The 144179-nt window shown below is 35.3% G+C and overlaps 3 long non-coding RNA genes across 5 annotated transcripts; 1 reads left to right on the top strand and 2 right to left on the bottom strand.

Annotated features, from left to right (window-relative positions):
- Positions 1–35701: 35701 nt before the first annotated feature.
- Positions 35702–41097, bottom strand: LOC131484758 (uncharacterized). Its single transcript, XR_009248435.1, has 3 exons — positions 40938–41097; positions 40617–40684; positions 35702–37336 (listed from the first exon to the last, which is right to left on the bottom strand). It is a non-coding gene; the product is annotated as an uncharacterized LOC131484758 (long non-coding RNA).
- Positions 41098–41105: 8 nt separating this feature from the next.
- LOC131484762 (uncharacterized) lies at positions 41106–121742 on the top strand. Of its 2 annotated transcripts, none has more exons than XR_009248436.1 (4): positions 41106–41222; positions 99254–99614; positions 118347–118431; positions 120754–121741. It is a non-coding gene; the product is annotated as an uncharacterized LOC131484762 (long non-coding RNA). The 2 variants fall into 2 exon arrangements; XR_009248437.1 differs by having other exon boundaries at positions 41128–41222; positions 99080–99614; positions 120754–121742.
- LOC131484767 (uncharacterized) lies at positions 68750–104283 on the bottom strand. 2 transcript variants are annotated; one of them, XR_009248438.1, is made up of 3 exons: positions 103965–104283; positions 102412–102508; positions 68750–69051 (listed from the first exon to the last, which is right to left on the bottom strand). It is a non-coding gene; the product is annotated as an uncharacterized LOC131484767 (long non-coding RNA). The 2 variants fall into 2 exon arrangements; XR_009248439.1 differs by lacking the exon at positions 68750–69051 and adding an exon at positions 100850–101129.
- Positions 121743–144179: the final 22437 nt, after the last annotated feature.

Here is a 144179-nt window from a genome sequence, read left to right as displayed (position 1 = left end):
CAACAGATAAACCCCAGTGGAATTTTCTTTCTCACTTATTGAACATTGCAATGTAGATTTTCAGTAAGCAACCTTATATGAGGCAATTCAAGGAGTCAGGTTTCTTCCAAATCTTGTCTCTATCATCAATGTTTCCTCAAGTTGCTAGTTAATAAGTAAGCAGGTGGGCTTATTTTTTAACAACTTCAGCCCCCAAATTACACTTATAACAACTACAATACCCCAAATAGAGGTAGAAATTCCATTAGAAATGGATAGAGGAGAATGACATTCCCAAGATGGCAAAGACCCCAGCTTACATTCTTCCACAAAGGTCAATATTTAGACATGTATAAAGAAACAAATCAGTTCTGGGAGAGCTCCAGAGTCCACTTAAGAAGCTTCAGCAATACACTGGAAGGAAAAAAAAAAGTTGAGAATAACAGCACAGAATGGGAAAACAGAGCAGCTTTATTTTCTCTGTACCATCCCATCCCCAAGGCCAGGACTACTCATTGCAAAAATACATACACACACATTGTACCAGTGTCAGAATCCTGGTTTTGATCCTGTACTACAATTATGCAAATGTTAACACTGGGGGAAACTGGGTGAAGAATACATGACTGTTTCCCTATCTTTGCAATGATGCGTGCACCTATAATTTCAAAATTTAAAAATTTTTGAATGGTATATGTGATTTGCTTTTTTTCAAACTGTTCCATATACAGTAACCATACTCAAAGTCCTTTCCTGTACATAATTTTAAAGTCCCTTTTATTATTTTTGGCTTCCTTGCATCCATGTTCACTCACTGCCCTTATTTTGTGATGGCTACTTTAAGTGATCCGAAAGGCTCAAGTCTTTAACAATAAATTCTAATCTGAAACAATACGTTTTAATATTTTCTGTGATATATGTCATCTGCTTAAATAAAAAGTCTTACAAAACCTTTGTCCCTCAAAACCCCTTCAGTCCTTAGTCATTAACACTGTTAACACAAGTGGAGTTATTCTGTAATATAAAACTAAAATGTGACACTGGTGTAATGGACAGGCAGTGTGAAGAAACAGATACCAGGTGTTGGAAAGCTACCTATCTTTGTTGTGAACTGACAAATTTTGGGGCAACTCATTATTACTAATGACTTGGAAGGCAGACCACATGCCTATTGAGCTTGAAGTTTTATTGAAAATGGCAGTAAAGAGCCAGAGTTAGAGTCAGGCCACTGCTGTTGGTTGAGTGGCCTCCGTGCCATAGATATCAACTAGCATTTGTTTTATTTGGCTTTGGTATTTTAAAGACATCATATCTTATTTGTAGTATAGTAGAAATTGTTTCTAAAGGTTAATCACCCTATTTCCAAGAGGCTACAGATTATTTCAAGTACTATTAAATACTCCTTAGTGCAATGATCATTTATATGACAATGTAGCCATATTAAAATTACTATTTGTGTCAATTATGTTTTTCCTGCAAATAACAGAATAGTTATTTTTAAGTAAGTCTTAAGTATAAAAGATTTATTATCACAACATAATAGCTATACATAGGTCAGAAGATTCAGAGTTTGTTCTGTGGCTCAATAATGTCAGGAATCTGGGTCAACTTCTCTGCAAAGCTCTTGCCCTTCTCCTCGTGGTTGCGAAATGGCTTCTAGCATCTCTAAGCCATATACAAAAATATCCCAAACGAAGAAAGAGGTGTGAGACGAAGTATGGTGAGATAGCTTACATAGCATTTCTCTCTTTCTTAAATAAATAAATATTTTGCAGAAGTCTCTCTGCCAGTAAAAATTCCCCTTATATCTTGCCATATCTGGTCATATAACCACCCTTAAGCCAATCATGAGCACAAGAGTTCATCCTCTAGAGATAATTGTTCAAATATCTGACTAGCTCCAGAACAAACACTGCAATTCCTTTAGCCAGAAAGAAGGGGAGTTAGATCATCAACAGTGACTACCACAAATGACAGGACAGAATTAAAGACAGTTATGAGTACTAATAAAACCCAGTGTACCTTAATAAATATAACAGAAATTGTGGGTGACAAATGCATTAGTTTTATTGAACTTGGTTAGAGTTTCACTCAGATACCACTACTTAGTACATATTAAAGATTAGAATCTCATAAAATATCTGATAGACAAGGTTTTTGTTTTTTTTTTTTTCCATTCAGTGTCACTAAATATGACCTTGGTAGGTGGTCCTATCTCCATCTCACTTTCCTCTACTGGTAATGGAAGGTTTGAGGGACAAATTGTCATTTGTGATAAACATAGTACAAAACCTACTTTGATAATCATAACTACTCCATTTTATTAATCCCTAAAATAACAGTGAACTTTAGATAACATATCCTAAATATAGATTCCATAATCTTCCATAAAGATTCTCCATTTTACCCTACCCAACATATGCATGGTATCATTGACCACAATGATCCTTAAATTCATAAGAAAGGGAAGGAACTACATTGATGGGGAAGCTATATCTTACCACCCTCTTCAGCAAAGTTGAAAATTATCAAAATAGTTCAAAAGAAATACTAAGGGAATAAAAATTTGTGAATATTTATTGAAATAATATATTTAAGCAATAAAGATTTACTTGTTATTTTTCAAAAATATGCTGTGCGATTACTATACATTGAATGGGCACTTACTATGAACAATACAGAGTATGATCACTGAGTAATAGGAAGGTTTTTTTTTTTTTAAGTTTTTGTATAATTCCAGTTAGTTAGCATACAGTATTATATTAACTTCAGGTGTATAATATAGTGAAGCAACAGTTGTGTATGTCACCCAGGGCTTGTTATAACAAGCGTGCTCCTTAATACCCATCACCTACTTAACCCATTACCCCCACTCCCTGAGTAATAGAAAGATTTATCAGACTTGAACATCATCTTAAAATGTTTATATTCTAATACAGAAGTTAAGTCAATAAAAGCAATTCAACAGTTCGGCCCAATTCACCTCCAGAATAGGTAAAAATCCTATAAATATTCAGAGAAATAAAAGATATTCCCCACCTTCTGTCTTTTCCCCACTCCATTGAGGATAGTTAGGGCAGAGAAAAATACAAAGAAAATTTCAAGAATCAAGGATATCTCAGTGTTACAAGAGGCACTTTATCAGAACTTTGAAACTCAGATAAAATTTGTATTTGTGAAAACAAAGATAAAAGAACTTTAGGTGGAGAATTCTGCATAAGGAACATAATAAACTTAGGGGCACATTATAGAAGGTCGTAACTGCTAGCCCAAGTTGTTTGGAACCTATGCAGTTCCAAATTGTTTGGACTTAGTTCAAAATTCACATTTTGAATTCATCAGGAGCTAGGTTGAAAAATCTGTCAAATAGAGATACATTATGAGCAATATGTCAGGAGATTAGAACACGACTCTTGTTTCTTAAATACTGATTTTTTCTCCCCTTTTTAGAGTCTCCTTACTTTTACCTTTCTGCTTTGACATGTGATGTCTTTCATGCTGTTTTTTTTCTATATTTTTTCTAATCTTTCTATCAGTGACAATACTCAACAATATTCAAAGATAGGTGATAAATTACTTGCATGTAAGACAGTAAAGTTTTTTAATTTAATGAACAAATGCATAACTCCTTTGCATTAAAAACCCGACATGAATTCTTATGCTAATGATGCTTATTTATTTGGTAGAGTCATAAACAAAAGATATTCAGAGATTGTATTTCTCTGAACAGTGAAAGTCCAAGCTGGCTTTTTTTTTTGTCTCCCCCCATAGAAACCAATTTTCTGACCTGTTGGAGGACACCCCACCTCTCTACTAATAAGTACAGAAGTGATGGGGTGGGGAGATTGGGAGTTGGAAGAGGGCTGACTTCTTCCTCAAAGCAACTGGACAGGCGGGCGCATTCTCGGGCTGATTCTTTTTACTTTTCTCAGCATAATGCGACAGAAGTGCACAGCATGGGGGAGCTGGAAAATAGCAAAATATGAGCCAGGCAGCTGCTTCCCCATCCCGCAGGTTTAGAAGCCCATAAATTGGGGGGGTGGAAATCTAGTAACAAGTGATTTCTTGAGAAATTTAAGGTGCCACACAGAACTAAACCCTAATCTATAATCGTTACCTCAAGGGAAAGACGTAGTTTATACATTTTTAATGCATGGACTAGTTTAACATGAAGTTGAAAGTAATTGTGGTTGTACTACATACATTTTTTCATTGCTCAAAGTAGGAGAAAAAAAAATCGCAGATGTGTCCTTAAACCAACTATTCAAGGTACTATACCATTAAAATGATTTTGATTATTAAGAAAAGAAATAACTTATTTTTTGCTGGATTTGTTCAAATGTGTGTTTAATTGTCTAGACTTATTTTATCATAACAATCATATTATTATATATCATATTGAACACTAATGTCATTTTGAAGCAAACTTTTAAAATGGCCATTTTTAAAGGGCAACAAAATGGTTCCAAAACACAAAGCAAAAAACCAGGGTTGTAAGCAACAAGGCAAAACCATGGGGGAGTGGGGGCTTTGTAACATATGCTATTTCCAGGCAAATGTTTACCAACTGTCATTGGGAGAACAAAAAAGTTATGTTTGTTTTAAAGTAAAGCCTTTTTTAGAAAAAATTTTATGGTGGTGAATACATCGAGGCATAGTTTCTTGAGTTTTCAAAATGGGGACCCGTGATGAAAGATTTAGTAGCATGGAAAAATCATCATCACTCTCCTTTGCATTGATGGAAGCTAACTCATGAAATCAGTGTGATTCAGGAAATAACTGAGTTGCTTTGTTGAAGTTTCATGAAAATACTGACAGAAAAAACTAGTTGGAGAAAGAACAGAGGGAATGAAATGTCTTCTACTTTGCTTTCCTTATTCTTGTCCTTATCTAATGGGACCAGCCTAAGCATTTGCTGTGTCCTCCTACCAAATCTTGGATTGTCTGATATTAACATTCAGCTTGACCACCCAAGTGTATAAATCTTAGGCTAGATAAGCACTAGCTAATGCAGCTTCTTCGGCCTTCTATTGCTTACTCTGATTTATATCACTGAGTTCAAACATAATCTTTTACAGTCACTAATACTATGTCTGAATGGTTTGAAAATTTTTATTCCTCCATTTCTGATTGCTCAGCCACTGACATTCTATAGAGAAGGTGACACATAGAGGTTTAAGCAGAGCATAAAAATGGAGGCATGTTATCTGAACAGTCACAGTGATCACAACAAATAAAACATACTGCAAAAATAGATAAAGTGTTTAGTCTAATAGCAGCTCAGATCCTAATTCCCCAATGACCTTCTCAGTCGAAAAGGATTACCTTTGGGAGTAAATACTCTGAGACAACACATTCTTACATTCAGTTGTTATTCAAAAATAACAAAAAAAAATTTGACATTCCATTAAATAATGGATTTGACTAAAACCTAGAGGCTTATTAGTAAGTCAACAGCATAAAAATTAGATTCCTTTAAACTCTATGTTTTCCTATTCTTGTTGAATTTCCTGTTCTAAAACCATAAGAAGTTAAAACATTGCAAACAGCTTCCGAACTTTGTTGAAATTCCTTCCACAATTAAAAAAAAAGTGAAATGCACAGTTACTACAATTTTATCAGAAATATTAAAATGTGTTATCATACAGAGTTATAAAGTTTCATTATATTTTTCAATTAATAATATTGCTCATTTAATGTCTGATATATTAAGGTTTTCTTATAAAGTATTTCGGTTCTTGACCAAGATTATTAGCAAAGTTGAAATGGCATGTCATGTTTTGTCAACTACAAAGACAGCTAACCTGCTCACACATGAAATTATGGCAACAATTATTAAAAACAGCAAGGCAAAACCAAAATAAAACACATAAGTTAGTGTTAAGAATAATTGGCCTGACAAGTCATGATGAAAGAAAATTTATAAATTAAATGAAATTTATTACATGCAAAAAATAGCATATAATTGTTAATAGTTTACTAAAATGATCATAGAGGTAATGACATAGTCCTATTGAAGCATTGCTCAAATGTATATGAATGATGCCACTTCCCTAAGAAGAGATGATTTTGTAAATCCTCGAGTATTGCTATATTTTTTACTTATTTTATTTTATTAATGTTTATTTTTGAGAGAAAGAGAGAGAGAGAGTGGGGCAGGGGCAGAGAGAGAGGGAGACATAGAATCCGAAGCAGGCTCCAGGCTCTGAGCCATCAGCACAGAGCCCAGTGCGGAACTCGAAACCACAAACAGTGAGATCTTGACCTGAGCTGAAGCTGGCCGCTTAACCAACTGAACCAACCAGGTGCCACATTGAGTATTGCAGTCTTTGAGAGCATGGAAGTCTAGCTTAATGAGGAACTTTGTATAAAAAGAGGGATAGGGATAAAGAAAATAAAAACTTGCACAGAACATGTCTCTTTTTTTTTTTTTTTTTGCTATTTCTAAAACCAAAAGTTAATAGACAAACTATAAGCCTTCTAATAATTTTGACTCATATTTTGGCATAATCAGTGCATAGTAAGAACATCTGATGTTGGCCATTCACAAGTCTCATGAATGTGCAGTCCACAGAAGTTGAGAGAAAGAGAGAGAGAAGAAATAATAAATGATGAACATAGGAAATCTGGAGTTCACTTTAGCAGTTGACTGAAAGAAGACATGGCATTGGTGTGTGAAATTGACACCCTTTCCTTTTCTCTGCTGTATAAAAAATTTTTTCCACCCACAAAAAGTCTGGGGTCTTTTGAAGAATGAATATATTAAGAGTACTAACCAAACTCTTGCTATCATCTTAACTGGTTTATTCAGTATTCCATTTTCTTTTGCCAAAATTGAATAGAATATATCATGGTTCACGTTTAGCATCACAAAACTCTGATATCATGAGAGTAACATTTATTTTTACTATGTATAGCTCAAACATTAATTGCACTAGTCTGTTAGACTATTTATATATGAAATATGTGTAGCTTTTACCCAGGGGGTGTTGTAATGCTTCGGTGTATTTATAGCAAGAAAATTTTCTGACACCAGGAGGTTATAGACTAATAGTTATGAGGAATGAAAACAACTCAACTAGTAATCAGGTACAGGGCCTCTAGGTAGTTAGATCATGGTCAGACATACTGGCATATGACTAACATGGACATAAATTCCCAAGGTTTCCTGAGTAACTGTCTCCTATAGGTGTAGATAATAAATTGCATGTCTGAATCAAATCCAGGACTGTGATAACACAGATACTTTTGGTATATTTGATACCTCCTTTTCCCCCATTTACTTTTACATACTTTTCTAATAACATCTCATTTTTAAAATAAAAACACTTATATCATTCAAAAACATCAGTGTTCTTTTTTTTGTTTTGTCTTGTTTTTGTTTTTGGTAGAAATGTTTCATTAACAGATTTTAGAGTGCATGCCAGATTCAAAATAGGCACTTCAGTTTTATAGTCTTTCTACATTGGTTGTCAGAAATACCAGGAAGTTGGCACACTTAGACATCTATTAAATATGAAACATCTCTGTGTTATAATACAGTTTTTCTTTCAGTCTTTATATCCATTGTAAATGAAACTAGGTAAGTCATCAATGAGAATAGAGAAGAACAAGATCTGAGTATCATTATAAGTATTTTCTTTTAGCCTCTTTTTTTAAAAAAAAATTAAAAGGACAAAGCATATTAGACTAGAAGAGCAAAGTATGTATTACTAAGATGACTTTCTACATTCAGAAACTGTAAAACAGAACAGAAAAATGTTTTGGACAGCTGACAAAGGAGAGGCAAAAACCCCCATAAATTTACAGTGATTCATAAGTAACAGCATATCCAGAGAAGTAAACTTTGTTAATGCTGAGTTCTATATGATGTGTTTTTAACTGTATTTGTTCACTCTGTATCCTGGTATGCAGATAATAATTGTAAAGTAGAATCCTTTACAAAAGTCAAAATAATATCTGAAAATCTTCTAAAATATTTTGATGTCAAAAAAACTTACCAATAATGTTTGAACATTGTCTTAATTTTCTACAAATTCATTGACAACTAACTATAAATCATATTTAATGACTTCTGTTGTAAAGATCCATTTCCCCCTCCCCCAAAAAATCACTCAGAAACTGTATACTGGTGAAAGTATAGGCTATAATCTGATATAAATTAATTTTGAGTGAGTAAAAATGTTCTTTATCCACTTGACTTTTTGTATCAAGAATCATATAAATATCCATATTATAGGCTTTGTTTTTGCACTAATTTATTTCTGAAAAATAAATTTATAAAATACTAAATCTTCTTCAAATGAGTTTTATGGAAATCCTTATTTCCTCCCAGAATATCCTCCAGAATGTTTCCTACTTACTTTGCAAAATAACTAGAAGGGCTATACAAAGTCACTCTTTCCATGTTTCCTACTTCTCTTTACAAGGGTATTCTGATTAAAAACTGTAAAATTCAGCATGTAAGTTTACATTTTGCAAGAGGCATTTTGTTTTTGGAAGTTCAAGCAGAGACTGATTCCTGTATTGCGTAATTCCTTCATACTACTTGAGTAATATTTTAAAGCTTTTACTAGTAGATATAGCTCTAAACAGAGGAGTAAGTTGGTTTTTTTTAATTAATACCCTTAATAATATTGCAATACAAACTTACATTTAAGTAGAATCACCACAGTTTCTCTGAATATATATATGTAATATTTATATTTAAATATAATGTAAATATATTTAAATATAAATATTAGAAATATAAATATTTATAAATATATATTATATATAAATATACATTTATATATATATATTTAGCAACAAAACATGTTTCATTTTTTATTACCTTGTGCCTTTGATCTGTTAGGTTTGGTCTCATAGATACACACATAATCTTGATGTAAACATTTTTATATCTCAGCTGTTCTTCTTTGATAAAACAGGCAGCTTAGAGAAGAAAAATACCAGAGGACAAGACTCCCCAATAGTTTTAGTCTAGTGTAATACTCCTCAAACTATAGTCTAGGCATCAGTATCACCTGAGAGTAAGAAATCCAAATTAATGGCAGGCCTCCAAACCTACTAGAAGAAAAATCATTGAGAGTTGAACTCAGGAACCTGCAGTTTAAAATGATCCCCCCTAGTGATTTATGTGCACTTTAATGTGTGAGAAGTATCGGTCTAATAGACTTGTAGTAAATTTTAAATTAAATTATAAAATAATTTCCCATAGTGTTGTATAATAAAAATATTTTATAATCTTCATTTGTCCCAATATGTATATCATAATATACAATAAATAGATACATAATACATAGGAAATACTGTATTTATGTTATATATAACATATATAATGCAAACGGTTAAAATATAACATTTTATTCATAAGAATTTAAATTTCTGAAGTCCTAGGAGAGTAAGAGATCAGTTGTTTAAATCTGTTAATCTAAACCTTATAACTCTAAGTTTCCCAATTGCTCTTCAAGTAAATGATGAGTAGTATTTTAGGTAACTATCAAAGGAAAAATTCAAATAAATCTTGTTCAAGTAAGTAGTAAAGTAAGTAAGCAATGGTTTGTTACATTACATGCCATTTAGCTAAGCTGAAAGTAAGAAAGCAAGTGGTTTTTTCTCATAACAAATCTAATTTATATTAGCTGATAGGTGACATGAACACAGGCTATGTCCCATATTTACTAGGATTCAAAAGTTAAATAATAACAAGCGTTAATGGATAGTAAATATCTTATTTCAGAGCTAAATATTCATTAAAATTTTTAGTCCATGAAATTCCTTACCTTTAGCTTTTTGAAAGAAAAACATTTCCCAGATTGTAAATTCCATAAGAATAAGGATCAGATTATTCATGTTCTTAATACTAGTCCCAACACTAAACATACAGCCTGACATGTTGAAGGTTCTAAATAGGTATCAACTATATGACTGTATACAAATTTGTGTCTGTTTGGAATTACATGTTTAGAGAGTGTCTTATATGCTTGAAAAATGTTTTTGCAAAACAGTAGTTGTTTAATAAATATCTCAACTTGAATTGGGTCTGATTTATGTTACCATATTTGAAAGAAAATGAATCAATAGTAAAATTTGTCAATAGATGGTCTAGTACTTACAAAACACTCACAGTTTCATCCATTAAATACTTATAGCATATATTATTTTTAAGGGATAAACAATATTGCATGTAGTAATTTTCAGTTATGATTATTACAGAAACCTGTATTTCTGCCTTCGTGACAATTCATGTGCAACACATATATCTAGATGGAATGCATGGACACACACTTTCATTCTAATTGCTTTTCCAAATGCAAAAGAGTCCCATGAAATAAATCAGACTCAGGTAAGAGTAAATTGCTTTTTTATGATAATTTTTTTTGAGAACTGCATTCATGTATGAGATTTGAAATGACATTGTCTGAAAATACACTCGATTTAGTTAATAGATTGTGGTTTATCAAATTACTGACTTATGAATGATATAGTTTGAGAACACTACTTAAAATTAAATAAAATCCAATATATGACTTAAGAGACCATTCCAAAATAGAATCACCTTTAAGTTAGTTTGCTGTATTTTCTGCTTATAAAACAAATACATAAAGAAACTAGAGCAGAAAATCAGTCACGTTAAATTTACTACCATCAGAAAAACCAAGGTAAGCTAAAAAAGCACCTTTAGCTTTCATATGCAGGTAAGTTTCACAGGATAATAGAGGCAAGTAAAAATTATTGCTAGTTCTAGTAAAATCTTCTGCTCAAAATGGAGCTTAAAGATAGTTGAAACATCTTAAATATAGTTATTTACATATATATATTTATTTTCCCATGCTAAAAAAATAAATAAAATAAGCGACCTGGCAGAGTTAGTATCTCTCCTTTTGAAACAAATTATTATTGTCTACATTATATGACATTAAAATGTTAATGATACTTGCAATTTATGTTAAAAAACATAGCATGGTTCAGTAGGCTTTCAATTGCCTGTTTCCTGCACTTTACATATTAGTAAGTACAAATACAGATTTCATAAGCCATACTGTTTCATTTTATTAATGATTCCCATCTTGCCATGTAGACAACTAATGTTTAACTACAGATTGTTGTTGTTGTTTTTTAAAAAGAAAATCAAAATAAACTCTGGGGGTAGGACACTATAACTGTCAAGAAGCAAATGTCTATGATAGTACAGCTGGAAACTTTTGAAAATATTGGTATGGGGAACACCAAAGCAGTCTGACCCTGGTGAAAAAAGCTTGTTATGTAGGCCTTTTCTAACATACAAGTCTCCCTAATAAAGCATAAAAAGTACAAAACAATTTGTTCCAAGCATCAATCCACTGTTAATTTAATCTGTGTTATATTTGAATAGATATCCATCAACACTGTTTTATCACCATGCCAAGCTATTTTACTGTCTTTACAGTAGAATTGCAGAATTTAGATGAAAAATGTTTCAAAAAGCAGTATGTAAAGCATGCTTTGGTGATTTCTGTTTTTTAGCCATTTTTAAAGGATTCAACATGTACTGCTTTAGGTGATATTGAATTAGTTAGAAGACTAATGTTCTTGAATATGGCCCACAAATGTTGTCCAATAGTATATAAGAGTTCTTAGAAAAATATTATTTTCTAAGTTTAAGAAGAAAACAAGGCCAAAAGTGGTTGCCAATTTTCTCATACTAATTATCCATATAACTGGATTATTCCCTTAAATGGTCTTGGTGTCAGCTGACTCATTTATAAAAAATGATAATTAGACTAAAGTGACTTTAAGGTGACTAACAGTTCTTTAAAGCTGTGAAATATGTATTATTGTACATCTCATCTTTGGTGGATAAAATTATTCAAGACCTAGTTCCTCTGCTAGAACTCCTGAGGAGAGAATGTAGTATGGTTTCCATAAGAAGAGCTCCTATACACAGAAATATGTGAGATGGGGGTTGAAATCTCTTATGGTTCTCAGCCCTCATAAACTAGCCATAAAATAATTTATTAAGATTAATTATCAGCCTCTAATGTCAAGTTTAAAAACATCTGGTTTATGTAAACATGTTCTTTAAAATACTCATGCAGTAAAGAGATTAGCATAGACAAGAAATTTGCTCCACTGAATGAGAATTAGTGTGCATAAATTTAATCCAAGGTTAAGGAGTTGTAAGATGGAATGTTCTTGAAAATGAAATGGTAGTCTCTCAAGTTATCTGGAACAGTCTTCCAATGAACCTGAGTCAGCTTTTCAGAAAGGAAGAAATACACCAAGGTAAAGGTCCAGTGAAAGAGTTGAATCTCCTGTAAAAACATGATTTACACAGGGCCAATGTTGGTATTCACCCTTGGCTAAATAAGGTCACATCCTCTACTCGTCTGGAGGAACCATTGGAGCAGTGAAGGGCCTAGATCATGCCAACAGATTATGTGGAAAGAGAAAACACAATAATACAATAATAGAAAAGACTATGGCGCCAGATATAGAAGCTTACTGTCTGGGAAACTTGCAGTGAACCTCTCTGGGGAAAATGAAAATAGAGCCACTGGGTAGAAAAGCATCATAGAATTTTAAGAGAACTTTGGAAATATTGCACGATATTGAATACCTTTTAAAAAGGAAGAGTTTGGGAACACTACTTCCTTGCATTTCACAACAATCTAGGAAGAGTAAGAGGTGATATAGTATGAACACATTCACTGCACTAGAATCAGACAGTACTGCCTTCCTGGTGTGTACTTACTCCTTGTGTGATCCCTGAAACTTACCTTTCAGTTCTTTCCTTGCAAAATGTGGGTAATAACAGCTATCTGAGAACATTTTTGTAATGATTAAATGTGGCAAAAAAAGCGCAAAATATTCAGTTATTGCCATTGCTGTAAATATCACTGCTGTCATTTCTTTCAGTAAAATGAGAGGTAAAACAATCGGTGCTCCCAAGTTCTATGCAAGAACATAACATTTCAGAGCCATCCAGACTGTTGGAACGCCACCAGTTTTCCCCAATGTCTGTTCAGTAACGTGCACTTTAAGGCATTTCCTCTCACCATCATAATATTTATCTTAAGTTTTCAGGCTGGTAAAAATATTAACTAGGTACATGTACATTTTCTAGGAAAATTCATGTAACTATTTCACAAAATTCTTGATTACTTAATCCTCTAAACTAATTCACAGTTGAAGCAAAAGACAGTAAATGTGGATCAAATTACCATATTTCTTGATTTTGCTCACAAATTCCTTAAGGATCATTTACAAGTAACCTGGATTGAGAAATGAGAATCTGTGGGAGCCAGAGCTGACAAACCTAGAATGAGATATGTAGGGGTGTGAAATAGACCTTGTCTTTGACTTTCAAAATCACACTGTTTAGTCTTACTTTTCCATACATCCCACTGCATTTTTTCCACAGAAACTTGATTCCAAGGAATTTTTTAAAGTTTTTATTTATTTTGAGAGAATGAGAGAGAAAGTGCACAGGAGGGGCAGAGAGAGAGAGAGAGAGAGAGAGAGAGAGAGAGAGAGAGAGAATCCCAAGCAGGCTCCGCACTGTCAGCACAAAGCCTGATGCTGGACTCAAACTCACCAACCCTGAGACTGTGACTTGAGCAGAAATCAAGAGTCAGACGTTTAACCGACTGAGCCACCCAGGAGCCCACAAGGAAGTTTATATAATGCATTTAGACAAAAATGAAAATGACTGATAACAGCTTCAAGTCTTCAAGTATTACCTTTGCTAAAAAATACTGGAAAACCCTATTGTAATTTACCTTAATGCTTTAAAGCCATAGTATATAGCCACAATGAAGCAATGGGTTTAGAAGTGGTAAACAGATGGGGAACGCAAGGGGTTATACGCTAATGTGTCTTTTTGCCTGTTTTCTATCTAATCGGATCTGGGCGGAAGATCTCCTTTACACCACACCTTGTGAGGTAGAACTTCCATTACAGCAAAACCTGAGGAAATCCAGCCCGCAAGTGAAGGTATATGTCAAAAGTAACTTGGCTCGTAAGTGGCTGAGACAGTATCTCAACTGAAGTGTACCAGACCTCAAAGCTGATGCTCTTTTTCCACTATTCATGATGCCTCTATGTTCAAAGAGCAAGGATGGTTATGTTTTCACAACCCTGAGGGGGCAATATATTATTTAAAAAAAAAGTTTCACGTGTTTCAAGAATATATTTACTGGCAAAGTTCATGCTTGTGATCTAAGCTTTAAATCTCCAGAAAATACACACGTGCAGCATGAGTAATGTTTCTTTTTTGCCTTTGAGTCATATTCCCAAAGCCTGAAGTGCTCTTGCCCTTCCTCCTGGCCTCCTTTTCATCCATGAATATTCCTATTCATCTTTCAAAGTGGGGTCTAATATTGCCTCTTCTACAAAGCCTTCCATATTCAACCCCTAGCTCTTCTCAACCCATGAGAAACATTGGGTACTTCCTCCATGGTTCCAGCAAACAGAACATTGTTGCCCGAGAGCATTCCTTGGTGCACTGTACTCATTTGTTGACACATCTGTCTTCCCCTACTAGGCTGTGACCTTTACAAGGGCAGGTACGTTGGTTTATTCATGTCTCTTTGTCTTTAGTGACTAGCAACGTGAACAATATCTAAGTGCCTAATAAATGCCTGATGATGACTGCATGGATATTTGTTCTGCTTACATAAGAGAAAATACTTAACTAATTCACTTGCTCAGAGATGGAAGCCAAAAACGAATTTGAACTTAGCGGTGCTTCTTTCTTTTTTCTTGCTTCCCCACAATTGGGATGTACCTAAGGGAAATTTTCAACGGAATCTGAGTAAAAATAATTTCAGTTCTGAGTAATCACTTTCTGGAAATGGATCCTTTGTGCTCTTTTTTCCCCCTAGTATTTCTAAAAGGAATGGAGAGTAACAACTTATTAAGAATATCTAATTACTTTTATTTTCAGACACTGAGAATGCTTGGATACCATATAGATAGTTTCATTATCTTCTTTGTGGAGGCACGCTGAATGTGAATTGTATCTGAGTCAGTCTATCCTTCCAGGAACGGAATTAGTTTTCCTCACACTCTCGGGGAAGGCGATGCATAACACAGGTTACATGTCAGAAGTGCTCCCCAGAGATGATGTTTTTGATTCAGCATCCTACTATTTCAAAATACAGCTATATAATTATAATAGTCATTGGACCTATGTGCTGGGAGCAGTTACTGCCTTGAAAAGAATCAGATTAAATAAAATGTCTTTTATTAGAGGTCAAAATCAGCCACAGGCATTCATTCTTACAACCTAAATAATCTTATTTCAGATTTTATGTATTAGATTTATTAAATTGGATCCTTCCTGATAAAACTGCCTCACAGTAAGTACAAAGGATAAAAATATATAAATAAATAAACTTCCCTGGGCCTTTCCTATTATTCAAAGATGATGTTACTGTCAGTGATTGCTATTTGTGTGTGTGGGTGAAGCGGAAAAGACCAATCTGTAACCTCCAGTCCCTTCCACACGGTGCACACATGGAGATTGCTCTTTGATTTGCAGCTGTTATTTGCAGACCTTGTCATTGTGTGCAACTCTGCTTCTGTGGCTCACCTTAGGCCCAGATCCTCTTGCTCTAAAATCTCCGCAGTCCCTGATTGCAACACGGGGGCTTGCTCTGTCTGCAGTTCTCTCAAAGTTGACTTTCATGACAAAGTACTGGAAACTCTTTTTAGTGCACGTTTGTGTGCTGACTTCTTGTACCTCCCTTCACTCCGCCATCCTACAGTTGTTGCAACAGGCTGCTCTCAGTAGTCTTTACACTTAGCTCTAGTATTTTTTTCCTTTCAAGGGACAGTCTTTCCATTTTGGTGTCCTTATCACTTGGTTACGAGAAAAATTATTTCTGCTTTGATGTCAAAAACAAGACATTGTCCTAGCTTGACTTTTTCATTTTATTTATTTATTTTTAATTTTTTAAGTGTTTTATTTATTTTTGAATGAGAGAGAGAGACAGAGAGTGAGCAGGAGTGAGAGAGAGGGAGACACAGAATCTGAAGCAGGCTCCAGGCTCCAAGCTGTCAGCACAGAGCCTACGTGGAGCTTGAATTCACAAACTGTGAGATCATGACCTGAGCCAAAGTTGGTCGCTTAACGGATTAGGCCACCCAGTCACCCCTTGACTCTTTTTTTTAAACCATGTATCATCAGGGGACTCTGATGAAGTAGATGAAAAAGGATAGGCATAATATGAGTTGTATATCCAGGTCCTACTTATTTAGTAGGCATTAATAGGGATTCTGCTATTTGTAAGGCATTCTGATAAATTCTGAAGCTATGAAAAACCACAAGGTATAGGCCCTTTTGTGTATTTATCAACATAATAGTAGGGAAGACAAATGTGTAATAAGAAATGAAGACAATGCTGTACATATTATAAGAGTAGAGAGTATAATCTAACATGGTAGAATCCCAAAGGTTTTCGAAAGGGGAGTTAAAAGTTGAGACACAATGAGGGGCTCCTGGGTGGCTCAGTCAGTTAAGATCCAACCCTTGATTTTGGCTCAGGTCACGGTCTCATGGTTCATGGGATCAAGCTCCATGTCGGGCTCTGTGTTGACACTGTGAAGGCTTCTTGGGATTTTCTCTCTCCCTCTCTCTCTGCCCTGCTCTGTATCTCTCTCTCTCTCTCTCTCTCTCTCTCTCTCTCTCTCTCTCTCAAAAATAAATAAATAAATAAACATTTTTATTTAAAAAGTTGACATATAATGATATATTAGTTTCACGTGTACAACAGTGATTTGACAGTTGTTTACATTACTCAGTGCTTACCATGATAAGTGTAGTTGCCCCCTGTCACTATAAAAGGTTATTACAGTATTATTGACTACATTCCCTATGTTGTACATTTCATCTCTCTCTCTATTTTTTTAAGTTTATTTATTTATTTTGAGAGAGAGTGCCAGTGGAGGAGGGGCAGAGAGGGAGGGAGAGAATTCTAAGCAGGCTCAGCACTGTCAGCACAGACCCTGACACAGGGCTGGATCTCAGGACTATGAGATCACAACGTGTGCCGATACCGAGTCTGATGCTTTAACTGACTGAGCCACCCGGGCGCCCCTTTCTCTCTGTACTGTTTATTAACTATACTTCAATAATAAAGGGTAGTTAAAGGATACCAACAAATGATTGCATGTCATTTTGTATTTGTCAAAACCCACAGGATACGCACCAAGAATGAATTCTAACGTAAAATGTGGACTTCGGTTGATAATGATGTGTCAATGTGGTTCGTCCATTATAACAAATGCATCAGTCTGTGGGAGATGTCGATAGTGGAGAAAGGTTGTGTGTGGCTGCAGGGAATATATGGAAACTATTTTCTGCTGATTTTTGCAGGGAACCTAAAACTGCTCTAAAGAAAAAAAGTCTGTTAATTCTTTTTTTTAAAAATGCTACATTAACTCTGATAAATATATGACTCATAAACTTGCAGAATGGTTTACCACACCTAACCCAGAAAACAGTTTTATATTTTCCCCTCCAGCTTCTTGTGTCCACAACATAGAGAAAGAGAAGGCTGCAATAGTAAATGGCACAATTGTATGCACCCTCCTGGTGAAAACCTTTTGGGGGCAGGGCGGAGGGGGGGGACGTCTGACTAGGTATGACTTACATTCCTTCACTGCATGTTCAAGTGTGTGATATTAACATGGAAGTCTAAAATAATACCACAAAAACAGAGAGACAAAGGGATAGAGAAATAGTTTTTAAGCCCATATAAGATAAAGAATACCTGTTTTAGTGTACGCAGTTACATAAATAATATAACGGTGTGATACAAAAAATTTTTAAAGTGTTATTGAGGTATGGGAGGAGGCAGCTACTCCTCCACAGTTATTAATTTTCAATGGTTGCTCATTATTCAGAACTGATTAATCAAAATCTTTGATTTATGAAATATTTTAATCAATTGCCTAGATATGATTGGCTTATATGTCCTTGTTTATGTACTAGTATATTTTAATTGTGTAATTAACAATCTTAAACATCATCCAAAATAACATCTAGTACTTTGAAAATAAACGATATCTAACCAAATGGTCTTTTGCTCTCATACCAATTCCTCCCTTCACTATTCATTCTAAATCTTCAGCTCCATATATGTCTAAAAAATGTATCTTGAGTTTTCTTTCACTACAAAAGGATATCACTTCAAAACATTTTTTCACTTGGTGTTATATTGGTAAAATTCATCCATAGTCTTAGATTTAGCTTTAATTGTTGTGTAATATACCATTTTCTGGTTATACAATGATAATTTATTTCTTAAATGTCAGGTCCATTAATGGGCACTTGAGTTGTTTCCAAGTTTTTGTTGTTGTGAACTTTAGTGGGATCATACTTCTGAGCCTGTCTTTGATATGCAGGCACAAAAGAATCTTTTGTGGACATAGCTAGATAGGGTTTTCTGTGTTGCAGGATGTAAGAACAATCAACTTATGAAAATAATGCTGTTTATTTTATAAATCAAACTGTTTCGGTGGTAAATCAATGAACTCTCCAACAAATAACATATAAGGGATTCTGTGGATCCTCTTGTCCCTAACACCTGGTAATGCCAGATTAAATTTTGCCAGTGTAATAGAAATATGACAGAATGTCATAAAGTTGTTTTTGTATATTTTGCTGATCATAGATGAGGTTGTCTTTTTTTTTTTAGACCTTAAGTAATATACACATTTGCGTCTTTTGTCCATTTTTTCTATTTTGTGTCTGTGTTCTTTTCATTGATTTGCTGATGTTTTTATATAGTTTTGATAGAAAACAATTATAACTATATTTTTTCAGTGTATAGGATCCTTTTTCACCTTCTTTTAATGTGTATTTTAATAAACAAGAGTTCTTAATTTTAATAGAGTCAAATTTGTTAAGCTTTTTTTGTATCTTATTCAATAAGTGTTTTTCTACACAATATTCAAAAGATAATTAATTAAAAAATTTACTGACAAATTTAAAGTTTTATATTTTGACATTTCATCTTGAACCTACCTGGCACCTTATTTGTCTGAGGCAGGGATCCAATTTCATCTTTTCCACTTGAATAACCTGTTTCTTCCTTTAACTTCCCAAAAAGCCCTTGCAGATGTGATGAAGAATTTTCAAGTACTTATGGACATTGTAGCACTTCAAAATCCTTTGAATAGAAAACAATAGTGTTCCCATATCTTAAGGTAGATAATATCTCAGATATGAAAAATGATACTCAAGAAAGACAAAGGCAGAATTAGAAAAGTATTTTAACAAGGATCAGAGTTGTGAATTATAATTTTTTATGAAATAAACTTAATGATCTATATAGTTACTATGATCTATTCAAGACAGTGTTTTCATTTGGTTAAAACATCATGGGAGTTCACCACAAGGACCTATAACCCTGAATATTTACCTAACTTTCAGTTTATAAAATACTCACTACTAAAAGCTTTATGTTACAGATATTGAAGAAAGCAATTTGTGCTAAAAATATCTACCCTGAACGTAATTAGTGTTCCTTAATCGTCTGGAGAAAACCCTATTGAAGAGATATAGAACATATCATATGTATTCATTTTGTCAGATAATGAGAAAAAAATTGCTTTCTTTGGCAATGTCATACCTGAATAGAAAAAAAAGAACAATTTTTTTTACTCACATAAATATAAATGCTAGAGATACAGCTTTAAGAAAGTCTTTGATTAGCAAATAAAATAGTAAAAAAAGTTGGTTGCTTCTTGTTTGTTATTAATTTAGCTCAAAATATTATTTCTTGTGTTTTCTTTTTATTTCTTTTTTTTATTTTATTTTTTTATTTATTTTTTATTTTTTAATATATGAAATTTACTGTCAAATTGGTTTCCATACAACACCCAGTGCTCATCCCAAAAGGTGCCCTCCTCAATACCCATCCCCCACCCTCCCCTCCCTCCCACCCCACCATCAACCCTCAGTTTGTTCTCAGTTCTTAAGAGTCTCTTATGCTTTGGCTCTCTCCCACTCTAACCTCTTTTTTTTTCCCTTCCCCTCCCCCATGGGTTTCTGTTAAGTTTCTCAGAATCCACATAAGAGTGAACACATATGGTATCTGTCTTTCTCTGTATGGCTTATTTCACTTAGCATCACACTCTCCAGTTCCATCCACGTTGCTACAAAGGGCCATATTTCATTCTTTCTCATTGCCACATAGTACTCTATTGTGTATATAAACCACAATTTCTTTATCCATTCATCAGTTGATGGACATTTAGGCTCTTTCCATAATTTGGCTATTGTTGAGAGTGCTGCTATAAACATTGGGGTACAAGTGCCCCTATGCCTCAGTACTCCTGTATCCTTTGGGTAAATTCTTAGCAGTGCTACTGCTGGGTCATGGCGTAGGTCTATTTTTAATTTTTTGAGGAACCTCCACACTGTTTTCCAGAGTGGCTGCACCAATTTGCATTCCCACCAACAGTGCAAGAGGGTTCCCGTTTCTCCACATCCTCTCCAGCATCTATAGTCTCCTGATTTGTTCATTTTGGCCGTTCTGACTGGCGTGAGGTGATATCTGAGTGTGGTTTGGATTTGTATTTCCCTGATAAGGAGCGACGTTGAGCATCTTTTCATGTGCCTGTTGGCCATCCGGATGTCTTCTTTAGAGAAGTGTCTATTCATGTTTTCTGCCCATTTCTTCACTGGGTTATTTGTTTTTCGGGTGTGGAGTTTGGTGAGCTCTTTATAGATTTTGGATACTAGCCCTTTGTCTGATATGTCATTTGCAAATATCTTTTCCCATTCCGTTGGTTGCCTTTTAGTGTTGTTGGTTGTTTCCTTTGCTGTGCAGAAGCTTTTTATCTTCATAAGGTCCCAGTAGTTCATTTTTGCTTTTAATTCCCTTGCCTTTGGGGATGTGTATTTCTTGTGTTTAAACAACAAACAAGATATTCATTTTCTATAAAAGTTACAACTTGAAATCACAGGATATAATGTATTTTTTACTAACAGTTTTATATATAGAAGGCACCTCGTCAGATTGAAAATTAGTGTGTTATAGTATTGCATATGCTAGATCAGAGATTTTAACTTATGTACCAAAAAAGAAAAAATGCTAACAGATAAAACTTTAAATTTCTATGATACACCCTTGTTCTCAGGAACCAGAAAACTCTGAGGCTGTTTATGCAAAGGACAGCCAAAGAAGCATATAATGTATATTTTTTCCTGTGTTTATGTGACACAATCTATTACTTCGTAGCACAGCAATGTATCTGGTTTATCACTTTGAAATTTAGTGCTAACTGCCTTAAGAGTTCCCAGGTGCTCATGGAAGTTATTTTCTGCTTTGAAACACGAAGGTATGGAGGGATATATCTATTTCTTTCATTTCACTTTTAACTATATGAAGTGAAGTGTTATAAGTCAACCTTATTATCTGGCTTTTAAGATGACTATATCCACTCTTATGTTAAGGAAGGATGAAATTGTTTGTCTATAATTAACATTATTTTCAATATCAAAGCAGAAATATTTCACTTTTCATTTCATAATTTTTGGCCAGGTGAGTAATTTATAACACCATTATTATTTGCATGATTTTTATAGCATATATTAGAGTTCAGGAAAAAGCAGGCATTCAAGTTTCAAATTTTACGTAAGACAATGCTTAATTGTGAAAAAATAAAACATAAATTGACATCATAGCTTAAGTATAAAAATTAATTTTAAAAAATGTGAACCAAGAGAACAAAAAGGCAATGCAATAAACACTATAATTTAACATGCCTGTCATAAAAATATTATCCGTTCCATGCTTAAGTCTTAACGCCCTCAATTTGTTGTTGAGGCTTCCCTAATGTTACAGTTCAGTGTATTATTTCCCCATTTGATCTGATGTTATGAACAACTTAGTTCAGTTACAAAGTCAAAATCCTTAGCTTCACCACAGATAGCTAAATAAATATTAATATCCAGGTGTAAGGCTTGGAATTGTATCATTTAATACATTCATCATCTAATTCTTATCAGGGAAGTTTGATAATGTCTGTACAAATGTAATTATTCTCAGTCATGATTGGTGTCAGCTTTAAATTCAATTTTTTTTAACGTTTTATTTATTTTTGAGACAGAGAGAGAGACAGAGCATGAACAGGGGAGGGTGAGAGAGAGAGGGAGACAGAATCTGAAACAGGCTCCAGGCTCTGAGCTATCAGCCCAGAGCCCAACGCGGGGCTCGAACTCACGGACCACAAGATCATGACCTGAGCCTAAGTCGGATGCTTAACCGACTGAGCCACCCAGGCGCCCCTAAATTCAAAAGAAGCTATACCAAGGAAATGTTTTTACATTTCCCATAGTTTTTGGTCCTAGTGAGTATCCACACTTGGTTTGAAACTACTATTTCAGATAATTCTAGAAAAAATATATATAAACATATTTAATTAGACAAAATTAAATATTTAATTAGACATATAGACATATTTAATTTAAACAAAATGTTAAACATAAGAAAGCTAAAATATACAAAGAATATATTTACCACAAACCTTTACTGATACAATTAAATCTAATATATTCATTTTAAATAAAGTGTAATACTCCATTGTAATATACCACAATTTTTTTTTTTACATATTTCCCACTGATGCACATTGGGCTGTAAAATAAAATCATTATACATGTCTATTTTTCCATAAGTGGAATACATGTTTTCTGTGCTTGCTATCTTCAGTGTTCTGTAAGCCCTTGTAGACTGTAGTCTGAAGTGTTGCAGGTAAGGGATGCAATCCATGTCCAGAGTTTTTGTCAGTTTCAGTAGGGACAAAATCATCATTCCTTTCAAGGGAGAAGGAGCCTATGTAATCAATCTGCTGGTAAATCTCACTAAGTAATAGTGTGAATCAAAGCTCAGCCACATTCTCTGCTACTGACATTTGGATATCCATCAGTGACAGCAGCTAGAAGATTCTTGGCAGGGTTAATTCCATATTTCTGAGCCAATGCATAATCTCCATCCCTGCACCTATGTGCCTATGCTCATGTACCTACTGCACTAGCATTGGGATGACCAAGAAGAGACATTGGTTGTCAGCCCTGGGACAAATCTGTTTGAATTGGTCAATGTGTTGGAGCAGGATTTCTATTTTTATTTTTTTGAGCAAGATTTTTAAATAAGATAAATGTTGCCATGGCAATCCAAAGAGGTCTACCAAAAGGACCAAAACTGAGAGTTTTAGTGGTACCAACTTTCAAGATTCAAATCATTTTCATTAAGTTTAAAAGATATGTCTCAGCAAGACCTATATCATTGGATTTTACTTATTTAGCAGACCCCTGAACCATTGAAGTATTTATCTTATTGCTGCTAACAGGCATGTTTGTTACTAGGCTACCTAAAATACTTACTAGTTCTTGCTTGGCAGGTCCAATTAGTATGCGTGTTAAAAATATAGCGGATCAGTTGGTGTTTACTGAATACTAATATAATTAAAGTATCTGTAGGTGATCAGGAGAGTTAACATGAAAAATGGGCAAAAAAGTAAATGTATATTTCTCTCCTTGCCATATGAGAACTAACAAGATTTTCTTTCTTTCTTTCTTTCTTTCTTTCTTTCTTTCTTTTTCTTTCTTTCTCTTCCTTCCTTCCTTCCTTCCTTCCTTCCTTCCTCCCTCCTTCCCTCCCTCTTCTCTTTCTTTCTCCCTTTTTCTTTCTTTCTTTTTCTTTCTTTCTTTCTTTCTTTCTTTCTTTCTTTCTTTCTTTCTTTCTTTCTTTTTCTTCCTTCCTTCATTCCTCCCTCCCTCCCTCCTTCCCTCCCTCTTCTCTTTCTTTCTCCCTTTTTCTTTCTTTCTTTCTTTCTTTCTTTCTTTCTTTCTTTCTTTCTCTTCCTTCCTTCCTTCCTCCCTCCCTCCCTCCCTCCCTCCCTCTTCTTTCTTTCTTTCTTTCTTTCTTTCTTTCTTTCTTTCTTTCTTCCTTTCTTTCTCTTTGTTCCTCCCTCCCTCCCTCTTCTCTCTCTCTCCCTTTTTCTTTCTTTCTTTCTTTCTTTCTTTCTTTCTTTCTTTCTTCTCTTAGCCTTCTGCCTCTTCCTAAATAAAATGTCAAAGAACTTCTAGTAATTACATCATATTGACATAAATGCATCATCATTTCCATGCCTTAATAAAAGAATGCAGACAAATCATTAGAACCACTCAAATATCCTGGCTAGACCAGTGAATCCAGGGTAAAGAATAACTGCCTCCATATCTTTAACTTTTCCTTATAACCTACAATCCACTCCCACCCATGTTCTCATGATTCCCACTGATACTTACCCAGAACCTGCAATTTTTTGGCATACACTATTTTCTTCTATCCAGGAACTCTTTTCCCCTATTCACACAACTGAGACACGACCAAAAGTAACACACATAGAGTCAATTAGAAGTGGCAAAGGTAGGGGGCGCCTGGGTGGCTCAGTCGGTTGAGTGTCCAACTGTGGCTCAGGTCATGATCTTGCAGTTTGTGAGTTCAAGCCCCACTTTGGGCTCTGTGCTGACAGCTCAGAGCCTGGAGCTTGCTTTGGATTCTGTGTCACCCTCTCTCTCTGCCCCTCCCCAGCTTGTGCTCGCTCTCTCTCTCTCTCTCTCTCTCAAAAATAAATTCACATTAAAGAAATTTTTTTTAAGTAGCAAAGGGAAGTATTAAGGAAAACTAGCATCATTTTTTAAGTAATTGTTTTGGTTAATTGTTGCATGGGCGCGGTGTAAATTGGAGGTTCTAAGAATCTCAGGCTTATTATACACAAAACCATCATCTCAGATCTCAAGGATGTACTCATTCCCAATTATATCAGAGATTTCCAATGCTGAGAAGAGCTTCACTAATTCCTAGGATATTTTTTCAAGTTACTAGACCTTGAAAAGTCTTCAGAAGATCAACCAATGTCCAAGAAAGTAAAGTTTGTGTAGCTTGACTGGAGGTTTGGATGTCAAAAATTATCTAGAATATATGCATTTTGTACATCATCAGAACTCAATGATGAAGAGTGTTTCCTTCACTTTAAAAAAAAGTATTCATACTAAAATATGTTCTCTTAACTTTAATTTTATTGTATATATCATATAGAATTTTTCCTTGGGGCTATAAAAATGTCAGGTTTTTGTTCTCTCAAGAAGAATCTTTTTAACTTTTCATTATGAACTCCACCCACAAGGGCTCTTTGGCAGATATCAAGAAATACCCTAAATTGTAGTGTTGAGATAAAGATCAAACATTTATATTAGAAACAAAATTTTTTTTGTAGGATATAAATTCAAACTGAGAGATTTAAATTCTGTATACCTGATATATGTTAATAGAAGCAGGGATAGATGCCTCTGTTTTGTTAAGAATTAGAATGAAAATAGGGGCACCTGAGTGGCTCAGTTGGTTGAGCGTCTGACATCAGCTCAGATCAAGACAAGATCCCATGGTTCATGGGTTTGAGCCCCACACTGGGCTCTCTATTAGTGCAAAGCCCTTTTCAGACCCTCTGTCCCCCTCTCTCTTTGTCCCTCCCCAACCTGCACACATGTTCCCTCTCTGTCTCTCTCTCTCTCTCAAAAAAAAAAAAAAAAAAAAACATTAAAAAAGAGAATTCAAATGAAAATATACCAGTATATTTCAACTGAATAGGCTGTGGCATGAAAATCTACAACATGCCTAAACTATTGTTAAAGAGAAAGTAATCTCCTGGGGAACCTGGGTGGTTCAGTTGGTTGAGTGTTTGACTTTGGCTCAAGTCATGATCTCACCGTCTGTGAGCCCAAGACCCGCGTCAGGCCCTGTGCTAACATCTCAGAGCCTGGAGCCTGCTTCAGATTCTGTGTCTCCCTCTCTCTCTGCACCTCCCTCACTTGTGCTTGTGTGTGTCTCTCTCTCAAAAATAAACATTGAAAAAAATTATAAACAAAATAAAAAGTAATCTCAAAAGTTATAACAGAAACTTTATTCAATTGATTAAAGTAGTCCCTAAGAGTAGTTTTGTTGTATTTCGGTTGAGTTTTGTTTGCTAGTTTTGTTTTATGGTATAACAGAATAAAAATGACATTATAAGGAAAGGCAATATGTTGATTGATAGGAGGAAAAAGTGAAAAATAGACATGAGAAAAAAAGGGGGGCTTTCTTCAAAATAAAGTATTTTCTGTTAAGCCTCTCTTCTAACCCCTGATCCTGTAAAATACTACCAAAATATAAGCGGGCCTCAAATTTTAGGATTCAACCCCAGTCCCCGGGGCTTATTTAACAGAAAGTGCTCTTTTTGCCTCTTTTATTCTCACTTCTTGGAAGTCACCCTTGACTGCACGTGAAGCAAAGAGCTCTAGAAACACTCTAACTTCCTTTACACTGTTGTCAACTCCAGGGGCCTCTCCTCTCTCTCTTGCCATTCCTGGGTGTGGTTTGCAGAGTCCACTGTGGTTTTTTGGCAAGAGTGTGAAGCTTCTGCAGTTTTCATAAAACGAGAAGAAACAAACATATAATATTGTCTGAAGAAGACAAGAAAAGAGAAGCCAGAGGGTTTTTTTAATCTTTTTTCCCCCACTACTACACTACAGTTCAGAGAAACATTTCTTGAATATAGTAGGTACTCAATAAATGTATCCAAGGGAAAGGATGCACATTCATACTTCGCACAACCCTCTAATCGCTAAAATACAGGTCACAAATGGTTGTACTCTAAGCCTGACATTGTTTTGACATCAAATATCCTGATATTCTTTTCATATCAAATAAGGTGCTAAACACTAAATACAAAGCAAACAAAAACCCATGATAAAACTCAACACAATATTTCTATATATGAGATATATCTATACAGTTTCATGTGCTTAATACAAAGTCATTAAATCCCACTGAAAAGAATTACCTACAAAAAATTAATTCAACTCTGCTTAATCAAGACTAAATAGCATTCTCCCAGCTCACATCCCCGATTAAGTGGAGTCTCCATTCCTTTTATACCTTCTTAGATTTTTATATTTTGTAGATTAAGCCAGTTTATTGCCTCTATAATAGTCCAATTATAATAGTCGTCAGTGTAATCTTTTCGAAGGATTCCTTTTGTGAGCAAATCTTAGACCACTACCATCTCTTACAAACCAGAAGGGAGGTATTTGAATACTGTGATTATTTCAAATTATCAGGTAAGGTAGCAGGAAGGTAACGTGTGTTACTATCTTTGTAACGATAAAACCCTTTCCTTAGCTAGTATGGCGTAGAACAAATGGGTTACATATAGCCAGACTGTTTTCTGTCCAACTGCATGTTTAAGAGAGGAGGCAGGGTCCGTGCCAGCAGGAGGGAAACCCCTCAGCATAGATTTCCCAACCTAAGACTTGTTGTGAAGGTCATGTATGATGTTATATAATTGTCACCTTGAAAACTTCTTTGATAGCTTGAACTTTACGACTTGCAAGCAGTGCTGGGCTGCCAAGTAGAGCACATTTTCCAGGTTTCTGAGTCCACGCTTGAGCTAAATAAAGTGTGACAAATCCCCTGAGGCCAGCCCAGGCTTTTCATGCCATGAGAACCTCTGACTCAAAAGTTACACACTCTTAAAGTAATATAAGACTGCACAGCCAACTACAGAGGTTGCCTGCAGTAGGAAAGAAACTCTCCTGAGACCATGTCTATGTGATATCTCCAGAATCCTTCAGAAGTGACCATAAAATAAAACCTCTGATGTTTTCTTCCTAAAAAAAATAGCTAATTAAATAAAATGAAGAGAGTGTGATGATCTGGATTTTGAATTTTTTTCTTTGTCCTTGCCAGCTGACTTACCTGACATTTGCAGGAAACCAATTTGAGATGAATTGATGACTATACAAAGCAAGTTTTAACCTTGAAAAACCAGCACTGAACCAGCATCTCCTCATATCCTGGGGTGCCCAAGACATGAACTCTTGACTGTAAGCCTTCTCAACTCCCAGTAAAAAAAACACAAAAACAAACAACAAACACAAAAGCTTGTTGCCTTTTGAAATGGTTTTTTTAGCTACCATAATAACACGGGTGGGTTTCTTAACATTGTTTGGCCAGCTTTTAAATCTAGCTTACTCTGACAATTTGTTATGAAAGTGAAATGAGGGTGTGGCTAGCATATCCATCCATCACCAAAAAACTTTTTTTTTTTCATATTTCAAATATCAAAACCCAGGAAGAATTAGCATCATTGCAACTAGCTGGTTAAGAAATGTTAATAAAAGTGGTGACTAAAAACGTACATTATTGGTTTTCTTTTAAAAGGGAGCTACAGCATTCACGCACAGTCTCAGAGGCTGGGACAATGAAATGGCTCAATGTGAAGCCAATTTTTGATACCACATTTTTCTACCCATTTTTCACATAACACATAATAATTTGGCAATTATTTTCAGAGTCAACTTCAGGTGTAGCCAGTGAAATTAACAATTATGCTGTATAACCACTGGGTTTCTAGGTAAACCTCCCACCCCCTTCCCACTTTAGGCCCATCCAAATAGGTGTTGCATCAGGAGCCCCATGTCTCTCAGACCTGCCTGAAACCTCAGGAGTTTATTCAGAGGAGAAAGTTCCATCAAAGCAGGAATGGATATGAAGATTCACCATGTGACAAATAGAGAGCCAACTGTACTTTATATATTATTTAATTACATTAGACAGGTATTAAAAAGAATATTCTGCCAGCAAATAACTTCCCAGACATTTCCAGACGGTGGAAAATGCATTTTTTGTTGAAGTAAGTTTGAAAATGTATTGTTATTGTTGTTGATTTACCAGACACATTTACATATTAAAGGCTTTGGAAAATTCGCAGTAAGAAAAGTTGTGTAATAGAGTTAAAGCAATCATTTTTCCAAGTGCATTTGACAAATGCATCTATCTTACGTTTTTCAAACAATACTTATGAGCATCCTGTGGTTTCCTGTCCCATGAAGTGGGAGCTGGGAAAATCAAGAAAAGAATATTCCCGATTTCTGCCTGACTTTTGGAATCACTCCATCCCCGGGACTTATTACAAAGTGACCAAACAATACTAAAGAACACTTACAAGCTAATATTTTCTCAAATTTAAAAGGAAATAATCCAATTCCAATTTTATTTTTATTTTTTTTCTTTATCCAATGTGGGGCTTGAATTCATAACCTGTATATCAAGAGTCACATGTTCTACTGACTGAGCTAGCCAGGGGCCCCACTTCCAATTTTAGTTCAGAGATACAAGGAAATGAAGAGTGTCACTTCCCACTGTTCCAAAAGAAAACACTGGACAATCTTCAAACTAATGGTTTTCTGAAGCTCATCAAAGAACTGAGGTCGCAGAACAAACTAACCTGAAATCTGGAGAGGGTGCCATGAGGTAGAAAGAAACTTAAGCAATTCCTTACGCAGGTCAGATGCCACTGGCCATCATATAAGTAGGAAAGAAGATTCAGTAAGAATTTATTTATTTATTTATTTGAGAGAGAGAGAGAGAGAGAGAGAGTAGGAGCAGGGGAGAGGGGCAGAAAGAGAGAGAGAGAGAGAGAGAGAGAGAGAGAGAGAATCTTAAGCAGGGTCCACATTCAGCATGGAGCCTGAGGCGGGCTTCATCTCACGACCCTAGGATCATGACCTGAGTTACAATCAAGAGTCAGACACTCAGCCAGCTGAGCCAACCAGGTGCTTCCAGTGAAGAATTTTTAATAAATTGCTAAACCTCTAACTGTGGGCTCTCAAGACAGTGTAAGGCACCTGAGGACCACGGGCATAGGTAGGATTCCCAGCCACATTCAGGCTTCCTCTCTCAGGAGCTCCACTAATTGATCAATGAGAATATCAGGATGAATCCTGAGAAAGCTTTCTTCATGGTGTCGGCTGGATGAGGGAAACATACCCACTACAGATACTCTGTCCAGATCCAATCCTTATGCCCTAAAGAAAAAAAAGAAGGGAAAAAAAAAACCACCTTAGGAAGGAAAACAAAAACAGTAGCCTGTGGGCTCTGGTAGAAATCTTCAGTGGCTAGAGGAAAGGAAAGAAACCCTGTCCATACCCATTTGTCTTATATCACCTGAGGCACAAAAGCCTTAATCTACAGGAAGAAAGGAAACGAAAACTGAAGGCCTGGCGGACACTTAACTGCTGAAAGAGGGGGATATGAATAAAAAACTCTCTATCCTTGGGGGAAGGGTAGTGGTATATGTTGGGTCGAAGCCTACAGTAGAAGAGAAGTAATGACAGTTGTGTAGGCTTTACCTGGAGACCCAGGTTCAAGTTCCAGTCTAATGGGTTCAATAGATTGCCTAATATTAAGGCTCACTCAAACAAGAGAGTGCATTCCTCACTCCCATCACCCTTCCACGCTAACAATTATTAGGAAATAATGACAGTAGAATATGGCTGAAAGTGCTGCAAGGCATAGAATCTCTCTAAGAAGCAAAGAAAGACTTAAAATCAAGTTCAGTGCAAGCAGAGAGAAAAACATGTGACGCATAAATCAATATCATAAACACAAGATATCACTGGAATAATTTGAAGCTTCTGGTGCAGTGATGTTAAGTATAACAATATGCTTCAAACCCCACTCCTGATCCTATTAGCTACAATACTCCCAAATTAAAAGTTTACAGGAAGGAAAGGCATATTCAGCTCCAAACATAAACATGAGATACATCAGTATAAATGGTCCTATACACCATGTCTGGCATGCAAAAAAAAAAAAATATGTTGCATATAAAAAGGCAAGAAAAAACACAGTCTAAAGAAATAAATCAACCATCAGATCAAGACTCATATAGGACAAAAATCTTGGAACTTTCAGGTAAGGAAGTTAAAATGCCACAATTAACAGTTAAAGATTTTGATTAAAAAATGTAAAGATATGCAAGAACAGGCAAAGAATTTCAGCAGAGATAGAAACTTTAAGAAAAAGTCAATTGGAAATACTAGAAATCAAGAACATTAGGTGGAGGTAACGAATGTCTTTGAAGTGCTCATCTGCAGACTAAACACAACCAAGAAAATAACCAGTAAGAATGAAAATAGTTCAGTAGATATTATCCAAACTGAAGACTATAGAGAAGTTAGTGGAATGGGGGGGGGGGGGGGGGAGAAAACACAACAGAGCATTCATTAACAATACCATATGATCTAAAGAATACATCATCAGAATTCCAGAAAGAGGAAAAAACAAAAAACAAAACAGAAAAATTATCTTAAGAAATAATGGCTGATAATTTCCAAAGTTAGTAATAGTGTTAAACTTCAGATCCACGAAGCTCGGGTAAAGTCAAACAGGATAAATACAAAGTGCACACACAAGTATATATCTTCAAACTGTTGAAAACAAAGACAAAGAGGAAATCTTGAAGACAGCCAGAGAAAAGCATATTTACAGGTTCTGGGGATTAGGAAAGGGACATCTTTGAAGGATATCATTTTGCATAACACAGTACTCCTCTCTCCAGGAGGTGGGTCTTAATTACATCCACCCCTCCTTTAAGGGTGGGCTCAATTCAGTGATCAATTCATGCTAATAGCGTGGAAATGGAAAAAAGAATAATTATGCAGTGGAGAAATCATGCAGAAACCATCGTAATCAAGTGATCAAGTTTAACACCAACAGTAATCAGTTATGTTGATATCATGTACCCTCTGATGTTATGCAATGAGAAGGTAGCTTCATCTCTGTGGTGGTCTTTTTATTTATTTATTTTAAAAAATTTTTAATGTTTATTTTTGAAAGAGAGAGAGAGTGTGAGTAGGGGAAGGACAGAGAGAGAGAGAGAGAGAGAGAGAGAGAGAGAAAGAGAAAGAGAGAGAGAATCCAAAGCAAGCTCCAGGCTCTGAGCTGTCAGCCCAGAGCCCAACACGGGGCTCAAACCCACGAAACATGAGATCATCACCTGAGTCGAAGTTGGATGCTTAACCAACAGAGTCACCTAAGTGCCCCTGTGGTATTCTTTTTAAAAATCTATAACCCCAATCTAATAATGAGAAAATCCAAATGGAGGGCCAGTCTATAAAATGCCTCATGAGTACTTTACAAAAATGTCCATGACATTAAAAACAGAGAAAGATTTAAGAAATTGTCCTAATTTGCAGAGATTAAGGAAACTTCATGAACACAGGCCATGCAGTAAACTAGATTGGATTCCTTGGAATACAGGAATGACATTACTGGAAAAACTGATGAACATTATACAAAGTCTGTAGTTTAGCTCACAGCATTGCACCAGTGTTAATTTCTTAGTTTTGATGAAATGTTTTTTTAAGATGTGAACTTTAGGGGAAGCTGAGTAAAGGTGTCTAATAGCTCTCAGTACTATCCTTGCGAGTCTACTGAAAATCTAAAGTTACTTCAGGATGAAAAATTTAAAAGAAGAGAGGTAATCACTTACTCCCCTTCCTGCCATATCTAATGGAACTTTATAAAAAGTCACTTGCATTTCTATTTCTCTCATATCTTGTTTAGGATTACAGCCTAAGGAATGATGACAGCTATGGGTGCCTTTCTTCCTTTGAGACTTTTATATTTTACAAATGTATCAATGTGCTGAATCAGAAAAAAAAAAAAAACCCACAAGAGTTCATAAGCTCAATTAATTATGAGTAGGATCTTTTTTCTCATACCTTATTCATCTTCATTGCAGTACATAAGCCCAACATGATGTACCCCTACCAAGAACATGTTTCTTTTCCACTCAAATGGATTTTTACAATTTGACATTTCTCTTTCCTCTCTAGTCTTCTCTTCTTGTCATATTTTTAATATTGCATGCTTTTTTCCAGCCTCTATACCAGTGCTATTTAAAGAAGATTTTCAGTGAAGTAGTAGTTTGACTGCTCCTGAACTGTAGCGTATACTACTAAAAGAACCAAAGGTGTTTTTTCAAACCTTGCTGTACTTTAAATCTTAAGACTTGTCATAAAAAGACAAAACTTGGTGACATCGGTTTAAAATCTATGCTTGGACTTTATTGTCACATCATTTCTCATATTCTGTTTTTGGAAAATGCCTTCCAGATTGATGAATTCAAGGGAAGTATTACAATAATCATATTAAAAATATAAATATTTGAAATAGGCAATATGCACACAGACAAATCCAACATCACCTCAACTTTCCATGACATCAAAGGACTGCAAACTAGAATTTAAGTTAAATTGACTCTAAAGCCCAAAGATTTCAAGTCTGAAAATTAAAATTAGATCTATTAGTTTAATTGATATGTACTAAAGATCATAAGGTCCCATATAGATTCTCATATGGAACAAAGTGTGGCTAATTGACCACACTTAGCATCATCAGAGAGTTTATTAGAAATGGATACACATTTGCCACAACATGGACAACATGACCTAAAAAGTAAAACAAAAGAGAGTTTATTAGAAATGGATACACATTTGCCCCTCCTCACAACATGACCTAAAAAGTAAAACAAAAAAACAGAAACAGACTCATAAATACAGAGAAAAAACTGATGGTTGCCTGAGGGGAAGGGACATGGCGGGGAGGGGGCTGGGTGAAATAGGTAAAGGGGATTAAGAGGTACAAACTTCCAGGGGCACCTGAGTGGCTCAGTCAGTTAAACGTTGGACTTTGGCTCAGGTGATGATCTCACCATTCCCGGGTTCAAGCCCCACATCAGACTCTGTGCTGACAGCTCAGAGCCTGAGCCTGTATCAGATTCTGTGTCTCCCTCTCTCTCTCTCTCTCTCTGCTCCTCCCACACTCCTGCTTCTATGAGCCTATTTTAAATTCTTCAAATAGGTAAAACAATGCAATATTTGTCCTTTTGTGACTGGCTTATCTCACCTAACACGATGTTTTCCAAGGTCATCTATGTTGTTGCAAATGGTAGCATTTCCTTCTTTTTAAATGCCAAATAATATTCCAATGTATGTATATATTACATTTTCTTTACTCATCTGTCAATGAACATTAAGTCTGCTCCCATATAATATCTTGAAATGCCATTTCTCTAAATTGTTTTTTAGATTTAAAAAATCACCCTATCCAGACTCGCCTCAGTTTACAAAATGGTGGCTTTGGGGAAAGGTTATAAGTTGATTATTTAGAATTTAGGATCCATTTACTTTACATGCAAGGTTTGTGTTTAACTTAGAATTTAAGACTGTATATTTTTAGTGAAAAAGTTATCAACATTTTAACATTATAATTAAATGAGGCAGAATGAAGCAGAATGACAATTTATATGGGTAATAAAAGTATTAAAGCAGAAATAAGGAAGGATTTTGCTACAACTTTTAGAAACGTTAGAGGAATGCAGAAGTTGGTAACACTCAATGATTATTCTTCCTAATATTAAGGTAAGGGTAATATCTTTTATTTTTTTAATTTTCCTGGAACTATATTTACACTAATTAGCCATGATAATTAGAATTCTCTCTTTCTCCCTCCATGTGTGTGTATGTGTGTTTATGTGTGTTTACTCTCAAAATTAAGAGGAAAAATAAAAGGCTGACCTTCCTGAGGTAATGGTGCTAACAGCCGTTATTGACAAAGCAAGTTAGGTTGGGGGGCACCTGGGTGGTTCAGTCGGTTGAGCGTCCAACTTCAGCTGAGGTCATGATCTCACAGTTCATGAGTTTGAACCCCACATTGGGCTCTGTGCTAACAAGCTCAGAGCCTGGAGCCTGCTTTGGATTCTATGTTTCCCTCCCTCTGCCTCTCCCCTCCTCACATGGTCTCTCTGTGTCTCTCAACAAAATGAATAAATGTTAAATTTTTTTTTTAAAAAGTTAGGAGGAAGAATATATGAAACTATGTGAAAAAGAAACTGCTTTGTGATGAATTTACCTTTTCTGGGAGAGGTAAAAGGCAGAGAGATAAGGAAAAGGAGAAAGAGATTACAATACAGTAAGACTCCTATTGTGGCTTGGGGAGAAGGAAACGAGGGCAGTCCATATTAGAATCTTAGAGGAAGGTCTGTGAAGCTTGAATACACACTTTAAATATTTTGTATTTAAAATTTTTAAATGTAAAGAGATAGTTTTCTGTCACAGAACTCCCAATATCAATGCCCAACACATTCTTCATGGGTAGCAGTAACACTATTCTTAGTGTCACAAATAACCCTTAAATCTTATATCAGCATCAGCGGCAGAGGCAGAGGGTCCTTGAGATATATCTTATTTATTCAAGTAAGGCATGGATTCTAAAAGGTTGAGATAGACTTCTTTAGATAATAAGGGAAGAGTAAGCTTTGAAACCAAATTTCAATTTCAGCTACCAGGAAAAGCTGTCAGCCTAAGTCAGGGAGCTGTCTGGAATGTGTCCGGGGGAAAAGGCCTATCCACCTGGCTCTCCATATGTATCACCCGTCCCAGAGCTACAGGACTTAGCAGAAATTGAACTGGGGGAAATCGAACTGGAAGAAAGGATGAGCCAGACTTGGCTGAAAACGGTGTCTGAAGTGGGCAGCACAGTGAGCTCCGGACTTCTACAGAAAGAGGTACTGAGAACAATGTCAGAGAGGACTCCAAAATACTGAACCCTGTGAAAACTGGGTGAGGAGCCAGCCAAATACTCCAGATTAGGGCAGTGGGGGATCGGGAAATAGAATTTCTGACATTTTGCCCAAGTCTTCACTGCTCACAGGCAGCTCCTCTTGGCCTTGCTGGGGTGCTTATCTCTAGTGTATTTTCGGGGAATTGAACATCCTCAAGAATTTGGAGGACGTAGTACAGGAATCATACAAGGCTTCCAGGGTCAGTAAAATGCTGCTGCATTGTTCATGAATGTTCTATTTGAAGTAACTTTATTGAAATGATTTCCTTTTTCACTGTTTCAACCATAACACGCATATGGAAAATTAATGAAATGCTCTCTTTTCCTAGATAAAAACTGCATTGTTATTGTAAAACACGAGCCTTTAACAGTGCTGTGGAAAAAGAGCTGGACCAAGAGCCAGGAACCCGGCTCTGCCATTGTGCTCCTGGGCATTTCACTCACACTGTCTTAGATTCGGTTCTCTCAGCTGTAAAATGAGCAGGTTGGGCCAGATCATCTCTGAGGCCTATTCCACATGCATAATTGTACAGATCCATCATTATTATCACTACTTAATGTGAGCAGCTATCTTGTCAGCGTGTACATATTCCAATTCAAAGCTGTTGGCTTAATATAATAAGACTTTTTAAAACATCGATTTAATTTCCATGGGAAGAAAACTGAAGTAATTGATTAAACAAATTTTAAAATAATATAATTTAGCTTGCTGGTCCTTTTCTTAGAATGGAAAAAATAGTTTGATTTCCTATAAAATCTATTCAAGTTGCACCTTCTTCCAATATTTTGTTACAGATTTTCCCTCTGCCAACAGCAGTCACCCATTTTAATTGAATGGAGGAAAACAGTTCTGATTGTGTATGTCATTCTATTGGATTTTATATCATTGAATTTCAAGCCGGTTTCACTGGGACCTGCCAAGAGTGGCTTATGCCAACCTCTGAGTCTCCTTGTTACACTTCTATCCTGGGTAGCATTGTTTGCCTTTTTGTCTGCTCTCTGATTAAACTGACATCATTTTGCCTTTTGTGACTCTGGTGTCATTTTCTGTTGACAGTGTCTAGTAATGGTAACAGACTTGTGTCCTTGTGGAATGGGTAGAAGTCATTGATTGGTTAGGTGTATTAATGCAGGCCTGTTAAATGACATGCAGACTTGTCTTTGTGCTAAGTGGCAGCTGAATGGGTGCCAGTGAGAGAGGTTATTAAGCACAGATAAGAAGCAGCACCTCTATTCACTGGCAATGTCACTTTCTCCCACTTGAGGAGAGACATTTGTTCAAGACATTTTTTTTCTCCTCTCACTGACGATATTTAAGGCAGAAAGTTGCTAAGGTGCTGCTGACTGCAGAATAGATTGTTTTGAGAAGGTGAACTCTAGAGAAAGATCCGTTTAAAACGGTTATTCTTGAAAACCATATTGCATTGAATGGAAATGTTTAAATAAGAACAATTACATTGTTAACACTATCAGAAAACAAACAAACAAACAAACAAAAAGCATAGAGGCCCAGTGACAAGATGTGCCATCGATCATTGCTGTATATCATTTGGAAATGAAAATAATTTTAAAACGATTTTATCTTCTGGGGTCTTCAAAGAAATAAGAAGATAGCAAAATCTAGTCAAGCCTGTGAAATTTTTCTAAGTAATTAAATTAGAAATAAAGTGATGATGGGGCGCCCGGGTGGCTCAGTCAGTTGAGCGTCCGACTTCAGCTTCAGCTCGGGTCCTGGTCTCGCGTTCTGAGTTCTAGCCCCGCGACGGGCTCTGTGCTGACAGCTCGGAGCCTGGAGTCTGCTTCCAATTCTGCGTCTCCCTCTCTTTCTGCCCCTCCCCTGCTCATGCTCTGTCTCTTTGTCTCTCTCTCTGTCAAAAATAAATTGAAAAAAAAAAAGAAAGAAAGTGATGAAAACTATCTTTATTTTTGTTTTATTGTTTAAATATCCAGGCATAGATTGCATATGGTCTAAGTTAACTAGGGATGTGATAGTATAGCATTAGGCTGTAAATTACAAACTTGTGAAAGTCTTTCTATTCACAAGAAAACGTCTTGACCGGTCTTTCTTTGTAAATTGAGAAAGGCTGACATTTTCTGTGCAGCTTTAACTGATATTTGCCAGGCTTGTTATTTGTGGGTTTTTGCTGTACTTTGAAATATTCCACAAATCCTAACTTAGAATCAATCACAGCCTTCAGTAGTTTAGCCTGTTGCAATGATTTACCGCTTCTGCTGTCTTCCTTCAGTCTCCAGCTTCACGTATATATACACCCTTTTCTGTCTTCGCACAAAGCAGTTGTAAATGTTTGTTTATAAAATGTATCAAATTTAATTGGTAAGTTCAAGTCACTCTCTTAGGCACTAGAGGCAGAGACAAATGCACAATATACATCAATCCTCTATTTCCATTATGTAACCTCTTTGAACTTCCATTCTATCTTCTATAAAATGAGGATTACAATAAATCAGAGAGTTGCTCTACGAATTAGCTGAAAAAGTGGATAGAAACATCTAGTTCACTGCCAGCCACAGAGTTGATTATTAATAAATGTAAAAATATCTTTATCTCAAATCATTATGAATGTGTGAAATCACAGCATCTTGGTTCTACTCTATTTCACCCTGAATCAGATTTGCCCAGTAACTATTCCTTACTGATAATAAATGAAAGCTCAAGATAGGAGAGAAGATCTCTGATATGTTTATCTTTTTGTTCTACAAAAGGCGGAAGTCTAACATAAGAACACACATAAAAATATATGCCTCTTATTTACTCGGCGACTGATATTTCAAATGCACTGCTTTGTTTCATGTCTCATCTCAAACCTTTGAAGTATTATCTTTATTTTAAAAATAAAGAATCTTAGCTGTGAGATGTTAAGTAAATTCTGTAAGATATCCTGCTTGGGAACAAACCTGAGCCTCACGTCTCCTAATTTCAAGCTTTTTATTACTTAAAAAGTCCTTTTGAACTATGCTCCAGCATCAACCTCTAAAGACATTACAGCTGTTTGATACTGAGCTATCAGACAGTATTAATAATTTCAAGGAAACTAGCAGAAAGGAGGCCCCAAGAAAACAGTGAGAACTGAAGACACAGACATTAGTCATGGCTCCCAGGTCTTTCCTTTCTGCGTCTGACATTCTTTCTCTGGGCCAAGTAATAGAAATTATTTCTAAGTGAGGTTTTTGTCACCTCATACAGCAACAAGTGTTTACATTACCAATGTTTCCATTGTATAACCCAGATAGTTGTATAACTTATGTGACATCAGAGAGCCACAACTCATAAATCCATAGATTTTAGGATGGGTTACTGTAAACAATCCTAAACCAAGGACTAAGGGCTCCCCTCCTGGCAAATAGAATTAGTCTATTTATAAGAAGGTACAATTACCAGCGTGCTTACACAGATACTAGACAGGATGACTTATCTTTCTTCCCCCCCCAAGTGTGTCACCAGATGTGTATGTTTACTTGCTCTCCAACCCAGTTTATATTATTGAGAATATTAATTCCCTTTCAGAGAAATGATACAAAATATGTGTGTGTGCGTAAAATAGCTTTTTAAATATATTTCTTACAAAATCATAGGATTGTAAGTTTGAAAAAAAAAACATTAGCTGATCTGCCCTTTCATCTTATTGTTTTGAGAAAATTAGAATAGTTATTCTTTGGATCAATTTTTTCAGCACTAAATTCACTTTGCTTTGTATTGCATCCAGTTTGTTCATTTATTCATGCAACAAATATTATTCTGGGCCTAATATACAGCAAATCAGACAAACATCCCTGCTCTCGAGATATTTATATTCTACTGAGGAAAACAGACAAAAACTCAAGTAAGGTAACATCTATCTATACATAATATAGCATGTTAGATACTAAGTAATAAGAAGAATACAAATTAAGCAAGAAAAGTAGAGAGTAAGTTGGCAAGGGCCAGGATGGGGAGACAAAATCTAGATACATTGGTCAGGAGAGGTCTCTGTGAGAAGATGGTGTGGTGTCTAGAACGGAAGGAATGAGGAAGTGAAATGTGTGTCTTACTGGGGAAGAGAATCCCAAGCAGGGATCAGCATGTACAAAGGTGCTGAGACAGGAGAACCTCTGTTCTGGAGGAATGGCAGTCTAGTGTGCCTGGAACAGAATCAGGTGGTAGATCATAAGGTCAGACAAATAATGGGGTGCTATGTCATGCAGGATGAGCACTGAATATGTATCTGTATTCTTCATTTAACTGAAGTTTCTAGAAGTCAGTGTCTTTTTAGCATGCTAAATCTATTCACCCAACGGTCTTGAATCTATATGCCTAACATAATGTCTTCTTTATAAATCTCAGATCCAAGTTTATTGGTTGAAAGAACAATGTTTTAAAATCTAATTTTTTTGACCTATTGAAATGAGATTCCATTAGTTCATGCCGAAATTTTAAGACATAATAATTATTTGAAGAAATACATAATTATATCACTTTCAAAATTGTTAACTGCCTTGTGAACTACTTTATGATTTTCTGCATATTCTCTTGAGCATAAAATTTCAAAAACTTCTTGGTCATAGAGGCTCACATACATGTCCAAATTACAGAAGCTACTAATTATTTATTAGCCACTACTCCATATGCAACTATCTTCCCAGTTCTATTCTCATTTCCCAAGATCTCAGGTAAGACTTGGCTTATATATTAAATGCATGTTTGGGAGTAAAAACTAGTTCTCCCTAATTCAGTTGGGATTCAGCATTTTTAGGTTTGATTAACCACAAATCATAATGCTTCTCGGAAATTGATATTAATATATACATCTCTTTATACTATCTTAGATTCTGTAATATTTTCCAGAATATGCAGTATTGTTTCTTGTACTTTTAAAACTTACTCTGATAAATATAAATGAACACACGTCTCTTTTCTAGCTCTCAACTATATTGTGCTTCCTAATGACATAGTTTACCATTAACTGTAATAATAAATCAGGCTTAAAGAATTCTGGCTAAAACATTGCCAGAAACAACAGAATGCAGAGAATGGCAAGATGCCATAGCGGGCCATATGACTTACAGTAAGTTGTCTGAAAAGCAGTTTTTAAATATTCTTACAATCTCCTTATGCACTTTCTCCTTTGATGCAGAGGAATGAATACTTACTCTGAAAAAATAACCTTTGTTGAATGTTTCTTCTCACACATTCTGACATCTGCCATACAGCTATGGTGCTGAAATAGGATTTCACATCAAGTATTTATATAATAATATATAACAGTAGAAAACATTATTAGAGACCATTTACGAAGACCCAAAATGCGTAACATTTTCGTTTAAAGAAAGCTTAGCAATTCTATGTAGATAATATTAGTTATCTTATCTCTGTAATAAAAATGTACTAAAAATTAAATTTTACATCCTGTAATAGAACTATGAACACACACACACACAAAAATTGCACACCAAAAATACATGAAATTGAACCCGAGTTGTTTCACTTGGTGCGTGTTACTCTACTTCATACATTTCTCCCAGTCTGGCACATTTGAGAAATGCCTAGAAAATGTCAAATTAAGAAAAAGCCAATGCGGCATCTTCATGTTATTCCGATCCCTGCAATTCTCATGTCTGGGTGACATAAATGGAATGGCAGCTGTTTCTTCAGTGCATTTGATATATACTCTCAGAGTCATTTCCTGATGGATATTTTGGTTGTTACATTTCCAGTTGTTGCAGCAGCGATGATGACTCTGACACTCTTCTTTCGAGGTAATTAAACTTTCAGCCCATCTGTGCAGTAACTTTCATAATATTTTCAAAGGGCACGGAATGCTTTTAATATTTGTACCACTTCACTGTTACTTGCTCAGGGACCTATTATCTAGCTGAACATTGTTGAAACAAGTTTTTCAAAACCTGGCTAGTGAAAGGGGACATGAAAATGTCACATGAGCAGGAAAGTAATGCAACTGATGCTGAATTTTAAAATAACCCGAAGGGTACCTTGTTTACCAAAACCGCAGTTCGCAGTTAGGCATTTTATCTTTGACTCTCTATGATGTCAAATCGTCAAGTGAAACGGTGAGTTCTGAGTATGATCTTTCTTGTTCTGGAGATACTGTCTGCTTTGAGAAGTTTTTATCTTTTGTGTACTACAGGAAGAGAAGTTAAATTAGTGTTAAAATAGTGAAGAAATGATGAGGTAAGTAGACACAGAAAGACGATATGTTTATAAGACCGGAGTGTTTCAAAATCATATACAGCGTATAAAAATAATGATTATTGTCTCTAGAAAGTAAACTTTAATGCATCAGTTAGTGTCTAATAACAACTTAGATGTAAACAAGGTCTGATAGAGAAGAGGAACTTTTATGTTTTGAAATGTGCTCTTAATTGAGTCACTTTTTTCTTGTTATCAGTATTTATTGTAGGAAGTTTAAAGATAAAGGTATGAAGGGGCACCTGAGGGTCTCATTCGGTTGAGCATCCCACTCTTGATTTTGGCTCAGGTGTGGTCTCATGGCTCCTGAGGGGAAGACCCAGGTCGGGCTCTGCACTGACAGCACGGATCCTGCTTAGGATTCCCTCTCTCCCTCGCCCCCGCTCATGTGTGCGCACTCTGACTCTCTCTCTCAAAAGAAATAATAAAATAAACATTAAATAAAAGTTATGAAAAAATTCGAATTTTAAAATCTTCTCTAACTCCAATATTCTCATTAATTACTATTATCAATTTAATTTTGTACATACTTAAGTAGACACAAATTAGCAGTCCCCTAGGCATTTTGTTTTACTGCCTGCTGTTTTATCATTAACATTTCGAAAGATAAGTCACATTTCTTTCAATGTCAGCATAGACTTTCATCAATTGGAAATAACATGTATCATTTAGTGGATCCCTTTTTATTGTTATACAATGTCTATTTTTGATGACTTGTCCTTTTCTATGACTTTTCTTATTTTATATTTAGAAATATTATTCTTTTATAAACAAAAGATATATATTCATCCATATTTTCTTCTGTTTTTAAAAATATGTTATTTAACTAAAAAGTATTTAATTTATTTAAATTTATTTTTGTGAAAAGAATAAATCGGTGATTTTATTTTTTTCCCTAAACTGTCAGAATGATCTAAATGCCATTTATGTTATTTTTTACTCTCGCCTCTAATTTTCCAGTTGCTTTGTTTATTAGCACTTTCACACTTTATTATTCTTCTTGACTCATTTTCAATGATTTATAGATCATTAGCATCAAAATAGAATATCAAAACTTTTATAAATATGTGACTAAAATCCTATGATAGAACATTTATAAATACTAAACACTTATAAATAACTAAAATCCTGTAATGGAACACTAAATCGTCTTTATAAAAAGAGAACACAAAGAACTTTAAAATGTATCATTAAGTTTTTAGATAAATATTGTATTTAGATAAATACAAGACAGTGAGATCAAAATGAGTGAATTCAGTGTATATGTTAGCTTCCTGGTATGTTCAAGCTCTGCTGTGTACATGTGTCCCAAAGGTGAAGAAGATATAGTCCTTTTCCTTAAGATACTTTCAATGCCATTTGGAAAGGTTGTGATAGAATTGATGTACATGTAGTGTGATGTGCAAGTAGTTCATTCAACTCACCTTGGCTGTCAGGAAAGAACTCCTGGAGGAGACACATCTGAACTTAATGATAAAGGATGAATAAGAATTTTCCAGGAAAACAAAGGTAAGCCTGATACCACATGAATAAAGCCGTGGAAATGTATAACAAAAAGTTTAAGGGAACTGGAAATAGCAATATTGTAAAACCACGTAAGTTCAGCTATTCTCTGATAGTTTGGTAACCAGAAGCAGAAAAGAAAAGCGTCATCATACCCAAATGCCTGTCTGGCTATCATCTGTCTGTCTGTCTGCCTCTCTATCTATCCAGCCACAAATCTTATTTTTGGCCAAAACAATAATTGCAGAGAGAATAAGACAGAAAGAGAACCTATAAGAAAAAGAATATGAATAAGAAGCATTACAATGTTTGCTAACACAGAGTTGATCAGCATAAACTAAAATGATATTTTCTTTTAGTTGTTCCTCTGCTTACTACTTACTAGATGTACAAAAGGAAGCTTACTGAACTTTGTAGAGTACTGGCAATCCAACATTACAGGAATAGAATGGAGTAAAACCAGCAAATGCCCTCCTGTAACATGGTATATGCAGCAAGAGAGTGTTTTATTCTAAAATTTTAAGTAAAATACTCTTAATTTATCTTTAAATCAAAATGCAAGAAAAAAGGTCGCAAGAATAGAGTAGCTTAAGTTAGTGTTAGTCATTCTATATATAATATTATACTGGGTTTGGTGAGGAAATTGAAATAGGAAATTATTCCTGATCTTGTGGAATTTACAATATGTTCACTTATACAAACGGGAAAATAGTGAATATTGTCTTTATCAATGTTGGCTTTGTTAGGAGACACATACCACTAGTTTCAAACAAACTCCATAATTTGTAATTTATTAGAATTTTTATATTTAATTTTGAAATTCCAATGAGTGCTTTCATACTTAAATATGAAATATATGACATATATAGTTAATTTCTATCATAATGGCTGCATTACTCTTAAAAAAACATACATGAAACACCTTATGTTGACCATCTTATTACTCTAAATTTTTAAATTCACTCTAAAAATTACTTTGAATTTTTGTCTTTATTTTTTAAAATATCATTAACTACAAAGTGATGCCATTATGTAGGTTTTGTCATTCTAACTTTTTCAAAGAAGTAATAAAGATACAGCCCAACAAAAGTAAAATTCTGCTGTGGAAATGGCTTATTCTCCTACTCTTTCCTCTTGATTTGTGGGTAGATTAGCTCATTCTAAATCTTCTCTCTCTCCTCTGACATTTCTCCAAGGTGTCTACATTGTAAAGGAGACTGGCTTTTCATTGGTCCCAAACAATCATGACATAATTTCTTACTGCCTTATCCAAACCATCTAAAAACACTCCAGTTAATTTTCTTATATAGAAAGAGATAGAATGAAAACAAGTGACTGTTATACACACTCTGATTTTAACATGAAATTCCACTGCATTTTAGGTGAGTTTCATTGAACTGGAAACAGATGGCTACAGTAAATCAGGTTGTAGAGCAGTTTGCACTATGCAGTACAGGATTTGTAGCACGAATCTCACAAAGATAAGACATTGTTTTATAATCAGATTCATGGAAAGTCACTATTCATCCCTTATCTCATGAGGAAAGGGGATAACGTGAATTAAACAGTTGATTTAAAATATACATCTAGAGAAACACAATCACTAAATATTTGAATCGCTTAGTGGGCTGACAATCAGCAGGCCCGTTCTTCATGAGGAATGTAGCAAACAGGACACAGTTACTTTTCTAATAATGTGGATATACTAGTGTCATGCTATCTGGGGAGTAAAGAAAAGGCATTTGTCCCTGTTCTTTTGAGAAGTAACGAGATACATCTTACCTCCCCTCTCAAAAACAGACTTCAAATGATTAGGCACAAAATGTCATAATAGGCATAATGAGTATTCACTTTACAGAATTTCTTTAAGAATCCTATGTTACAGGGGCGCTTGGGTGGCTCAGTCGGGTAAGCGTCTGACTTTGCTCAGGTCATGATCTCACGGTTGGTGAGTTCAAGCCCCGCATCGGGCTCTGTGCTGACAGGGCACAGCCCACTTTGGATCCTCTGCCTCCCTCTCTCTGCACCCACTTGCACACATGCTCTCTCTCAAAAATAAATACAAACTTTTTTTTTTAAAGTCCTGTGTTACAGAAACTTAACATTAATCTAGACTCCTTTTTAAGTATTCTTTACTTTACTTTCTGAGTTAACACCAGAAAAGACAGACTATATTTGTCAAGAATCTCGTATTTAAATGAGTACAAATATTAACAAAATTTACTTTAATTACCTTAACATGTTTTCAGCATTAAATGCAATTCATTATTTGAAACAATTTTCAACCACATGCTATTTTTGTAGCTAATTCACTAAATTTTACTTACTACATTTAGCCAAGTTGACAGAAAAGAAGTTCACAGCAGTGGCTTTCTTCATGGAGGGAAATTCACTTTATTTCTCCCACAGGGATCTCACTAGAGGTTCAGCATTTACATTTCTCAGGAATCTTAATATTCTCAGTGGGGTCAAAATAATTGTTTTAGGCATTTAGTGCTTGAATAAATCAAGACTGGCCCAAATTATCTGAACACGTACAGAAGTCATGCCAAAACAGCACCATTCCATATTTTAGAATACATAGTTATCTATAGTCTTCTCTTGTTCCTCCCACAAAATCTAAAAGCTTGGTTCAGCCTAAATTTTACACATTGGCTTAACTTAAACTGCCTGTGCAAATATGAAAATGTATACATTTTAACTAGACATATTTACAAATATTTCAATGAAATATTTCAGGGATTGCTAATCAAAAAATAAATTATGTAATGTGGTAGCTTATTATTAGAACTATAGAATATTCATAGGAAATCTGAAAGTAAATATCCTTTCTCATAACCAAGGACGTAGCCAATATTCAAAATTTGTGATGGTCATACAGCCATTGAAAGAGGCACCTCAACTGGTGAGCAGTATTATTAACAGCTTTATATTCTTTATTTATGTCAAGTAAAATCCACATTGTTCATTACTATGATGTCAACTCTGGTGCCTGTATTACCCTCCTGAGCACACAGTTTGAGGCACTGCATGTTACAATTGATAACTCTTACTGAAAGAGGAAGAAGAGGTGGGGGCAGTTTTCAAGGGACCCTACCTCCCTTGATATGGAAACTAAAGGCATAGTGGAAGGCAAAGCTAAAAACTAGGCAGTAAGGGATGAGGACCATTCTCTTCCATGGGATGACCGATGGGATGTTAGTGACGGGTACACAGCCACATTTGGCAGTTATATGGGGAGGAAGCCCAAGAAAGTTGGGATCATAGGGAGAAAGGAGGTTTCCAGGCAGTTTCCCACAGAACTCAAGACACGTTTTGGATTCATTGTGACTAGGTAGGCAGGTGGAACTAGAAATGTGGATTAACCTAGTTTAAGGAGACAGTGATAGAATGAACATACTTGTGCTTTCTCCTATTCAGCTAAGGTCTCCCATTAGTATAAAAATATCCTTGTGACATTTGCTAGTGTGTCTCTTTACACAGAAAATGAAGTGTATAGAGCTAGATAGAATATTCCAAATGTGAGCCGATTCCCATGTAGTGCAGTAGGATTACCATATCCTTTTGTATTAATAAATACATTAAATTCTCTATACATGGTCCTGGGTGTTTTCTGTATATAGATCCCTTCTGTAGTTCTGCAACCCATAAACCTCTGAGAAATGAAAGCTCTTTCATATGTGATGCAAACTTGTTTGCACAAAACCTGATTTGACTCATGAAGAGGTATTTTATGGTCTTTATTAATCCCATCTGATGTGAATATTGGCAGCTTTCACTACAAAAATGTCAAGCTGCCTTGTAACTCATTGGGAATATTTCAGTATAAATACTATTTCACTCTTCTGAAATTGGAAAAATTGTGAATTCTAAAACACTTCTGCGTCTGAGGGTTTTAGGTAGGTGATTATAGATCTGAACTCACCCCTTTAAAACTCACAAAATTAAAACATGAAATAGGTACCATTTCTGCATTACATATATGTTGATGAATTGCTCAAGGTAATAGAGCTAATTAATAAACTTTCTAGAATGTAAAACACAGCAATCTGGTTTCAGAGTCCATTCTTCTCCTTCTGAAACTTCATGATCACCTGACATGACCTTATATAAAGGTCAATATCCAGTATGATAACATTCTGTTCAATGGACATCATTTAATGTGTATTTTCTTGGCCAGTGAAGTCTTTCATCTGCCCCAAGCATTTGCACGCCTCTTTTTTTAATGTTTATTTTTTTATTTTGAGAGGGAGAGAGTGGAGGGAGGGCAAAGAGAGAGTGGAGGAGGGGCAGAAAGAGAAGGAGAGAGAAAATCCCAAGCAGGCTCCACACTGTTAGCGCAGAGCCTGACACAGGGCCTCGATTCCACAGTGTGAGATCATGAGCCGAAATCAAGAGTGGAACACTTAACCGACTGAGCCATCTAGGCATCCCAAGATTTTGCACCTCTAATAGCCATTTTGTCCAGGGATTTGATTTCTTTAAGCCTTACTGGACATCCTAAAGAAATGTTCAGATGATGTAATGAGGAGTCCTCAATACTATGATTCTATTCTGGAAGCAATAAGTAAGACAAAGAAGGGCAAGGTGTTCTTGATTTGTTTGTTTGTTGCTGTTTTCCAAAACATCTCACTTAGCTATGTGGGAAAATAAAAGTAAGATATTGGAAAATCTCTTTCTCTTAAACCAACAGAGAAGAAAAATATTATGCATTAATTTTTAATTGGGAGGGATCTTATTATATTTTATTTAGTCTAAGTTGTTTTTTAGTCCAAATTTTGAAAAGCTCCAAATCTCCCTTACTAGAGGTAAATTCTTAACACCACCGACATCATAGAAAAAAATAATTTCATCTCAAGTCACATATTATATTATACATATATACACATATATGTGTATATATGTATATATTACACATATATTACATATATATGTATATATGTATATATATTACATTATATATGTACATATATATATATCTGCATATATTCATATATATATTCTTAGTGCTGCCACAAAAATATCACGGTGTATATAACAGCACGATAATTACATAGTAAGCACTTAATCTTTTCAAGAGCTAAATTTGAAGTATGTAACTCCCTATGGAATATAACTCAATAATGCATTAGTTTTACATGTATTTCTATTAACTATTCTATTTTTTCTTTCCAATTATTAAGCTTCTCTTTCAGCATAACTTCAGGCTACAAATACTCTTTTGTCTATTGCCTTTAGTAGATAATTTATATTCTTGTGATTTGTTACATTTGCATGTTATGCATTTATAGTTACATTACCCACTAAAAAAAGATTAGATTGTTGGAGAAGTTAACAACGTTATGAAACTAGCACATTGATTAAGAGGTGTATTCATTTATTCAAGAATTATTTATCAATTTTTCTACCATTTGCTATGTCCACCGTCATCACTAGGAATAAACTAAGAAATTAATACAAAATGTCCCCTCCCCTCACACAGCTAATGGTCATTTCCCTATTCCATCAAAGACACCTAAATAATACAGAACTTCTAATAATTTCTGTCTTTTTATTCCTAAAATAAATTTCTCATTCTTAAACCTCTGAGGTCTCTTTGATAGACATATTCATATTGGCTTGTTATAAGAATTCCTATTCTTTTAAAGTGGACACCAAACTGTCTTGATTATTACAGCTTTGTAATATACCTTGAAATCCAGAATCATGATGCCCCAGTTTTGTTTTTCTTTTTCAGGATTGCTTTGGCTATTTGGGGTCTTTTGTGGTTCCATACAAATTTTAGGATTGTTTGTTCTAGCTCTGCAAAAAATGCTGGTGGCATTAAATGTGTAGATTGTTTGGGTAGTATAGACATTTTAACAATGTTTGTTCTTCCAATCCATGTGCATGGAATGTTTTTCCATTTCTTTGTGTCCTTTTCAGTTTATTTCATACATGTTGTATAGCTTTCACAGTATAGATCTTTTACCTCTTTAGTTAGCTTGATTTCTAGGGATCTTATTGTTTTGGTGAAATTGCAAAAAGGATTGATTCCTTGATTTCTTTTTCTGCTGCTTCATTATTGGTATATAAAAATACAAAAGATTTCTGTGCATTGATTTTATATCCTGCAGTTTTGCTGAATTCCTGTACTCTAGTAATTTTTTGGTGGAAGTCTTTCAGGTTGTCTACATAGAGTATCAGGTTGTCTGCAAACATTGGAAATTTGACTCCTTTTTGCCGGTTTGCATGCCTTTTATTTCCTTTTATTGTCTGACTGCTGAGGCTGAGCAGAGAAAGGGGAACCCTCTTGCACTGTTGGTTGGAATGCAAATTGGTGCAGCCACTCTGGAAGGCAGTATGGAGGCTCCTCAAAAAACTAAAAATAGAACTACCCTACAATCCAGCAATTGTTCTATTAGGTATTTACCCAAAGGACACAGAAATACAAATTCTGAGGGGTACATGCACTCCAATGTTTATAGCAGCATTATCAACAATATAGCCAAACTAAAGGGGTGCCTGGGTGGCTCAGTCTGTTAAGCATCTAACTTTTGGTTTTGACTCAGGTTGTAAGTCTGAGCCCCAAACTGGACTCAGGGCTGTTCATGGGGCCTGCTTAAGATTCTTTCTCTTACTCTCTCTCTCTGCCCTCCCCCTTGCACGGACACATGTGTGCTCTCTCTCTTTCTCAAAATAAATAAATAAACTTAAGGAAAAAAAAACAACAACAACAATAGTCAAACAGTGGAGTGAGCCCAAATGTCCATTGACTGATGAATGGACAAAGATGATGTGGCATATATATATGTATATAATCATTATATCTATCTATCTATCTATCTATCATCTATATGTATATGTATGGTCATGGAATATTACTCAGCCATCAAAAACAATTAAATCTTGCCATTTGTAATAATGTGGATAGAAATAGAGTGTATTATGCTAAGTGAAATAAGGCAATCAGAGAAAGACAAATACAGCATATGATTACATTCATATGTGGAATTTAAGAAACAAAACAGATGAACATATGGGGGTGGGGGGGAAGAGGAGAGAGGGAAATAAATTGCAAGAGACTCTTAACAATAGAGAACAAATTGAGGGTTGATGGAGGGAGGTGGATAGGAGATGGGCTAGATGGGTGATGAGTATTAATGACGGCACTTGTGATGAGCACTGGGTGTTGTATGTAAGTGATGTATCAGTGAATTTTACTCCTGAAACCAATAATGCGCTGTAAGTTAACTAACTTAAAATTAAATTTTAAAAAATACACCCTATTGGAAGAGGCTGAAAAATATTCTTGTGACAACTATTCTTTTTTCAGTTTTGTCAATGTTTGCTATGTATATGAAGTGATATTGGGTAAATTCATCTTTTAAACTATTTTGTTTTTCTGAAGAATTAATCATTTTATAATTATGATCTCCCTCTTTGTCTTCAGCAATGTATTTTGGTTTGAATTTCATTTTGTCTAATATTACAATAAACACATTTGCCTTCTTATGATTAATGTATGCCTAATGTATTTTTCCAACATTTTATTTCTTTGGTTTTCTTTGCCATATTTTTTATTTTTTAACAAATACCATTGATAATTTTAGTTTCAATTTAGTGTTTGCAATTTTAGGCAACTCTTGGCATTATACCACATTCCATTTTATCAATCATTAGTTATCAGTTCATTAATTCCTTCCTCAGATATGATAGTGTTTCTGTCACCATAATCTCCTTCATTGGATTCTTTTAAGTTTTTAATTCCAATAAGTTAACATACAGTATTGTATTAGTTTCAGGTGCACAACATAGTAATTTACCACTTCCATACATCAGCTAGTGCTCTTGTACACTCTTTAACATCATCATCTATTTAACCCATCCCCATACCCACCTACCCTCTTGTAACCATCAGTTTGTTCTCTATACTTAAGAGTGTTTCTTGATTTGCTTCTCTCTCTCTCTTTTCCCCTTTGCTTGTTTGTTTTGTTTCTTAAATTCCACATATGAGTGAAATTATATGGTATTTGCCTTTCTCTGACTTATTTTGCTTAGTATAATACACTCTAATGTCATCCACGTTGTTGCAAATAGCAAGATTTCATTCTTTTTATGCTGAGTAATATTCCATTTTACATATATATGTGTGCACATATACACACACACGTACCACCTCTTTTTTATTCATTCATCAGGCAATGAACATTTGAGCTCGTTCTATAATTTGCCCACTGGGGATAAAGCTGTATAAATATTGAGGTGCAAGTATCCCTTCAAATTAGTTTTTTTTAATTAGTATTTTTATATTCTTTGGATAAATATCTAGTAGTGTAACTGAAGGATCTTAGTTTAGTTCTATTTTTAGCTTTTTGTGGAACTTCCATACTGTTTTCCAGAGTGACTGCATCAGTTTGCATTCCCACCAACAATGCAACAATGCAATGTGTTCCCCTTTCTCCACATCACTATCACTATGTCGTACAACTGAAGCTAATGATGTGTCAACTGTACTCAAATAAAAAACAAAATAAATTAATTAAGTGCTAGGCTTATTAAATCAGCAGGCAATATTATGAGAAGATATTGTACTCCCAGTTCCTCAATTTATTCATTAAAGACATCACAGTATATCTAGCTTTTGTGTTTCCCCTCATTGTGAAAATATAGATGTGATACTCTCTGTACCTGTTTACATGCTGCTGAAATTGAAGTTATTGGATAATATGATAGCTTAAGTTATTATCCATGTCTCAGGATAAAAAAACCCAAAAAAACAAAAATTACATTTTAATCATACCCTGTCTTATATGTTGCCGTTGGCATTTTAAACTATTCAGTATATTACCATTTATTAGCACCTCCTATGCAACATACTAAGCAGAAAAATAAAAATATAAATTATTTTCTCTTCCTAAAAAGTGCACAAACCAGAAGGGACTAGTAAGTAAGTAAACACCATGAACATAATATGATATGCTAAAATACAGATACAAATAAATTACATTAAGAAAAATTCCACATGGAATTTCCTAGGAAGCTTTTCAAAATCCAAGAAGTAAATATTCCTATTTCTACTTCTAACATTTCTTAGCAAAGTTGTTTGAATATGGTAGGAGAGAAGAAGCCAAATTGTAGTATAAATGCCTTAAGATTTGCTATTCTGGAGATATGCTGTGGGTTACTTCACTTTACTGTTCATATAACTTTCATTATTTTCAAAATCTCTTTTCTCTCCATCCTATTCCTTGTTCTTGCCCTATTTCCTTTTCTCCTCTTTTCCTTTGTCTTTGCTTTTCAAATATGGCAAAGGCAGTCGCTTTTTTTTCCTCAGTGATAGAAATCTTGTTGACCCTTGAACAAGAACATTAAGTTATTCCAACAAACTTTGAATTGGGCAAATAATTTTACCATTTTTATTATTATTTGGTACTTGTTTTACAATCACGTAATGTAGTCAAAAGAAAATTAAATTCTGACTTTTGAAAACATTTTTTCTCAAGTGTATAAACAGATGAGAAATCACCACAGAACCCAATTAAATATTGCAATTAGTTATTGCAATAAAAAGCTTCCAGGCTCCACTATTGCAATAAGAACCTTAACAAATGTGTAGTTTAATAAATATTTGCATAAGTAAAGTTCCAGAAATTTTTTTTAGGAAAGTGGCCCAAAATAACTAATAAAATCATCATCATATTTTTTTTTGGAGGGGGAACAGTAGAAAATGAATAGATTTACTATTTTATGAAAGTTGATGTTGGGTTTTTAGGATTTTTTTTAGGCTATTAGAGAATAAATTATGCAAATTTAGAACTTAGAGCAATATCTACCAGGTAGCAGTAAATGTTTTAAATAATAAATCGGTCTATACTGATTTTTACCAACTTCATATCAAAAAATAATTTAATGTAAAAATTTTTTTCTGTTACAAAAATATTTACTTTATATAGTTACATCTTTTAAATTTTCTATAGTTCCTAGCATGAGTCTAAACTGATAGGAGGATTACATTTAAAGAAAAAACATTTAGAGATTATCCTACACTATTCCCTCATACTACTGTGATGGAAAATTAGGACAATGGAACACAAAAATATTATCCATGACTTTTATTAGAGGGAAAACAAGAATGAACACATACTGCTACTGACTTATTTATTTCTTGTATTATTTTAATTTTATTTTTATTTTGTACATATATTATTAACATTATATTGAGTATTCTTAGCTCATTTTTCAAATATTAGTTGACCATATATGTGTAAGTTTGCTTCTGGGCTTTTGCTCCTTGTCCATTGGTATATGAGTCTGTTTTTATGTCAGTGAGAAACTGTTTTGGTTACTATAGTTTTTATATTTTGAAATCAAGAATTATGGTACAGGTTTGTTCTTCTATCTCATTATTGCTTTAGTTTTCAGACACTTTATGATTCCATACAAATTATAAGATTTTTTTTCTATTTCTATAGAAAAATGCCATTAGAATTTTCTTATTTTGCATTGAATTTATAGGTAGCTTTGGGTAATACGGATATTTCAGCAATATTAACTCTTTCAACCCATGGATACGGAATAGCTTTCCATTTATTTGTCTCTTCCTCAATTTCTTTTATCATTGTCATAGTTTTCACTGTATGGGTCTTTCACCTCGGTTAAATTTATTCCTAAGTATTTTATTGTTTTTAATGTTATTGTGAGTGGGATTGTTTTCCTTATTTTTTCAGATATTTTGTTGTTAGTATATAAAAATGCAACTGACTTTGTATGTTCATTTTATATCCTTCAACTTCACTGAGTTTATTACTTCTAAGAAATTTTGATGGAGTCTATAGGGTTTTCTCTATGTATACTATCATCTGCAAACAATTTTACTTCTTCCTTTACAATTTGGATGCTTGCCCTTCCTTTCTTCTTCCCTTCCCTTCCCTTCCCTTCCCTTCCCTTCCCTTCCCTCCCTCCCTCCCTCCCTCCCTTCCTTCCTTCCTTCCTTCCTCTCCTCCTCCTTCTTCTTCCTCTTCTTCTTCTTCCTCCTTCTCCACCTCCTCCTGCTCTTCTTCTTCTTCTTCTCCTCCTCCTCCTCCTCCTCCTTTTTCTGCTGCTGCTTCTGCTTTTTCTTCTCTTTCTCCTCCTCCTTTCTTCTCCTTTTTCTTTTTCTTCTTTTTATCCTTCTTCCTCTTCTTCCTCTTCTGCTTCTTCTGCTTCTGCTTCTTCTTCCTCCTCTTCCTCCTATTCTTCTGGTTCTTGTTTTTTTTTTTTTTTATTTGTCTTGTATGTTTTGGTTTTGGTTTTGGTTTTTGGGTTTTGTTTTTGTTTTTATTTTTTATTTTTTTTTTTTTTTTTTTTTATGATTGCTCTGGCAAGGACATCCAGTGCTATGTTGAATAGGAGTGGTGAGACTGGATATCTTAGTCCTGCTCTTGATGTTAGAGAAAAAAATGAGCCTTTTAGTATTGAGTGTAATGTTAGCTGTAGGTTGGTCATACATGGTCTTAATTATGTTGAGGTACATTCCTTATATACCCAATTCGTTCAACATTTTTATCATGAAAAAATGTTCAATTTTGTCAAATGCTTTTTCTACATTTACTGAGATAATCATATGATTTCATCTACCAGTCATTAATGTGATGTATTACTTTTATTGATTTGCCTATGTTGAACCATTCTTGCATCACTGAGCTGCTATATCCTGCTAGATAATGGTGTCTGATCCTTTTTTATGTGCTGTTGAATTTAGTTTGCTAATATACAATTAAGAATTTTGTGAATTTTCTAGCTTCCCACTTGATATTGGTTTCTCATTTTATATCTTGTGGTTAAACAAGATATTTGATATAATTTCTATCTTCTGTAATTCATTGAGACAGGTTTTGTTGCTTTTCATTTGATCCATCTTAAAAAATATATCATGTACACTTAAGAAGAATGCATATTCTCATGTTTTTGGACAAAACTCTGTATATGTGTGTTAGGTCTGTATATGTGTGTTTGTTTGTTTGTTTATGTTTATTTATTTTGAGAGACAGAGGGAGCACAAGAGGGGAGGAGTAGACAGAGGGAGAGACAGAACCTCAAACAGGCTCCACACTGTCAGCACAGAGCCCGATGTAGGATTCTATCCCACAATCCATCAGATCGTGACCTGAGCCAAAATCAAGTCAGACCCTCAATTGACTGAGCCACCCAGGCACCCCTGTTTGGTTAATTTAATATTATTCAAGTCCACTATTTCCTTATTGATTCTCTGTCTGGATGATCTATTCATTTTTGAGAGTTGAGCAATAAAGTCCTCAACTGTTATTCTATTGTTGTTTATTTTTTCTTTCAGTTCTGTTAGTATTTGCTTTATATATTTAGGTGCTTTGATGTTGGGGTACATGCACATATTTACAGTTATATCTTCTTTTTTTTTTCAATGTTTTTTTTTTTTTTTATTTTTGGGACAGAGAGACACAGAGCATGAACGGGGGAGGGGCAGAGAGAGAGGGAGACACAGAATTGGAAACAGGCTCCAGGCTCCGAGCTGTCAGCACAGAGCCCGACGCGGGGCTCGAACTCACAGACGCGAGATCGTGACCTGGCTGAAGTCGGCCGCTCAACCGACTGCGCCACCCAGGCGCCCCTACAGTTATATCTTCTTGATGAAGAGCTCCCTGGTCTGGCAGGGCTGGTGGCTGTGTTTCACAGTCAAGTGGGCCACTGACTGGTTTCTGCAATTACCTCCAGTCAGGCAAGGTCACAGGCTCTCTTTCCTTGTAGGGTAGTACCACTGGTTGTATTAACTATTTGGCAGGGTTGCAGACTGTGCTATTTGTGTAATCACTCCTGGTTGGGTGGGCTGAACTCCCTGACCAATGTTTCTACTGACCTGACTCTGTTCAAGAGGGGCCTCACACTGTGCCTTATGATTAGGCTACACTTTAGGATGTGTCCCAGAGTTTGGTGGCTGTACTACACTTTGGGGTAAAGTCACTGGTCTTTTCTGTAAAGTTTATTATCAGTTATGCTGCTAGACATTGTGATATAGAAGCATAGGTCCAAGTTTCTATTCTGACTTTAATTCATGAACACACACATATTTTTTTATTAAAAAAGAATTTGTGCCAAAACATTATCTAGTAATTCTTTTTTTAAAGTAATCTCTTCACCCAAAATGTGTCTCAATTTCACAATCCCAAGATCAAGAGTCACAAGCTCTATCGACTAAGCCAGCCAGGCACCCTGATTAATTCTTATGATTAGGAAACTATAAATTCATTGCAAAGATTAGTACTTCCCTTAAAATAAATATGGATTTAAAAACAATAAACATGTTTGAATTTTATCCCGTGCCTTTAAACTTAATTTTTTTTAGACTAGTGTGTAACAAGTAAACAGTTTTAATAGCTGTATTTCAAAAACCACCTCTTCCAAGGAGTGTATATTCTTCCTTAGCTTTTATGCATAAACAAGCAATGTCTCCACTGTTAATAAAGAATTTCAGGTGTGTCTGGGTGGTTCAATCGGTTAAGCATCCAACTTTGGCTTAGGTCATGATCTCATGGTTCGTGGGTTCCAGCCCCACATCGGGCTCTGTGCTAACAGCTCAGAGACTAGAGCCTGCTTCCGATTCTGTGTCTCCCTCTCTCTGCCTCTCCACCACTAGACTCTCTCTCTCAAAAATAATAAACATTTAAAAAATAAAGAATTTCAAAGGTATATTGATTTTATGAAAAATTGTAGATACAGAAAAATATGATTTTTATTTTATTAAATCCCATTTAGGTTTTTCAGAAATGCCATATGCACAAAAAAAAATAATAATACAGGAAAGATCATCCAAAGTTCTCTAAGTATCTATCTCTTCCAATAATTTTACAGCCACTACTCAGTGACACAAATTGTCATTCATCGTATTCAATATATTCAGTTTCTTCTGATGCAAATGTCCTTATAGCATTCACAGAAACAAAGATGAAGTCCTCATTGACAAAATACAACAATAAATCCCATCTTATTTTTGTAGCACTTTAGAATTTGCTATTTGATTCTATATATGTTACACCATTTGATAAGAAACTTCCTGTTTTTAAGGCAAATTGATTCTCTCTCCTTCTCTCCCTCCATCTCTCTCTGTCAATCTCCCTCTTTCTCTCTCCCTTTCTTTTTCACCCTTCTCTTCTTCCCCCCTGCATCAAATTTATATATGTGAAGTTTGTGCCTATGAATTTCAGATGAAAAATTCCCAGAACTATTCTTTAATACCATGCAGAACATTCTTTAAAGTTGAATAAATACACTTGCAAGGCATTGTAATACAAATGACTGACATTTCTGATACTTTGCCAATATGTTAGAGTGTAATATTTATTGAAAGCTACCTTCTTCTAACCTAACCTTGTAAGCTCAATAACTAAAATGGAAATGGAAGTGGAATGATTAAGCCAATTCTGGTGTTCATGGCAATATAGGAAACTCCCTCAATTTCCTATGTATTTATGTAAATATAGCTTACTTTGTCTTGTGGGCCTTATCATAAAAACAACTTTTGACAATTGTTTGTGTGCAATGACATTTTTGTCTTGTTTAAAAATAATCAGAATTTTTATATTAATATTTTCTGTAAGTACAATTTTATCTCTCTTTTTTTAAGTTTATTTATTATTTATTTTTGAGAGACAGAGAGCAAGAGCAAGAGCAAGGGAGGGTCCCAGAGAAAGAGAGAGAGAGAGAGAGAGAGAGAGAGGGAGAGAGAGAGAGAGAGAGAGAGAGAGAGAGAGAGAGAGAGAGAGAGATTGAGAATCACAGGCAGGCTCCATGCTATCAGCACAGAGCCCGACACAGGGCTCAAACCCATGAACCATGAGATCATGACCTGAGCAGAAATCAAGAGTCTAATGTTGAACCAACTGAGCCAGCCAGGTATCCCAAATTGTCTCTCTTTTTTCATAAAAAATATATCATATAAACTACTAAAAAAATTACTATGTAACTTTCTGTCTTATGTAGCTCCTTAATTTTTCAGTCTTGTAGAACTTGACAGAGGAACAATGAGGAATCTGTTCTGCTTGGTAGGAAAATGTTGATTTCTTTTCATTGAAGTTGATTCATCTCACAGAGTTAACTCTTCCTTAATATGTTTGTATGTTACAAAAAGGCTGATAACTCCATTTACAAATAGATATACTTTATGAGTGCATACTTAAGTCTAAACTGACAACCAACAGTCTATATTTTGTTGAACTTTTTCAGAGACCTTGCCATATTTGAGATTTTTTTTTCTCTACTGAACTCAGTTTCTAATCTAGATCTTTTGTAACAGACTCCTATCTGACTTCATATATGAGCTTGATACATCCACAATTACCATGAGTAAGTCAACTTTGTCAGCAAGTTACTCTAAAAACAAAAAAAGCTTTACTTACATTAATCCATTGCTCAAAAAATTGTGATGGTTTCATACCAGACATATCTTCCCTATAAGTCAAACTCATGGAATCCAAGACCCCCTACAGTCAGGCTCCAACTAATCTTCTAACACTTACTCCATCACACTCCATTAGACAAACCCTCAGGTCACCCTGCTTTCTCAAAAGACAGACATTCCAGATACAATTTTTGTGATTCTTTTATATTTCTAACCATATCAAATTTTTATAAAACCTATCAGGACATTTTGCACGAATATCCACAGGAAAAATATAAAACAATTGTGCAGAAAAAATGAAGATTTTTTGCCTTTATGGGTCATTTCTCTTATGGATATGAGCTAGCTACTCAATAATGCTTGCCTACTACCAATGATATTAGCATATTTACTAGACAGATTACGTATGAGAGAAAGTATTTGATATCCTTATTATCTGCCCCAGATAATGGGATCAATCCGCACTCAACAATACACAGTCTGAGCTCAGAGTCTTTACTATAATTGGAAAATACGTGGCCTGCTTGCCAAAAACTTAGGAGCCTCTGACTATATGATGTGATTTAATGAGTATTTAATCCCACATCTTACCACTGAAGAGCTTCAAATTCCCTTGATTAATACACATTTATTGTGAGCTGGAATTTTAGTTTTCCTATTTATCTGTTCCCAGATCTTGCATAGTATTTGTCATATAGCACTTAGCCAACACATATTTGTTAATAAAATTCTCCTAAGGTGTTTTTAATCTGCATATGCATTTCAATTAGATTTAGTCATTATTGCCTACATTGGTAAAACTTGAAACTAATATATCCTCCCTGGCCAAGGGTACTGGGAAAGAGGGTAGCTAATTCGTGAAAGTTAGAAGAGGGACAGGTCTACATTATGGAAATTTCTAGGAGGTCGTATATTGGGGTGGAGGAACCTTAAAGCAAAGCGAGGGAGGCTGAGAACAAAATGAGTAGCCTTGATTCAGTGGGAAGATGCTGGGTTCCTATTTTGAAGATAGAGTAAAAGGGGAAAACTGAAATTAGAATTGTGCTATGGACTGAATTGCATCCATTCAAAACCCATATGTTGAAGCTCTAACCCCTAGTATGACTATATTTGGAGACAGGGCCTTTATAGAAGTAATTAAGGTTAAAAGAGGCCCTAAGGGTAGGGTTCTGATCCAATAGCATTAGTGTCCTTGAAAGGAGAGACAACAGAGACTTTCTATCTCTCTGCTGAGTGAGGACTCAGTGAGAAGGCAGCCTCCTGCAGGCCTATTAGAGGGCACGCTCTAAAACCCAAACATGCTGGCATCCAACTCTTGGAATTACAGCCTCCAGATTGTGTGAAAATAAATTTCTGACGTCAAAGCCACCTTGTCTATATTTTGTTATGGCAGCCAGAGTCATCTAACACAAAGTATAAACAAAGCCAGAGGTTTACGATGAAACAGCAGATTAAATTCATTTATTTACCTCAAATGCCTTCCAAAATGGAAACATTCACACACATGTGCGCACGCACACACACACGCACAAGAAATATCAAAACCTGTGGCAGGAAAGCCCAAGTGCTGGCTGCATTTCCAAAGCTATGCCCCAGAGAACAAGGAGGGAAAGCACCCTGACATGGAGAGAACTAAGAGAAACCTCACCACGGCTGTTGTAGGCAGGCGTGTGTACAGGGGAGGATGTATGTGAACGGAAGGCAGCCCTGCCTCCTTGTGAGAAAATAAAAATAGGAAAGGGGTTGTTGGAATTTGGTTTCTGCTTCCTCCCACTCTGCGTGGGACCAGCAATGCCAGAATCCATACCAGCAGTGACTCAGGTCTCCGGGCCAGTTTTTTTTGGAGTAAGATCACAGCCACACAAAACCATGGATGGATGGGGAGCTGAGAAAAGCGGGTGTTGGGATCTAACATGCCTTGGACACGGGCTGCACCACCTCTGTCTTCTACACACCTCCAAGGCTGGTAAGTCAGAGTGAGGAGGGCATCCTTTTTATTCTGTATCTCTTTGCTTAGCTTGGGAGAATGCCTTGATCTGAGGAGTTGCTAAGAAATGATTATCTCTGGTTCTCTGGTGTTTCTGTGCTTCAGCCTATTCAGCACAAACTTGAATCAGTTGGGGTTCAAGTAGGAAAGGTCAGCAGTTGTTATGGCACAGGAGAACAAGGGAATTGTTTTAGGAAAGTTACCCAGAACCGTTGTGGAAAGAGCCGGGAAGTGAAGATCTGAAAGGAAGAACTGGAGGGTCAAAGTTACTGAGTCAGTCATTCTGAAGGGGGGCTGCAAAGGAGGAACATAGTTCAGAAGCATATTGGGCGTATGTTGTTACTGAGGATCCTCAGCCAAGTGTCCAGCGATAGGCCTAGAGCTATTGTTGCTCAGCAGAAGCAACATGTTGGTAGAAGATCTGAGAACAGAGCTGGGGAGAGCAAGGGCAAGCTAGACCCCTGGTGACCTCATGTGTGTCTCTCACGTCTATCTGTAAGGATGTCCAGAGAGTGATGGTGGCTCCTTCACTCCCACCTTCCAAATCTTGCATAAATTCCTCTTTTGACCAACTCTAATCTAGAATCAAAGAGAGCATAAGGTTCAGGGAAATGCAAGTTTGACTTAGCCAAATGGACAGAATACAAACCACTATGCTGCTCTTTGAGATCGCTGGACTTGGCACAGGTTAGGGCCTTGCCTGACTGAATACTAAATAAGCATATAAGCTCGTAAGTTGGTAAAATCTTACAAGTCAAAATAACCAGGCATTTGCAGAGCACAACTATTTCAAATGAGAGACAACATACTATGTTTGATTGCATATAAAGTATAAGTATTGGATTAGAGGGACTAATGATTCAAAAATAAGCCAAATAAACATGAAAAAAGGGGCAACAAAGATATCAGCAATACGAAACTAGAAAAAAAGAAAACAGAAAACAAAGGACAAGCATACCATTAGACTGAAAAATGTAATGATTGAATCAAAGAAGACATTTGTTAGATAAATAGTGGAGAAGAAGAAAAAAAGAATATACAGTGGAAAGATATGCCTGAAGAATAAATTTGTGTATCAAAGGGAAATTTGAAATGATGCATTGCTGAAGTATTTGTTGAATCAGGGATACAGTGTGTTTTAATATGATGAGAGAGAACCTGACGAAATGTGCTGGTTGTCCCAGACTTCTCCATAATTTATCCGTATTTCACCATTACCTGTGTCCTTATAAATTATTAGCAAAATTTGATTTCTGACTTGTGGGTCTCATTTAGCAATCCTATACTTTATAGTATTTTGTGATAAGCCTTTTTATTCTTCTCTGACTTAAATATATACATGTATTTACCATATACATATGTATTATAAGAAATATACAAGTTTGGATGTGCATACATATGTACAATTGACCCTTGAATAATATGGAGGTTAGGGTTGCTGACCCTTCATCTGCACAGTTGAAGATTCAAGTATAACTTTTGACTCCCCCAAAACTTCTTAATTGATAGCCTCCTGTCGACTAGAAGGAGATAGATGATAGAAACTGATGATAGAAACGATCAACTAACACATATTTTTAAATGTTATTTGTATTATATACTGTGACAATAAAGTAAGCTAAAGAAGAGAAAATGTTATTAAGAAAAATTGAAAGGAAGAAAAACTACATTTATAACACTGCACTGTGTTTATTGAAAAAAAATTCACCTAGAAGTGGACCCATGAATTTCAAACATATGTTATTATTATTCCCTTTAATGCAGACTATGTAACTATCAAAAGTAGCATTATGCCTACAACTTAAAAATCTTGAGATATTAAGTGAGAAAAGCAACTTACAAACCAATATATTTAGTACATACCAAATTTTGAAAAAAAATCTATATGTGAATATTCTTATGCATGTGAGTATTCTTATACATTTTATATATTCATTAAAAATTTCTGGAAGTGCAAATATTTTACTGTTATGAATCATGGGTTTGGGAGGAGGAAAAACAGCTCTTTATTTTTATTTTAAATAATTTCAGGTTATTTTAATTATTTACTTATAACTATTATTTATATTTGAGAATATTCCTATATGCAAACAAACAAGGCAGAACAAATAAAACCTTCTAAATTGAGGGTCAGAATTTCAAGTTTTACCTGTCTCATATAGCTAAAATCTCTGTGATTTTATTTATTTTTATTTTTTATGTTTATTTGTTTTTGAGAGAGAGACATAATGTGAGAAGGGCACGGGCAGGAAGAGAGGGAGACACAAAATTTGAAGCAGGCTCCAGGCTCTGAGCTCCAAGCTATCACCACAGAGCCTGATGGCAGGGCTCGAACTCGCAAACTGTGAAATCATGAACTGAGTCGAAGTCTGGAGCTCAACCGACTGAGCCCCCAGGGGCCCCTCTGTGTGATTTTAAGCAAGGTGATATTCCTACTTGCGTGTTTGTTGTAATTCTTGCCTTGAAAGTTTTTCAAGGGTTAATATATGTGTACTTTGCAAATAAAAAGGCAATTCACCAGAAATGCTCATTTCTTTACAAAGTAAAAAGAGAAGGAGGAGGAGGAATAACTCCTTTCTCTAGGATATTTTTGCTTAAAGCCCTTGAGGGAGTTAGAATCATTCCAAAAAGCAGATTTTAAATAAAAGCAAATGAGTACAGTGCTAAAGCTATAGCTTTACTCGCCACCCACTATCAAGTGTTATTTGTGGAATTCTATTGTATAAAGATTAACAAGGGAGAATACAGATGGGCAGAGCTGCAATTTTATATAGATACGAAAAATGAAAAAGACCTGTGAATCCCAAGTTGACTGAACTTCATTCAAGATTATTTTACACTTGGGCAGAACCGAGTGGATCAGGGGGACAGTCAGTCCATGGAGACACTTCCCTATTGTTACCTCTCTGTAAAGCACTTCTGTCATCAATTCCATGCTTAGAAATAGTCCCTGCCAGTGGAAATTAGGAAAGTAATTTTAACGGTGGAAATCAGCAAGTAAAACTCATCAATCAGTAGTCTTAAAAGAGAGAAATATAATCATGGCAGAAAAAAATGGGAGTCAGACCCCTGAGGGCGGTGGGAGTTTGGTATAAAGATACATATGATGACTTGGCAATAAGGACGTCGTCGTGCAAAACAATTCTAGATTGGCTGTCCTTGTCAACTCAGAGATGTCCCTAGCCTGTGGTCTTATAGTAAGATCTCATTTACAACATAAAGATATTCAAATCATGGTGACTGATAAACAAGAAATCCACTGTATGACTAGATGTCTTTTCTGAAGTACTCCTGAGGATATTTACTTTGGCCCCTTAAACAGTTTGCTTTGCTGTACCAAGAAAGCAGAAATTCTTATGTGACCACTTGCGCCAAATTTTGTAAATGCTGGCCTCTGGAAAGTCCACTGTTTAAGCTGCATCCACAGCAGCCACGGTGCCATCTGTCACATGGAAGTCAGCATATGCTGCTGGACCTGAATAAAAAAAAAACTACGGCTGGCCCCAGCTCCTGTGGTCCCTTGGTATACAGCTTTCTCCAACACCAATGCACATTTCTGCTGATTGACCCAGGTGGCTTCTTCCTCACCAAAGAGTGGATAAACCTTCAGTGTTGAGCCCAATCTATGAAAAACCAGAGCAAAGGCTCAGGGCCAGGAAAAAAAAAAAAGTAAGTCAGAGGGAATAACTCTTAGGATTTCCACATAGCCATTTTCCCAAAGGCAGAGGAACAGCGAGCAGGTGCAGGGAGAACAGGGAATGAGGAGAAGACTTGAACTGCATGTCCAGAATCTATTGTCTTCCCAAATCCCCTGTAATTTCTTTACATCCAAAACGTCAGGAAGAATTTATCTGACTTCTTGCCAGTGGGTCTAGAACTCAGATGTGTTTCAAAGTGGAGCTGGATGTTATCTTCCCAAGAATCACTGCTTTTCCTGAAAATTAATTAAAACACGGCCTTGCTGCAACTGCAAACACCATTGCCAAAAAGAAAAAAAAAGTACTCTATGGGCCCACTGTTTCCCTTGCTGATCTGATGCCTCTCTCACCACCAAACCTGCTGTAAATTTCGCATCCTTCAGAATAACAAGGGAGGAAAGAAACAGCCTCTCCCTTCCAGTATCAAGTTACTTTCTTGTGTGGCTTCAGGAAAATGATCCCCAAAATTGATTCACAGTAGGAGTTTACATGCATTAAAACAAAACAAAACAAAACAAAACAAAACAAAACAAAACAAAAAACAAAAACCCTGCACCCAACACATTAGAGGGGATTTTTCACAAAGGGACTCAATAGATCATTGCAAAAATGTCAGGAAAATTTACTATCGTGCTTAAGGGCCAGAATCCCTGGTTTATATCTTAGCTCATCATCTATTTATTAGCTGTGTAAACCTGGGTAAGATCCTTGCCTTCTCTGTGTCTTATATCTTAATCTGAGAGCAAAAGGAGTGTTAACGGTATAACACAGGCTGTCGTGAAGATGAAATAAATTAGTCAATTAAAGATGTAAAAAAAACAACACCTGCAAACCGTGAATGTTCTATGAATAGTTTTCTCACTCTGGGATAGGTTTATTTCACAAGTTTGTCATGTTCAATTTTATCTATGGGCACCTTGTAATAGTAGCCACCATAAGCGTATCATATCACAAGGGGTGACAAAAGAGGGAGAGAGTAGACAGGTTATGCAGAGGAGAAAAGAAAATGTAGACAAAAACTTGACACTATTCTTGAGACGGTATTACCAAAATCTGGCACCTCTGGGTCACAAAAAGCATTTTCCCCAAAAAACAGATTACAGTTCTCCATCCCTTCAAGCACAGTAGTTACATTGCGGCATTTTAAAACTAGGACTGTTGCACAGTAAAAGAATAAAATGTTACAATCTTATGTGTGTTTTGGTTGCGTGGGTGGATGGTAGTTATTGTAGCCTTTCTGAGAAAACTGATAGAGACACAAATGCATTCAGTAGCTCAAGTCTTGCTGAAGGACCATTCTGGCCACTAAAGATCTCCAAAAATAACTCTCTAGCAGAAGACTTTCAGAGAATTTTTCCTTTTTCTTTGTATCAGGCAACTCTTCCCAATTATCCTTTGGTGCTGTCATTTATAAACAGTGAATAGCTATGAAAGAAGAGCTTTTCAGCAAAGGAAAGCAGTGACATCCAACCCTTAGTTGCCACATTCTATTTTCTGACTTCCTTATTTGAGACAGTCATGAAACTGCCACGATTTAAACTATGAGAGTTTGGGGATTGTACTTCAATAGGTCTCAGGAAAAGTTTATGGATACTTTTATTCAATTCTTTCATTGAATGATAAAATGTTTTATCTTCATTGCACAAAATGTAAAATGCAGAAGAGTGGATGGAAGAATTAAGTCACCTGCAGTTTTATAACCAGATGTAATCACTTAAAAATTAGTGTGTTTGTGAGAAAGAGTTTATATTCATACTACACATTATGTTTAATGCAGTACAACTAGGTTAAAATTAGATATGATAGATGATAGATATATAGATAGATAAACTAGAAGATTGGTAGATAGATGAGTAGATTGACAGAATGCATTATATGTGTATTATAAATGGGAAGAAAGAAATTGGGATCATTCTAAAAATCAGGTTAATATTATCTATTTGGTTTTCCACATATCATGAGGAGTTTTCTACATATTTAGGCATGCTTTGAACATTAATAGCTACAAAAATGTTATCATATTAATATACCATCATTTACCTGAGCTGAATTAAATGACTTAATTTATTAAACTATTTCTCTACTGTTGAATGTTAGGTTGTTCTATTATTTTTCAATCTTAATTAATGCTTTGAAGAAATTTGTGGAGCATCAAACACAGTTTGATTCTTGATTATTTATTTAGGATTTATTATTGAAAGTAAAAATATTGATCAGAGAGCCAAATTCCCCTCCAGAAAGCTTGAACCAATTTTCATTTTCCCCCACAAGGATATGAGAATACTTAAGTGTATTAATTGCTAATTTTAGGGTTAGCCAGTTGGGAACAGGGGACATATCATCTTATTGTTTTCTTTTTCTTAATTCGCATTTTAAAAATTATTGGTGAAGCTAAACATTTCTGTTTTAGTCTTTTGCTCTCTTTTAAAAAATTGAATGCCATTATACTTTGGAAGAGTTCTTCAAGCTTTTTAGAAGAAAACAGGTTTGAAAATGTTTTTATTAATCAATTGTCTGTTAGTTTTATCTGTGATGACTTCTGAAATATCAGCGTTAAAAGACCAGGTAAAACATGACTCAAATAATTTCTGTGTGTCTGGGATATTCACCTGTATTTTCTGGTATTTGTATTATTCTGTTTTTATAAAAAGTGTTATTTAACTTATTTTAAACCTCTGGAATTTATTTGGGTATATGTTGTAAGCAAATAAACTAACAAAAACTCCCCAGATACCTACTATTTCGTGCAACTTTTTATGTCTAACCCGTCAGTACTGCTCAGATTACTGTTGTTTTTGAGGCTGCATTTTCTGCTCCATTTACGTATCTGCAGATTTTTACGCAAGCTGATTTTTTTTACATTATTCTATTTTATACCATATTTTAACATTTTGTTGGGAAATCATATTTCCTTATTTTCCAAATTCATCGTTATTTTCACTGCTTTAACGACACTAGCCACCATCCATCTGACAGTTCCCTGCTCCTTCTACTACAATAATTACTGATTACTCTGAAGTTGAGAATTATTTTGACAAGTTCCAACAAAAAAAACCCGTGGAGAAGTGATATATATGTTTCATTACGTCTATAAATTAATTTGGGAAAATTGGAAATTCTTACACTATTTAGTTTTGCTTATTGTGTCTAATTTACCAAAAGACAATTTTCATTAGAACACACATCTACTGATGCCTACGATGTACCAGATACTGCTCTAAATTTTGGGAATACAGAAGCTGCAAAACAGATTAAAATCTCTGCCATGGAGAGTTTTACATTTTAAAGAGAACAGAAAGACAGTGAAAAACTAGCAACAACAAAAAAGCTAAAACATACTATGCCAGACGTTTGTAAAAACCTGTGGAAATAAAACAAAAGCTGTGTGTTGGGTGAAGAGGAGACACATCAGTGAGGAGGCAGCATTTTCTTGGGGGTGTGAAGCTGGGAAAGGCAGAAGTTAGTCAAATATTTGGGGAGGAGGCATTCCAGGCAGAGGGAACCAGTTAAAACTTTTTTATTTTTAATGGAAGATTCCTTCAAGCTTTATCTTCTTTGGGTGGTCTCCAATCCTTTCTTGCAGCTATTTTAACGTATTTTATATTTTTTATTGCTAAGAAATATAATTGTTGTATCATTAGGATTACCGTTATTACATCCTCTAGGTTACCACCATTTATAGAACAGAACTTGATTTTTTACTACTTTCTATTTATTTTGGGGGGGTGTATTAAAATGCATTGGTATTGAGGCGCCTGGGTGGCTCAGTCGGTTGAGCGTCCAACTTCGTCTCAGGTCACGATCTCACCGTCCTTGAGTTCGAGCCCCGCATCAGGCTCTGTGCTGACAGCTCGGAGGCTGGAGCCTGCTTCAGATTCTGTGTCTCCCTCTCTCGCTGCCCCTCCCTGCTCATGCTCTCTCTGTCTCTGTCAAAAATAAATAAACATTAAAAAATTTTTTTAAATAAATAAAATGCTTTGGTATTAAAACACTATTTCAAATACATTTGCATGATAGCTAAGTAAAAATGGTGGTTCTTCCCAGCCTTCCTTATCCTCTACACTTCCGGAAATAGGAACTTACCACTGTTACCTATTTCTTTGGGTGGTTACATCCATATTTCTAAATAATAGGCTTCTAGTACTATTTATTGAATTTTCAGTTTTAGCTACTTAACAACCTCCTCCCATTCCCACCCTTACATGTACTTCTAACAGTGTCTCCAATATAGTCGTATTATGGTTTTTGTTAAACCAATATCTTGTGATTTTTGTTATGACTCAGGAACTCTTCTTCAGATCTATACAACTCAGTTACGATGCTTAAATGTTTTTCTTGTCTGACCTCTCTTTTTCTGTTCGTGTGTTTTAACCTATGAATCATTATCTAATTTGTTTGTTCCTTTTTTTCTTCTGTAACCATCATGATTCTTTCTCTCCAAGACTCCAACAAACCTTTCACATTCTTTTCAATACAATGGACACATTGGAAAGTCTATCATTTTTGTTTTGTTTTATTTTGCTTGGGTTCAATTTGTCTTCTGGCTCAAATCTCCCCGGAGCCCTCTGTCCTCCTGTTCCAGCCTCAATGGGTGGTGGATCCTATCTTCGTAGGATCTGTCTTCACCATCATCCTGAGGATTCAACTTGCCTCTTTTCTATGTTGGATCCTCTATATTCTTGCATTTATAACTTCCTCTTTCTTGGTTAATTCTGTCTGGGGGAAGCTTATCTTCAAATAACCAGGAGTCAGCAACCTGTGGGCCTTCAGGCCAAATCTGGTTCTCCATCCATTTTGTACTAGACAGAAGTGGAAATAATTTTTACATTTTTAAATGTATAGGGACAAGAGAATAATATTTCATAGCATACATGTGACAGTTTATGAAGTTCAAATTTCATTTTCCATAAATAAAGCTAATTGGAACACAGCCATACTTCCTCATTTATGTATTGTCTATAGGTCGTTTCACACTACAAGGGTGGAATCCAGTGGCTGCAACACAGATCTGATGGTCCATACAAAATGTAAATTATTTGTTATGTGGACCTTTAGACAAAAGCAAGTTGTTGACCATTGCAACAACCTAAGGATGGGGCATGATATTAAGTTGTTTTGGAAGTTTTGCATTTGAAAATGTTTCTATGCTACCCTCAGACCTAATTTATAGTTGAGCTAAGTACATATTTTTAGCTTAAAATCACATTATTTCTTCAAACTTAATTTTTTAAATGTTTATTTATTTTTGAGAGAGAGAGAGAAAGAGACAGAATGAGAGTGGGGGAGGAGCAGAGAGAGAGAGACACAGAATCTGAAGCAGGCTTCAGGCTCTGAGCTGTCAGTGCCAAGCCCAACAAGTTTTTTGTTTGCTTGTTTTAATTTACTTTTGAGAGAGAGAGACAGAGAGACAGAGAGAACACGAACAGGGTAGGGGCAGAAAGAGAAGGGGACAGAGGATCCAAAGCAGGCTCTGTGCTGACAGCAGACAGCCCGATGTGGGATTCCAACTCACAAACTGTGAGATCATGACCTGATCCAGTCAGATACTAAACCGACTGAGCCACCCAGGTGTCGCTCCTCTCTATGAGTTCTTAAGTTATCAAGAGCTCTGAATTTTCAGAATAATCTGTCTTGCTGTGGATATTCTTAATTTATTTTACTGAGACCTCAAGGGGTTTTTTAATCTAGTAATATATTTCCTTCACTTCTGGTGATCTTCTCTGAAATATTTCTTTGATGATTTTCTCCCTTACTTTTCCCCAGTTCTCCTTTCCTACAAATCTTTTCATTCAGAAATCAGGCCTTCTGGTCTGATCTTTTATAGTTTTTGCTTATTTTATTATTCAGCTCCTATTATCCCTTCCTCTATCTTTTTGTTATCTCTAGAATTTTGCTTCGACTTTATTTTCCAATTCTCCGTTCCTTATACATGCACGTACAGTGTATGTAAATATATATAATATATGCCACCTATATAGTATACATTAATATTCAATATCATTCATTTAATGAATACTTTTTTTTAAAAAATATCTTTCTGCTTTCCTTTATGGCTTCACTCTCTTATACTCTAAGGGTACTTGTAATTCAAGTTTCCCTCTACTTAGTTTTTGCCTTTTTTTTCTTTTGCCTGTTAGCCTCTGTGTAACAATGTACCCAAAACATAGAGGCTGTATACAGACACACACACACACAGATTGCATATATATACCCAAATATTTTATGTATTGTTTGTTTGTTACCCCACCATTTTCACAGGTCAGGAACAGTTTAGGGGGTGCCTCTGGCTCTGTGTTCCTAAGGAGGCTACAATCAGTGTGTCTGTAGTGGCTACCACATCAATTGGAGAATCAATTGGAGGAGAAGTCCCCTCCAAGCTCTCTTAGGTACTCACATATTTTTAACTTTATAATATACCCTATTTCTGAATTATGTAATATTTCAATGATTATACTGAGCTTATTGTTTTATTATCAAACTAAAAAAATTTTTTAAATGTAATTTACAACAGCTTATGAGTATCACCACTTCATGGTCACCCCTTGTAAAGCCCTTTCTGAAATTTTGAGTTTTTAATGTTAATTTGTTCTGCAGGGAACCGAAATATGCATTCAGTTTATATATATTTTTCAGGATGGTAACCACATGCTATAATGATCATCTTGTGTTTCTGAAAATATCAATATGTGTAGGCTTTAAATATTAATTAAAACTTACATGAACTTAAAATTCTCAAATAACATTTATATGTATATATATTAGCATGCAGTATTTCAGAAAAGATTATAAGCCAAAATGAAATTTAATTCTTCATAAATATATTGCTTTGCTTTTTTTTTAGTTGAATGAAGGGCTTTCTTTATGCTTATAATTAAAAATTTGTACATGCTTGAACTAGGGTGAAAATCTATTGATTGATTTTACCTGATTCACAATAAAACCATTCAAATAGTGGATCTATGTTATTGTTTCTTTTCCAGAAAATTTTCTTTATTTAATTCTAATGGGTATTGATTCTTTTTCTTTGAGCTCCTGGAACTCTTAAACTGGATTGCAGGCTTTGTCTCCCATACTTACCAACTTCTCTCTCATATTTTAATCTCGATTTCCTCTTTCACATTATGAAATTCTTTCTCAGATTTGTCTTTTACAATGCTATCATGATCCAAGAGATGAATTTTATTTTTCACTGCCTCTATTGGAAGTTTATATTATTGATTTATGTTTTTAGATTCCTTCCAATATAACTCTCAATGAACTTACATTCAGTATCAATCCTTTACTTTCTGGTAGGATCCTATTTCTGTTTATAGGGAAGAGGTCTTTTAAGGATTCTAAATAATTGTTTTAAAATTCAAATCTATTTATTGTACAACTTTCAGAGGCATATTCTCCCCTTGAATTTTTAGTATGGCATTGTCTTTTCTTCACTCTGAAGAACTTTCTATATGCCCTATGTTGATTTTTATTATTAATCATTCTTGGATGAGGATAGCTCTAGCCATGATCTTTGCCAACCAAAAGGGTATGTAGGCTGCCCTTGTGGTATTTATTGCCCAAGGGTTGCTGGTTGAATCCTATTCCTTATCCATATCTAGAAAACTGATTAGTACATACATCTCTTGACAAAACTCTCAGCATTGAACAAAATTAAATAGTGTAAGTTTCCTTTGCTCTAATACCAGTGTGTTTCTGTGATGATTTGAAAAATGATAAAGAAAAAACTGCTGCAATTCCTAGAAAATAAATTTCTCTTATAAAACCCTTTACTTGCATCAGAGCATCCTTTCCTGTGAAATCTGTACATCCTAAGATTCACTACATCATTCCTAGTCATCCTGGACGATCTATTCTTTCTTTGTAATTTCTCAATGCCCGAGACATTGATCATATTGTGTGCATCCTTCTATGACTCCAGGGAAATGGAATGATATATATCTAATCTCTCCCTTTGTCTATGTCTCATACCTGCTTTCAAACATGTGCAGTGTTATTAGCCAAAATATTTTTCATGTCCTGACAATGAGTTATCAGCCAGTCTCAGTTTCCAATGTTGTGAGTTTTACGCTTTCCATGTCTTGATAACTATTTAGCATGAAGAGATGAAGTCTGAGAACTACTAAGACAGTATCTTAAACTGAACATTTGGGTTTAAATCTAATATCCAAATATCTCTACCATATTGATAGAATATACATATTACTTTTATTTATATATTTATATACATATATGTGTGTATGTATACGTATACGTATACATACACAGATATCTGTGTATGTATACGTATATATATGTATACATACACATATATCTGTGTATGTATACGTATATATATGTATACATACACATATATCTGTGTATGTATACGTATATATATGTATACATACACATATATCTGTGTATGTATACGTATATATATGTATACATACACAGATATATGTGTATATATACGTATATATATGTATACATACACATATATATGTGTATATATACGTATATATATATATTTCTGATGCTGCTCATTTGGCATCAATACTGACTTTCCTCAAGAATAAGAAAGTCTATTTTTGGTGTGACTGCCTGTGTTTCATAGATCCTCATCTAGATTGTAATTTAAAAGGTGACATTGTTTCTTCTTAGCATAACAATTCCACCAATTTTTGTCTTACTAGGAATAGTAAAATAAATGCATCTAAATAGAAAAATGTTGTTTGGATTTTTTCACTTTAACAGATTATCACTTTTATTTCTCAACCCCCTACCCCAAATTTTAACAGTTAATTAGCACACCATGTTACTTGCGAAGAGGAAAACATTCTTTAGAATGACAGGTGGCTGGGTCCCAAGTCATTAGAAACTTATACCATTTCTTTTGGAGAACAAAAAGTAACAGATAAAATATGCAAATGATAATGCCGGTTTAGTATTCCATTTCTGGTATTTTTTCTCTCTTAAATCAAAGTGTACTTACAAAATGTAATCTTACGAAAAGATTGTCTAAATTTAGCAAACAGCACAAGGTTAAGCTATAATTATTATTATGAGTATCATTTCAAATTCTGTGTATTCACCTTGGTCAAAAACTATAATACTGGCAACTTGAAAGTTATGTTTTTAAAATCATATAAATATGTTTTAAACCTTATCCACAATCATCAACATTTTAGCTTGCTAGTAATATGGTTTAAAATAAGATGTATGATAAAGAAATTAGAAAACAACTGATATCAATGTAAAAAATTAGTTATTTGGTAATATAAAGTTATTGACATAATGTGACGTTCTACTGTCTTAAAATACACCTATGCCTCAAGGTTCCTGCCAGTAACTTTCTACAGTTGAGGAAACTTCCCTGATTTGCATTCACATTCAATAGCTTCCCCCAGGCAAATACCTGCAGACAATCAGCTGTTGATGCCTGTCTATAGGCAGAGGAAAGCTTTAGAACAGTAGCTCTGTAAAATCAATTCTTCCCTTGACTGTTACAAGAAGGACATTAGAGAACCCTGAAGATTATCAGCTCCCATTTATACAGTTCTTTTCATTCCAAAGATTTTTGCAAACGTGTCGTTGATTTTTAATATAATTTAGAAGACAAATTAGTCAATATGTTACTAAACTCTAGGTTGAAATCCTACTTCCTGGTATATATGACTTTTTCAGTTCTAGTATACCAAACTCCATTTATTAGGCACTCAGCATGCACTGAGCACTGTGCTTGGTCCAATGGGTCTACACAACATAAATTTTTATGAATAGTTTTGAAGTTAGAAGGAATTGCAATAGAATCCTGTCTGCCTTTTGGCTGCATTCCCTTTACCAAATTACATAATCTCCTTAGGAGTTAGAGTCTTTAGCATAAAGTGGAGGTATATTGTCTAATTCCTTGAGTGGTTATGATGATTAAATTTTATAATCTATTTTAAGGTCTCAGCCCAGTGGCCAAGTAATCACTCTAGAAAAGGCACTGGATGAATGCAAGTCATTACTATTACTGAACTATCAAGAATCTCTTAGTATCAACTGTGAAGATACAGTTAAATAGATATTACTATTCTCCTTACCTGACGGGTCCTTAAAATATTTCAAAGGAAAAATTCAGAGAAATGTATCTCAAAAGTTTCTTAGTAATGTTAAAATAGATTACAAATTTGGACTGACATTGATAAAGAATTTATAAATACATTCTTGTATGATTCCTTTATGAGATGGTATTTTCAATGCTATTGAAGCATTTATGGGAAAGTATGTTTAAGAGTAGAATTCATTGAATGAGACAGATAACTACACACAGTTAAATCTCTGAGATTAGGTCTTTCTTTTAAGGGAGAAAAAATATACATATTTTAAAAAAGGTATTTCTCATTCATGATATAAACCAGAAAAGGGGAGAATAATTATAATTATTAAGAGTCACAAAATTAGCAGAACGTTATTGCCAAAGCTAGTTTGTGTCAGAAATAAATATTCTCCGGGGTGAAAATGATACCATTACCTAAGTGAGATATTCATCCTCTATAGTCTCCAGAAACAGACTTGGAAAATGTTTATTAAAAAATTAACTGAAGTACTAGATCAAGACTGGTAAAACCCATAAAAACTTACTATATGTTACTTCATTTAAATTTTGTTTGAATGTCATTTTCTTTATATATAAATACATTTTCATCAAAATTATACTATATTTAATAATAGTAATTCATCCTAAATGCAAAAAATAATTACTTTAACATGTATAAATTATTTTTACTTTTCTGATACCCTTTGTGAATAATGAAAATAATGAGCCTAATGTACTGTAACATTCAAAAATTTCTACCTGTCAAATAAATTCCATTAAGATAGACATGATTCAAAGTAGTTTAACCAGCCTTGAGAAGACATGATTAACAAAATCATCTTTATTAGATGCATTAGTAAAATTTAATATCTTTAGAATATAACATAAGTAATGTTGATGAGATTTTAGGAAATAAATAATTACTATTTGTTTCATTTTCAGTTTAGAACTAAGTGAAAAATAAGACATATAGGAGATCCACAAACAGAGATGGAAATGTCAACTTTAAACTGATAAGTGCATTTGAAAGTGTGGCTTTAGACTTGTTGCTCAAATGGCTTGATGATGGCTTGATACAAAAACACATTCTACAGAAAACACTCTTACCCATTATTCTACCATATCTGCTATCTTTTAACAGGTTAACTCCACTAAATCAAGAAATCGAGACTGATATGAAACAAGCATAGAAAGCTAGATAGCCCCCCAAAAAGGCACATTTCTAAGAACTCATCTCAGTTGTTATCAAGAGAGTAGAAAAGAAGGAACCTGCTGGAACCTGGGGCCAAGGGTCACAGAGAACAGTGGGCAAGGGGGTATCTCCCTGAGAGCAGAATCAGGGCTTACTCAAAACACCTACCTCATCCCTAGTGCAATATTTTCCCAGTGGGATTTAAAAGTTACTATGGATTTATGACGGTGGAATGTTTTCTGTTCTTCTTCCTGAATGAGAGTGTTCGTTGCAATCTTCCCATCCTTGTTTCACCACCAAATGCTTGGTGTATGTACAAAGGGAGATAAAGTGATGGAGCTACATACGACGTGACATAGAGAACACTGTGTATTATCAGAGATTCTGGACTTCTGAGCCTGATGCAGTGATGGGATAGAACCTTAGAATTGGTTCTAATCCCCCTCATGGAGAGGGGATGAGTGTTTTCTTTCATGGTTATAAGGTAGAAAAGGAATATCTGATGGTCAGAATTGTTACTAGTTCTGGTCAATGGATTATGAGTGGAAGTAACAAGTGTCACTTTTAGGTTGAAGCAATGAAAAGACTTCACCATGTACCAGGTTCTGTGTTCCTATCCTATAACAACTCTGGACCATTGTGGAGGCACAAGACAGACAAATTTTTTCATTGCAACTAGGAGCTGTCCTAGAGAGTCTCAAACTCTTTCAGAATTTCTTTGAATGAAAAACCTCTGTTTAGGTAAAATCCTGAAATTTGGTGATTTAATTTTATCTTATCTATATAAGATTTATCTTATATAGCTATAAATGTTATCTGATATATCCATAGATTACATATATAATAATTTAAATGAAATTAAGCTTATACATATAAAAAGATGGATCAATGGAAAGCACTGGTAAATTGGATGATTCACTGTTTCTTTGTTTTTGTTTTTGTTTTGTTTTGTTTTGTTTTCAGAATGAGAAATCAGAAGAGGTATTCTTGTAGAAGCCTTTATATCTGGGAACAAGATGTTAGGAGGAAGAAACTTCTACACACAAGCTTGGGATATATTATTATATATTAATTGAGACATTAGCTTTACAAATATATCTATTACTTACTTAAATAACATTTTAAATATTTAAGTAAGCGATGTTTAAATTTGTGTGTGTGTGTGTGTGAATGATCCATTAATTTTACGCTAAAATACATAGACATGTTTCTATAATTAGTGGCCATATAATTTATTCTCTAAACCTTGACATTTTTTAATGTTAAACAGGACATAATTAATAATTATGCCAGAATAATGGATGTAAACTGGGACTCTTCTGGGAAAACTAGGACATATGGTCATCCTACCTGGAAACAATTTCCAAACCCTAGAAGGTCCTTCGACCTCCCTCTCCCCTTCCTCCTCCTGGAAAACTAAACAACAAAAGAACTTTCTTCCTTTCTTAAAATATATTGGCTAAAACTATAGACTGTCATTCCACTATTGGAGTTTAGACTTAAAATGCAAATACTCTTGGATAACATATAGATTAGTACACACATTCTCAGAGTGGGTTACAATGGGTTGTCATTGGTAAGATGGAGGGGCATGAGAGGACAGAAGGGTATCCACAGACGAAAACAAAAGGTAATGAGTAATGACTGGATGCACCAAAGATACACTTCACTTACTTTAGTCTTGCGAAGAGCCAGCCCTGTCTGAATATATAGTTCCTAAAACTGAATTATCATTAACCTTGAGAGAAATTTCATGGTGCATGTTTTATTGTTCTCATTTTATTCCTAATTTCAAACTGAGATCTACTGCCAAGCAACTTTTCTTTCTCCTTCAATAATTACCTGAAATCCAAACTTCTACATGAAGTTTTTCAGTGATTAAGTCATTTAAAGAAATTAAACAGTCTTGAGCAATAATCAGTCAGAGCTGTTATCCATTTTAGATGAGTCATCTGAATAATAAATGTTTAAAAAAATTCTCTTCAATGGCACTTTTAGCCTGCATTTTTTCTATAATTGCCTTAATCCCTCAGCACAATTACTAAATGTCCACACACTTCTTTTACGATTTTACTACCCAAATCACTTGCTCTTTCTCATCAGCTTTGCAAATTAATAGTATATTAAATGCACCAGGGTAGCTTACTTGAAAGGAATGCTAAAGTGAATTTTTCTAAGTGGCTAATAAACGCGACTTAAATGACATTTAGTAAGTTTTAAGATTTCTTATTCTACAGTAAACCTGTATTTCTTTCTAAATTGCATTCTTCTTATGACATTGAAATTCATTAATGCCAACAATTGTATTAATAATGATAACAATAACTACCCATTCATTTAGTCCCTAGTATGAGGCAGGTGCTGTGCTAGGGATTTTCTGTACATTAGCTCATATTTGGCTCTTAAAATAAGGCTGTAAGCTATTTTCATCCCTGTTTTAAACTTCAGACCTTATACACAAATCAGGAATCTCCTACAATAATGTGCTTTTACGTATTTTCTTTCAAAATTCATAACATATACACAAAAACTCGATGGAGGCATAGAACATGTCTGTCTATCATAGTTGCTCTACACTATCTTTACCTCATTCAAGGATTGTAAAGGTATCACGTATCAGGAAATTTTCTTAATCATAAATGTTAAAATTTCAGGAAATTACTTTCTATGAAAAAAACATATAAACTAAAATGTAGAGTAACAGAGCTAACTCAAAATAAACAAAATTATGTCTGTTTTAATTTGGTAATAACTGTTGTGTGACTTCAGTTATTTATATATCTCCATGCTTGTATTTCCTCATCTGCAAAAGCATGAGATTACTACTCAATTTTCATTTCACTCCATATGGAAAAAAATGTAAACTAGAAGAAGAAGCACAAACGTACAAATGAAGAGAATAATTCTATGACAGATACTAAAATGGACTATCAGCAGACATTTCACACTCAAATTTCTCGCTAATAGACTCCCAGGTTTGTTCTGTAACATTCTGACTGGTTGCAAGGAATAAGCCTTGACTGGATATGAGCCAATCTTAGCCGATAGGTTTTTTTTGACAGCTCTTTACTTTCTCAATCTCCCTTGCCAGTTGGAATGGCTCTGGGACCCATCCCCGGTCCATTATATGTTGTCATGTGGAAAATAGCCTTCATGCAATGGTAGCCTCTACATATACTCCAGGCACATTACTCTGGAAGCCTTGGAGCCAAAAGATTTACAAACCAAGTCAAAATGCTCAAATCTCAGGGATTATCAAACACAAGCAAAACAGGAGGACCATACTACCTGAATCCTATATATGCAAAGTTTGTATGTCTTGTCTCTTTTTCTACCACATCAATCTTCTCTGCCTATGGTATAGCTACAGGGACCAGAGTAGATATTCTAGCAGCTTCACCAAAAGACAGAAGGTGTCCTGGGCCCGGGATACTTGCTCCATTGGAGACTTAGGGAAAAAGTACACTTGGACACTGGGCCAAGGTGATACCTTGACAAACTTCTTGAAGAATAGCATAAGATGTATTTGTGTTTCTTTTAGCAAAGAACTCATGGGGCCAGAATGAGTTTTACCAGTAGATGGCCAAATAAGACCTCATGAATATTTAGTGTCTGAATATTTTGAGACACTTGTATATCGAGTCACATACATATTTAGTATATCATACATATTTAGTATGCAGGTGCCTCATGAAGATTAGGTATCTCTTGGTCCTTCCATCCTTTTCTATCTATGTTTAACACACACCTGCTGTACTTATTAACTGTTTATCTTGTAAGTAACATATCTTATGAATTCTGCCTATGTCTAACAAACTCTGCTTACTGGTTACTTATCTATAATGAAAATGCCTCAAAGAGTTTTACCTATGTTTATAAACTACAGACTTATTCATCTGAGAGAATTGAATATTTTCCAAAGGAAATGCATATTTCAGATGTAAGGGAAAATTGCTTGAGGGCATATGGGGAATGCGGTTCTTTTAACGGATAATATCAGACCTCACTTTTTCTGTCTCCCCACTTCCTTTCTGCTTGGGACGCTGGTATAAAGGCATGACTCTAGGAACTGTGAGGGCCTGGCTGCTTCTATGTTGTTGAAAGCCAACATGCTGGAGAACAAGTTGTCACAGGGTGGAAAAAATTGCTTCTGTGTCCTTAATGTGTTTGAGCCATTGAATGAAACCTGGGAGTGCTTCTTGTAGAGTTTTTGTGGCATAGCACCATGTGCCCTCAGGATCTAAGACACCATTAGATTTTCTTTGCACTCACTCAAACACACCAAACTGATTCAAAGACTATCATCACCCTTCACACCAAAGTTCATCAGGAAAACCACAGCTATAAGTAACAGTGTTTTGAGCTAAAAAAAAAAAAGCAAGCAAGCAAGGCGTGAGGAAAAATGCAAAGGTGTTTATCAAGACATTTCTCATAAATTCATTGCCACACACAAGGTTTTTAGAGGCATCCAGTTCATCCTTTCTAAAGCAAATATAGAAGAAAAGAAAAATTGTTTTATTCTTTGGTTTTACTTATATGCATGCGTGTGTGTGTGTGTGTGTGTGTGTCCTCATGGCATGTTAAAACTATCCCTGTTACTTTTTTGTCCATCACACACACACACTATCTCTCTCTCTCTCTCTCCATATATATATATATTTATATTAAAATAAATAAATATAATATATTAAAATAAATATATAATAATATATATATTAAAATAAATATATAATAATATAAATATTTTTATATAATCTGCAATAAAGATGTAACCTCTCTATCCAGTTCCTTGGAGATTATATATATATATATACATATATTTATACAGATCTACATATCAATCTCTATATATATATATACACACTAACACTGTTTCAACTATTTTATTTCACATATATATCTATATCTATATTCATATCTATCTCAATTAATATATATTTCATGTATTATGTGCATATATATCTAAAGAACAGTAAACATATATATGCATGTATGTGTGTGTTTATCCATTTACCATTGGAGATATACAGATACTGATATAGATAAACACACATACACACACACACACACACACACACATATAGACATTCATCTGTGGGTATGTGTTTGTGTGTGTATCTCTTCATGGCAAGCTAATACTATACTGGTTATTTATTTCATACATGTATGTGTGTGTGTTGTGTTAATAAAATAAATAATCAAGCATTAGCTCACACAAAGAAAATATGCCTTCTTTTCTTTTATCTTAGAACACAACACAGTACTTGATATAGTGGGTATTCAATTAAGGGCATATTTGAGTGATATCATTGGATCTTTAAGGAAATATTAGGGTCAATTTAAGTATAATTATTAAGAAAAGGTAACAACGAATTTGAATAAAAAATAAACCTACATGAAAATTCAGAAAATAAACTATGAAGAAAATAATGCCAATTACCTGTAAAAGGTAGTAAATGTTTAGCTTTTGTTACATACAGTACTGTGTAACACCAAAGATGATATTGGAATAATGACAGCTGGTTCCACAAATAAGTAGCTGTAACAGAAGGATATCATCACTGTTGAAAACTCATAGTGGTCTTCCAAATGTTCAAATGTTCTTTTTTTTTTTTTTGAAATTTGTTCCAAAAATTCTTAAAGAAAATAGTACAGTAGGATACAGCCACTTTTTAAAATATAAAACAGATGGTGATATTAGACATACATGGAAAAGATTTTAAACTTTGTGTTAGAGATTAATGCACTGATAAATTGAAGAGTAAATTAAATAAAAGACAGTAAATTATAGGAGTAAATGTGCACCAAGGAATGTAGAAGACATTATAAGTTGAGTAACAGATTAAGAATATAGAAGTTTGTGAACCAATCATGGCACCAATTACACAGGAAACCTTGTTGTCCTGCCTTGTTTTGGTTTCTTAGGAACTCCTTTTTCTCTTCTTTCTTTAACAGATGTGACCCTTCAAGTAATATTTACTAGTATAAGGTGGGCACCTGTCCCTCACTAGACCAAAAGTAATCCATCTCATGATGGGAGAGACAGTACAGAGAAATAATTTAAAAGGCTCTGAAGCCAAATTTTCCAATTTCACATCTGCTCCTGATACATACTAGCTGTCTGATTTAGGGCAAATAACTAAACTCTCTGTTGCTTGTTTTCTTCAACTAGAAAGTTTAAGTGAGCTAGTCAACAATAGGTATATAAGAGTATCCCTTTTAAAAAGGATTCCAGTGGCACCCAGGTGGCTCAGTCCATTAAATGACCGACTTTGGCTCAGGGAATGATCTCATGGTTCATGGATTCCAGCCCCCATCAGGCTCTGTGCTGACAGCTCAGAGCCTGAAGCCTGCCTCAGATTCTTCTCCTTCTCTCTCTGCCCCTCCCTCCCCCCTCAAAAATACACATTAAAATTTTCTTAAGGATTCCATAAATATAAACAAAAATATATAAAATAAAATTCCCAACTTAACCTCTTGAAGCCAGACTGCTATTTTAAATGATAGACAAAAACATAATTACTTATTATGAGAAAACATAATTTTCCTATTCCTCCTGCCAAATACAACTAATCCCCTAGACATTATATATAAAACAAAGGAAGACTGAAAACTAGAGAGAAGAAAGTAGACCAGTTAGAGATCTTGGTATGAGAAACATCCTGGGGCTCCTGGATGGCTCAGTTGGTTAAGTGTCCAAACCTTAATTTCAGCTCAGGTCATGATCTCATGGTTTGTGAGATGGAGCCCCACATCAGGCTCAGTGCTGTCAGCACAGGGCCTGCTTGGGACTGTCTCTCTCCCTCTCTCTCTGCCCTTCTCTGTGTTCTTTCTCCCTCTCTCTCTCTCTCAAAAATAAATAAACATTTGAAAAAAGAAGAAAGGGCACATGAATGGCTCAGTTGTTTGAGAGTCCAACTTTGGCTCAGGTCATAATCTCGCAGTTCATGAGTTGGAGCCCCACATTCGGTTCTCTGCTGTCAGCACAGAGCCTGCTTTGGGTCCTCTGCCCTCCTCTCTCTCTGTTCCTCCCCAACTTGTGCTTTCCAAAAAATAAATAAACATTTTAAAAAGTGATAAAAAAAAAAAAGAAATATCACAAAGGTGAGTTTCCAGGATTTTTGTTTCATTTTGTTTTATTTATTTATTTTTTGCCTCAAATACCCTAGACTGGAAACTGGAAAAGCTGGTAGCCCAGAAATGTCAATGGAAGCAGAAAAACAACTATTTTTTGTAACCAAGGGGAAGGAAAGGAGCAGCCTCAAAAGACAGAAAACTGGGGCTTCTAGGTAGCTCAGCCAGTTACGCATCTGCTCTTGATTTTGCCTCAAGTCATGATCTCACAGTTCGTAAGTTCAAACTCCACATCAGGCTCCACACTGACAGCATGGAGCCTGCTTGGGATTCTCTCTCTCTCCTTCTTTTGCTGCCCTTCCCCCCTCTCAAAATAAATACATAAAGTTAAAAACAAAAAAAGAAGACAGTAAACTTTCAGCAACTACCCTGCTTTAGCCAATGCCACAGGAAAAAAACAAAAACAAAAACAAAACAAACAACAAAAAAAAACAAAACAAAAAAACTGTGGCCTCACCCTCATCCACACCAGAAAATTCTGAATGGTTGCCTAGAATTCCATTCTGCAGAGGCTATAGGGGAGGTAACCCAATACATCTGCCATGATGGTGTCAAAGAAGGCTAAGTAGAGAGTTGGGATAACTTCCTCCCCTCCAAATGCTAACAAGCCCCCTTCCCACCATTTAAGGTATGAATGGAGACCACCCGAGAAGGTCGGGCTTCCAACGCCACCCATTAGTGTTGAGGCAACCCTTCTCCTGCCTGCAGGTATGGTGTCAGAGGAGACCGACTAGAGAGTTAGGACTCTCACCATCTTAGCAGTAACCAGGCCATGTCCCTTCCATGGTGTCAGTGGTGGTCACATGGAGAGCAGGAACAGGGAGGGCCTTCTTAGCCCCTCAGAGCCTGAGGCCTCAGAGGCACCTGGGTACTTCAGGTATTTCATACTGTTAAAGCAAATAATTTTTTTAAAGTGCTGAAGTATTAGCTAAGGGAACTGTCAAGTGTAATAGGGGTATTTTTTCTATTCTTCAGGGGTTTTCATCACTTTCTTCAATTCAGTGAACTTCCTATTCATATTTTCAGTAAATCCTTCTTATATTATGGATGCTACAATGCTCTACATTTTCTAGACACACTAACAGTTGTTTTTTTTTTCCCCATGTGATCCAAGCTCCACCAGTCATTCACACAAGATGTAAGAGACAAAAATGAGCAAGTTTTGAACCTTCCTTAAGGAAATCAAGGCCAAAGGAAGAGGCATTTAGCCATTATATATATGTTAAAATATATATGTAAAAGAATATATATAGTTTTACACTCAAGTTCAAGATATTGTAAAACATCAATGAAATAGGATCCACTGTCAACTTCCTAAGGACATTGATGTAAAGAGGAGGGCAGATGTCAGTATAGATGGGAAGATACCTTCCAGAGGGATGCCAGACTCTTTTCTTGCCCAAGAAGAACAATCCTGGGCTGTGGATGGACATTTATGCTAGGTATATTATCTTATGTTATCATTCAAGTTCTAAGACACGTCTAGAAATTCTGAGTACTGCCTATTATTTTCTTCAAAATTGTATCTATCAAAATTGAATTCTGTTGCCTACAACTAACAATGACCAATAAGTAATTGGTAAAAGAAATGGTTGCAAGAAAAATAAGCTAAAATACATGCGACTCTAGTGTTTTTCTGACCTAGAGTTTGAAGGCAATGAAAATCTGGTTTACATAATCTGAAGAAACACTGATAATCTCTGGCACACAATAATGAAACATTATTTAAGTGATTAAATATGGGTAGTCGGAATGAAAAGCCTATTGAAAGCAAAACTTTGAGTGACTGTTACAATAGACACCTTTGAAAGACTGTGATGTGAGCTGACTGCTTCTAAGCTTGATGGAGAACTTAAAGAAAATGACTCACTTAATTAAATTGTTGAACAAAATCAAGGTCAGAGAGCCACTGGGTTTCTTCTTGTAGAAGCAGAGTTCAATGGCTGAATATCAGATGTTGAATCTGCACTTCAGTGGTACTGAAATATACTATGAGATATACTCACAGCATTTCCAGAGGGTTTTTAAAAAATTTTTTTAATGTTTTTATTTATTTTTGAGACAGAGAGCATGAGCAGAGAAGGGGCAGAGAGAGAGGGAGACAGAATCTAAAGCAGGATCCAAGTTCTGAGCTGTCAGCACAGAGCCCGATGCGGGTCTTGAACTCATGGAGTGTGAGGTCATGACCTGAGCTGAAGTTGGACACTTAACTGACTGAGCCACCCAGGCACCCCAGTGTCTCCAGAGTTTTTATAGGAAAATGGAAACATTGCTTAGGAGTGAGTGGGAAATTAAGAAATACACTGGAGACATTCATTTGCCTCTGGATACACTAAATGAACAAATTTACTGAGCTTCCCTTCTCTGTAGAAATGGTCCTTCTTCAATTATTGGATGATTCTCTAGCTGAAAAGTCTGTAATGACCATACCTATTATTTGACAAAAGAAAATAAGTTTTCCACATGTCCCACTTATACCGCTGTGCATAGTCACCAAGCTCATAACCATACCTGGCTGCACATCAGAATTACCTGCAGCAGTTTAAAATATCCTGCTGTCTTGACCAGTTAAACCAGATTCTCTGAGGCAAAGCTCAGGTATCTGTCTCTTTTAAATGTTCCCCAGGAGAATCTTACTTATCCTTTCCCCCCAAATTTTATATTTAGAATATATATAAATATGTTTTATATATTATATATCTGCATATACATTATATACAAATATATACATATGTATGTATCTATATATTATATGTGGGTATAATATGTATACACACTCTTCTTATTTATTAATATTGTTAAAAACATGAGGAAATGCATGGGTATATATTCTAAGGATGCCGATGTTAAATTAGGAAATAAAGAATATAAATTTAGACCTGGATGAATTTCTTGATATGAGTACACTTAGAGGTTCTGGATTTCACATATTAAATAAATTATATAAGAATAGTTTTAACCATTTGATTAAGTGGCTATTTTGTGTAAACATGGATGAAAATAAGAAAAGCTGCCATTGATAGTCTCAATTTCAATGTTTTTGGTAGTATTATGAATTCACAATGATCAAAAAAACAGTACCTAATCACCAGAGCAAAATTAGTGGCAGAACTGGAGTGTTATTTGGGACGGTTGGTTAAATAAAGATCTTCGGTGGTAGCTAACTCATTAAGATTTGATTTTCTTGGGAAAAAACTGTTAAGACTAGAAAGAATGACAGCCTTACTTGACCCCCAAAATACAGAGACAAGGACCTCCATGCAATTACAATATTTGAGTTCAAATACACAGAGTATATTAAATGAAATGAATGTTAAGGTGTCTTGAGGTAGGTCTCAGTAATAACCTCTCAAGAATATCTTAAAAATCTCACTTCTAGTAGTCTCCCAAAGAATCTTTAGCTATATGTTAAGAGTAACTGTGCATTGGGAAAAGAAAATATCCAGAACTCTGCAAGATTATTGGATACTTGCTCTGAGTTTATCCTAATCAATCAGGATCACAAATGCCTATGTTGATCTTTTGGTCAAAGTGGGGACTTCTGGATGTCAGGTTATTAACTCAGTCTCACGGGGTCTATAAAACAATCTTGTGGTTTTGTTCTCCCCAAATTCCAAGTGAATAGTAAATTATACACACACACACACACACACACACACACACACACACAGACACTGAAAGAGCCCTCACTTTTACCTTCCTGATCTGTGAGTGAACATTAGCATGGTGAAAAGAGAAGATTTCACTTTTCACACTGAACAGTAAACTAAAAGCAATGTAGTAACCTTGGTAAGACAATTAAAGTTCATGTCGCCCTTGAAGATTTGAAATAAATAGTAGTGCCGATACCTATCACATTTTATATAAAACTTCGGCTTGACTTATACCAAAGACAAATGAATTTAGAAAATGACAGCAAATTATTATAAGCTTAATCAGGTGGTGATTTCTGCTGAAGCTACCATTAGAGATGTGATTTATTTTTTTCTTTTCTGGAGTAAAAGCGCAGAGTGTCTAGAACCAAAAAGTTTCTTCATCTAACAGATTATGTTTACCTTATTACAAAAGAAGAAACATCAAATGGAGTGTTCTTCCACCTGGAGGAATCAGCAATATATCTGTATCATATATTCTGGGCCATGTGGCATCTCTGATGCTGTGATATAATTCCTTCTGCCAAGACACTGACCATCTAGCGTTTCTTGGTACATCACTACAGTCCAATATAGCCGGTATCCTGAGTATAAGATCACATAAGCATGAAGCTGGTGGTAGCTCTCATGCCTCGCACAAAAGATAAACCTTGAAACCTTAGGAGTCTGACATCTTAGTAAAAGTTCTGAGTCACATGGAGTGTGGCATGTCGGAATGAATACTTTATATAAAGATCGAAGTGAGACAAGTCGTTGCATCATGTAACCCACTTTCTATGAAGATCCCAGAAGCGTAGGTAGAAAAGCTACTGTAAAACTTCTGCCTATCTAAAAGTCAGAATGCCTTTGGAATTCATGGGTCACAGTTTGACTTAAAACTCAGACGTAAAATGGATGGAGTCCTCATCTCATCTAAAAGCAGGAGTAAATATCCTTCCCTACCTCCACTCACTATCATCTTTTAAGGATTATCTTCTGTCAATACAGTTTGGCAAAAAAAAGGATTGTTTTCTTTTCTGGCTCTTTACAGGTCCCAAATTTTAGTTGTCTTTTGTTTGTTTGTATTCCTGCTAACTTGTCCCTTGTTACTACTCTGTATACCAGCTTAGACTTCTGCTTTCTTTCCTGGTGATAACGGCATAGAATTCCCAGGCTACCAACTTCTTTTGCTATTCCCCGAAGTACCACAAAAATAAGAATTTGGGGGAAAACATATTTGACTGAAGACTTGGGATAATGGCAAATGTATTAAAACTGTAAGTTATGATGTTAAGTCTCATTGTTGTGACAGCTTCCAAATCTCAGTGATTTTACACAATAAGCCTCAGTTCTCTTCACAACTGTATGAGTTGGGTGACTCTTCTGAGTGGCTCTCCAAGAAGTAACTCTGAAAGTCAAGTTCCGTTTACATCATTGTTCCATTGCCCCCTGGAGCACCACCCACAATTCAGGGAACCTTTGCATTCAACTGTCCAAGAAAGCAAATTAAGTATGGAGGATGCCATAAGGCACTTTATAGCCAGGACAAGAAGGGGTGTATTTGACTTGCAACTACATTATACAACCAGTGACATTCTCATGTTCCATCCAAAGAAGGCTGGAAAATGTAGTTACCATGTGTTCCCAGGAAGAAAACCAAGACTGATAAGCATCCAACTAGAATATGCCCTGGAAAGTAACTATAGTAAATACACGAAATGGGAGAATTTAATATTAGATAACATTATTCCATAAAATAAGGCTCTCAATTCAATACAGAATTTCGTGAACCCTGGTTCCCCCTCATATTTTTAGGACCTTTCTCTTTTTTACCTTCTTACACCTCCTTACAACACCAGCAGCTACTTCCAAAACTCATGTAACCATATTTTGCAAATTATTTTAACTCTTATTTTTGCTTACACATTTCCCATCTACCCTTTGTTCTCACAACCATGCCTTTGTTAAATAAATAGAACCATTAATATTTTTCTGAGGCAAAAAGAGACATTCTCCCACAGAAGTATTTTTCCCTAAGCCAACCAGCTCAAAATGTAGATAGCTTTTAAAAGAAGCAATTTTTCTTACTGTCATAGAATTTTTCAAAATCCCTATACCTTCTCTTCATATAGGAAAAGCTGTCATCAACATTAAAAAGTGGCCTGCCAAATGAGAGATATTGCTAGAAAGACAAACTCATAACAGTTGTATCTGCTATTCAGGGATGCTGTGCAAATTATATGAGAAAATATATGTAAGTGCCATGTCACAAACTATGTGCTCAGTCAATTTTTTTTTCTCTTCTTTCTTCTCATCCTGTTCTTCCCACTTAGACCCTTTCCGCTTGGCTCTGACCTCCACAACATTCACTTCTATGGTTGACTTCTTCAATCTAATATTTATTACCTTCTCTGGAATGTAAGTGGTCTGGACTTCTAAGAACACTGCAAATAAACAGATAAACCTTAGAGATATCCTTTTCTCAAGTCTGCTTCTATTTTAGGGAAAGGTGACCACTTTTTAAAAATTCTATTCCATATGACAGCTCCTTAAATATACTTGCTTCTCTGACTTATTTTGTTGTTGTTGTTGCTGTTCCTTGATGGGTAACAGACACCAGAAACATACCCCAGTGTGACTTTTGTGCAATAAAATCATTTCCTAAGATTAATACGGCATACAATGTTGAACAGTCTGCTTTTCATCACATCTCCATACTGGTTAAGAAACAAAGAGTTGAATCTATAATTTTACATTTTACTACTATTACTTATATTTTTAAAACAACTACTTAAGGGGCACCTGGGTGGCTCAGTTGGTTAAAGCATTCAACTCTTGATTTTGGCTCAGGTCATGATCTCATGGTTCATGAGTTGGAGCCCTGCTCTGTGCTGATGGTGCATAGCCTGCTTAAAATTCTGTCTACCTCTCTGTCCCTCCCCTGCTTTCTCTCTATCTCTCTAAAAATAATAAAAACAAATTTTCTAAAATAAAATAACTACTTAAAATAAAGACCACAATTTTCTTTTATTCAGTATGGCCTCAGCAACTTACATAGTGGCTGGCAATGATCACAAATGCCTTCTTTCTTATCTATCCTGCATTTGTTTAATAAATATTTACAGAAAAGGGAAATTCTGCTAAATTATACTACAAAGAATATTGGTAGAGGTTGTTAGACAGTGATGTCTACAAAGCTCTGTTTATAATTAGTTATGATAGCGATCCCTCTAAATCTGTATGAACAGCTCAAATTGTGCACATCACTTACAGAATTTCTCCCTGTATAGAAAACCTTTCTCCTTTCTAGCTTCACAAAAGTGCTCACCCTTTTTCTTGAAAGACAATCTCCAGCTGTATGCAAAGATTAAGCAAGCACTTGTTAAGCCTGCCTACCCAACACCAAATTTCTAAAAATAATTTTAAAAAATTCAAAAACACCGAAGTGCGTTGGGAAACAAGAAGAGAAGTTAGTGTCTCATAAACTATGCATGATCATTCATACAGAGAAAATAGGAAAAATTAATATGAAGAAGAAATCCAAAGCTTAAAATGTGTGCCAATGTATTACTTCTGTAAGTAAAGGCTAGTGGAGAGAAACTGCAGAGAAGACAGGAGGTGATGCAGTGACAGCCAAAGCTGTCATTAGTTTGATTACGCCCACAGAGGTGGCCAGGAAAAATCTCCCCTGTCCATTGCTGACTTGTGTCAGGCAATAGCCATGGAGGCAGACACCTACAGGCAAAAGAACAGGGTTAAGGAATTTGAGCAGAAATGGGGTACTCACTCCCAGAAGATTTGGTCCTGACCTGCGGTGCCCACTGCCTCTCCCACCCCTCTGTCACTTTCCTGGAAAACAGATCAAGCAAAAGCTATAGTTCCTGCTGCCAGGTCTTTACCTGCAAGCAAGCTGTGTAAAGGATACTACAGGCAAGGCAGTCTAATAAATGGAAATCTCACCTAGGAAAATGAGAATACCCGATAGCCAGCACTGAGAAACAACTCAACCAACACAAGAACTAACACTTGATGAATCAAAATTAATAGAGCAAGCAGAAAAGATGATGATTTCCTCAAATTACAGTACTTACAGGAATTAATGACGTTGGGTAATGTTCTAGTTATAGAAGAAACACTCAGAATCAGGATTTGGAAATGTCAGTATATACAATCAATCAATTTCATGGTAATATATATATATATATATATATATATATATATATATATATATATATATTTTAAGTATAAATATATGTATATATATGCATATACATATATATATGAAATTGGTTAGCAAGAATAAAATTTAAGTAGCCTCTTGTAATGACATATTAAAGAATGTGCCATTTTCTCAGGAAAAAAAGTTTGTGTGGTTGAATCTGATCCAATTTTTCCAAATTATAGATGATGGCCAAGTCCAAGAGAGAGTTAGTGTTCAGAGTAAGAGCCCTCTCTGCAGGCCATGATCACCAGGCATCAAAAAGGACCCCTCATGCTAGATGGGGTCACCTCTCTGCAAAATCAATCCTTCCTTTGCACATCTGTCTACATCAACATTAGCAGAAGCCAAGTGGAAGCCTGTATCTCTTACTTATTCTAAGAGCCTTCCCCAACTCAGCATTCATACTCCCTTCATCACTGTCTGTGTCCCTTTTGTCTAAAGTAATCATGCCGCTCCTCCTTGTTTATGACCATCACACAAGTAGCTCAAGACCCTCAGATTTCCCTTCATCTCCCAAACCTTAATTCTACTATTTCTATACAACTGCCCCTCTGATCTCCTAAAACGCTCACTATATTCTCTGAAACTCGAAGCAAATCGTCACCAAACTCCTCTTTTCTTCTCTTCCTTCTCTTTTTCTTCTTGGAGTAACTGAAGTTTGGCTCCCTCTGATGCTGCTGTTTCTCCTCAAGCCTATCCAAGATAAAATTTATTACTCTCCCAAAGCTCTCACACGGCTAGGTTGCAGGTCAAGTAATTACGGTTCTTATTCTCCATTATAGCATCTAGAATATTTTGGCTTTTGCTTCCTCAGAATATCCAGCCTAAACCTCAAATAATCAAACTACACCTCCCATTACAGCTTCTTGAATAGCTAACTGAGTTACCGCCCCATGTTCCTAGATTTTAGCTCCAGGCTTAACGTCATATTCTCCAATACTACTCTTATTATATAATATATGGTGATTTCAATCCACATACATCTTCCTGTTGATGTCTTCACAACCTGATTTCTTGATCTTCTGTCTTTTTCTTACTCTGTTTTCCATTCTATCTCAGCCATTTCTTTCTTTGATCTTGTCTCTGACTCTGTCTTACCATTATCTTAATATCTTTTTTAATGTTTATTTATTTATTTTGAGAGAGAGAGAGAGAGAGAGAGAGAGAGAGAGAGAGAGACTGCAGGGGAGGGGAAGGGAGAGGGAGAATCCTAAGCAGGCTCTGTCCTGTCAGAGCAGACCCCCACATGGGGCTCAGTCTTACAAACTGTGAGATCATGACCTGAGCCAAAATCAAGAGTCAGACACTTAACTGACCGAGCCACCCTGGCGCCCCTCAATACCTTTCTAAGCACAGTTTAAAATATTCAGCTCTTCTGTTGCCATTTCATGTCTTTCTAGATTATTTCCACTAACACTCCAACACCAACAACTTTGAACCCACTTTCAGTCAACTTATCTAACTTATTCATGATGCCTCATTCTCCACATGGCCTGTTTTCTCACTTTACCCAACTTAAATTCCACAGTAAATCTCTTTCGCATATACTACCCACTTCATCACTCCTCTCTGTCTTTGTCATCCTCTTTTGGTGAAACCACAACCCTAGCTAAATCCATCTTTCTCCGTACTCCATGCTGAATGTGGTTGAGGAAATTCACACTGTGATGAGTGGTCTCACTTTGAATGTAGCATGTCTTTAGGTCTCTCCAAGGGTCTCTAGTCCTAGTCCAGTTTCACACCTACCCACTGAGACAACTCTTTCATTCTTTCTTCTCTTTTCTCAATTTCCAATATCTTCTTTCTCATTTTCATTCTCAATCAATGATTATATTGAACAATGTCATGCTTCTCTGAGAAACATTCTGATCCATTTTGTTTGTTTGTAGGCCCTTAACTGCAGAATGCTTTCATGTCACACAACAAGCACCTGGGTTTTTGTTGTTGTTGTTGTTGTTGTTGTTTTTTGTTTTTTTCCAGAGGACTACCTGAGAATAATGGAGCCTGTTTTGTAACAAAAGTACTGGGAACTTGCCACTCTTGGAAATCATTTAAACAATGACTGATGAATACTGTTGTATGAAAGTCCAGCTCACTTGCCTTTGATCAGGACAAGTCTTAGGCCTAATTTACACTCCAGAATTCCCCTACAAGATCGGGCTGAATATTTATGGGACTATACCTGATTGATTCTTTTTTTTTTTTTTTTTTACTTTCGCTCTTTCCCTGGCCTCCTCCTAGCTATCTCTTAATGGTCTCTCCTGAGAATACTTCCTTAATAAGTTGCTTTCACAAAAATCTTCAGCTCAAGTCTTCTTCTGGAAAACAATAAACAAACAAACAAACCTAAGACAATGGCTTTGAAGAACTCAGAGGAGTTCTACAAGCTATCACCCCATCTACTTATCTATCCACCAGTATATCTTAGGATTTTTCCCATTAAAATGGGAGGACTATCATGTACTCAACTCATGCACTAATTCTCATCTCCTCTTACTTCCTCAAGAATATCAATTTTTAGCAGATATCTCCTGCATCAGCAGTTTTTCCCTCCCTGATGCACCATTTCCATCAGTATCTGTTGTGGGTTGAATGATGCCATCCAGACAGATATGTCCATATCCTAATACCCAGACACTGAGAATGTTACTTTATTTGGAAAAAGAATCTAAGCTGATGTAATTAAGTTGGGGATCTTCACCTGAAAGCATCATGGGTTCACCAGATATGCCCTAAATCCAATGGCAAGTTTTCTGAAGGCAGGATGTAGATACAGGAATGGGAACAGGCAATATGACCAGGGAGGCAGAGATTGGAGTAACAGAACAAAGGAGGCCAAGGAACACCTAGACCCACCAAAAGCTGGAAGAAGTGGGGGAAGGATTTTCCCCAGAACCTCCCAAGGTAGTACAGTTCTGTTAACACCTTGATTTCAGACTTCTGGCCTCCAGAACCATGAGAGGACAAATTTCTGTATGTTTTAGACCACCCTGTTTGTGACTATTTGTCTCAGAAGCTAGAGGAAATGAATATAGTATCCATATATGTTATTTATTTCTCCCATGAAAAAAATACAAAAATGACAAACTTTATCTTAGCCCATTTTCTGTTATAGTTACTATGCCATTTTCTTTCCTTTTACTATGAACACCCTTGAAAGAATTGTCTCTACTTGGTACTTCTAATTTCTTTCTTCTCTTTTTTCTAATGAACCCATTCCAATAAGGTTCCCACCCCCACCCCCATATCACTACAAAGAAACTGTTCTTATTGAAGTTACCAAAGACCTCACTAATAGATTCTAAATCCAATTTTCATTTCTCAGCCCTTATCTTTCTTGACCTATGAGTAGTAGCCTTTGACAAAGAGGATCACTCTCTCTTCCCTTAAATAATTTTTCCACTTACTTCCAGGGGATCTCACTCACCTGTTTTCCATCAACCTTACTCTTGCTGCTTACTTCCCGTCACCGCAACATCTACAGTTTAAATTTCTCTAAGACTTACTCTTTGAATTTCACCTTAAATATTAATATAACTCTTTGGGTAATTTCACCCAATTTTGCAGTTTTAAAAAATACCTATATGCTGATTTCTAATTTATATTTCTATTCCAGTCCTCTACTCTGTACTTCAAATCCATATATTAAACTTTTTACTTAATACCTGTACTCAGAAGTGTAATAATTATGCTAACTGTAACATGTCCAAAGCTGAGTTCTAATATTCATTCTTAATTTCTTCTTACTTCCTAATAGTCTACATCTTAGCTAATGGCAACTTTATTTTTCCAGTTACGTAGGCCAAAATATTTAAGTCATTTTTGAATGTTTTTAAACGTTTATTATTATTGAGAGACAGTGAAAGATAAAGCATGAGCATGGGAGGGGCAGAGAGAGGAGGAGACACAGAATCTGAAGCAGGCTCCAGGCTCTGAGCTGTCAGCACACACAGAGCCCAACGCGGGGCTTGAACCCACAAACTGTGAGACCATGACCTGAGCCCAGCTGACTGAGCTATGCGGGTGCCCCTATTTAAGTCATTTTTGACTCACCTTTTACTTGCTCCTCAAACCCAGGAACTGATAGCACTTAACAGTTCTTCAAATGAACTTCAAATGAATAAGCTCACTTTTCACATTACAACTGCCAATATTCTGATCCAAGCTAACAACTTCTCTTATGTGGATTACTGAAATAGCCTTCTAAATTGTCTTTCATCTTCTGGCTTTTTCAGTGTCCTCTAAAAATGGCAGACAATGTGATACCATTTAAATATAAGATAGCTAATGTTATGTCTCTGCTCAAAACCATCCCACATCTTCCCACATCACTCAAAGGAAGGAACAGATTTCTTCAATGACTTTGGAGTACCTACATGATTTTCCTGCTGCCTCTTCTGGGATCCCATCTCTTACTACTATCTCTCTTGCTTACTCCCCTAAACTGTGATTATTTCATAGTATATCAAACAAGCCATGCACACTCCAACCACTGAGAGTTTCTTTCATACCTCTTCCCTTCCCTTCCCTTCCCTTCCCTTCCCTTCCCTCCCCTCCCCTCCCCTCCCCTCTCCTCTCCTCTCTTTTCCTTCCTCCTCTCCCTTCTTCTCTTTCTTCTTCTCTCTTCTCTTCTCTTCTCCTCAGTTGTTCATCTCCATATTAGTTCTTTATAAAAGTCACTTTCTCATACAGAGCTACTGTGGGGTCCTTATCTAAAATGTCAGTTCTCCTTCCTGCATTATTTTTCCTTCTTAGCACATATCAGCATCTAACATTCTATATATTTAAATTTTTTATATTGTTTGTTGTTTGTCCTTATCATAGCTTTTAAAATTCATGAGGTCAGTGATATCTTCCAGTTATTTTTACTTTTGTATCCCCATTACGTGGTATGTTGTAGGGACATAATTAATAGCTACTGAATGACTAAATACAGTGATAGAAAACATTAGCCTTGAGAGGTGAAATATCACAGACTAAAACATCAAAACAAAGTCACCTTATTTACACCCTTTTGTAATTTCTGGCAATAATAGGAGATTCTCAGGAGACACAAATATTACAGATAACATTTAGGTAAATTCAACTGATATTTTAGATTAAGCATTTAATGCCATAAAGTATTTAGATCCCCAGTATTCATTTATAACAATCTATTTCATTTTGACTCAGGATTTTATATTTTTCTAAAATAATTAGTATTAACTCCATGCCAGAACATACCATACTGTATAGTAGACAATTGAAACATTTCTAATAAAACATTTTTCAATGTTTGTCACTTTTTTGAACTGCTAAAATTATTATGATTAATGCTTATTACTTTCTATCAGAAAATATATAATATTTATTTCTCTTTAACAAAAGTACAAACAATATACTCATATTAATGATTTTACCTAAATCATGCAAAAGATATCTTTCTTTTAAAGATTTTAGGAGAAAAATATTTCTATAGCCCTCCTGATGATAATAATGTTTCAATATTAACATCAGTGTCCTATATCATTAACAACTGCCTCTGGTGTCAATTGAGGTCTCTTTCCAAGAGCTATACCTGAATTATTTTATCACGTAATAATTTATATCAAAATATTTCATTAGATACCACCACTTTCTTATTATACAATATAACTAATTCTAAAGAAGAAATACTGTTAAAGAACTGGGGAAATCTCTGAATGTCAATATATCTCGATTCTAGTTTAGATTCTTTCAGTAACTAGTTATGAAACTAGTCATGATCTCACAGTTTGGCTTAGAGCTCCACGTTGGGCTCTGTGCTGACAGCTCAGAGCATGGAGCCTGCTTTGGATTCTGTGTCTCCCTCTCTCTGCCCCTTCCCCTACTTGCTCTCTCTCTCTCTCTCTCAAAAATAAGTGAACATAAAAAAAAGGAAAGAAAGAAAGATAGAAGAAAGAAGAAAGAAAGAAAGAAAGAAAGAAAGAAAGAAAGAAAGAAAGAAAGAAAGAAAGAAAGAAAAGGAAAGAACAGGGGGAAAAAGGAAGTACCTAAAGACAAATACAATTATCTGGAGAAAGTATGCGCTTTATAGATTCAATGCACTTATTGTAGAGATAGTCACCCTCAGTTTTTTTAGTTTTTCTTAATTTTGTTAATAAGTACTTAGTTTTTGGGGTACCTGGGTAGCTTAGTTGGTTAAGCATCCAACTTCGCTCAGGTCATGATCTCTCAGTTCCTGGGTTCGAGGCTGCGTCAGGTTCTGTGCTGAACGCCCAGACCCTGGAGCCTGCTTCTAATTCTGTGTATCCCTCTTTCTGTCTGTCTCTCTCTCTCTCTCTCTCTCTCTATCTCTCTGTCTCTCAAAAAATGAATAAACGTTAAAAAATAAAATAATAACAATAATTACTTAGTTTTTCATGGAACAAATATTTGAGGAAAACTTGGATACTTGTCATGCAGGAAGCATTCTGCTTGACCTCAAAGGTGCAACAATGGAATGGATAGACATGGTCAGTGCTTCGAATATTCCAGTGTCTTTACAACATGAAATTAATTTTAAAAAAATTTAAAAAAAGGGAGAGAGAAAGAAAGAGAGAAAGAGAAAATGTTCTTCATTCTCTCTCTCTTACTACTGGAGTTTTCTTAGGTAAAGGAGAAAATAAACCATCCACTATTAAAGAGTTAAGGGCTTGGATCTATATAGAAATTAAGCAGTTCCTTCAGGAAAACAATACTATCATGGCCTCTGAGCCACCTAGATCTGACTTCTGTTCCTGATGTTTCTTTAATGATTTTTTACATAAATGTTTTATTTTAGAATAGCTGTGGACTTATGGAAAAATTGCAAAGATGGTACAGAGAAATGTCATGTACTCCACACTCAGTTTCCCCATTATTAACATTTATATTAGTATCGTATAGATGGTACATTTCTCATAATTAATGAACCAATATTGATACTACACATTAACTAAAGTCACTACTTAATTCAGATATTTTTAGTTTTGCCCTAACCTCCTTTTTTTTTTTTTTTCTAGGATGAAGGACACAACACTACATTTAATTTTCATGCCTATTCAGGCAATCTTCTTTCCTTTGCAGAGGACTCCTTTGTTAGAGAGAGGGCTCAGGGTATATTTCACAATGATTACTCTTACCCTGCTGTTGGAAAACATGTACATGAGAACCGGGTTGGTTTCTTGAGTGTGTTACCTCCCACAAAGCAGTCCCAGGATTTTCTCACTCTTCAACTAATGTCAAGCACTCAGCCTCGTGCATTTATGGAAAATCAACGTCGAGCATTCTTACCAGTTCATGACTTCAGCAGCTTCTACTCCTGGTAGGCAGATCTTGACAGTGACTTCAAAGATTTGCCTGTCTCTCCAAATTTCAGGGTGTCAGTTTGCTCTGCAACCTCAATTTTCATATGGGTCAAGGAGAAAGTGTTCGTTTTTCAATTTGTTAAGAATGGGAGTGACAACATCCCAACTGTTTACATGATGTAGCTGATATCATGTCTTTGATTTTATGCAGTGTCAAGGCTGAATATGTTTCGCTGACTTTTATAGTTCTTAAAGATACATCCTAGAGGTGACGGTTGTAAGAAACACTTAAACTTTAGCTTCCTTCTTGTAGGAACATTTACTTCTTTTCCACTGTTTAAAGTAGCATTGGTTTCTTAAAAGACTTCTGCTAAGGAGAGTCATTCTATTAGTAGCTATTAATGAAAAGTCATATCTAGATTGATGATATATGTATAAATAAGCAGAGAGAAGAATGCTCTAGTTTTTTGAAAAGAATAAGCAAAGAGGATGTTATTCCTGTATGGGGGGGAATGGGGTACAGAAATGCTTTTTTCTCTTTTTACAACCATTCTTTCATTGAGAAGATCTTTTTTTTATTTTTTTTATTTAAAAAAATTTTTTTAATGTTTATTTATTTTTGAGACAGAGAGAGACAGAGCGTGAACAGGGGAGGGGCAGAGAGAGAGAGACACACACAGAATCAGAAGCAGGCTCCAGGCTCTGAGCCATCAGCCCAGAGCCCGACGCGGGGCTCGAACTCACGGACCGTGAGATTGTGACCTGAGCTGAAGTCGGACGCTTAACCGACTGAGCCACCCAGGCGCCCCTGAGAAGATCTTTATGAATCTGGAAGGACAAGGAAAAGAACTCTATTTTTGCTGAAAGTGCACAGACTTAAGAATTCTGCAGCTTGAATTTCCCAATTTCATGTGTGAGATGAAGGTTTCAGCTTTATCCTCTGTATACTGTGGATGATAGTTGTACCCCACAGCCTTCTTGTGATTAGATTACGAAATGGGCGTATAGCTCCAGAATTGGTACACGTAGTTGGTACTCAATAATCATTAGTTTCTCCTCTTTTTTTTTTTTTTTTTTTAATTCAGTTGGCTACCCTTTCCATCCTATTTCACATCTTTCTGAAGGGACATGAGTTCTTACCGTCTAGCTTGACCTTTAATTTGCCCTTGTGAAGAAGGCAAAGTTTGCCAATAGGGAAAGGATACTATTTTGAGTTATTAATATAGTCTGACAACTATGCTACTGACTTAATATTCATTATCTTATTTACTCTCACAATATTCCATGTTTATTTTTTGCAGTTTTGGGTCCAAAGACCAAGAAATGTTAACTGTTTGTCCATGATCACATAATCTAAAAAGTGGCTAAACCAGAACTGCAATCAAGTTCTATCAGAAAACAATAATTATGGTTTCATAAACAATCTAAAATTTCATAAAATAAATCTTTCATATATTAATGATGTCCATTTTCAGGAAATGGACAAAGAAAGCCAGACCTGCCTGAAACATGAAGACAGAGAATTGTATTTTCTGAGCCCAGATAACAGGCAAATGCAAACTCAAGAAAAAATTTGAACAAAGTACGTTTTGCCTAGTGCAATTGTTGTGAACAAGTGAAGAAGAAAAAACTGAAACTTGAAAAAGAAGCTGATTGCATTTTTTCGTCAGTGACATCTTCATAAACAATTGAACAGAATTATTTTCAATGGCACCTGGGAAATAAATTTCTGAAACAAAATTGTAGAGTCTCCATATAATGTGATCTTCCAAAATGTCTGACCTTCCTGAGCTAGCATCGAGACTAAGCTTAGTCAGCTTATAGGCTGCTGATTCGGTAAGGCTTTTTAAACTAACAGAATAACTAAAATGATAGCTTAAAACTATCTAGATACGCAATGAGTATGAGATTAGTAGTTTTCTTCTAACAGGTTAGTTTTAGTTGGATTTGATATTTAGCTAATACCTCTTCTTTCATCCAACTGTAATTAACACTTGATCTGTAGTCTTTTTTTTTTTTTTTTTTTTTTAATTTTTTTTCAACGTTTTTTATTTATTTTTGGGACAGAGAGAGAGACAGAGCATGAACGGGGGAGGGGCAGAGAGAGGGAGACACAGAATCGGAAACAGGCTCCAGGCTCCGAGCCATCAGCCCAGAGCCCGACGTGGGGCTCGAACTCACGGACCGCGAGACCGTGACCTGGCTGAAGTCGGACGCTTAACCGACTGCGCCACCCAGGCGCCCCTTGATCTGTAGTCTTAATACATGTACCACAGAGTGCCACAAGGCCAGAGTGGAACTTTGTGGATTGATGGACGACCTGCCAATGGAACATCTTATTTTAATGACGATAGGCCTAAGTAAGCTTTCTTTTATCCTGTCTTACTGGACTTATTGGGGTGTGTATTTTGCAACTTGGCTACATTGAAGTTCAAATTCTCCTACCCTGAGGTACTATATATTTTAGCCAGTTATTTAATCTCTTCAAGTTCCATGGATTTCTGAAAATTTGAGTAAGATAACATTTTCAGGTCTATTAGAATGTCATAAGACTTGATTTTCTCTTATATGAGAAGTTAAAAAAAATAATCTTGGGGCCTGTGCTTTTCATTAGATTGCAGAAATTTTCTTTTGAAAAACCCAAGTTTTGTGACAGAGATGAGATTAATGTCATAAGCACTAAAAGCACACAGACTCCAAAGTGTTTAAATCCGGGTCTGTCCCTTATAAACTCTATGTCAGTGGAAAGTTGTTCTAACCCCAATGAACTTCAATTTCTTCACCTGTGAAGTAGAGATAAAAGCATCTTTCTTATATGGTTATTGTGAGGAATGTTTTGGGCTTTTTTTTTTTTTTAATGTGTGTAAATCATCTGTACTTATTAAACCATGACCAGTATTATTATTCAATTAAAACAAAACAGCTTTCTTCTATCCTTACTATTGCTAAGAGCACCAATGTAATTCTATTATTCTCTTATGACATAATGAGAAAGAATGCAGTATTTCTGATTTCAAATATCTACAGAGGCAAGCAATATAAATCGGTGAATCTGAAGTGCAAAATGATATAAACAGAGATGAAGAATGTGTAAACTGGAAAGAGTATGCCCATTGAGAATCTTTTCCAATTGAAAAAGTTTTAAATGCTACTTTGACCAAACAAATGAAATCTGTAGGATTAATCTGGCCCATTGTTCCCATTGTAAGTGGCTTAACATGTTGCATAAGGGAGTTAGAGTGTAAAACAAATAACTTTGTCCTCTATAGCATTTTATTTTCTTTTTTGGCCCAGGGAAAATGCTTCCATGTGTTAGAACTTATATTGTATATTCTTCAAAGATGTGTGGCCCTAGAGGTTGTAAAATAATTTCAGAAATCACACATATAGTGATTCTAAATCCACATAATAACTTTTAGAATAACTGTTGTTGGTAGGTGACTTATACCATTTTTTTTTCTGCAGTGGGAATTAAAAACAAAACAAACATATGAGAAATCCATATACTAGTAACTTCAAAGAATTATTTGTAAGGTTCTCTAATTCAAGACCAAGGAAAAAGCGTGGAAAGCAACAGAAAGACATGCCTGTCCTGTGATGAGGACACATCATGCTCCATATACTACTCAAATATCAAAAGTAGGTTATCTATTAAAATACAATTTTTGATGTTGCCTTTATTATAGGAAAATGAGTTTGTTCCTAGTATTTTCTTAAACTGATCCATTTCTAATTTAATCAACTCCCAGGTAACTTTTCCTTCTACTGGATAAATCTGGAAGTTTTTTAATCTTCAATCAGTCTTTTGTTTTATACAGTGGGTAAGTTGAGAGCTGTGGGGGGAGATCTCCCAACGCAAAAACTAGCCCCTCAGTGTGGTCCAGGAGCTCTTCCATAGTTTCTTTGGCATTATATCCAAAACCCTTTTCAAAACCTCTCTGCTCTCATCAAATCTCCAAACCCATTGCTCTACTCTGACTTAAGATTTTCACCTTCTACTTCACAATGAAAAAAGAAGTACTAAGAATAGTCAATTCCACTCACCCTTAATTAGGAGAATTCATGGAGCTCCTTCTTCCCACCTGACGTACCCTCCAACTCACCTCACGACACAAACAACCCAACAAAAACAACTAATGATAAAGAAGGGCTCTGGTTTCTAAATAAACTGGTCATATTTGCAAATTGTGTAAGATGCCTCTTATTAGACATTACCGTTGTCCTATCTGTCCCTTGCAATTGACAAGTAATTCATTTTGCTTCTCTAATATCTTCTGTGCTTCTCTCAATCATGGTGCCTCATAAATGCTTGACTGAAATGATTACTATTCAAGTATAAACACCAGAAATACTTAGATACATTTTGAAGGATGAAAATTTACAAGAATCTTTAGTCATAATTCTCTGAACATGACTTGAAAAAGAATATTCTGAAGTTTAAATCTAAACTGGGTAGCTTAGAATTAAAACATCGAATGTCCCCTTAGACATAAAGGAGATGCAATAGCTACTCAATTGTAGAAAAGACTGTACTAAAGATGAAAAAAAAAATTGAATTAGGTTGTCTGTCTTTGTCCAGTTGAGTTACTTTTTTTTTTTTTTTTTTTTTTTTTTTTTTTTTTACTTTACTTACTCTTTCTCAATTACATGGGGAGAATTACTCTTTCTTCAATTACGAGTAACAGAAGCTCCACTTCCACAAATTCCTTCTGAATTCTGCCATTTTTGCTCTGGGTAACAATCAGAAAAACAAACAAACAAACAAACAAACAAACAAAACACTAGGCAGTTTTCACAACAGGAACATTATTATTCAAGTCTTACTTAAAGGGTGGCAAGGGGGTGAGAGAGGAACCAGAGGAAAGAAATAAGATAAAGAAAAATGGAAAAGGAAATCAAAAGGAAGTAGAGGAAATAAGGGAACATAGAAATGCTAGAATAATGGAAGTAAAGTCAGCCTGGAAGTTGGGGAAAGGAGAGATTTACACCTAAATTTATTTACAGACAGATCATGTGTCCTTGAGGAGTGGCAGCAGATGCCGTCTCCCTTTTTCATTCTAGAAGCCTCCACTCTGTTCCATTTAGTGTGGTCACTGACAAATTATATTTACTTACCAACTAAGTAATCCAGCAGCATACGTAGAGGTCTTCCCTCACTGAATTGCCTTAAGGTATGAATTAAAATGTAAACCTGTGAAGTATCAATAAAGCTGACATAAAACTTTTTGTTCCCAAAGATAGAAAGCAAAAAGAGCATGGCCTTAGGGTAATACACTATGCCTAAAGGCTAACCGCGTCTCCTGCCACACATTATATTGGAGTGTTATTACATTTTGTCTATTAAAGGCATAGTGCCCTTGGGATTTTACAGGGTTTTGAACATAAATCCTTCTGCAGCTCGAATTTAGTTGATGCAGAAGTATATACCATGGCTCTAATGCTCATGAGTGGGACAAAATACCAAATCATATCTTGAGATGCCTAACGTGAGTGTCAAATTACCAGCCTCCACCAAGCAAAAGGGAATGCTAATTAAAAGGGTAGGACATGTTCCAGTTGTTCTAATCAAAGAGAGCTTAATCCTTCCGTAAGCTGGCTGGCTTTGTTGGAGGAAATTCTGAACAACCTTGTTACTTTTGATAACTGTAAGCCACTGACTCATGGCCCCTTGACAGCTAGCTGAGCATGTAATAACATTTCTCTGTATTTGGGGACTGGCTTAGCTGGCTTTATAATAGATTATTGTGGATGTTAAAGTGAAATGTTAGTCTTTCTTTAAAGCTCTGTATTCCCCAGTAATTAAGGTTATAAAAAGGGCACTGAGCACAATATAGTTTCAAGGTCGCCAAACACAGATATAACAGCCTTCAGTTTGTGTAAATAAGGTATTAACCATAGGTTTATTCTGCAATTGTGTCATGAAAAATAGGTTTTTCAAGAGCAGTTTGATGGGAAAGTATTTTGAGGTGAATTTAAAAATGCTTTTTTTCTCTTTTAGTTCCAAAGAAATTAATAGAAGGGAAATAGAAGAAGAAGAATAGAAGGGAAAGCAAGTGACATTACAGAAAGACAAGAAACAGAAAAAGAAAAAAAAAAAAAAAAAATATATATATATATATATATATATATATATATATATAATTTTAAAAGTTGAAAGCTATCAGTTAAAAAGAAAAAAACAGATACCTGAGCAGAGTTTCATCCCAAAGCATTTGAGGTTATGGGTATAACAAGAACCTTGAAGAAATCACCACCTTTGGCATGAAATGTCTACAGAGACCACACAAACAAGGATTTCACTTTCACTTTCAAGGCAGTGACAGTTATTGGCTATTTGTGTTTCCAATTCATTGTAAATGGAAAAAGTTAAAGAAAAAGTTCACCCAAGAGAGCCATTTAACCACTTATTTCAAAGGAAGAAATTGATATAGTTTCACTTAAATTTACAGTTTTGATACTTACTCACCATTTGAATCAGATCCTTATGTTCATCACTAAAATAAAGAGAAACGTTACATCGCGTGTTTCATAGGAAATACTTCTTTGTGGTGTTCAATTGCCATATAATTTGAGATGAAAAAAAAAAAGAAAGATTTTCTATTTAAGTACTGTAAAGGTAAAACAACTTCCTATAGAGCAAAAAAGTCACACTAATGGTGTAGATTACTATTGCAGAAGGGTCCTCGAGTTGGGAAAGCATAATTTATAGTGTCAGTAAGGCAATCATATTTTCATTCTACCAGATAAGATCAGGGCAGGTACTCCCCAAGGAGCGAGCCTCTTTGCTTCAATTTTAAACTGATGAAAGGGAGGATGTGCAATGCTTTATAGTGCAGACAAAAATGTCACATCAGTAATTGCTATGCAGGTGCGTAAGTACATGCCAAATAAAACCATAAATTATATTTCTCATGCATTAGGCGTTAATTGTGTCAGTAGTTAAAAGAACAATTACCACATAATATGTACCTTTTTAAAAGATAGAAATACTCAGGAAAATCATTCGGATAACCTTTTGTGAAGAATTAAGACTTCCTTTGAAGGTATTTTACATTTTTGTGCCTATCTTCTAAGCAGAAATCTTTATTTTAGTCAAATTCCTGCCATCAAATGCCATATATAATATACCGAAGGCTTCCAAAATGTATCAAATAAAGCTATAATTAGGGATATAATGAATTCATTTGAAGTTACATGGTAGAATAAAATGAAGCTTGCATAATTTTCAGGAAATTAAAGCCATCGTAGACATCACCAGCCCCTTTCTCTCTCCCCACACAAATTTACTCAGTTCCTCCTTTAGAAGAGACAAGAATTTTAATAGCTGTGTACCTCACGTCTGTAAACCTGGTAACCTTATTTGGGTTGCTCCTCCCATCTGCTCTTTCCTAGGCATAATTTCTGTCCCACATTCACCCAGTCTTTGCCAACCAGAGCCTTTTTCTGGTACTGTTCAAACACAACTTAGGGAGAAGAAGTGTCTTGTTCCTCTCTGGCCATAAGGCAATGAGAATACAAGCACTGGGCTGATAATGCTGAGGTTCAAGTATTGCTGAGAAATGAATGCACAGAGGAAAGCAAAGAGCAAACAATGGGAAACTGATGGTATTAAAGTTTCCAACATCCTTAAGGGCATATCTACCACTGACTTTTCTGGAGTTCAGTTTGGTGCACTAATTACCAACTCCTTTTGGTTTATGATACTTTGGGTTTTTTATACCCATAAACAAAGGAAATGTGGGAAACACATCTGTGTTCCCATTGGATTTTGTTGTTGTTGTTAAGCTATTTTATATTAATTGCCTAAGATGCCTAGAACTTGCATTTGAATATGACTCAACCATTTCCCAGATAGATCTCAGTCAAGTGTCTAAACCTCTCTGTGATTCAGACCCCTTATATTAAATTAGGTAATAAGTATACCTGACTCATGGGAATGTTATGAAGAGAAATGAGTTAATATATGTAAAGAACTTAGACCAGTAGCTGGCACAAGATAATTACAACAATAATAAAATAATATTAGGTTTTATCAAGGCCACTTAAATTGATTATGACTTTTAATCATAACAAAAATCCATATCAGTTGCTTTCAGTCTTCTCATTTCACAGATAAGAACAGTGATTACAGTCATAGTTCTGGCACTGAATTCCAGGTTTCTTTGAATCTGATTATTGTGTTCTTTCCCTTTTATGAGGCTACCTCTCATAATGTTAATATGAAACTCATTTCATTATATTATTGTTTATTATATAAAAGTCCATTTCTTCTGCTAGACGATAAATCTTGTGAGGATGGTAACTATATTAAATTCATTTTGCTAAACGAAGTACTTAGCAATGTATTTGTTCTTCTGCCCTCTCCTTCAATACTTTTCCTTCCTTCTCTTCTGTCCTCCCTTTCCCAGGTCAAATACCTATGCCAAAGGGCCATACAATCTACTGGAAATGATTTGGACTCAGTCTCCTGGCTCCCAAAGTTTCCTTATCTCCACAGAATATTGTCACCCAAACAAAAAACATATTTGCTTATTTTCCTGTGACCTGTGACTGCCCCCTACTTAACTCTCACAGGTGCTATTTCATGAGGTGATCTCTTCTCACTGGTCTGGATTTTGTATGGAGTCTCTGCTATAACTCAGCTTTGCATCTATAGCTCATTTCTCTCCAATCTTCATTGCCCTTGATATGTTCCACAAAGATCACCTTGCCTTTGATTCTAAATTCCCAGCATAGAACTACTATGAATCTCTACTGTGGACCTGTTATACTTGATTACTAATGACTGATCACTTTCACTGTCAAGCTGTATTCCTTCCTGCTAGCCCCAAGATAACACTTCCTGCTCCAGAGAGCAAATCCTCTCCCTAACACACAGCACTACACATACCTCAGAAGGCCATGTTTTTGTCACAAAGCCATGAATTCATAACACATGTAAAGCTAGAAGTGTTGAGGTCAAAGACGGCCCGGTAATATAAAGCCAACATGTTTCTCAAAGGCTGAGGAAAAGCCTAGAAAGTTGCCAGTGACAATTTATAAGTGTCAGATCACTTACAATTGTACTCAGTAAAGGTGGCTTATATTGTAGGACATTCTCCTTTACTTTTAGCAATATACTTTTAGAAATATCTTTTCACCAAACCAACTTTCCTAATGTTTGCAACATCTTTCCAGTTAGCATGTATGATGTGTTGAAACATCTATTATCTAGTACTCTGAAATTTCTCTAAATTTCTCTAAACTCTAAATGTCTTTTAGTCAAGTCGTATATTTATTTGCAAAAATATATTTACTTATAACAAAAAAAGCTAAAATATCTGCTAGACAGGGGCACCTGGGTGGCTCAGTCGGCTGAACATTTGCCTTTGGCTCGGATCATGATCTCATTATTCATGGGTTTGAGCCCTGCATCAGGCTGTGGGCTGACAGATTGGAGCCTGGAGCCTGCTTTGAATTCTGTGTCTCCCTCTCTCTCTCTGCTCCTCCCCTGCTCACACTCTGTCTCTCTTTCAAAAATAATTAAACATTAGGAAAATTTGAAAAAATAATAAAATATCTGCTAGATAATAACAGACCAAACTAAATAGCCTCAGAGCGTCCAGAAAATTACCTAATTCATTTTAACTTATGAATTTGGAAATATCTTTAAGAGTTTAACTAATACATTTTTTTTCACCATAACATTGTGACTATCATCATCACAGTGGAATACTCCAAAAGTGGTAAGTTAGAAACATGTAAATAGAAACGATGTACCCTTTCTCAATACATTTTAAGTGATAAGGAATAAACACAAATAATATCTAAGTTAGCTTGCTGTAGGACTCCATGATAAACAAGTAACAGAGGACTACTTAGAGACTGCTGGTAGGCGTGTAAATTGGCATAACCAATTTGAAACACTATTTAGCATTACTACTAAAGATAGACATTCCTATATCCTATGAACCACCAATTCCACTTCTGGCTACACAACAAAAAAGAAATTAACACATATGCCAAAGATTGGTAAAAGAATGTAAGTAGCAGCACTATAATACCTCCAAACTGGAAACAACCACAATGGATTATCAGAGTAAAAATTTTTAAAAAATAATAAACTGGAACATAATATACTAGAAAATACTATAAAGTAATGATAACAAAAAAATAAATGCAACATTCAAAAATATAAATATGCTTCACTTATGTAATATTGAGGGAAAAATGTAGTTTAAGAAAGAGTATGTACAGTATAGATCTATTTATATAAAGTTCAGACAAAACCAATCTATTTTGTTAAAAGACAGGATAATGATTATCCTTTGGTGGCATGTAGATATTGAAGTTGATTACAAAAAATTCTTCTAGAGGATTGATAATAGTTACACGAGTATATTTGCTTTCTGAAAATTCACTGAACTGTGCAATGATGATATCTTCACCTTTCAGGTTTTATGCTATCCTTCAATGAATAGTTTACCTGAACTAGAAAAACAGTCACAAAGTGAAATATTAAAAATGGCAACTTCTAAGGGCACCTGGGTGGTTCAGTTGGTTAAGTGGCCGGCTCTTGATTTTGGTTCAGGTCATGATCCATGGTCATGGGATCAAGCCCTGTGTCAGTATCCAAGCTGAGGGTAGAGCCTGCTTGGGATTCTCTCTCACCATCTCTCTATGCCCCTCCCCTGCTCGCATGGGTGCACTCTCTCTCAAAATAGATAAATAAACTTTTTGAAAAAAATTAAAAATGGCAACTTCTACATGAGTTTACAGAAGGGTTCACTTAATCCCAGAGAAGTCGAGCAAGGGCTTGTGGAAAATATGAAGATTAAATGGAGTCTTGAAAAAAGTATAGGAGTAATTCCCTGTAATTCATCTTGATAGTAGTATCTGTTAGAATGTAGTTTAACTAAAAATAACACAGCAAAAAGAAAAAAAAAAGAAAGAAAAGAAAAAAAGAGCAAATGAATCAGTGTAGCTTAAGCAAGATAAAAATGTATTTCTCTCTCATTAAAGAAGAAATTGAGAGATTGAGTCCAAGTGAGGTATGGCATATCCAACATGTTTGCCAGACACCAGCTCGCATCTTGGTTGTATCACGGTGTACAATGTTGGTGTATGGCTGGATTTCCAAATTCCTCATGATCCAATATGACTGCTGGAAATACAGCTCTCAGAGTCTCGATGCTGAGTGGGCAAAGGAAGCAAAACAAAAGGAAAAAAAATGTACTCTTCAGTTGAATAATTTCCCTTTAAACCTTTGTCTAATGGGAGCTACATTCCCATTTATATCTCATTAGACACATGGCCACAATTATCCTAGGAAGAAGTTGGAAAATGCAGTCTTTCATTCTGAGAGGTAAAGTACTGAGTTAAAAATGAGTCTGTTATTAATTGAAACAGGATAAAAGAGTTTGCGATAGGTAGATAAAGTTCTCTGCCACAGTTGAAAACAGTAAATTGGTATCACTAAGGACCCACATTGTAAAACACCAGTTTTGAGGCATAGAACTGATTTTGAAATAAACAAATGGCCATCTCTGTGACCTTAGAGGAGAGTAAAGTGTGGTACCTGTCTGTGGAAGTGTAGAAGTAGCAGGATTTCTTTCTTTCTTAGAAAGAAAGGTCTTATTTCTTTCTCTTTTTCTTTTCATTTTTCCTTTATATAGCCTCATCCAAAGAAAAAGATAAATAGCTAGAACAAAAAATATTTTCTTACATGATTTCATATTTAAACATTTGAAAGAAGCTTTTGTAAATGTTTTGAAATATCTCTGCATCCAAAGTTAGCCCTATGTAAGGAGGGACCACTATTAATGATAAGATTCTTTGTTTTGTTTTTTTTTGTTTTTTTTGTGTTTTTTTAAAAATTTTTTTTCTTAATGTTTTTATTTATTTTTGAGACAGAGAGAGACAGAGCATGAGCAGGGAAGGGGCAGAGAGAGAGGGAGACACAGAATCGGAAGCAGGCTCCAGGCTCTGAGCCATCAGCACAGAGCCCGATGCGGGGCTCGAACTCACAGACTGTGAGATCATGACCTGAGCCGAAGTCGGACGCTCAACCAACTGAGCCACCCAGGCGCCCCAAAGATTCTTTGTTTTTTGAAATTCTGGCCACATCTTTTCATCAGAGATACTGATCAGGGCAATTTTGTCTTATAGGCTTTCCCTGAGGTCAAATGCACTTAGAGATAACTGTAAATGGTATTCGTTGCAGTCAGACTGAGCTGCTCTAGCAAAAATACCATAGACTGGGGGGCTTATTAACAACAGAAATTTATATCTCACAGTTCTGGAGGCTGTGAGTTCCTGATCAGGGTGCTAGCATGGTCAAGCTCTGGCGAGAAACCTCTTCCAGGTTAGAGATTGCTGGCTTCTTGTAGGATCTCCACAAGGCAGAGTAGAGAGAAGAAGGAAGCTCTCTCGTGTGTGACTCTAATAAAGATACTGGTCCCACTCGTGAGGGCTCCACTGGCATGACCTGATCAGATCCGAATAACATTCCAAAGGCCCCACCCCTCCTAACACCGAGGGTAGGGTTTCAACATAAGTATTTTGGAGGGGATGCAACCCATCAGTCCATAGCAAGCACTGAGAAAATGTTTACACTAACCAAGCTACAGAAATATTTCAAGGTACTCTGCCTAGTTTCTTCAAGTACAAGATTCTAGTTCACAGGAATTACCTGAGATGGGTAAAAGCCCCTACTAGACTGCACATCCCTCAAAGTCAAGAAGTATTCATACTTGTGTATGTCTAGAATCTAGTAGAGTGCCCAGCGCTTAATAGGCTTTTAAAATTCAATTATGGAATAAGTGAATTGGATTCTGGTAACAAAAGTCAGCTGTACTCACACAAAAAATGTATTCTCTCCCTGTATAAAGTGAAACTAACTGTGTATGAAGCGAAATGTGTCTGCTCAGCACATCTTGAATCCAGGTAGAGGTAAGTGACCACTTCTCGCCAATGGAATGTGAGCAGAAGATGAGGAGTAAATCCCTGGGCCAGGGCTTTTGAAAAGCAGGTGCACTGTGCTCTCTTCTTCTTCAAGTTTGAGGTAGAGATTTTGAGATATAGAGATGGTGCAGCCATAAAATGGAGCAGAGCTAGGTCATTGTATCACCACATGGAGTAGATCTACTCCAAAATAAGAAAAGCCACATTGGATTCATTGCTGAGCAAGAAATATTCTGTAGGATGAAGCCATTGAGATTTGGGGATTTATTTGTTAAATCAACAAACATAACCATAACAAAGGCAAAAATCACTCCCTAAAAGATAGAATATATAAGTTTGTGTTCTAAAATAATGTGACCTCTGAACAAGGGAAAGAATATAGGCTGAAACCTTTCATGTACCAGCATCTGCACTTGTAGCTTGTATCGGCCATGCTGCTTTTTTTTCTTTAGCGAAGATATACATATATGAAAATGTTCTTGCTTAGTCACTGCCATCAGTACCTGTAAAAAAGAACTATTAAAACTCTATTAAATACAAATTCTTATATTCCCTACTTTGAGGTCCCGAATCACGTGAATACTTCTGCTAATTCAGGATTTCTCAACCTCAGTATTATTGACATTTGGGGTCAGATAATTCTTGGTATAAGGGATTGTCTTGCATATTATAGGATGTTTAACAGCATTCCCGACCTCTACTCAGTAGATGTCCATAACACCCTGCCATTTGTGACAACCAGAAATGTCTTCAGATAAGAGGTATTGCCAAATGACCTCTTGTGGGCAAACTCCCTCCTGATTGAGAATCACTTGCGATCTGAACCATCATATGCCATTCCAAACCATAAGTATGTACTGTCAGAAAAAGACACCTGTTGGATTGTTATGCAGCATGTCTCATTTATTCAAATTGAGTAACCTCATGCTAACATGTCTTTGTTGCTTTCTAATTAAAAAACTACAAAATACAAAAATCCATAATAGTGAATCTGTTTAATCTAATTTGGGATTTGATGAGAACACATCTTTACATTATATCAATGTATGGCACATAGTATACATTAAAAAAAAAAGACCTGTTGATAATATTTTAACCCCCTCCTGAGCTAAACATTGTACCAAAATACATATTTGATATGGAGAAATATAGTTCATTCATTTATTCAAGAAATACTAAGTTACTAAAGACAAGTTTTATGCTAGGAGCTGGAGTCATGTAGAAAATTTGATAATTATGATAGTCACTTGAAACATTTTCCAGAAAGACTGCATTGCTCCATCAAAGCCTTACAAGGAAGACTGTGCATGTTATGTCCACATATTTAAATCTATAAAAATAAAGGTTTGCAGTTGCTTTTCCCTAAAAGTCTATATAAATATTATGCAGCAAGAAAAACATCAATTTTTGCATTTTATAGTCTTGATATTTAATTAAGAATGTAAACATGAGTATTAAATCAAATTTCTGAAATATACGTTTGCATAATGGTAGAGCCATCATAGTGTATGTAATAGAGATTGAAATGTAAACTTTTTAAAAGTTTATTTATTTATTTTGAGAAAGAGTGAGAGAAGAGAGAGAGAGAGGGAGAGAAACCCAAGCAGGCCCTGAGCTGTCAACATGGAGCCTGATGTGGGGCTAGAACCCATGCACTGTGAGATCATGACCTGAGTCAAAACCAAGAGTAGGGCGCTGAACCGACTGAGCCACCCAGGTGCTCCTAAAATGTAAAAGTTTTTATAGGATTTCATATCTTATATTTATCACTCACATCATGGTATTTTGAGAATAATTTTATCAATCAATTTGATTGATTCTTTTTTTATTCTTTAAGCTAAAATGATTACTAATAGAATGCATGCTCCAATAGTTCAAAATAGGAAAAATGAAAGAAGACTTAGATCAATATAGATATGTTTGAAGTCTTTGATATGTCCCTTTCTTAAGATTTTGAGAGAGTTTCTGATCGTTCGTTTTACTTGTTTTTAAAATGAACTGAAAATAAATTTCAGGTCAAGGCTTAATGATCACAACTCATAGCCTTTTTGGAGTAGAACTTGCATTTCTTTTGTACCAACACATTTTCTAACACTTGCCACTTCCTACAATGTGTTTAAAGCTAACCTAAGGAGTTTCCTATTTGTGAAGGTAGTGTTAAGAGGTTCTGGCTGACCTGAGTTGTTAATATCTAGGCAATCTCTAGAGAGGTGAAACCGTTGGGGAGTTTGCTCCAAATGCCCCTGTCCACTCCCAGAGTCCTTCATAGGACACAAGTACTTAGATAATCAGCCATAGGGGAGGAGAAGCAGTCAAACCCACGTAATGAAATCCTGCCTAGGTGGCAGCTTAGGAGGCAGGTCTGGGAGTGACAGCAGTGTCCAGAAATTAGTAGGTCCTCAATTAAAAGTTGCTAACTGAAGACTGAATGCTTGAATACTAGAATGGGACCTTTCTAAAGTGGATTCTGTGGACTCTATTAGTACCTGGCCCAGCTAGACACATTTTGAAATAGACACATTTGGTAGCTTCAGAGACTGCTTTGCTCATGAGTGATATCTCGAGAATGTAGGACTGCGTTTAGAAATCATACTGCTAGTGGCAAATATAAAAGTACAAGTTAGAAACTAGTTCTTAATTGTTACTAGAAATAGAGCTTTCCCTTTAGAGCAACATGTTCCAAAACAGCTTTTGAAACATTTACCTAAAACATGAGCAAATAAATAGATTTTACAACCTTTGGGGCATTTTCAGTCTGTTTATATTTTTAGCCATTCCTCTCCCATTTAGAATAAGAACACCGGTTCCCACCATTCCATAACTGCAATATTTACTCTGGGACTTAAGAGTCGCACACAGTCCTTTAGCTGCTGGCAGTTTTGTTGATAGATAACCTCTGGTGTTTCAGGACTTGGAAGCCTCAATATTCCTGCACTTGAGAGCGTGGTAAGACTCTGCCTCCTTCCACTACACATGAAATTGTTAATTAGCTGATTATCCTAACACCTTAGCTAACACTCTTATCTGAGAATACCTTCTGCTTACACTGGCATGATACAAGGGACAGTACCTTGCTCCTGGCTTCTCCCTGCCAAGCCTTGATCCTTCAATCCTTCTCCTTCCAGACAAAGCAAAAATGATGGAGAACAGGGGTAGAAAAGATGAAAGATCTCCTTACTCTATAGTTGGTGTAATCCTAAACCAACTTTATGGTTTTGCCCTACTGATCATGATCATATTATAACATGAACAGTATGGGAAAGAGCTTCTGCAAAAGCCTTCAAAAAAGCTGATTTTTCCCTCTCCTTTTGGGGAGAGGGCGAAGTGGCCAGCAAGTACATCACTTCAATAGCGCAGGTAATTTCAGTCAGTGTTACTTTGATCGTCTTCCTCTTCCAACGTGATTCTCTTCCACGAATCTTTTCAAACCTGTCCCTAACACAAACATACATATCTATGTATACATACACAAGTATGTACACATACTGACAAATCCTGAACGGTGAACAGTGAAGTTTTCTCCTCAAGTACCTTCTAACTCACAACTTCTCTTTCTTAGAAATGCCTCAGGTAATAAAGTGACATAAAAGAGGCAATTATATGGCATTTACCACATAAATACTAATCTGGGGGAAATAAAGAACTATTAAGAGTCTATATTTGGAATCTTTGAGCCTAAATTTTATCAAAGTAAGATGCAAGGACTGTAAAAGAATGAGATATGTTTTTATTGGACAATTGAACATTCATTTTAAAGAGGAAAAAATGTATTATCCTTAACATATCTATAAGAGCTAAAGTTTAGGTCAACTTTATCCAGCTCGTCAAGGTCAGTTATTTGATAAACAGTGACTGTTTCATCCTTAAAAATCCTGCTTTTGATAAATAATCTCCAGGTAATAATTGTTACTTCCACTACCTTATAAAGACTTTTTTTTTCTGAGTGTGGGGTCAAACTAACCTTTCACTAAATCAAAGCAGTGAACCAGATGCTTAGAATAAGGATGATAATTAAACCATGGCCTTGTAAGAACAAAGGATCATTTGAAGAAGGCATTTATATGCCGGAGTCATTTCTTTTGTTCTTGTTTTGTTTTGCATCTCATGGTAATTTAATTCATAAGAGGTTTGAAAAACATATTGATAATATTTATTATGTGACAGCATATCAACATTTCAGAAAATCTTCCTGTACCTTGGGATCAATTTACCTTTGTTTCCAGTTTTGTGGCAGTTAAATGTACTTAAATTTTCAATCTTATCAAAAGATGGACAACAAACTATGTAGGTTTCATCGATTTACAATGATTGTTAATAAGTGTTTCCCTGTAAAGATATTAAAGATAATTACTGATGTGAGTTTGCATAAATATGATTAGGTCAAAATATAAAATTCCACACATTCATGTTAATAAAGCCAAGATTTAATCATCATTTAATATTTATGTATAATTTTTGTGTATAAAAAAAGGAAAACACATTTTTGTGATATGTTCTCCTTTTTACAAAAGTACTATAGTCCTGCTTATATTCTTTTATTCCTATTGGACAAAGAAAGAAAATAAAGCATAGCATATCAAAATAGTCTGAAAAGCACAGTTCCTCATATACTTAAAAGAAAGAACCTCATCTCTAAAATATAACCTTAAGCATTAGAAATTTTCTGAACCAGATTGTCATTGAACACAGTGAATCCTAACAGATGAAAATAATCTTTATTTAATTATTCAACAAATATTTACCATGCACTTCCCATATGCTAGGCACTGTGTTATTTAATGCAAATGTAGCAGTAGATCTTCTGAAAGTGAAAACATCAATGAAAATTCCAAAAAAAAGTCCTTAGAACATTTACAGAATGCACACAAAGAGTAGCCCACAAAGGAAATTAGGAAATAATCAAAAAGAAAAGAAGACAAATAATTCATTGTATAAAAAGTATCCAGCAACTTCAGATATTGCCAGTAGGTCAAATGAAAAGAACATTAATTTTTATCTATTGGAAATAAGACAGAGTGGGGAATTTACTGAAAGAAATTTTCCTGCTATGGCGTGGCAGTGATGGAGTTGTCGTGGTTTGAGTGAGGGACATAAGGAAATGGAGAAAGCCAGTGTTGCAAACTTTTGAGATGCCTTGAAGAGAAGAAAACTATAGTAAGACTAGAAAGCCAAAAGATTGAGGGGGTTTAATGGGAAACCTTGGTAACTTGATGTTTATAAGCTAACGGAAAGGAGTCAGCAGGGAGGGCAAGAATGAACACATAAAGAATAGAGAAAGAAAGAGCATAAAACTGAGTAGTGTTGCGTCCTTTGGCAAAGGAGAGTTAAAGAACAGTCTAGATGCAGATCAGTATATTAGTCTGGTGGCAGAAGTAGAGACTGATCTATTAAATGGGAAGACATTAATTCAATAATTATGTCTTCTACACTGTTGTAGATATTACTGAATGTAGGAGAAAGGAAAGAGGGGGATGTGAGGAGAGTTTCGGGAGATTTATGGGGACTTCTGCAAAAATATTTAAATAGCTATTTTAAAGAATGGGAGCAAGGAGTGAAGAAGGAACTGTGAAAGTTACAAGTTGTGATTAAGGTTCAAGGTGAGGTTGGGTGCCATAAATCTGTAGTGTCACAAATCTACCTCATTTTGCAAGCATCTCCAGTAGTGCTCACTGACTAGGTGTGTGTGTAGAGAAGGTGGGCACTTTTTCCCCCCAGGCATTGTGATCAAAACATCATAGAGAAAAAGAACTGTTAAAAAAAAATAATCAGAGAATGTTTGACGTGGTGGGTAAGGAATCTTAGATGAGGAAGAAAAAGATCATGAGAAGGGAAAGAAAGGAAAAATAGAGGGTTTAAGCAACAGGAGGACTTCATAACAGGTGAAGAAAATGTAACCTGATACTAACTGAGATGAATAAGCTGATCTGTGATTTGGGAAAGGAACCATTCAACTCAAGTGTTAATTGGTTGGGAATTTCCAGGTGATGATAAGATGGAGTGTAGGAGGATACCGAGTGAAGATAAAAGTCACTAAAGGCGAAAAAAGAATCACAAAATGGAAAAGGTAGGGCACTGAGTCTTGAAGTCAACCAAAAAGAATTTATATTGTTTCTCAGTGTGTGAAGCACTCCAAATAAAGTGGATAACCAAGGGAGGTATTATAACCCATCTGACAAAATTGACAGTCAAGAAAACACCCAAGAAAATAAACACCCAAGTGTTTGAATAACACTTCAAAGTGGATATAAAAGAAAAAGGAAATATTTCATAATGGAAAGTGTGTGGGATTTGGAATCTGATAGACTGGCATTCTAACCCAGCTCTACCATTTACTAGTTCTGCGCCATTGTCTAGCTAAGCATAGGCTTTATCAGTGGTAAAAAGGGGATTCACTTCATATATATCTGTTGGTCTATTTCTCCATGCCAAAGAATGGGTTAAATGGTAAAATAATTGTATCTTGTGCTTCAGATTGTTGTCAGAATGAAATAAGGGAATGAGTGTAAATTCAGATGTGTTAATAAATAAATATTGCTATTGTCTCATTATTGTTCTAATTTCTAAGATCTTTTAAAACTCATGTTTCAACAATAATAATAACAACTGTAGTCAAGTACATGTTTTATTGCTGCCATATGAAGACACTTAGAGGTCGTTAGGATAATCTCAATATTTTTATCTTTGAATAAAGTATGCATTTCTAATTCTGTTGAGCTTATTTAACAATTGGATTGTTACCTACTCTTTGGAGGGTAACATGCCCCAGGATTTTACTTAATTAAGTGATTTATTTGTAAGAAATTAATTTGCAATTATGACACTATATGGTTATAGCATGTCAGTCTCTTTGCTACTGAAGCATAATCTACCCTATGATTTTTAAAAAGTGAGTAATTAAATATTATTATATATTTTGTTAATTTCACCTCAATATAAACAAATATTGAGTTATATGCTCATATAACTATGAAAGTTTAAGAGTTATATATGTAATTCTTTGCAAAGATTGCGATTCAAAATACTGTGTGGGTCTGATGTATCTATAAAAATGCTTTGTAATTACTTTGAAATTTAAAATAATTTATTGTTTAAGTGGGAAACATGCAGATTCTTAATATTTACTGAAATTACACAATTCAAGTGGGTTCATCGTCTGTTTTCAAAACAATTATCATTGTGATGGTAGTGACTATAATATTGTTAAATCCTACTACATCCCAATGGTACCTTGTAATGAAAAACTGGCTAACATTTTTAGATTTTTTTCTGGCTGGAGAGGTTGCCTACTGGGAAAAAAAAAACATAAAAATACTAAAATACTTCTGAGAATAATCTGTTCCTTACTAAAGCAATTTTTAATTATTGCTACATTCAAGCAATCTACCCATGCTTTCTAGTCTAATTGGAGTTATAAGGATCCCCTTTCAGTGTTGGGAAAAGTCCTTTTAATCGTAATTGGTCCTATGACCTCTGGTCTAGACCACCACTGTGTGGGAGCTGACACTTCCTTCTCTGACTAAGCACCAGCAGGTCTTTTGATTGCTTGGTGCAGATGGCTGGGAATCACAGCCGGTAATAGAGGTAGGCTGCAGAATTTATAATCACTTCTTTTCTTCTTTTAACCAGCACACCTTTCCACATTTGTTCAAAACCTATTTCCTGCAACGTGGAGACTATGAAGCTAGTATGAGAATAGATTATCACACTTTGGGTATGTTCTCCTTAATTATTCTCAAATTTCTTTTCTAAATCACCTACTTTAGGGTTTACTAAGAGTGACGAAATTCAGAGTGTGGATTAGCATTTTAATTTTACTAAAGAGCACTGGCAGTTTAACACTGGGATTCATAATACTCCTCTTTCTCACAAAGAGCCTGTTTTTAAGCCTAACATCAATCTACAAAACATAACAAGCAGGATTATACAGAAACACACATGCAGAACATTTTCATCATAACAGATGAGTGGCTCTCAGAGCAGACAAGAACCCATAGGGTATTCACTGCCATGACTCACTTGTCTTTTCAAAATCCCGTCTCTACTCTACATGTACAATTTTAGATCTCACTGCTTCCCAGCATGAGCTGAGATAGAGCTGCTTGCTCTTTTTAAGTATACTCTGTTCACTTTCTACTCTAAGCTCTTTTTTGTACCATTGCCCCAAATTTATGGGACTACATTTCCCTTCCCACTCTCTTTTCGTATCTTAACTATTTTTTTTTATTTCAGTTTTATTGAGGTATAATGGACAAAAAATTTAAGATATTTAAAGTGCATATCATGGTGAGTTGAGATTGTGAAAGGAGTCTCCCCAACAAGTTAATTAACACATCTGTCACCTCACAAATTTTCTGTTCCTTCTTTCTTTTTTTCGTTTCAGTGAGAATATTTAAGTTCTACTCTCAGCAACTTCAATTACACAATGCAACTATAGTCACCATGTTTTACATTATATCCTCAAACCTTACCCATTTTTTAAAGCTTTATTTATTTATTTATTTTGAGAGAGAAAGAGAAAAAGAGAGAGAGAGGTAGAGAGAGACAGAATCCCGATCAGGCTCTGTTTTCACTGTGGGGCTTGAACTCACGAACCATGAGATCATGACCTGAGCAGAAATGAAGAGTCTGACGCTTAACTGACCCAGGTGCCCCAGGCCTCATCTTTTTTTTTTTTTTCCATCAATGTTTGTTTACTTATGAGAGAGAGACAGAGCATGAATAGGGAAGGATCAGAGAAAGGGAGACACAGAATCCGAAGCAGGCTCCAGGCTCTGAGCTGTCAGCACAGAGCCTGACACGGGGCTTGAACCCATGAACTGTGAAATCATGAACTGAGCTGAAGTTTGATGCTTAACCGACTGAGCCACCCAGGCACGCTGACCTTACTCATCCTATAGCTGAAAGTTGGTATCCTTTTACCAACCTCTCCCTACATTCTATCCTCCTGCCCCTAGCAACTACTTATCTACTCTCTGCCTCTATGAGTTTGGCTTTTTTTTTTTTTTAAAGATTATACATATAAATTATGCCAAGCAGTATTTGTCTTTCTTTGTCTGGCTTATTTCACTTAGTATAATGCTCTCACGATCCATCCATGTTGTTGCAAATGACAGGATTTCTCTCTTTCTCATGGCAATATTCCATTGCATATGGATACCACATATTCTTTTATCCACTGATCCATTGAGGAACACTTGGGTTGTTTGCATATCTTGACTATTTTTAGAGAACTTTTTGAGGTACCACTTCCACCAATGCTTTGATGATCTTTCTTACCGGAATTTCTCATTGCTTCTTAAGTATTTGTTTCAGCAAATAGACATTTTTTTTTTCAGTAGTAGTAGGAACTATTACCTTCCAGGGCAAGGGGAATCCTTGGCTAATTCAGAAGTAGGCATATAATATATTCTTAGTTTTAAAAAGGGTGTGGATATTTCTACCCTTGTATTCCTTTTTCCAACACAACCAGCAGGAATGAGATAGATGCATCCTTTCAAGCTTTTACCTCTCTTTACCTCCATTGTAATGCCGTCACAGAGAGCTGCAGTTGTAAGTAAGTCTCAGCATGCCAACTGTTAGGTCCCAATTTTATAAGAAGAAATTCTGCATTTAAGGATGATACCATTCTGTGAGCCGGCTCATTTCCATTTTCTGTAGCAAAGAATGTGAAATATTCTGCCTTCCCTGGACAAATGTAGGCCATACATAACCACTTAATTTCCTGGTCATAGAGGCAGAAGCTTTTGTCTTCTGCCATGTAAGTAGTCCTGGACTATGTTTGGTCCCATTGACCTGACTTGTCAGTTCAGTTCCTCACCTGTATTCCCTCTTGCTGAGGCAAACTGAAGTCTTCCTCTGAGGGAGAAGGGGAAAATATGAAAGAGGGGAATAAACAGCTCATCTAAGTCTCCAAGCCTAAACTCACACTCAACATTAAAAGCCAGAGAAACTCAAAGTTCAGTGAATGTCATCAGGTCTTCATATAGTTCTTAACAAATGAATAATTTCCTTTCCTATTGTTCTTTTTGCACAGATACCGCTTCAGAGAACTCTGAAAAGGAAGAGGAAGAAGTCATGGGGTGCAAGCAACAGTCATGTTCAAATGGGAATAACACTTAACTTCTTAAAATTCCATGTTTAAATACTACAATGAAAAGGGTTTAAAGTACTTTCTACAAGTTATTTTGAATTAAAAAATAATTCAAGCCACAGGGGCAACCATTACAGTAAAGATGAAATACTGCTTCAATACCTATTCGGACATGGAAACTAGCTCAAGTGAGAATTTAACAATGATTTTTTGCTTTTATTGGCCCCTATTTACCTTGACTTCTTTTCTCTTCTGTTCTCCCTATTTTGTATCAAAATATTAGATGCCAATGGTGAAAAAAAAATAATTTTGTAATGAAAAGTTTTCTCATTTCAAATAACATCCTACACCCAGTCTAGTATCCTGTGTAAGCACTATTTACATGTTTGTTTTGTTTTGTTATGTTGTGTTGTGTTGTGTTGTGTTGTGTTTTTTAGGGTGGATAAGGTTATAGCTCTAAAAACATTATTATAGCAATGATTGTGGATTTAACTATCGGTGCTTTATAAGGAAAAAAACACCTAACTTCTGGTTCATCCAAATAATAGTCTTAATTGATTTTACATTTTTGACAAGCACATTATTATACTGTGGTATGATTTTTACATGTTTTATTGATTATTTTTGTAACAATACATAGTATTCTTAAAATTCAGTTTCTTTTTCCATGAAGTTTATATTACTCTTTTTATTTCAGATTACCTGTCACTTTTTTCAGTCAATAAATATTTCTTGAGTATCTACCATATTCCAGAATCTGTTTCAATCAAAGAGGGTTCAGCAGAGAGCAAAATAGGTAAACAAAAAACCAAAAATATTCTTGTCCTCAAGGGCTTACATTCTAATATAATAGCTCCAAATTTCAATGGCATGAACACCGTGTGCCTGACAAATATTTCTAGCATCAAGGTCAAATACAATCCCTTTTCCTGTTCCCCATCAATTGCTCAAAAATTCGCTATACTCCAATTTATTAAATACTAATTTTTCTTCAGTTATTTGTTTCTGTAGAAGTGTCTATTTTTTATTGGTGATGAAAGAATAATGTGCCTTCAACAAGTATTAAATTTAGGCACCTCACAGTCATCCTTTGTACAAAATGAAAGGCCTTCCCCCATTCAGCTGTTTTCAGAACACCTTTCTAAGGTGTTCTCATTATTGTATAGGATTCTATAGGTGAACTCATTATTGTATAGGATTGTTGCTCAGATATCATATTTTTAGAGTCAGTATTTCTTGAATTCTCATATATTTAGAGTCAGTTTTTCCTGATACCCCTATATGTATCCTTTGGAAAACTAGATAGGTCTTTTGTCAGCTTTTTTAAAAAAAAATATAAACTATATATATACATACATATACTTATATATACTTGATATATGTGTTATAGATACTGAGAGATATATGTCACATTATTGGATTAAAAGATTAATGCAATGTTATTTAGCAATTATGTTATATATATACATATATGTGTATATATATGTGTATATATATATGTATATATGTATATATATATGTATATATGTATATATGTATATATATAATTTGCCCAAGACATACCAATTCATTAGACTTACGTGCATTTAATTGGAACTTATAGGTGGGTTGACATTGATTTCACTATTCACACTTTAACATAAGTAATTTCATATACTTTATATTAAGCATGTTTCGTTGTGGTGGTGGTTGTTAACATCTTATATATGATTTTCAATCAGCATGAGCTAGTTGTTCATGAAAATCTTGATTTGGCTGTAGTGGTAGTGTTATTGTAGCAGGAAACAAATAAAAGAAGAAAGAAATGATACCTATCTTTGTGACAGGAGTAGTTTTGCAACCTGCCCTGAGCTACTCAAGAAGTTCAGCTCCTAATCTTCCACAGAAACTGGAAGATAGGGATGTTATCTTCCTTGATGTTTACATTTCAAAGAGGTGGCTCTCAGGTCCCTGAGAAAAACATTTCTGGGTCATAAAGCTGACAAAAGATCAATATAGTTTTTAACAGGACATGTAGATATTTCATGGAGAGAAGAAAGTACTTACACATTTTCTACAGTCATGCCCTAAGAAAAAGGAGGGGAAAGTCTCTTTCCTTATTTTTCAACAGAGAGAAGTGAGCCTGTTTATTATTTTATTTTATTTTTATTTTTTATTTTATTTTATTTTATTTTAAACGTATATTTATTTTTGAGAGACAGAGAGAAACAGAGCATGAGCAGGGGAGGGGCAGAGAGAGAGGAGACGTAGAATCTGAAGCAGGCTCCAGGCTCTGAGCTGTCAGCACAAGAGCCCTACACGGGTCTCAAACCCACGAATCTTGAGATCATGACCTGAGCCAAAGTCAGAGGCCTAACTGACTGAGCCACCCAGGCGCCCTGAGCCTCTTTAAATTTTTACTTGTCCTTACATTTATATGAAATGTCTGTTTGTATATCATCTTAAAGAGACCTCTCAAAGTTGTATAAACTTAAGGCAATTTGCAAACCGGATATACCCTCAAGATTGTCTCATTGCTTCATTTTCTTAAATGGGTACAGGAACAGTCCAAGTGATCATAAAGAATATCTTTTAATAAGTGACAAGAGAAGAAACACAGTTACCTTCTTTTTTTTTTATCTCTTTATTAAAATAAAGCCTCCAGCAAAAGACTATGTCGATTTTATAAAACAGTGACTAAAATGTTAGCTATAAGTGTTTTCTTCAGGAAAAAAGAAGAACCTATAAGGTTTATTCCAGGAAGTGTGAAAGTCAGATGAAAGAAAATACATGGTTTAAATAGTAAGGGAAGTAAAACACTGATTAGAAATGAGAAACCCTGTAAATAAAAATGGGAGGTTTAATGATTTTTGCCTTAGTTACTAAACCCCTTATAATGCATGTCATTAGAAAATGATTTAAATATCTGGTGAAGACACACAAGGGGGCAAATTCCAAAGGTGGTTTTGGACCCTTATTAAAAATGCAAGGAAATCGTAACTCTGCATTACAATAGTAATTAACTATGGTTAAAGGCACCCTGTAGAGATGCAATTACCTTTAAAATAATTCTGCAATTTAAGATGTATATTTAATGCATTTATTTTTCAGTTAATTGATAATTTGCCAGTTTAATTAATGTGAAGTCTCCCACTACAAGATATAGGGAACATTTTTCATTCATTTGAGAATATTGTATTGCTATTTCTTGCAAATAATACTTATAATGACCATCTTCTTTGGTGAAGCTAAATATAATATCTTTAGAAAGTAGGTGAGAATAAAACAGATACTACAAGGCATCTTCATTTATCGAGTCATTTAAACTTACAATAGTTCATAAGGACAATAATAATTCTCTTTGAAACAAAATAATTATCTCAACATTTTTAAAATAAATTGACTGTAGTTACTTTATAATGGGTGGAATGTCCGGAAATACAAAATTTATAACAAATTCTAAACATACTTATATTTCTAAGTGGCTTACCCCAGGCTCTATTAACAGATTAGAAACATTTCATGATTGTTTAATGGAGGGTGGATTTCTATTAATCAAATCCTGCTTTACACCAATTCCTATCATTAAAAAAGAGGCTCATTTTGTCAAAAGTAAAAATTGCTGCTGGAAAATTTAAATGATAAAATTAAGGGTAGAAAATTTAAATATGTATTAGAGAGAAAATGATAATTATACATTTAAAAATCTTCATAGCAAAGCCATTTACAAAATAAATCTCAGGGTAAGCACATGCTTCAATATTTGAATTATTTACAGTAGGATTACTTGTTTTCATTGATTTGAAAATTGTAGAGCATGTAATCCCTAACACTTCATCGACTTGGTTAAGTTTTTCACTAGCCTTAAATTATTTTATTCCTTCTACCTTTGTACCTTGAGTGACAATATTGCTCTTCTTCTCTCCTCCTCTGTCACATGAACTCACTGACCTCTTTTGAAACATTTTCACCTAATAATATCCATAGAGTCTGAGACAGTAATATTGGCGAGAAAGCCCAAAATAGAGTACAAACCATTTCAATTATTTGACAATGGAGGGGGTAGGCTGAAGGCTCATGTTTACGTGGATCGCATAAGAAAGTAGCATGGTCTGTAGCTATAACAATATTAAAGAAACCATCAAAGACTGCTAAAATAGCTATAATCTCTCAGTTTAAAGGGATAATTACTTAACATAAACATCTGATTCAATTGTCTAATTACTTAAATACAGTTTTTTGTTTTTGTTTTTGTTTTTCATCTAGCATTTAAGTTCCATAGACGGATGGAAACTGAGAGATTCTGGGTTTTAACCTTACTCTCTACTCCTTGCAAAGATTCTGTGAGTTTCAAGACATTCTTTTAAAAATTATTTTTGTAGATATCATCAAGACAGGCACAACAGAAGAAGGAGGTTTAGGGAATAAAAACGTGATTATTTAGTGGAAGTCTATTTAGTAAATGGCGACACCAATTCAATGTCAATTCTCAAATTGAGAGAAAAATTGAGGGATGTTCCAGACAAAATATGAACAGATTACCTGTGAAATTAAACAAATTGTTGTAACATTTATATGGAAGTTCAAACAGTCAATTAGAATCAATACCTATTACGGAAGAAGAAAGAAGTGAAGAGACTTCCGACAACAAACTAAATATTACAACATATTACAAAACTATTTAGTCAAGCCTGTGACATTGGCACAGAAATAGAGTAATAAAGCAATAAAATAAAATACAGAGAATATAAAAATGGATTTACAGATATATGGACACTAGACTTAGGACTTGTCTTTACAGTGCAAAGGGAAATAAATAAATAAAGGAGAATAACTTCATGACATTTGTGTCGTGAAAAATGTTTTAAACTGACAGAAAAGGCAGAAACTCTAAAGAAAATAACTGACAAGTTTAAATACATTAAAACTAAGAACTTCTCACAAACAAGAGCTATTAAGAGATTGTAAACAGCTATAGGGAGACTGAGTTGATGTTTCCAACTACCGACAAGTGGATTGTATCCAAACTATACACAGAACCCCCCAAAATCAATAAATAGAAGACACACAAGCCAATAGGTGAAAAACAACTTAAATGCAGATTTTAAGAAATGAAAATTCAAAAGACCTATAAACATAGAAATAGGACACCCCTTATTAGTTATCAAGAAAAATAAAAATAAAATCACAATGGCATTCAATTGCATGCACACAAGTGTGGCTAGTCCTGAAAAGTGTAACTGTTAACAAGTTTGTTGAGCAAAATAAATTCTCCTATAGTATTGTAGAGGAGGTCTTTTTGTGTGTGTTTATTTTTGACAGAGAGAGAGACAGAGACAGAGACAGAGCTAGAGCATGAGCAGGGGAGGGGCAGAGAGAGGGAGACACAGAACTGGAAGTGGGCTCTAGGCTCCACGCTGTCAGCACGGGGCCCTGCGTGGGACTCAAACTCACAAACTGTGAGATCATGACCTGAGCCGAAGTCGGAAGCTTAACCCACTGAGCCATCCAGGCACCCCTGTAGAGGAGTGTTAATTGGTAATGTTCACTTTGGAAAAGAATTTGGCATTATCTGGTGACAAAAGCTCTTTGACCAAATTTTAGTCAGGATCCTTTCAGCCCAGTTCAGGACTAGTCCTAGAACTTGACGTGCAAGTATCCTCTAAATAATTTTCATGAGAATCTCCTCACCCATGATATATGACCATCCTTGATATCTGATCCAAGTTCTCATTCTCTACTCTTCATGTTTAAGTCCCTGGTCAGCCCTTACCAAGAATCCTGATAGGTCAGTTTAGCAAGAATTCCCCTATGCTTGATGTCTCTTGTTAGAAATTTTTCATCCACTGACCCCATCACCCTGTTTCCTGGTTATAAATTCCCACATGTGCTTGTTATATTTAGAATTAAGCTCAAGCTCTATTCCCCACTGCAATAGAGTTGACTCCTACTATAGTAGTCTTGGATAAAGCCTTACTGTTTTAACAAGTATCATGGTAATTATTCTTTAACATTGGTCAGGTAAATGATCTGCATACCCTGTGACCTTGACCATTCCTTTTTAGCTGTATACCTTGTAGAAATGAGTTCTTGAATGTGCCAAGATACTAACATCCAGAAACACTCATAGAAGCAGTGTTTGTGATTACTCCAAATAGAAAGCTACTCAAATATTCATTAAACATAGAATAAAGAAATGCAATATTTTCAAATAACACAATAAAAACAAGCATCAACTACAAGCAATAACATGATGAATCTTGAAAAGCAATATTGTGTGGGAAATCAAATAGCCAATTTCTGGGTTAGGAGATTATAGGGAACGCATTGCAAAGTAGAACACTGCTTTCTGGCCTTGCTGAAAACAGCAGCCATGTATATCCAAGGGTTAGGTCCTGTCTGTGTTCATAAGTTCCTTAGACCATGTTATCCGATGAAATATCTTAGCCTGTTCTCTACCCTGTTTTCTACATCTGCTCTTCTGTAGTCTTGGGAATGCCTTAACTTGTTTTCCTGCATGTTTTCAATACATTCTTACTGGCATGTAGCCCACTGACGTATTCCACATTGTTTCTCTAAATGTATGCTTAATAAATATGGGAGCTTGAGAGCAGCTAAGGGAGGCTTCCCTTAGTCTCCCTCTCACCTCTCTTGACTTGTATAGAGTCTCGAGTAATTCTCTCTGCCGCCCTCAACTTTGCAGGGCAAAGCCGAGAGCCAAACCCACAATACTGAGCAAGAGAAGGTAAATTGAAAGGAATGTTTTCTGCAAAAGTAATTCAAGTAAAGTTAAAAAAAATAAGTAAGACTAAACCACAGTAGGATTACCTGCTTAGGCAACAGTCCCCAGTTACTCATTCAAACAGTATTTTATAGATGTAGTTAAATCCATAAGCAGTTGATTTTCAATAAGAGATTATCCTAGATAACGTTTGTGCCCTGACTCAATCAGTTTCACAGTCTTAAGGACACAATGGAGGTTTCTCTGATAAAGAAGAAATTATACTTGTGGCTCACAGTTTCAGCTCACCCATCCTGCCCTTCTTAAATGGCCAGCCCTATATATTTTAGACTTACCTACTCAGCTCCCACAATTGCATATGCCAATTTCTTGCAATTAATCTCTTAATGCATATCCTATGACTGGTTCTGTTTCTGTTTGAATCTTGACTACTACACACATATATAATGCAGGCATAATTAGGTAAAAAAAAAAAAAAAACTATAGAGAAGAGGACAGAATTGATAAAATTAAAGGCCAGTATGAATTTCTTATGATTAAGAAGTGATTCACATAAAGATCTCTGAGTGTTGGTAATACTCATTTTTGACTTGAGTGGTGGTAAGAAGTTATCGTTACAATCATTTATTAACCTATTCATATAGTTTCATCTATTTTTCTAAGTTTCCAGTTTTAATAATTTCAAAACTCCAACTTTTGTGTATCTAATTTATGCTGATACTATATGGGAATCCATATTTCTAATTTAATTTACTATTGGGCAATGATCTGTGGGATAATATATTACTTTTTTTTATTTCTTCCCAGATTTTTAAGTGTTTTTTACAGGGTACATTATGGTGCTTCTTTTTTTCTCCATCCTGTGAATGAATCACTCTAAGTACATGCTGTTAGACTGAGCTGTTATATTTCTATAATGTGTATGAAATGTGGTTAGTGAATATTCTGTTTCAATGTTATGAGGTATAGTGACCATTTTGTCAGTTTAGTTTGTTGTATTTATCATTTTAAAAAATGTTGAAGCTTTTTCCTGAGGAAAAAAATTCTTTGAATAAAAAATTGCTACTTTTGCTCTTACTGACCCATATCCTACAAAGCTGATCTGCATTTCAATGCTCTTTGAAGTTAGCATTTACTTCTATCATATATATATATATATATATATATATATATATATATATACATATATATATATATATCTTGAGGGAGAGGGGAGAGGGGGAGAGGAAGAAATACCCTGAAAATGAAGAGCATACAGATTTTAAAACTCACTTGAAGTTTAAAAAGTATTTAAAATAGTTCTAAAATAGCCTACTTTCTATAAAGTATATTTTGAAATTTTTAACAATAAAATATAGAATACATATTTGTATGTTGTTTTTAGAATAGACTAAAGGAATAATCTCACAAACATTCAAAACAAACTATAGCAGAATGTCATTTTGAAGTTTCCAAAAAATTCACTCACTGTAAACTAAAAATAATGTTTATATTAATTTATTATTAGAACTAATGTATTTAGTTACATTTATATTCAGATTCCAAACATTCAGGAAATCATTCAAATTCCAGGTGTATAACTCACATCTGTCACTAGATTCTTAGTGTCATACTGTCAAATTCAGAAAGGCAGTCCTTGAATTAAATACTCCAGTTCAAGCTTTAACATAGGGATGAAAGTTGATCTAACTTGACAGTTCTCTAGAAATAATCATTCTGACATGTCAAAGCTGGTACATGTCCAGATCTCTACATTATTCAAAAATGATGGGATCTAGGGAAAGGAAAAGAAATGACACAAAGGCCTACACCCAAGAATTAAATACTTCAAAAGCAAAAAATGGTATAATTCATATAGGGTTGGTTTCAGAATGGAGGATGAGAATATAGAAGTATACATCATTACACTTACTCAATATTTGTCTCAACCTTTTCCCACACTCAATAAACTTTATAGATTTGAGAAATTATGGGAAAAGGTGGATAAGACAGACTTTTGACACTTAACTTCTATAGTCAGTGACCATTTGATGTAGATTTGTTGGTAATTAGTAAACAAGCAATGGTACAAATAGATTAGAATGCTAATCATCTTGCAACCAAAGTTTTGACTTAACTGTCCTTTTAAAAAAAATTTGCCTTTGTATTTTGGTCCAAGATATTTTGAGGAACCCCTGATCACGCTGTATTGTCTATCTGCTTTGTTTCTTTGGTTATTTATGTCATGGATCGATTGGAGCTTCCGGTTGTTTCTCCCATTTGCCCCATTCACAACAACAATGACTGAATCCATTTTGGAATTTGATGCGATAAAATATCAGGTCAAAGGTTTTTATTTCTATTCACAGATGGAGTTAATGATTTCTCCAACTACACCATTTGAATTAAGACCTTATCTGCAACAATCACCTCTAGAGTTGATATGGTAGTTCAGATACGTTTGCCCAAATGAGCCTGAGATGTCTGTGACGAGTCCACCATAACGGCACTGCAGTCAGCCTATGAATAACAAACTAGCTGAGCTGAGTCAGCTGGGTCATCTATTGCTCTCTGCTCACAGAGGAGAGCTGGAAGTGATAGATAGCTCCATTAACTCCGCCTGACTAATGCACACTTGGGGAACACCAAATTGGGAACATTTTTTCTATCTTTCTGAGACAAACTGCAGGGATGCAGTTGGTTCATTCTCCACTTGTAATGAGGACGATATTTGGAAACATGAGTAATAGCAAAAGAAAGCAGTAAAAATAATATTTGATATCATGGAATAGCATTTGATTTTTAATGAACACATTTCAGTCTAGACTATCAAAATATTTTCTCAGCATTATTTACAAATATCTGAGAAAACTGACATGCAATGTCACATATCAAATAGTAAATAGTTTTACCTTGACTAGAATGACAATTTTCATAATATTAATATGTATATTATAGGTCCCATCTTATAATGGTTTAATATTTATATGAGAGTGTTATACCGATCAAGGAATAAATAAAAATTTACAACAGAATCACAATTCCTTCCTAATTTCCATTATTAAATGTACAAAGATATCATTTCTTTTTAGGTTCAAAGAGAAAAATTAAAAGTTGAAGATTAAATACACTAATTCCTCAAATTATTTATAATGGTTTTATTTGAGATTGGTGTTAATAAATAGGCTAATGAGCGTACAAGGCAAAGTTGCTTCCTTACCACTTGCCAGTTTGAAATGAATTATTTACAAGAGTTAAATAACAGAAATTGACAAGATTTCTGTGGGGGCAATTCCTTCTTTTATTCACATCACCAGCCTTATGTAAGTTATTGAAATTACTTCAGTAATTAAAAATGGTAATGGAAAACAAATCAAAGTGCAAAGCACTTGTAAAAACAAAGGAAGAAGGGAGTCATTTTAAATTCAGTGTTGTCCTATTAGATGTCATTGTAATTATAATAAACAATTAACATTTTCTGAAGGATTTATAATAACTCTATCTCATCTTCCCCAATACATGATTTCCCTTACATTTTCAATCTATTCTCCTTTATGAAAAAAAAATCATTTTTTTTCTTAATAGATTTGAGGAACTATTTAAGGCACTGAGAATTCTAAGATGAATAATTTCATCATCTCTGACCTTAAGGGGGAAAAGAGAAAGAAATAGAAATTAAAAATGTGAAAATAATATTCATTCAACAGATGGAATTGATTACCTAATATATTTCAAGCACTATGCTTGGCTCTTGCACTTGATAGAGAATAAAGTTAGATATATTCTATGGCTTCATGGAGTTTAGGGTGTATAGAAAGAAACAGACATAAATTAAATGATCACACAGAAAAATAGAAAATATCAAAGGTGTAAGAACCTTGAAAAAAAGAGACATACAGTAGCCTCCCCTTATCTGCTGGGGATATGTTCCAAGACCCGCCCCCCCCCGCAGTGGAAACCTGAAAGTGCAGATAGCACTGAACCCTGTATATACCGTGTTTTCCCCATACATGCAAACCTATGACAAGGTTTAATTTACAAATTAGGCATGAGAAGAGATTAACAACAATAATTAATAATAAAATAGAATAATTATAACAATATACTGTAATAACAGTTATGTGAATGTGGTCTCTCTTTTAAAATATCTTATGGGGGGCGCCTGGGTGGCGCAGTCGGTTAAGCGTCCGACTTCAGCCAGGTCACGATCTCCCGGTCCGTGAGTTCGAGCCCCGCGTCAGGCTCTGGGCTGATGGCTCGGAGCCTGGAGCCTGTTTCCGATTCTGTGTCTCCCTCTCTCTCTGCCCCTCCCCCGTTCATGCTCTGTCTCTCTCTGTCCCAAAAATAAATTAAAAACGTTGAAAAAAAAAATTAAAAAAAAAATATCTTATGGTACCATACTCACCCTTTTTGTGATGTGAGATAATAAAATGCCTATATGATGAGGTGAAGTGAAGTCAATGATGTAGGCATTGTTACATAGTGTTAGACTACTATTGACCTTCTGGCAATAAGTCAGAAGGAGGATCATCTGCTTCCAGACCATGGTTGATCACAGGTAACTAAAACCACAGGAAAAAACAAAACAAAATGAAAACATAGATAAGTGGGGGACTACTGTACTGCCAAGGAGACCTACTAATCAGAGTTAGGATTCGCTTTCATGAAGACAAAGCAGTTGAATTGATATTTGTGAGATGAATGGGGGTTTACTGAATGAAGGGTGGAAGAAATATGTTCAGGCAAAAGAAAGCATGTGGTAAAAGGGGACATGACACATGTGATGAACAGAAAGATTCCAGTGTGACCAGAGCCCCGACGAATTGGAGAAGAGTGGTCCAAAACAAGGATGGAGAAAACAGGATAAGACAACTGGAATAATACAGTGTTGTACGCTTATAAATTGTTAAGAGGGTAGATTTCATATTAAGTGTTCTTAACCCCCGCCACACACACATGCACATGCACACACGCATGCACACACAAAGGGGCACAAGAAATCTTCTGAAGATGATGAATATGTTTATTACCTTGATTGTGGTGATGGTATCATGAGAGTATACATATGTCCAATTTCAACAAAATGTATACATTAAATGTGTACATTTTTTTTGTACATTAAATATATCTCCATAAAGCTAGGAGACAAACAGACAACATAGATACCAAAATAAATGGGAAAAAAAAAAAAAAAAAACCTAGCTCAGACAAAGCAGAATATACCAGTTTAAAATATTAGGCTTTTCCTGGCTCACAGAAAACAGAAAGATTTCAGGTATGGACTAACATGGTTAGATTATCAGGTTTTAAAAATATCATTGCGCCTGAAATATGGAGATAAGATAAAAGAAAATCAAAGACCAATGAAAAGGCTGTAGTAGTCCAGATGGAAAACGATGGTGGCTTAAACTACTGAATAGGAATGAGATGGAGGGAAGTGAATGAATGAAGAGATATTTGTGATGTAAAAATCATAAGATTGGTGATAGATTAAAATAGAAAAGGACATAGAGGCGGAGAAATCAAAATCAAAGTTAGCTTTCAACAAACAAACAAACAAACCCTTAAACAATGAAATTTGATGAGCTTCTGAGTTGGTGAACACATCCAAGTTCTGGGAAGGTGGCAAACACCAGTTCCAAAGGGATCGAGGCTCCTCAGTCATGACATCTCAGTGCCCTTCCTGACTCACTGGCTGTTTATCTGTGACTTTTATAATAAAGTTGGTACACATAAAAAGGAAAGTTAACTTTCAAATTCCTGGCTTGTGAAATGAAATGAACAGTCTCTCTATTTATTAAGAGAAAAATAATTGGAGCGAAGCCATGTTTGGGAGATTGACAAGGAAAAGCAAGATTATTAGCTACTTTTTGGACTTGTTGGTTTGTGGTACTTTTGCAATATACACATGGAAATGTCAAGAAGGTAGTTGATTATCTCATAGATTAGACCAGAAGCAATTTGATAAATATCATAGAGGGCATAGAAGAAATTATGACAGGATTTAGAAGAGAATCTGGGACAGAATTTTGGGTATTTCCAATATCTTAACAGTTGCATACAGACATACAAACCTGTAAAGGAAATGAAGAATTTGTTGCCAAAAAAGACATTAGAAGAATAACAAAGGCATGATTTCATAGTCATAAAAGCCTATGGAAAGGGGATCTTTCAAGATAAAGGAATGTTGAAAAATACTGAATACTTTTCAGCAGTCAAATTATATGATGACAAAATATATATGTGAGCATAGTGACTAGCACAAATGGTGTCTTTGGAACAGAATATTTGACTGATGGTAAGAATGATCTTCCTCTAACCAAAGTTAAGAGGAAAAGCTGAATTCAAAAGAGAAAAAGAAGTGATATTATAGGGTTCTTGAGACCAGATAGATCTGAGGGGTAGGTATGGACTGACCTTACAGAGGTCAAAGGACAGGTCCTCAATTTTACAAAAAGGCAGGGAAAAGTTGGGTTTGTTTGTATACAGGTTGATTTATATAGTAGTAGGAGATTTAGAGCACTCTAATGTAATAACATCTAATTTCTCTGTGAAATACGTGTCAAGTCATTTTTGGGGAGGAAGTGGAACTTGAAGAATATTTATTTGTTTGGAGTGAAGCAGGGAGATTCACAGGTTCGAATTAGATGAAGAATGTTTTACACTGCAGAGCATGGAAAAGGAATGAATGAATGAACGAATGAGATGAATAGAGTAATGAGATGAAGCTGACAAAAAGATTATGAAAGCGTAGTTAAGGGACACAATTAACTCAGCTAAAAATCTGTGAAAGTCTCATAAAAAATGATTTATGGGCTGAGTCTAGAAAGACAAATAGGAAATTATCAGGGAAGGGAGAAACATTATTAGCAAAGGAAGCATCATTTAGAGAAGCAGGCATTAGAGTACCTTCAAGAATTTCAGTGTGGGGGCATCTCGGTGGCTCAGTGGGTTAAGTGTCCAACTTTGGCTCACGTCATGATCTCATGGTTAGTGAGTTCAAGCCCCGCATCAGGCTCTGTGCTGACAGCTCAGAGCCTGGAGCCTGCTTCAGATTCTACGTCTCCCTCTCCCTCTGCCTTACTCTTGCTCTCTCTCTCTCTCTCTCTCTCTCAAATAAATAAATATTAAAAAAAAAAAGATTTCAGCATGGCTAAAGTCAGCAGTGTGCCAGAATGGTTCTGCCATGCTTCCATGTAAGGCATGCAGCTGGTCTGTGGCTTTGTTTTAGGTGCTCTGACAGTGGTGGCTCTTTTCTCCCCCACCAAAAATATCCTGGCAAAGACCCAAATTTAGGTGAGAGAATCAGTGAGGAAAATGTACTTACCATGTTATTCTTACAGGTTGAGTAACTTACCCTCATTCCAAAAGACAAATTAAGACAGTTACTCTCTCAGAACAGTTAATAAACTAACTGAACTTTCTCATGGCTGTTCATAAAAATGAATTCAAAGTAAAAATAAGATATGTGCATTCTTTTCTATCACTTTTTGTTATTCTCATTTTCACTATCATGGGTTTTGTGAGTGATGACTTCTGAAGAAGTAAAAAAAATATAATCTATTTTAGCACTGCAATTAATGACATTAGAAAATTGATATTAATTACTAAAGTGAATTATACTAATAATAATCTAATTTTCTCATATGTAATATCCAATGAGAGGATTAATGGCTATTGTTTAATTCGTTTTTTTTTTTTTGCTAGTAAACTTAATGTTTTTATGTCAATTTTTATTACCGTGTTTATTATTCTTGGGAGTTTTCATACATCAACCATGTGTTTATGGGTATGTTCTAGAGCATAATTTTCCGATGATTTGAATAAATGATTTGAAAACATAATTCAACACTATCATTATTCACAGCATAAGTGCTTTGTTGTATTCCATATTTACAGATATGTATCATGTTGACACTGTGTGTTCAAACATTGAGTTGCATAATGATACAAAATTTGAAATGGCATTAATACTCTGTCAAACTTTTGATACAAGACTAATAATGAAATAGGTTTGCTATATTAGCAGCTATAACATTTGAAATTCCTAAAACTGTATAATTCCTAACTATTTAAGAGATCCTTTTTGTCATCTTTTAATTTTCTAAGGTGCATATTCTTATCTAAATGCATATATTGTTTTATTTTTTAGAGTGTATTTATTTATTTTGAGAAAAAGAGAGCATGCTCACGAGTGGGGGAGAGGGACAGAGAGAAAGGGAGAGAGAGAATTCCAAGCAGGCTTCATGCTTTCAGCACAGAGCATGACGTGGCACTCCATCCCACAAACTGCAAGATCATGACCTGAGCCGAAATCGAGAGTCGGAGGCTTGACAACTGAACCACTCAGGTGCCCCAAAATACATATATTGTTTTAATGTATTTTTTTTCTCTTTCCTTGTTTGGTACTCTGTGTTGACTAGACATAAAAGAGCCGGCTCGAGGGGCGCCTGGGTGGCGCAGTCGGTTAGGCATCCGACTTCAGCCAGGTCACGATCTCGCGGTCCGTGAGTTCGAGCCCCGCGTCGGGCTCTGGGCTGATAGCTCGGAGCCTGGAGCCTGTTTCCGATTCTGTGTCTCCCTCTCTCTCTGCCCCTCCCCCGTTCATGCTCTGTCTCTCTCTGTCCCAAAAATAAATAAAAAACGTTGAAAAAAAAATTTTTTTTTTAAAAAAAAAGAGCCGGCTCGAAGTGGTTACTTCATGAATATATAGGGTTAAATGTGTAATTTGTCAATGGCTTTTAATTATCTTAAAACAAATTTCACATTTTTCATTTTCAATTATTTTATGTTGTCTTCTTCCCAACATTGCATTTTAGCCAGGTTCTTTTCAAAATATTTTTTTTTTTGTAAGAGCCAAAACACAACACTTAATTTTTAAATAATGTACGAATGTAATTGTTACATACATCATTTGGAGCATTTGGCTACACGTGAAAGACTACATAAAATTGGCTTAAATCATAAGAACTTATATTTTTTAGTTAACTTCCAAAGTCAATGGTCCAGTTGTTGATTCTGTGAATGAGAGAACCACCCATTTCCCAGTACACCCCATTCTTCCACTAGGTATCAGGAGAATGCAGGTGATGCCCTACTCACAGTTGCAAGATGGCTGCTGCAATCACAGCATCTTTCCCACTCAGCTCTCTCCACAAGGGAAGAAGTAGCAAATAGAAATAAAGACAGGGGCCCCTGGGTGGCTCAGTCGGTTGAGTGACTCTTGGTTTCTGCTTAGGTCATGATTTCACAGTCATGGGATAGAGCCTTGCATGGGCTCTGTGTTGACAGCATGGAACCTGCTTGGGATTCTCTCTCTCCCCCTCCCTCTCCCCTGTTTGCATTCTCTCTGTTTCTCTCTCTCTCAAAATAAATAAATAAACACTAAAAAATTAAAAGGAAAGAAAGAAGAGAGAGAGAGAGAAAATATTTTTCTTTGTGTAGTTTTGGAATGGGTTAGTATAATAAGAATAAATTTAATTTTTATGATACTTACTCATGGAGTAGCCATGAAGTACTTGAAAATATTGTTTCTTAGTTTCTTACTAATAACTTGTTTCATTGTATTTCATATACCTCAGGAGTTCATTCTTCTTTCCTTTCTCTCTCTCTCTCTCAAAATTATTTCATGCTGGCCTCAAATTCTGTGCTTCTAAATCAAAACCCAATCCAGTTATTTTCTTATATCAAGAAGTCAGCAGTTGTTTTCTGTGCCCACAGACACAAAAATAAAAACTTTGCTTCTGCTATGGTGAAATACACATTTTAGAAGATATTTGACCTCAAATAAATTTTTACTTCTTAATTCCCTCCTTCTGGAAGTTCAGCTTCTCCATAGGAAACTTTTCCTTGGTCTTTTATTTTAATTTTTTTAATGTTTATTTATTTATTTTGAGAGAGAAAGAGCAAGCAGGGGAGGGGCAGAGAGAGATGGAGAGAGAATCCCAAGCAGGATCCATGCTGTTAGCGCCGAGCCCGATGCGGGGCTTGAACTCAAAAACCATGAGATTATTACCTGAGCCAGAATCAGAGTCGGACACAACCAACTGGGCCACCCACGTGCCCCAAAAACTTTTTCCTTGGTCTTTTTAAAATGCTTGACATTTTCTAATATTACAAAAAACAAAAACAAAGTTTAATTGCTCATGGCACGACTTTCATACAGTAACTTATTTTTTTATTTCTAATTTCCAAATGATCTCTTTTTCATCAATACTTCTGTCATTATCTATTCCTACTGTCTCCGACACAACATCTAACTACGTGGTCTTCTCTCAATGCTCCCAAGCATGAATACCTCAATTATTTTTATTCAATAGCTTTATTTGCTCACACATCTAACATTTACTGTTTATCAACAGTTACATTTATTGTTTATCTCACAATCTAACATTTATTGTTTATCACGCCAATTGCTGAGCTATGGTATTATGTGATATGCATTGTTTGTTACTAATAATTATGCTTTTTAAATATACAGACTTCCAATTTACCCCTTTTTGGTATCTATATTCTTATAGTATCTTTATCTAGTGCCATATTTCTTTCCTTTGAGATTTGTTTATATTTTTCAATTGACATTTGAGTGAAGTAATCTTTTATTAATCTATGAATTTTATTTTCTACAGCATCTATATATAATTTCAGCAAAATATTAATAGCTTATTTTGTCCTTGTAATATACATAGTAATATTATTTAAGTAGATTTTATTTTCCAGTTTACATGTAAAAAACCCTAATTTTCATAACACTGCCAAGTGTCAAATTTCAGATAACAATGTGAGTTTAGGTCAAAGTTGGGTAATATTTTCATTCTTGACAAATGGATTTGGTTTGCAAAAATCTAAATTTATGTTTACATATGCTGTAGTTTAGTCTTTAATTGGAATATTTCCAAGATAGGCTATTTCATATTATAGTTTTAAACATATTACCATCCTTTAAACTGTTACAAGTTATTTAACAAAATATGTGGGATCCAACAGACTTATTTGAGTTTAAAGTTTACCAGGGTTAAACTGATAGTTTTACATTTTATAATTGTTATTCAACACACGAAGGCAATAAGGTTCAGTAAATGTATCCATACAAATATAAATGCACACACACAGACATGTAATGTTAATATAACATTTTCTTGAAACACATCCAATACTTCACAGTCTGTTAGGCTTAAATTTAGAATCTAATGGTATAATTAAATAAATGATTTGGTCTTTTACTTGAATATCACACTCTACTAATTAGTACCCAAATTCAAGAAGGGTACCATACACATATTAATATTTCACTTTAACTTACTTTGTAATGGAAATTGTTGGGGGAAAAACCTTGACAATTAGAATCCATTAAATCTTTCACTTGTCGATTGACCCATTTTTAGAGGATGGAGACATCAGGGGTGGGACGGAAGGGATGGCAGTAAATGAAATAACAAAAGGGATCAAGCCAAGTGCCTCTCTGTACCAGAGTAAAATCTGATTATAAGAGACTGTCTTGCCAAAGACAGAATTATCATTTTTCTAGTTTTCTATTTTTGTAATCATACAGTGTACATTAATGGTACAGGATAGACATGATTACTTGTGATCCTGCAGAATGGCAGGATAAATGAAATAGCACAGCATTTTATACAGATAATGATAGATGTTTTCTATACCTCATATGACTTGCTTCATTAATCTGGGGTAAAATATAGCCACATTTCTTGTTTTTCCAAATAATCATTTTACCATTACCTGCCTTATTACTGGGAAGTATGGTATTTCCTTCATCAGGGCTGTCCCTACCCAGTAGTTGTTGTTGTTTTTTTTAATCTTAATTGAGTTATTAATTCTTAAATGAGGGTATATTCTGCCTTAATACAGTGAGAGAGAGAGAGAGAGAGAGAGAGAGAGAGAGAGAGAGGTTTGTTTTCGGATAAATCCTCTTCTGCTATTTCCTTTCCCTATCCCACAGTATTGTTGTTGAGTAGCATACTCTCCTGGATGCTTTGTCTACTGCATGCATGACACTATTAGTCCATTTTCTTGGGCAGAACTATTGGAAACCCTTCAGGGCTTGCAAAATTGAAATTATCTTATATCTTACATGCACAGTCACTTTTCCCTAAAGCTCAAATATCACAATGACAGGAGTATCCAGCATCACTGAGGTTGTAGCATCGGTCCAACATTATTCTTTAAACAATACTCTCCCAAAAATTACTTAAAATTTTTGAAACTAATTCTTCAACCTAGACTTGCCCTTTCCTCAGTAGAAGTTTATTATTATTATTATTTGTTTGTTTCCTGTGTGCCTTCCTGGTAATATATATTGATTGGGGTGCCAAAATCCCATTCATTTCTCCAATTTTAAATATGATAGGATGTTTGTTGATGCTGTCCTATGTTTCCCATAAGATCCTGGGGCTCTTTATGGAAAAAAAAATCCACCATTTCCCAAAAGTGGCTCTGCATACCAAGGGGATGGCAACTTTTGTGAAGGTAATCAATGTCTTAAGAGTTCTTATTAAACTTTTACCTTCCAGGATTCTACCAGTGTAAAATAAAGAGAGAGAGAGAGAGAGCCATGTCAGTCCCCCCATATAGCCTAAGAAGACAGTCTTAGTTTGCCAGCTACTTATGTAGTTTACTTATGTACTTAGTTTTCATTACCTATGTGACACATGGAGGGGAGGAATGCATGCAAACATTTCTTCAAAACTATGCTTTAACAGTATTCATAACCAAGCTGATGTATCAGACAAAATAACTGTGCTCTGACACATTTAGGAAGATAAAGGAATCTGAAGGAAGATGCATGATGGATATGTCATGACTCTTATTATGGCCTTCTCGAATTTTCTTGACTTAGTCCTCAATTGTCAATGGTTTTGCCATCCATAGCCCACTCTAACCCATTTTCTGGATCTCAAAGTGAGTAGAATATGAAAATGGAGGAATTTTGTGAGAACACTAAATCAGGCAACTCTGAAAAACCGCTGGCTAAATGCTTTCATCTATTTGCAAAATCTGTGTGTGCAGTTGGCGCCCTGCTGAAATACATAAAGTAGGGCTCAAGTAAGGACTTTAAGTCAGCTCCTGCTCAGTTGCTCAAGGCTCTACATGGGTTTGCACTTAGCCTGGAAGCGCTGATGCCCTTTCGCCATTTTTTTTCCCATGGAGGAAACTATTCTTTTTTTCAATTAGTCTACCTGGGAGACAGGGATGCTTTTAATAATTTGTACAAGACCCCTTCTGTATTAACAGAAACTTGATTAGTGTCTTTTGTGATGATAGTAACAATCTTATAGGAACTATTGGCTAAATTATTCATCCATGACATGGAGGGTGTACCTCCCCAAATATCTCTAACTGGTCGTATTTGAGATTTGAAAAATTTCCATGAACCACTTATCAAATAAGAAAGAATAAAAGTAGATCGGTTCAAGTATTATTTAGAGTATTAGCCAGGCCTTGACAAGGTCAAAATGAAATGTGTAAGTAAAGAAGTCACCCAGCCAACTTAGGGCTTTCTTGTATCGAATTGCTCATTGAGGAGAAAAAACAAAACAAAACAAAACACCAAGTATTTCTGAGAGTTTATTCATTCGTCCATCCTCCATCTTCAATTTGCCTGTTTAGACAATACTTATACTTCTCCTACTTGGGCAACAACACATCCACTCTTGCTGCCAAAAACACAGAACATCTGAAATCTGTTTTTAAGCAGTGTCAGTTTTTCAAAGTAATAGGCACAACAAGAAGAAAAGAAACATCTGCTATCCACAGATCTTTTTTTTCCTTTTCCTCCCAACATCAATCTAGCAAGTCTTTGGCAAGCAGTTCCTTGCACTCTAAGTCACAGAAATGTCAAAGGAGAGTGGAAATGAGAGTGGATACCTCTGTTGAAATGTCACTTTGAAAGTAAATAAAATCAATTGAAAAAAGGCCATCTGAAAACAAGAAAGTTACGGTCAGGCGATGAGTCGCGCTGTATTCACAGCCCGTTGAGGAAGCCACATACTGAAATGACACTTTTTTCTAAAGCTTGCTGTATGCTTATTTCTTGAAATACTAAAACATAATAAACATGAATACAAATGTAAAATTTAATGACACTTGTCGCCTTGAAATTAATTGACTAATTCAAACTACTTTCTAGTGAGCCTGAACTAGTATTTTATTTTATGCTTTATATATATTTTAATGTTTATTTATTTTTGAGAGAGAGCACAGCAGGGGAGGGGCAGAGAGAGTGGAAGCACAGAATCTGAAGTAGGTTCCAGGCTCTGAGCTGTCAGCACAGAGCCCAATGTGGGGCTCAAACCCAGGAGTTGAGAGATCATGACTTAAGCTGAAGTCAGATGGTCAACTGACTGAGCCACCCAGGCACCCTTAAACTAGTATTTTATTTTGTTTTAATGTTTATTTATTTTTGGAAGAGAGAGAGAGAGAGAGAGAGAGAGAGAGAGAGCACGAGTGGGAGAGGGGCAGAGAGAGAAGGAGACACAGAATCCGAAGCAGGCTCCAGGCTCTGAGCTGTCAGCACAGAGCCGGACGCAGGGCTCAAACTCAGGAACTGTGAGACCATGACCTGAGCTGAAGTCGGATGCCTAACTAAGTTACCCAGGTGCCCCATAAACTAGTATTTTAAATGAAAACAGTGATTATATGTAAAAAATCGCAAGGGTTTTCTATTTGTAAAATTTCCTTCAGAAATAATAGTGCTAAGGGTCAGAGTATTTCACTATGCAGTAAGGTATAAAGCCTGCAAATTCAGAATGTCCAGGTTTAATCTTTCACTTCATCACTTAGCTGTGTGACTCTGAGCAAGTTATTTACGCTCCTGGTGCTAAATTCCTGATTTGTAGGTTTAGATAATAATAGTAACTAACTGGATTTTTGTGAGTACTAAAAACAAAGCACTTAGAATTGTGCTGAGCATGCCTGAATACTAAGGTGGTTTTTATCATTATTAATTAAAGAATCTCTCATGCTTCAGTACTGCTCCTTCTATCAAAAACCTACACATAAAGAAGCAATTTCCTGTCATTTTCATTCACTGCACTGTTGGTATGACCGGAGGTGCTGACTGCCATGCTAAGCAACCAATGGTGTTGCGTAGACAAGCTCCTTATAGAGCTATTAGTAAACCTGTTACAAAGGGAAAGGACTTCAGAAAGCAGCCCCAAAACTGGTGATTAAAGCTGTTATGTGGCCTTCAAAGAAGCAATGGTAGTGAAATTGTGGTCATTATAATTGAAAGAAGAAATGATCAGGCAATCATTACTGGATGTCATTTTTTCCCCCGAACTGTACAGTACTCATTATCTAGAACTAGTATAGAAAACTCCTCCGAGAAATATAAAGGGCCTCCATAACATCCGTTTCTACAACTTTTCCAATTTCTCGTTGATATTATGCAGATTTGTGCATACCTAGGTGAAAAGTTAAGAAACAGTACCGACTTCAGGTGATTTGTCTGGGAGTCTAGGAGCAAATTTACATGGCACTTTTATTAAAAATTTCATGATGAGTTTTTTTTTTTTATTTATTACTTTTTAACTTTCTTTTTCCCACATCTTCTTCTTTCCCCTGGGTACTTTTTGCCAATTATGAAATATGGTCATTGGTGCAGGCTATATTAAGATGAAGAGTGTCTATGAAGTTCCTCTCCTCCTTAGGTCTCTTCCATCCTCAGTATTCAAATAGATGTACGTAGACACTGACACTTGGGAAGCCAATATCTGTTCTTCAGTAGAATCATCTTCTCCCCCTAATACTTGAAGAAGATTTCCTTTGCTAGCTTTTTATAAAATGAGATTCCTACAGAAATTGAATACTTCAGAGTGGCATTCCTGAAGCAGTAAATCCACCTGGAGACAATGCTTTATATAAGTTTTCAACTACAAATGATCCGTGCTTTTTATGAATAAAGATCGTTCACAACTAACCCTCTGCCAAAGTTTGTTGACGTATCTGACATGAGCCGTCTTACAGTCAGCCAAATAAGTCAAATGAAGTTATTTGTGAAGTTTGACTGGCTGGGGCTTTCACCCTATGCTTTTCTGGCACTTGGAAAAAGTGACATGATGACTAACTTCTGCCTTTCTTTGTAGAGCTTAGTCCATTGAGTCACGTCACTTGAGCTGGGAATCATGTACACCTATGACCTTTCCCGAAGGAGCATGGAAAGGAAGACTTATAGAGACATGTCTCAAGTGATAAATATTTCTGAGCCCTTACATAATATTTTTTTTCAAATATTTCCCCATGATATATTCCTAACCACCATATTTGGAAACCAATCTTAAACAACTGATTGCTTTTGCACTGTAGTACTTAGGGAGATAAATTACCTTTGGATGCAGTATAATTTTCAATTTTTAACAGTATTTTTCAGTCTATAGCTCTCTTTATATTTTACTCTTATCCACACATACAGTATTTCATTTGCAACCCCCAATAAGGCAACTTCTGTTGGTTTGACAAAATGCTGCAGAGAAGTTCCATTTATTGATTGTTTAATATCAAATTTAAGAGTTCATGTGCAAAAACAGTACTGTCTTTATTGGGGACACTTAAAGTCTCCTTTTCAGGATGATTTTTTTTAGCTGCAACACTTTTTAAACTAAAAGAAAGGGTATTATATATGATAGATATATGATAGATCTAGACAATCTTG

The sequence above is a fragment of the Neofelis nebulosa genome, chromosome 1, assembly GCF_028018385.1.
Source record: "Neofelis nebulosa isolate mNeoNeb1 chromosome 1, mNeoNeb1.pri, whole genome shotgun sequence".
NCBI classification, from domain to species: domain Eukaryota; kingdom Metazoa; phylum Chordata; class Mammalia; order Carnivora; family Felidae; genus Neofelis; species Neofelis nebulosa.
This window is presented reverse-complemented; position numbering and strand designations above follow the sequence as displayed.